This window comes from Solea solea, chromosome 16 (genome assembly GCF_958295425.1).
Source record: "Solea solea chromosome 16, fSolSol10.1, whole genome shotgun sequence".
NCBI lineage: Eukaryota > Metazoa > Chordata > Actinopteri > Pleuronectiformes > Soleidae > Solea > Solea solea.
Window position 1 is genome coordinate 19923061 of NC_081149.1, and position 121896 is coordinate 20044956.

Genomic DNA, 121896 nt, shown 5'->3' on the forward strand with positions numbered 1-121896 from the left:
ATATCATAAAAGGTGGTCTGCTGTGCAATGTGACGCTTGCACTAGAACTCATCAGCCTAAAAGCAGAATTACAAAAAGCATAACACCAAAGTAGAAGTTTAGTTAAACACACCCCAGTCACAATGACTGTGATAACATAACAACACACCAATCCTGTTTACGTACACCAGGTAAAATCAAGCGTGTCAGGACAGATCATTTGCCGGGGATTAAAGCAGGGCAGTGTGTGTTTTTGCTGAGATGCATCAGTCTCAGTTTTTATCAGTCTTTATCACTGATAAATAGAGAATATATTAGGCAATCTTTGATGATATTTTAAAGGGTAACAACAACAGTATTGATTCGTTGGATAATTAATACATTATCACTACAATATTGGAACTCTTGACAGGTTCATAGTAACTGTACATTACAGTCAACAGAGAATAAGACAATCGACAAAGGTGGCATATTCAAATATTTTGAAGTAATGCCTCAATGTATAAAGATACTAATAACAATCTCACCAGCTTCTGCAGAGAGGCCAGCTCCTCTGGCAGGTAACAAAGTCCTGTCCTGTTCAGTTTCAGCCATCGCAGACTGCTCATACACTTGACATGCTCTGGGAAGTATCCACCCTGTAAGGTCAGACCATAGGAAGACATGACTTTAACAACAGCAATGCTAATGAAAAAGAGAGATTAAGACTTTATGTTTTTTTTGGACCATATGTTACTTATTTCCTCTATCTGATAAACTATAACGTTTTATGATAATAAATAATACACAAATTGTCTTAGCTTCAGTAATCCATTATTGAACAGTACTTATGGTCTACAATCTATATTTTATGTATATTCAGCATTTACAATAAAGTATAAATATTAAATACATGAAAAAGGCTACATTACTTTTTAACCTTAAGATTCAGTTGAATACTCACTGTGTAGTTTTTAAATGAGTTGGAGCAACTCTGATTAGGATTCAGAAGTTAATGTTGTGAGGATGTCATGTGTTTAGCAATTTGCTAATTATATTGTCAAATTGCAAATTAGATTTAAAAATTTGTTCACCCCATTCTGTACTGCTTTGTAGATGGAAACAGTGAGTACTGATGGAACGATAAGTGTAATCTTTCCCTCTTCTGTTATCAAAGCTATGATTTTACGAGTAGTTCAGTGTGATGTAGGGACGTGATCGTGCCAGTTACACTCATGTTTATAAAATGTATTTTACCTGAGACAGGTTTAAATGTTATTATATTACTGGAGACCTGATAAATAGCAACTTTCAGGGGGGAATTCAATAACAAGACCAGCAAATACAGTAAAATGCTGAGTAAATGATATAACTGGGTATAGTTAATCTTTCAGATGACATACACAAACAAAAATAAAAGATTATTTCAACCATGAAGGTTTCACTGCTATTACTGTATGGGTGAGTGTAACAATTCATATCTAGACAACTTCAGTCATGTACAGTACAAGTGAGCTGAATGTGAATGCAGGGTACATTTTGGCAGAGGAAATGATGTCATCCCAGACTGGCTGAAAATAGACTTTCATTGTCAGCCAGTGATTAACACACACATAATGTGTTGCCAATTATATTATTATACACCTACTACCTTGAAACGGTACGTATATTGTTGTACATTCGTGTCAGAGATTATTCGAGCCGTTCCTGTTGTCTCACGGGCTGCTTCCCTTATCTGCCCATATGAGCTCAAAAATGGGTCACAAATGTGCCGGCGATAGTGTGTCGCCACAGCAACTCAGTAATCTGTATAATATCAGTTTACGCTCCGTTTGGCCACAGTATAATGTAAGGTAAACGCTGATAATGCTGACATGTTCCAACACAGCGTTTGTGCTTTTGACTCAAAGTTAGCCAAAACTCAAGCTAAATAGCAACGGGACGTGACGTCGTCAATAAGAGCTGCGTTATCTCTAACTATAGTCAACTAACATGATGATAAAGTGCAATTTAACTATAAGAATAAACGTGTTAGTCACCAGGACAGGAAACCAGTCGGACTCAACTAGGTCATGCCAAACATTTGACAACTGGCTAACGCCCAGTGCTGGGTAGTGTAGCTAGGCTAATGTTTTAGCGAGCCCAGCCTTCTTTAGTCGTTGGTTTCTCTATATTTAGCCTCAGCAACACAGCTAATCGAAACAACTACGCTACACCCAGTATAAAATGATGTTTAAAAGACTCACTTTGAAGTCGTTTCCACTCAGGTCCACCCCCCTGATGAAGGGAAGAACTCCGGTGGCAGCCATTTCTGGTTGATATCAGCTGCTGCTCAGCCCGAAACTGTCTATTTTGGTCCGAAGCAGGAGGGCTGCGTACGAGTCAGAGGGACGGAGGGAGGCGGAGGAGGGTGTCTGCGGCGGATGGTTTGGAAGTTGTTCAGATGCTGTACCGCCACCTACTGCTCCGGAGTACGGATCACCAACATTGGTGTATTATAATGATAATATATTATTTGCTATGTCTATATTTTTTTACATTTTATATTTACTTTATTTTTCTCACACTTTACAGTAGAGTATAAGAGTATAGTTCATTGTAAAAAAAAAACACAACAACAAAGAAAACTTTAATGACATTATGTGAACAAATAAAGGAACAAATAAAGAAACAAATCAAAGAGCACAACACCAGCTAGCATAATGTTTAGCGCACTCCCGTGGTATTACCAAGCACTAAAGCAATAGTATCTACTCCACTAAAGAGCAGTGACCGTGGCTTGGAATATGAACTTAACCAATCTAATTGGAGATAAAGCCTCATGACTCCTTTGTTCTTAGCAACCTCTTTGGTGCTGGTGCAATAATAAAGATCGCTGTCAGCTCTATGGTCCACCCTCGTGAGTCAAGTCATCATAGATAGTTAGGACAAACCCGGAATACATACAACTTTCCTTCAAAAATAAAGCAATTTCTCAAGAGAGACGTTGTACTGTAGTTAAGATTTTACAAACAAAGCTTTTATTTTGAAAGTAATAGAAAAGGAAGTGATTTGTTTAAAGACGTAATGACATCATTTGCGCTGAGCCCCGCCCAGTCAGCTGTGCAGTTAAGGGTGCCGTTAAAGTTAAAGGAGGCAGCTAACAAATACACGAATACAACACTGACAAATACATTTCGGGGATTTACACAATGGATAAGAATGCTACGCGTTACAATGTACAACTGTATATTTATGATTTGTCGAGAGGAATGGCTCGCAGTCTCAGTCCTATCATGTTAGGTAAGTACAGATAAAAAAAAAAATCCGATACAGCCCGGCCTCGGTGAAAATAGTGATGCTGATAATAAATGCCGAGTTGAAATGCCCTCTATGGTTTGCCCTGAACCACTCACAAGTTATTAATAAGAGCTTGTTTGAATTTGTTTTGATTGACTCAAATTTCGAAATAAACTGTAAAGCGTGGCAGATAGATAGATGTTCATTGTGGCTTCAAGGTTCACCTTCTTAGTAACGGTCTCCTTATTTGTTACAGGAAAACAACTGGATGGTATATGGTATGATTTATTTTCTATTATGACATTATTGCGTCTTGACTCATGAAAACATTGTTTCTTGTGTAATGTGTGGCTCAATCTTGTGCAGGACAGTGACCCATTTAAGATTAAATACTGCTAAACAACTGCTGTTAGTGTGTTAGTCATTTTTAGTGTTAGTAGTTTTTCTATGTCAACATTGCTCAAATAACTTTTATGAAGTGTAACAAAACAAGGGTTTTGTAATGGAAAGGATACACCGCACATTATGTCTGTCATCATTTAATCATGTTTGCTAAATGGTTTGTGACTTGCTTTTTAGTTCAGTCACACTGAGAATTCTTTTAAAATAGATTGTTATGACGTTGTTCTGACCTTTACTGTACCTCTTTTAACTTTGATACAGATATCACAATGTGTTGTGTCTGCCAACATGAATATAAGTCAGATACACTCATTTAGCATCCTATAACCAACTAAGTTGTTATGGCACATCTCACACCAAGCCATAACCAGCTATTTCAAAAACATAATACATCAGTGAAAAGCAAAGGTTCTCTTCATTTAAGAAGAAGAAACAAATAACTCTCAACATGAGTAAATGTTGTTGCACACATCTCTCTAAAGCCTATTTATGTGACATTTAGGGGGTTTAGTTCATTTTGTGTTTTTCTTTTTGTGATTCAGTGAATGTGACCAGTATCATATTGGCTCGTTCCTTGTTAATTTTGCACCACTCTTCCAGGCACACAGCTATTGTGTCATACGGCGATGAGTTCTTCTTTGGAGGGGAGGGTATCTCTAGTTGTTCCCCGGTAAGTAGGACTCATTTCTGTTTGTCTAATCTCATCAATCTTAAACTACTGCACACATATGGAAGGTGACAAACTATTTTAGCACACAGCCACTTTCACAAGTTACAAAAACCCAACGGAAATGACTTGGTAAGTGAACCTGCAAACCAAGGAATATGACGGAAAGACCAATTAATATACAAGAAGAAACTGGTTTAAATCCTGTCACCCAAATAATGTGTTTCAGCAGTATGTGATTTGAATGTGCGATAATAGGATGTGCTGATATTTAGCTGGAAAAAGATAAATATTTCTTCACGACACAATTTTCCTTGTGTATGGTGTATATTTTTCAGGGTGGAACGATGCTGGGACCTCCGGACACAGTCGTGGAGCTGGGTGAGACTGAAGTGTCTGAGGAAATCTTCATGGATTATCTCGCGTCCCTGGGAGAAAGCACATACAGGTGAAGTGATTGTCCTTCAACATCCCTCTTTATCTCACACAGAAGGAGCCTGTACATGAAGTCTAATCACAAGGAGGACAACATGCTTGTTACTGACTTGTCATGATGCAGGAACGCTATTACGTCATTAATGAACCCTTCAATTTCTTCTTGGTTCAGAGGCGACAGGTATCGTCTGTTTGAGCACAACTGCAACACGTTCACCAACGAGGTGGCTCAGTTTCTGACGGGCAGGTCCATCCCCTCTTACATCACGGACCTTCCATCTGAAGTCCTCTCCACGTGAGTCTAACTCTCAGTCCTGCAGCTGCCCATGGTTGACACACACACACAGTGGTTTCAGTCTGTTTTAGACTTTGTCCCCATTGACCAACAAACACCATGAAATCATATCTATTTCCTGATGAAATCAAAGTGAAACAGAGGCTCACTGAAAACACTTCAAACGATCAACAATCAACAAAATCGTATAAATGATAGATCATTTCTGTCCAAGGCATTTCCTGTGGCATAGGAAGTTTCCTGCCGGAAAAAAACTGTGTAATGTGACTCTTACTTGGGCTAGTTTTTAGACCGCACTTTGATCTCATTTTGTGTGTCACAACTGTCACATGCTCAGTTCTACAGGAGACTCACTCTGACTTAACCTAATTAAGAGAGAAAACACAGCATTCGTTTTCCTTGTAAAGAAGGCAATTACAGTGGCAGACTAAGGGGCTTGTGCCTAAAAATGCACGCATGAAGCGGAAGAGGCCAGTTGTGTTTTTAAACACTTCAGGGTCGCACTCCTGGTCATTACTGAGCAACACATACCTGGGAGCTGCTGAGATGACCAGCATCACTGAATAAAAGCAACAAAATAAACTAAGACAAATAATCAAAACAAAGACGTTGCATAATCAGCACTTCATTTTTAAGCAACAGCAACAAGAATCTCCTTCACCAACTGATTCAGGAGCTTCTTCTGGATGATTTGAGTGAAGAAAGACCAGGTTGGCCAGTCTCTCTGGTTTCAAAAGTCAGCTTGATAGCACTTACTGCATCCCAGAAATTTAAGATACATCATCTCGATGCGTTGTAACCACACCTCTCTCGCTCCATAGAAAATAACGTAATTGTGGTTACAGAAAGAAGTATTTTGTATGTTTTTTTAAAAATCAGCTCTGTTGCTTTCATCTCCAGGCCGTTTGGTCAGATACTGCGGCCCATCCTGGACTCCATCCACATCGCACCTCCAGGAGGTAACGTCATCAATGGAGGCAGAAACTCATAAAGCTGAGAGTGCAGCAGAGTCACACAGTGTTACCGTGAGGTCACTTCCATTGTGGTCAGTCACTTAGAAGTCCAAGAAACAAGTTTTTCTTTTCTCCTTAAAATTAGTGGTCAGATGCTGAATACTGACCACTCCATTTAGTTTGCAGGTGCCTTTGTGAGTTGACATTTAATACATTGTACTGATAATTACACCAGACCAGCAAAGCCTCATGTTAACATTTACGCTCCTACACTGTAAGTTTGATGAGACTGACATAATGTCTGTGAAGAGTTTTTTTTTTTTCAAAATGAAGAGGCAGAGAACTTCAACAGGTATTTTACTGAACACTTCTGAGGCACTGCAACTTCATTAAATTTACTTTTACTGCATGAAACAATATTGTATATCTGCAAGCTGCAATTAAAATACAAAATAATACCTCCTCGCACATTAGTGCGTTAAGCTAATTTAATATATAACATTTTAAAAAGCTCTTTACACACGTCGTTATTACCATGAATACAGATACAGATATAGATTTAGCTATTCTGTAAGGGTTTTATTGTCATATCAGGTTTTACATGTGGGTCATTGGCTGCTGACTACAATGGAAATAATCTATAGGTGCACACTTTTGCATAGGTAATGTTTAATATATTAAATTGAATGGATGCAGGTTGATGTAAAATAGGGAAACGAATGTCTGAATCTTTTGAAGTTGATCACGTTTTAATTTTGCACTTTTGTTGTTTTTATTTAATGGTATTTGGTTGCTTTGATTTTCATTCAGCGTCAGCAGTCATTTTGTACCTGAACGTCTGTCTCTGTGCTCAATTCACCTGCTAACTGAACCTCACGCTGTCATTCCATTTGTCACATGGTTTTTTGATGTGAAATGATTGACGCCTGTTTAGCTGAGTTTAGGTGATAAGATATTATGTAAGAGATTATATTAACTTTGTGGAATATTCATCTTGGAAGGCAGTACTGGGATCAGTTCACTATAAATTCAGTTTTGTCTGTGTGTATGAAAAGTAAACACTGGAATTTAAGTGTGAGGGTTTTTTTTATACAGATAACCAAGAATCATTTGGTTTTAAATCTGATTTCCGAAAAGTGAACTGCAGTTTATTTATTATTTAACCTGTGCTACCATCTCCACATGTGGATTTTAGATGTGCTTGTCTTTTCTTTATATATATTTATTTAACTATTAAAAACACATGTTCTTGTTGCCATGTGGGCAATTCTACACAATTGCTCATCCACAGCTATTTCTTAATGTTGAGGTGACTCAATGCAGGCTGCTGCCGTGCACTGACGACTTATTAACAATGTGCTGAAGTCCTTTAACGTTCACCAGAGTGTGTTTGATAAACGATACACCTCTGTGCCTTCATTTCCCTTTGCTTGGCCATAGTCACGCTGCTGCGGGGTGTGCGTGGATGTAGTATATCACAGACCATATACACTCCTGTGCCACCTGCATTAAATATCCCATTATTTTAATGTATAAAGGTCTCTAAATACACCTATTAAGTGAAAGTTGAACCTAAAATAAATCCTCATGTTAAAATTGCATCTATTTAAACATAAGCGGTTAACAGTACAGCCTCTAAAGTCGGAGCATAATCCATTTCACTCTGCCATTGAGAAAGAACATATCGCAGCATACATGGAGGATAAATGACATAGGAGATCACATGCTTAAGCTTTTATCTGATTATGTTACACACATGAAACACACTGGACCTCCCCGAGCCTTTTGCTGCTCAAATAAAATGTGAAAGATGAAATTAGCACAGAAAAACAATATGTCTCAAAGTGCGATTGAACCAGCAGTAACTTTCTTCATCTCCAGCAATAAATAAACCTGACTTACACTCCCAGCAGTCACTGCTGAAAGTTTAATCCGACATGTGTAAGTGTATTAGCCTGAATTCCCCTCGACGAGGTTCATTTTGCCTCCTGCTAAACAAACTAACCAGACCACTGAAATGTATTACCGCACAAGTCGCCCTTTGTTGCTGTAATGTGAGTTATTGATGGCGCCTGTGATGTGAAATTAAAAATGCATTATATTTATGGATATTATTCCCTCTTTGAGGAAAGACGGTAGATATGTTCATGCATATTGTTTGTATTGTCTGTGTGATTGTTTTTGTAATTTGACCAATGCATAAAGCCAGTGACTGCAAATGTGGGACTCTCTGGTGTTTTTTTTTACATTTTTAGTTTCAACAAGTAAATGGGTGATTTTAAAAGATCCCAACTTGTGTAACAATGGTACTTGATCAGTAACACTGGTGCTTTTCCTGTTAAAGCATGTCAAAATGGCTGCCAGGCAAGAGCTCGACATATAGGGGAGCAACAACAGTTCAACAATGACATCAAAAACTGTTAATATTAACAGAAGAAGTGTAATATTTTTATATTATGCATGTATATATGTAAGTGTATTCCCTGTGTGTACATGTAGTTTTTTTGTATATATTCTAAGGGGAATAAGGAGTAAAAAGGAAGAAAAAGAACAAGTAAGAGGCATTAGACATGTATGTATGTATGGACTACAATAATGTGAGTTGTAAACTTGAGACTTTTTCAGGATGAAATTCATTTCCCTATACAGAGACTTTTTTTGTATGATAATGTTTTTTTACGAAGCACTTTACACTTCAATTTTGCCATCCACACATTCATCGACACATTTGCATTCAAACAGCACATCTACTGTTTTTTTTTTTTTATATAATTCACACACAATGAGTTACTCATTATCCACTTGTTTCAGCGCCAAAATACTGTATCACTTAGTTCAAGGTACCTAAGTACCACATCACAAGAAACAAATAACTAAATACAACAATAGAATACACATTGATCCATTAAGAAGGCTGATTATTGCAGGAATAAATGACAATTTAAACCTGTTCTGTAAAAGGCAAATTTTGCTGCACACTTTCATGATGCCTTGCCTATTTGCTTAAAGGAAAGTGAAAAAGTATTAACAGATTCTATAAAACAAGAGCAATACATTTTCATAAAAGCATAGCTTGTAGTCGATTTCGGTACCAAGGTATTTGTACGACTTCAACAGACTGGTTGACCATCACCACGGGAAAAATAAAGTAAAATTTTAAAGAAAATCTTTTTTTTTCCTAAAATCAATCCACAACTCTTGTTTTTATCAACATCAATATTTAAAAATGGAAGAATTGCACCACTGAGAGACACAATAACAGAATCTGCAAATGTAAGAATATGGTGTTGGTCATAATGTCTTCTGGGAGATGTGGAAGAGGAGAAAAGGACACCAACTAAAACTCTACTCACCCTCACCTACTGTGGTCTTCATTTACTTCTGGTCAGTTTGAAATAAACACACCACTCTAATATTCATCTTTCCTTACTGCATTACTCTGAGTATCCACAAAGAGTCAGTGTTGTCCTGTCTCTACAGATGCATTTGAAAGACCAAAGGATTTAGTTCTGGGGGGTGTTGTTTCAAAACCCAGGGTGAACCATACACACAACTTTTAATCAAACAGTGAATCATTATTACTTCACCCCTCCCTCTATTAATAAATTGCTACCAAGAAACAACTAGATTTCCGCAATTCCGTGCCGAAATTTCGAGTGTGCCTGCAGTTCTTGCGGCATGTGTCTTCGCGTGCAGGACTTGTGCTGGTAAAGGATTGAGTGGTATTTTGGTGGAATCACCCTTTGAAAGAGAATAACTCATAAACCCCTCCCACTCCCTGATGCCCCCTCCCCCTTCCAAACACCTGCGTTATAAAATCTAAAAATGTGGATTGAACCTTTAAAAGCATTTAGACAGAGTGGTATTTTGGTGGACTCACCCTTTAAAAACACCAAGTTTTAGAGGAGATAACAAGACGGATCAGAGAGGACTCAGACGCAGAGGCCTTTTAATTGTCTTTATTGGCACTCGTAAACAATTCTCAAGGCAGGTCCTCTTTACTGAGGAAAAACAAAAGCGTGGCTATGAAAACCTATAACAAATTGCGAGCGCAACGCTCTACAAGAGAAACGTTGTGGAACTATAAACGCGGAACAAAAAAATCACTCCGAAGAGGAAACATACTCGGACTAAGGTTATCATGTAAAACTTAAACAGAAAACTCTCCAAACGGAGGAAAACACGGCTCTAAACACTTCAAAACAAAAGCTAACTCAAAAGCACAATCCTAATGATTGGCGATCCTTAACCAACTAAGAATGAGATAAAAAACAAAACGCAATCTAAATGATTGGATCTAACTAATAAAAGGTAAGTCACAAGCCTAGTGATTGGAGTTCCTAAAAGGCTGTGAAAATTAACAAACAAAAAATCTCTCCCAAGGAGGAAAACAAAAGCTATAAATCTTAACTAAGGTATCAGCTAACAGGCTATGATAAGAAAACTTACAAAATAAAGCATCGCTCACCAAGAGGATCAAAAACTTGAGGATTCTGGGGCTGTGACGAGGCGCTATGGTGATCAGGCATGGACGAAAACACACTGGCACTGAAACAGGGGAACAGGGAGTTTTTATAGTCCACATGGCTTAATTGTCAGCAGGTGTGTGTAATCAGGGCCGGCAGAGGAGGGGGCGGGGCAAACTGCTGGAGTGACAGGAGAGAGGGAGAGAGAGAGATTCACAATCCCCTCTGTTTCCCATTCTCACAGAGAAAACAGCATGTTTTAAAGTTGTCATATCTCAAGAACGGTTGATGATAGAGATAAAATTTTTGGTTTGTGAGCGCCAGGAGGCTTTCAGCAGCTCCCATCTCAAAATTTGTGACAAACGGGCGTGAATTGACAGAGAAATCACAGTTTTAAAATCACCCTCATCTTGATTTTCCACAACTCCAAAGCAGACATTTTAACATGGGAGTGAATTGAGACTGTGACCAGAGTTCTCTGTGCTTTGAGGTGATTTTAAGAAAAACTACAAGTCATATGAACATGACAAACACACACAGGGTTAGACGACAACCATGGCAACATTTTGATGTAAAAATTGTCTCTGTAGGTTGGAAATTGTGGGCAGGAGAAGAGTTTGTTTAGAAGTTTTTCTGATTATTTTGCTGGATCTTGCTAGAGTGTGTCACTCTAGCTCACACCTAACGACCACACACACACCCATTATAAAATCAGAAAGCTTTGAAAAAAAGTACAAAACTTAAACTGCGATAGTTCAAAAACCGTAACATGTATCAAAATGTCGACTTAGGTCAGAAAAGTCCCAAGTCTTGTGACCCGTTTAAACTTCCAACCACGTTTCTACGTTAAAGTATGACGACACTGTGATGCTCCAAAGCGGGCTTGGTTTTTTTCGGTCTCCCATCCACTTCAATGTTAATTTTTGTTCAGTTTTTTGTAAATATTATCCCAATGGTTATATGAAAATCTTAGAAAAGTCATAGCACACCATTCCCGGTCAAGGCGCACATTTTGATATAACTTGTGTTGGGGGTTTCTCAAAGATGCAGGAGGAGTAGCGTGCCGAAATAACGGGAGGGCGCGAGAATAAAAAGCAGAATAAACGCGCACGATTACAAGAGATGCCTTGCAGCGCAAGGCATTCTAGTGAGAACCCTAGGGTTCTCACTAGAATGCCTTGCAGCTGCAGGCACTAATAACAAAGGCATTAACCAGAAATGATGCTGTGACTCAACAGCAGCACCCACTTGTTTAGAGTGAAAGTGAATGCTTAGCAAAACTGAGGCTCACGGGGGAAAAGTGAAGGTCAATGAGAAAAGGTAATGTACTGAAAAGAAAGATGTAAAGTCATATTGATAAATACTGACAAACAGAGAGTTTAAAGAGTGAGAAACATCACTCATACGTGTTATGCAGAATGTGAATTAAAACCACATTTATTATTTAAAAAAATATTTATTTACATCAGTGATTTTATCTCATAGTTCTAAATTCTAATCATCAGGTCAAAGGAGGCATAATTTGTCCATATGGTAAAAACATTATGCCACTGTGCCACTGACCGTATCCGCCGACTGCACATGCTCCCTGTTCTTAATTTTCCAGTCCAATTAGTGACCTGCTCTTCTTCTGGTCAACAGAGACAATGAAGACGACGGTAACCATGGACACTTGCATGAAGTTATGGGAGTTGATTTGCTGGCACAATAAGGTAAAGAATACAAGGACATACAAATGAGGCATGGAATCACTGCTACTGAAATGCAATATTACACATGTAAGCATGACCCAGGCCATAGCAGATCAGGGAACTATGGTGGCCTGTACATACCAGGAGTAAAATAAGCCTCATGTCTGAGAAAGTGTTTGTATGTATTATAAACACACACACATATATAGTTATTTACTTTGTCTTCATGAGATATTACACCTTACTCTTAGCTTTAAAAAATGTAAAATTCACTATGATGAATTAGTGTGTGCAATTTGAAGAAATTCAAAGCAAATGGAGACTGATTTTAAGGAGACACATAAAACAGAATTTCTTTGCTTGTGATGAGTATAACATTCTTGCAGTGTTTGGCCTGTTTCTTTTTCTTTTATGGAACATTACGGTCTGAAAGTGGCTGCAGATTGACAAGCTAGTCTTTTTTTTTTTTTTTTTTACCTCATTGGCCATAGGGCTGTTTTTGCATTGCTTCTTGTTCCCTGTTGGTTTGTGCAGCAGGGGAATGTGAGCAGAGCTGCTCCTTGTTTGCATTGTAAGCTTCTGCTTTGTCCATTCAGGATGACACAGATGGCAAAGATCTCCATTTAGCAAGAGCCTAGGCCTAAAGTACATATCAGAGGTGTCCCTTAAGGCTTCCATACCTGGCTTCCCCTGACGCACCATACTTATGGGTAACATAAGCACTCCCCAAAATACTCTGGGCCTTTAAAACAAAAACAAGTGCATCTTGTCAGTCAGTGAAATCCTTCATGCTCACATTTATACCGTTATATATGGTCATTAACTAAAATACTGGACAAATAAGTTCAGCCTGAGAACAGAGCAATGCTGCTTTTGACTTTGACTTAAATATTGGTGAAAGAGTTTATAAAGATTTTTTTCAACTTGAGAGAACAATCGTAAACAAATTGAGTGACAGAGAAAATATAAAGAGTGGTTCTGAAGTTAAGACACATTAACGGATTGTGAGATTACAAACAGCAGCTACAGCTAAGGCGCCCTGCTGTGTTTTAGAACAGTCTCCCCAAAGTGATTATAAGCTGCATTTTTCATGACCTATAAAGGAAGTTTTTTTGAGTTGTTTAAATTGTGTGTCATTTAGCCCTGATGTGCATAATTAAGCGCTCCATGTCCCATTTTTGAAGGTGCCCTTGATGCGACTTTGAACAGTGAATAATTAAAGTATGCAGCGCGCCGTGAGTGAGTATCAGGTAGTTTGTCATGTTTCCCGCGTTTTGCAGGAAGATGAGATCTCGTGTACAAATCTTCACACTTGATTCCCGGTAACAAAACTTGCCAAACAATTTTGCTAAATCAAAATATCTGTGATCTATCTAAGTTTGTAGGAGAGTGTTCCACATTACCATGACACTCGTCTCCACATTTAATGAAGTCCAGTCTCACAGGAGTCTGGCTAAATCCATCAGTGAGAATGATGATTATTCTTGTCCAGTCATGCTTGCTCGGACATGGGGTCATCGCTGCTATAATGTCAGTTTGAATGACTGTCACGATGTCACTGCAGCTTTTCTTAGCATGTACCAAAAGAGGATATGCTTCTTCCCTCTATTGCGTTCTCTTCTTCATTCATATCTACCATCAATTTCCATATTGATTTTCAACCTTGCCACTGCAGTCTCTCTCTCTTCATCCTTACATGTCATCATTTCCCCAGCTTTAACCTATAAATACTTACTCTCTTTACTTTTAACCTGCTTATCCACATATCTTTATGCATTTGTTTCTACATTCTTTCTGTCTTTCTTTCTTATTTCTTTTCTTTTCATGGCTCTGTCCCTGTTTGCTCCTTCTCAAAATCCTTAATTACCCAGGGAGTTTTTTGCTTGGCTGCTCCTCCTCCGCTTTCCATTCCTCCTCTAATTTCTCTCCTCGCCTCCACCGCCAACTCTCGCGACCTTGTTCCTTAACCTCTATCATTTTCCATCATCCATATCTGCTTTCTAGAGGTAACAGGCTTAGACTTTGCAGCCATTACAAAGTTTTTTTCATTTTCACAATAACTTTAGAGGAGCACTCATGCAAAGTAAAAGCATATAAACAACCCCTGTCCCTGAATGACACTGTGTTTTTGTCCTGATTATTTTTTTCCCCATTTTGTCATACACTTATAAGCAAGCAGCCAGAATATTCATATATTTTAGTCACTTCTTCTCTTTTTTTTTTACATCATGCAAAAACATATAATAGAATAGAAAAGAATAGATTCACTTTAATAATCCCAAACTGGGAAATTAGAGTGCAACAGCAGCAAGACACAAAATACGCATAAAATAAAAATAGAATAGAATAAAAAAAATAGAATGGAATTGTATGTACATAACGTAAGGATGAGAATAATAATAAATAATCAATATGAAGTAAACAGTGAGTGCATAAAAAATGGTGTTAAAGAGACAAACGTAGTATTATTTATTTATTGGCAGACATTAAATATGCTGCTCAAAAGTATGTTTGTATAAGTGTTTAAATTACTTTGAACTAAAAACAGAATTTGATTTTAATAGTCTCAGAATAAGCCTTGCATATGTACATTAGGCCGCCATCTTGTGCCACCGCAACAGGTGCAACAGATTAGCACAACAACCACATAATTCAATGCATAAACCAACAATAAAAAAGGAGGAGTCAGCCGAGTTCCATGAAAAGGTATGAGCAGACTGATCCTCACACTGTGGACCTTTAAGGCTTCGATGAGAAAACATTTGAAAGCAAGGTAATTAGGGTATGAGACACCTGCTCACTTCCGTTTGTCCGTTCAGGATTCAGGTCACCTCTGCCACCGCTTTCTTTACCCGCCACTCTAAGTTGTCATCGCCCACCATGGGCAACCAGAAGGGGAATAGCCGGCCAGCTGGCCAGGTCACCGTTTTTGGAATCAGTTGGGTCAACAGCTGCTGTGTGTTCCTTGTCTGTGTCAAGCCAAAGCCAGGATAACTGCCATGTCCTTGCATAAACACATAGATGTGTAAGTACATGTGAACTGTCCCCGAGACCTTCTGCTTCATCACCCACCCTTTGCAGCTGCTGGCTGAAGTGCCCTTGGGTTGTCCCATCTGGACATTGTGTGTGTGTGTGTGTGTGTGTGATGACGATAATGATGACTGTTCTCCTGTAAATTTGAAAACTTTAAGAAACCCATATATTACTTTTTTTTTACACACCCTGAGGTCATTTGAAGAAATAATGTGGGCGATGACACATCTTTGCTTTTTTGCCAGCAGACACTTAATGTTGTTATTAAAACCTATGACTAAAATATTCAGTGATACCATTAAAGCACAAACATTCATAAGCCAACCTGACTGTGATGCCCTCTGGTGGTGTTAAACTGTGCCTCATGCAAGAATACACCATGACTCCTTCTATCTGGCTATAGAGACAGAGAGTGGTCATCTTTTTTAAAGGAGTGTAATGTTTTAATTAGTATTGTTTAATTAATTAACACGTATTGTGTACTTTGATCTGCTGCCTCTATAACTTAACTCTTAACTTAACTTAACTTAACTACTCGCCAGTAAAGTTGTCTGAATTTGAATCTTTAATGTAGTGTAGCGTCCTTCTCAACGTCGCTGCTGTTTAGTGAAACCGCTTCCTCCCTCTGCTCAAAATGACCTCTTATTCAAAGATGATTTAGATGCTTGACCTATTGCGCCACTATTATTAATCTATCTCGCCAAGTTTTGTGTCTGACAGTAACACCTGCAAGTGATTTATGGACTAAAACAATCCACAGTGCAATAGGAATTACACGAGCGAAGCAACAAAACAGCTGACATCTATGGAATACTAAACTGTCCTCTAGATACACACAGTATTGATATTATGTGGTGCTATAGCACTTACTTTGAAAATAAACCCAGATAATCAACAGTATTTTAGTGAATAATAGCGTGAATATAGCGAATGAATGGGCCAGATGCAACAATTGTGTTACATTGAAAACAACTTGGACCGAATGAGGAGGAAATAAAGTTCTGCTTCATTCGGACCAGGTTTTGGTCTTTATGAGGACTGCTGGTCCTGACAAGGTCAGTCTTTATGCCAGAAAAGGTCTTAAATAAAGTACACACATGACCTCGGTTTGTATTCACAGCAGCATCAGGACTGCAAAAACCTGCTTTCTCCGTCATTAGAAGCGTGTAGTTGCAAAACTGAGGCGGTTGAGTCCACAGGGACCTGATCTGGTGCCTGATGAAGACAGAGGAATATGAGGTAGAGAGAAGAGGAAAGGAGAAAGCTATAACGGATTAATGACACCCTGAGGTTTAGTGGGTATTGATGGACACAGAGGCTCAACAATAAACCACGGCTTTATAATAATAACATGCCCTAAAATGAATATTGCCTGCATATTCTTTTCTTTTTTTTAGAAAAAGGAAACTTCCAGACATCTTATTAAGACATTTTGCCATTTTGGCAATAGTGGCAGTTTTGACTCCAACTGTAATACAGCTGACTAAAATTAGACCAAACCTGGAAGCTTTAAATTGCTCACTATCAGCAAAAGTTCATAATTTTGCATTGTTGGCATTTTCCACTTGATGGCACCAGCAGAACGGTATTAACTACACTGGAAATAGATTTTGGCATATACGGATCTAATGTGCAGCTTTTATGGCTGTAATTTCACTTATTTGTCTACAAAGATCAATATGTCCCAGGGACTTAATTTGTCTCTCTCTCTTTTTAAAATCTGTCTATATAAAGCACACTAACACACTAATCTGAATATTTATACTGGGGAGTGACAAATCCTCTCGATTTGTACATTTTAAACACTAGGATTCCGTGGTGACATTTTTATTGTACTTGCTTCTTGCTGCCGATTTGGGTGGATTGACACTTGTGGAATCAAACTTATCTTTAAACTCAGAGAGAGAGAGACTGACTCTTGCAGCTGGTTGTACAAGGAAAACACACTCATTATAAAATCAGAAAAGAAAAAAAAAAGTATAAAACTTAAACTGCGAGTGTTTAAAAACGGTAATAGGTATCAAAACTTTGATTTACGTGAAAAAAGACTAAAATCTTGAGACCTGTTTAAAGTTCCAACCACGTCACTACGTTAAAGTATGATGACACTGTGAGGCCCCGGGTTAAAATAGTTGTCACCATGGTTACTCGAAACGCTTAGAAAAGACATAGCACACCATTCCCGATCAAACCGCACGTTTTGATATAGGCTGTGTTCAGGTTTTCTCAAAACTGTGGGATGAGTTTTACAATAACAATAGATGCATTGCTAAGCAGGCACTCAACAGTCAACACAACCAAATTTCACCAACTCTCTATGGGAATCATTGAGTGCAACAGCTCGAGCTTGTACCCAAGACACTATGATATATATATATATATATATATATATATATATAAAAAAGGTAAAATATGTTCACAGTGACAAGGCCATGCATTATTACAGTATTTCCTGAGCTGAGGCTTGACACACAGAGGCAAAGAGAGCAGCTGGTAGACATCGAAAATCTCTGACAGGAAGCTGATACTGTACCAGAGGAAGAGAGTGTGGGCAGATTCTGCGACAATTTTGGGGAGGGATGAGAAGTTCAGCCAGCTGGCAGTCGTCGCAAAGGCAATTCTCTCAATCGAACACAGTTATATCCCCTCAGAGAAAACCCTCACAGTGGTTGAAAATGTCATTGAAAACGGACAATGGTACCATATTTCTCATATTTCTCATATTTCTTTTGTCCTGTAAAAAATCAACGGCTTCAACAGTGGTGGGTAAAAAAAACCTAAAAATGATCTGATGAAACGGATAAAGTTTTTTATTCTGAATTATTCTTTTTCAATCCCTTTAAACATATTGATTTCCGCACAAAACACAGTGACTGAAGACATTATCTTGCAGCGAATGATTATGAAAGGTAAGTGGGTGACAACTGCACAACCTATCAATAATACTTAATAATACAGCAATTCAAATCCTTACATTTGGAGGAATCCAAACTGTGAAAGAAACATTTTATTTTTATTAAGTCCAAGGGCCTTCATTTACATAATGTAATCTGTATCCTTAAGTGGAGGAGGAAGCACTCAGACATTTATTTACATGTTATAAACTTTAACTGATTTATCACAACTTTTTTAGGCATGTACTGTCGACATAAGATGACCCACTGAAGTTCAAACTGAGCATCAGAATTGGGGAAGAAATTGTGTTTTAAGTGACTTTGAATGTGACATGGATGGTGGTGTTAGATGGATTGGTCCGAGGATTTCAGGAACTCATAATCCACTGCAATTTTCACCCTCCATCATTTCCAGGGTTTGCAGAGAAAGGTGTAGAGGTAAAGGGAAGCACAGGGAATAACAGCTTTTGAGAACATTTGTCCTCTTTGGATGGTGTACGAGCTTCTAAGTGCTGTGTTCTCGGGGATATTTTCAAACGTATGATCACGCCGGGAAAGTTTCAAAAACTGGTGGCGAAAAAACATCAACGCGTGCTTTCATTCATCCGAGGAATATCTTTACACAGAGTCACAGACTTCCTGCAATCGTGAAATCTCACAGCCATGCCGACAGGAAAACATCACTCGTCCTAACTTTGTGAACACATTTTTCTTCAGTCGCTGCTCGCTGTGACACTTTTCAGTTGAATATATTGCGATGCATCTCAGTTTGCCAGTAAGTCAGAGAAGTCTTTCGCTTAGTTACTGCACTGCTTTCTGCTCACAAACATTCATTTTGGATATTTTACAATACCTTTAAGCGTTGTTCAAGATGATTGGAAATGCTTGTCCTTTATTTTAAATACTTATGTACCATTTTTTTTGGTTATCTGGCATCTAGGAGGGATTATTGGCAGAAATTAAATAAACCACCCATATGAATAAAATAAAAATGTTGTTTTTTTTAGCTTTGGTGATGCTTTTAAGTGTTTTAGATGTACTTGAAGGGTCTTGCTGTAGGTTGGCTACCACCGTGTGCCACTATGTTTCTGCAGTAGCCTGAATAGAAAAGAATATTTAAAGTTAACGCTTATGCAAACAGACAAGAAGGACATTTTCCTGTATGTGAAGGCCACCATAGTTCCTTAAAGTTCTTGGGAAAAGGAGGGGTGATTGGAGAAGTTACAACCTGCATTCTCACCCTCAGGTATCCCTAATTCTGAACACACTGGACCTTTAAGATAAGTTCAGCTCCAAGAGTTGGTTGATACAGTATCTGGTTGCAGAGACTGTTTGAGTTTCTGAATGTATAGCATATGCAACTTTCTAGTGACATGTGTTGCTGTGCTTATTAATCTTTGATTGGACAGTCGCTGTTTGGCTGCAGCCAAAATTGACATTTTGGAGTGTAGTTTCTCAGGATGAATAAAATCAAATAAAATAAAAAAGCTGTTGGAAACTTTGGTTGATTTTTTTCCTGAGATGTGAGGCAGAAAGCCGAGCGCCGTTGACTTTACTGATGAGCTGAAACCAGTAGCCTCGAGCGAGTGAATGACAGCACATCGAGCAAAGACAGGGAGGCACACTGAAGACACACAGAGCTGCCAAGCAAATGAGAGGAGGGACACAAACACACACACAAGGAATTAGAAAGAGACACACAAAAAAAACAGAGCTGAAGGGAAGAGTACAGATTAAAAAGTACATGCATACAAGTAAAAAATGAAGTGTCATTTTATTTTGACCAAATTTGCTTCATTCTTACAAACTTTTTCTTCTCCATTTGCTGCTCCCGGGCATTTTACTCCCAACTGGAATCATCAAAGATTGATCTCATTTCAGAGAGACAGGGAATAGAGACAGAAAAACAGAGAGAGAATTGGATGTCAGGGAGTACACTGTACAAGACACTGAGCTGCAGGATCGCCAGCTCTGTCACATCCCTTTAAACTGGCCATAAAATAGCATATATTTATCTGACCATTAGGAGGATGAAAGAGTGAGAACATTCTGTATTACATGGGTGACAATCCGTTAAATCTAGTCCTCCACTGTATGAGAGGCGACGGGACTCTTAAAAATTCTGATGATGTGTTTGGAAAGCCTGGAATTACTGTTTCATCCAGCAATCACAAAGACAGACTGGACTGATTTAACCTGAAGTGACTGCAATGGAATCGCTCATTGCGGCACAGAGGCAGAGGCAGGCCAGCAAACTGCAGCGCTGAGTGTAATGGATTAATTCTGCGGCTCACAGGTGTCACATCTCGTTGCCAAGTGTGGCTGATTAAAAGGAGTGACCTGCATGGGCAATCAGAACAATGACGCTTTGCAAATCTAAATGCAAATCTTATCTGATGTACTGCTAAACAAGTTAGCACGCTGAAGGGAAAATGTGCCGAACGTGGCTTATTATGGGAGCGTTTGCCCACAGCAATTAAACTATTATCTACTGTTATGAAGAGGTTCTCCACTGTGGAACTATTGTTATTGTCTCCCCAGTTGAGGCCTTTGTGTATTTCTATTTCAGAATCTCATTGGCACGTTGTCTTTTGACATGCTTTGTGCTTATTGAGGAGGGAGCACAAGTGAAAGCAGCCGTGGCGGCTTTTGTCACTATAGCGCCATGAGTGAAAATGATAATCTGCGAGGCCTCGTTACAAATCAGAAATCAAAGACAGATTGCTGCTGCTATGTTTAGTCGCAATTCTCTGTGGATTGATTGCTTTGAGTGACTCTTGCCACGTTACACATAATCATATGATCCATAGTTCATTTAGAAGCAATAATTAGAGCAGCTTTAATGTCAAATCTCTGTTATCAATATTGCATCGGGTAAATTGCAAGGGGCTAAAAACACAACAACAACAATTTCAATTTGCTTTTTTCAGCAGAATTTATGGGCAAAACAAGCATTTTTTTCTATTTCCTTTGAGTTTGTTTAGATAGAATAAAGTCTTTTTTCACCTTGGGTGCATCATATATAGCATGTGTTTGGATAGTAAGCCGCCAAAGACTCAAGGCATCACACGTACCTTCAGTGTTTCTCAAACCCAGTCGACGATTATAAATAGTGAGATAAATAAAAGCAACCTCTACTTTTGATTTGCTGCATTTATTTGTTGGATCAATTGTTTAGCTCCTCGTTGTTCAGGCGGCTGCTCGACTGAATCTCTGTCGGTGACACGTCAGTGATCGCGGAGCGGGAACACGTGCCGCACGTGATAAATGTGATAAAAACAAGCAGATAAATGTGGTAATTGAGTGGAAAAATCGCAGCTCCGGCGACGGTGAGAGACGTCGTTGGTGCAGTGGGGGATTAGTTCAAAATGACACTAAGAGAGTAGTGATGGAGAGTGACATGATGTCATCGTAATCAGTGAGTGATCACTCCACAGTGATTCATATCCTGCAGTCGCTGGGTATATGAGAGCATTGTGGGTATAAAACGAGGTTTTATAAAACGAGGTTTTATAAAACGAGGTTTTATGAAACAAGGTTTTATAAAACGAGGTTTTATGAAACGAGGTTTTAAAAAAGGTTTACCAAAAATCTGGTGTGCACAGACTCGTATCTTGCTTAAGCCGCTTTAACAGATGGCTTTTGATGTGAGCATCAAATTTTATTTGAGTCATTTTGAGCAAATGTTTCCTCCTCTAGTTTTCGGTTTGTGTGCACATGAATCACAATAAGTGTGAGCCAGCTGAATCACCTGTGATTAATCCCAGTTAGTTTATAAGATTCTCCTCAAGGCAATTATTATTGTTTTGATAATCCAGCACAAAAATAAAAAAAAATATAGCTGAATTTGAGGCAAATGTTATGATCAGAATAATAAGCAGGTTTAATATTTATCATGTCAATGTGCTTGGTCCACCTATGTTTCACAAGCGTCACTATGACTTCACAGAGGAAGGTCCCAATCTTGAGCCTCCAGATACAGCATGGATGACTTCATCCATCATCACTGTGAAAATGGCAACTGTAGAGGGTTTTCAGAGCGGGAAACAGAATAGAGTCCAACAGTATCAGTTCGCATGAGTGTTTTTTTTGTTTTTGTTTTTTTTTAAGTTTCCCTCTCACCGACTGTTTTAAGGATTTCACTTGACAAACACAAGGTTTTAGTGGACAGTCAGTACGTTTACATGCGTAGTTTAATCTAGCTAAGGCCACAGTCAGACTAAGACTGGCAATAGGACAACTTTCCGAGTCTGAGTATACGTGTGGATTGCGTCTGACTCCGCCTCCGTAGGTGGCGCTGTATCTCTCTATAAGCTAGTATAGAGAGATGTGCAGTTTATACGTCATCTCCTTCTACTTCCAGGTCAAAGACCGGAGAGAAAGATGTGGTGCATGCGCAGAACGCCAAGTCTGACTCCAGTCCGACTAAGCGAACACATGCAAATGCAATCGGACAATGAATCACATTATCCAGGTATGTTAGTCCGGCTAAGATGAGCTCGAGTTTATTCGGACTAACGTGTTACATTAAATGACATTAAAGAAAACTGAATTATTGTTTTCCTGTCAGACAGAGAACCTTTTGAGGTACCTTCATACAAAGTAGATACAGTGGTAGTGGGACAGTCAGAGTGAGTGACTGTACCAGACAGACTGTTCCCCGCTGACTGACTGACTGACTGCTTTAGTGGCCGGCAGTTTACTTCCAATGAGTTAATCTAAAAGAGCACAACATAAACGCTCTCTAAATTCAGCCACACACAACCTTGCCCACTCTCTCTATCTGTGATAAGACCTCCATCATTGCACACACACACACACATGCAAACACAACTCAAGCCAAGGTAATTATGGATGCGTCCAATCACCATGAATTCCCTTAAGTTTAATTAATTTTGTGCAGTAGGTCTTGGCTCCATCAATCCGTCAGTTTTATGTGCTGTCTGCTGCCCACCTCTCCATCTTCTATCATTTCCCCTTTAAAGCGGATGTATTGATTGGTGCTTGTCTGCGTTTTATGAAGTAGTCCAGGGTGCTTGTCTCAATCTTCCCTTCCTTTTATGTCCTTGTTGTTCTGGTGCTGGAGCCAGCTGGAATTTGACTTGTCACCGTGGTAATAAAATGTAGGTCCCCCGATGTAGACGGCAAAATATGGCCTTAGATGATGTTTGTTTTTGACAGAAAGCGAGTAAATGAATTTAGCATTTTCAGATTAAAAGGAAGGTCTGAGTCGGTACGGTCAATAGAAGGTGCTGAGCGCAGGTGATGTACGACCAGTTGTGATATTTTTAATTACCTTTGTTACATTGCTCCCGACGACTGAGGCAGGGCGAAAGGTTGGAGAATTAGTGACACAAACTGGTAGATTTCCCAGCAGATTAGCGCGGATGGAGGGATGGTGAGTTGGATTTAGATGGATAGATGGAGAAAGAGTATGTCTTTCTCAGGAGACTTGCAGTTTAATTGAGTTTATGAAGCAGTGGATAGAGCAGATTGATGGAGGACATCCATCTAATGGCACCGTGATCTCTGAGGAAGAGTCTTCCTTCTTCCCATCTTTCACCTGATCTTTTTATCCCCCTTTCTCCTTTATTCTTCCTCTATTCATCTCACTTACTATCTTGTGTTTTCCTTTTCTCTCTCTCTCTCTCTCTCTCTCTCCCCATTTGTTTTATTTAGTTTAATTTGCTTTATGTTCTCTCACAAACTCATCATCACCTCAACATTTTCCACTCTCTCTGCATTTCTAAATGCTCACAGCTCTCAGTCTCAGTCACTTCCAGCTTTACCTCTCTGGACCAACCTCTTTCTTGGTTTTCATCTGTTCATTTGTGTCAGTTTTGTCCCCTGAGGGAGTTGTTGCTTGCCTCTACTTCTGCTCAAATTCCACCAATTTCACCTGCAGATTATAAAAGAAATATCACCGTGATTACAGGCAAAGCCGTTCTACGAGGAAAAGAAATCATAGTGTATTCATCATATAAGAAAAAAAACAACAACAACATAAACTGGAAAATGGTTTAGAAGAAAATATTAAAAACAACCTTATAAATCTTTACTGCGATAAACCTTCAGAACCAATCAATAAAGAACTAAGCCATTTTAAAATCCAACTTGACAAAACCAAAATTTTAATTCAACAACTCAAATATGACACATTTTAAATATATGTAGCAAACCATTTCCAGCATAAATCAAGTATTTCATCAGTATTCAACTCCAGAGATGAAACTACCCTAGACCCACAGGAAATGAATACAACTTTTCAAACTTTTTTACAGCCATTTGTACTTCTTCACTCACGAACCAACACTATCCACAGAGTTAGCAGACACTTAAGACTCACCAATCACCCCAGAGGAACTCAGTAAAGCCCTAAAACTAAATCTGGACCTGATGGATTTCTTGTAGTATTCTCTAAACATTTCTGGCATGCACTCTCTCTTCCATATTCCTCACACTAACATTAGAAATAATAATAATAATAATAATAATAAAAAAAAACACTTCCACAATTCACGCACATATGAGTACAGCCACTATGTCACGTATACATAAACCAGACAAAGACAAAGACCCACCCCTTAAACCATCACCCAATACAGATTTAAAAATTCTCACTAAAGCCTTCGCCATCTATCATCATCATTACTACTATTACTTTAATATTTTAACAAATATTACCATATTTTATGAGATTGATTTATAGAAAATAAAAAAATTGCCTACACTTCTTTCTTGTATGTTTATTCCCTGTTTTTTTTGTAAGAGCCACTTGCATGTACCTTATCTTACAATTAATAAAAAGAAGCATCATACTGACTATGAATTTAAATGACATTTGTAATTTGCAAGCTGTCCTCTAAAGCTTTACTCCATGCTCATGCACAGTTCTCTACACAATTATGCACTTAAACGTATTTTGTCAGCCTGCTACACTCCTGACGGTGTGTTGTTGACAGCTGGTCGCAGACGGAGAGCGGACCAGATTGATGGAGCTGTAAAAACACATATGTGAGTCTTTAGAATGCGTGTGTGTGTGTGTGTATGAGAGAGAGGATTTACTGATTGAAGACGAAGGAGCGAGCTGTCTCTGGGATACACAGTGATGTGAAGAAGGGGAAATGACTTGCTAATGACTGCATGTTGCAGCACAGAGTGAGTGTGAAGGGTAAAAAGACTGTTTGTATGTGTCTTTATTTGATTCTACGTGCACACGAGCTGACAGTCTCCTTCTCTCCGGGATGATTTTCTGTGTCACGTTGTTACCCCAGTGATTATAATTCTCACACATCTTATTACCCAGATACTTCTCATTAAGTCTTATTAAGACCTTATTCCAGTGTTATTCTGTTTGAAGTTCAGTTGAGCTTCTTTTTTATGTTCTGCAGCTTATTAACAAATTAAGGCTGCTGACATATATATATAGAAAAAAAAGAAAACTATTAAATGTTCTTGATTTGACAAAACGGCCAAGATATGAAAAAATACAGACAAAACAAAAGACTGAAAGGGAGATAATACTTTGAATTAATGGCATGTTGTGTTCTTGTCTGTTACGGAAAATGAATGTCAAATAAAAGAAGGGCCAAAAGGTACGGAAATGAAATGAAACCAAAATCCACACGCTCTGGACTCCACGTCATTCAGCCAAGTGAACCACTTAGCTCAGCACTTCTTCCACTCTCCATGGCCTCATTTCCAGCTGTGAACTCCCCAGTTGACCACAGCATTAGCTGGATTAACCTCCACACTCCTGCTGCTCACTCTGGTTGATGGTCTCGCTCCTGCAGCACCAGACTTAATGCATGTCATTTTGTTTTTTTCCCTGTTTCTGCTTCTGCTGCTGCTGCTGCTGTTATTTCTTCCTCCTCGGCTTACAGTAGCCTGAGATTCTGCTCTGCGCCAAACACGCGCGCCTCTCGCCAACTTTCTCCCTGCACAGCTAGAAATGTCATCTCCCCTTTTCTCTGATTTCTTTTGTGCTCCCTTTCGTGTCTTGGTAAAATGGGCACAGTCTCATTCTCTCTTTGACAATATTTCCTCAGAGATACGTCCTCTCCTCCTCCTCCTCCTCCTCCTCACCCCCCTCTGGCTTTTTGGTGCTAGTGTGTGTGTGTGTGTGTGTTTGTCATTATCAAATCCACCGAGTGCCTTTTGTGTAGCAGCTCCTGTCTTATCTGGTTCTGTCAGGTGCTAGTTTAAAACGCTCTCATTGGTGGGATGCATAAAGGTGGTCTGCTAAAATGCCAGTGCTGCCTCCATGATGCAATGGAAGGAATAATTGAATATTTTTGTCTGGACACTTCAAAAAAAGTGGCTTGGCTTCTTCTCACATCTCCTTTACAGTATCTGTGTTAATTTGCTTTTAATATTAAAAAGGCAGCGTCTTATCAACCTGTTATGCATCCACAACAGCTTGCAAAATCGCATATTAAAAACCCAACAGTTCACACCAGTGGTGGTTGCTGGACTTTGAAACATGGGAAGCTCATTTCAGGCCCACTTACTAATACACACATTCTGCAAAACTACAACAAGAAAACACAATAATTATGTTAAACTGAAATGCTATGATAGCGTTTTTAAGCAAATAACACAGAGAACAGCTTCCCTCACAAAATCCACAAAGAACTGAGGCAGAAAAGGCTCTGCTATCTTGTATGTTTCTGCAACGCTGTCAATTAACAAACAGTTCCTCCCATCATGATGCAGAAGCCTGGCGTCTGCCCACTGCTCCATTGACTCCCAGAGAAGCTGAGCTTCCCTGGAAGTAGTGATTTTGCTGTTCAATTAGTCCAATCACCGTCAAGCTCTGAGTCTGAGCTTCATGTGTAACTTTAATTTTACCTGCTGTTTGTTGTTTTTAATGAAATGATGCTGCCGCCCTCTTGGCCAGGTCTCCCTTGCAAAAGAGATATTCTGATCTCAATGGGTCCCACCCGGTTCAATTAAGGTTAAATAAAACAAAACAAGTGGTTTTAATGGGGAGGCTGCTACGGGAATATGAAAATCACGTAAGACCATCATCCGTGATAAACCTGCATTAACACATCCTTTGGACACTTGATCACAACACTGACTGCTTTGTGTAAAAAAAAAAAAAAATCACCATTGAACATTTCCCTTTCTATACAACACATTGTTCCTTAGAGGTTTTATCTCTGCATTGGTATTAGGCAGGACGTCTATATAAGCAATGGTAATGCAATATTCCAGTGTCCTCTGACCTGAATAAGAACATTTATACACTGGTGCTGTGCCCCAGGATGCTTGCCATGGGTGAGGGAGAGGAGGAGAGAGAATTATTGTGGACATGGCTTGTAGCATTTGGCTTTTTGCACTTTGTGATGGATTTGGTCCAAACCCTTGAGACAAACAAATGAAGTGTGACATCAGTGACAGCTGGAGATGATGCCCACCACTGCCCTGGCTGTGCACGGGGGTACATGCATACACACACACACATACATACACACTGGACTGTGTTAGATTCCTTTTGTTGTTTTGTTTATTTGCTCCCTGGAATAAAGAATAAAAGAAAAGAAAAGAAAGCAACACTGTTGGTTTTTGAGCAGCTGGAAGCATGAAGATGAAAGTTCATCAACACCAGACGTGATTTTTCATTCTATCTTATAAGCTTAGATGTGCCTCCATATATATATGTGTGTGTTGTTATATCTACTGTAATGCATCCTCAAGTGTAAACGTCTGTGCTCATTTTACTCACTCACTTCACTTGCACCCTGGTTTCTTTTTGCTCTGTCTTCGGGGCTGTGTGCATTTGCTGTTAATGACTGAACGCAAACGTGGTCAATATATCGGCAACACCACACCTGGAGGCCAAGTCACTCTCTGCCTTTCTCCTCCCTCTATCGCTCTGCGTCGTATCATTGCTCCAGGTAATAAGCAATTACAATTCTACCGAACACTGTGTCTTTATTGTGGGATAAGTGGGTAATCATATTATCAGCATCAAACCAATTAACTCATCTAGAATCTGTTTAGCGTAAGCTGCACGTTGGAAATTAGAGAAGTCAGACACCATCGAGTGAATTTGTCTGTTGATCCATCTGATAAGAGGCTCCTACATTAACCATTTGCCACAGTAAATCAACACAGTGGTCAGACTTGATCATGGTTTTGCTATGATGAATGATTGATGATGATGAGTGTGTTTGTGTACACGTGTATAGATCTGCATGGAGACAGGATTGGTCTTCTGAGAGGATGCAGGGAAGAGGAGGGATGTAAAATTATGTCACAAATCAAATCCAAATGGGCAGAAAACACATGTCTTCTGCATTTCTCAACCAGAAAATGTGAAAAAGGGCTATTTACCTAAGCAGTGAACATTGTTAACCGGACTTCAACAAGATGAATATGCTCTTTTTTTTTGTAGATTTCTTCTCGTGGTCCTGAAGAGAAACAGCGAGAACACAGACGATTAACAAGCGACAGCTGCATTTCTTGAAAGATTTATTCAAACGGGACACATGGGCCAATGTTGTATGAGTGCCTATAGACATTTCAGTCCGTCAAAGCTTTATTCGTATAGCTTTTCGTAATGCATGAAAATTCAATTTGTCTCAAAAAAAATGTCTCGTGTTACAGAGAGTGATGTCGGTTTGCCTCGTCTGCTTTCATATCTATAAAAAGCCCTTATATAAGCTGAGTAGTCAACAAATTTCACAGCAGACAAGTGGCACAGCATACATATACACAAGTAGTACTTAGCAATCCAAGGCAGCCTATCGCTGCCTGTTACAAATTACCATGAAACAAAGCATGAGTTTTTTTTTTTTTTTTTTTTTTTCAATTTTTGCAGATGCAAAAGCTGTACAAGAAATCACTGAATGGTCCTTTTTTTCTTTCAGCCAGTGTGTTGGATAAAATGCAATATCGTTTAACATTAAATACATGTATTCATGTATACTATAAAATGGAACTCGGACGGTAAGGGAGTTGGGGGGAGGAACTGGGGCCGAGGGACGATGAGTCGAAAATCTGGAAGCACTTTCCATTGGTCAAATGAAATGATTTTTGACAGAAGCGCAGTCTTTAGAAAACAACAACAACAACAACAAAAAAAAACAGTACAAAAACAATATGACAGGGAACAAAGAAACAACTGAACCATACACAATAATCTATATATTGCTAAGGATCATGGAGCCCAAGTATGTCTACCAGGTTGCATTCAGGTAACCTGCGGTAGAATACTTGCATTGTTTCTTTTTATATAGGAAGTTTTACAAACAACAGTCAGTTAGCTCTGCGAAGAGCAAGCAATGCCATAGTCTGTTAAAAATCAGGAGAGATTGAGTAAATGCACTCTAAGGTGATGATCCAAAACAGTCTCAGCATTCTTACTCTTTTGGATGTTTAAGCATCAGTTAGGTGTACTCAGTTTCTCCTGATTCAAGGCTTTTGGTCCTGTTTCATACCACAAATGTGTGGACATTGTATGGAAGATATAATTAGTATTACACCTCTGTGGCTCCTCGCTTCCTGTGTGTGTGTGTGTGTGCGTGCGTGTACATGTTTGTGCAGGTGTTCAAGTATTTACATCTTCCATGATAGAGGCAAAACTGTGGTTCTTTAGAGGCTTTTTCTGTCTAATTTATTTAGTTTCACCTGCTGTTGTTTCCAGGCACTGTTTGCCTGAAGGGAGTCATAAAAGTCCATCCAGCATCGAAGGAGGAAAAAGAATCCTAGATCCAAGATGTATGACCACGGGGAAATTAACACTGGAAAATGTGTCACTGTTTTCCAGAACATCAGCGTGATTTCTTTGTGTGATTACGGCACCTCCGATGCAGATGTCCCAAAGAAGAATCCACCGCTCGCGGTGCCTGCTTTACCTCCGTCAGCCATGTTAGACGAGACAAAGTGAAGAAAGTTGAGGGGAAAAAAAAGACTTGTGAGACTCTTTATCTTTGCTGGTAGCCTGTCCTCAGCTCCTGTTTGTTGTGAAGAACTTCACTTATTAACTGTAAATCCAGTGCGCCAGCGTTGCCCTTGCGGTAAAGACAGATCAGATAGCGATAGAATTACAACCCCAGAGGCCAGCCGTGTTTAGGGAGTGTGAATGGAGACCCAACAACAATAACTTCGATGGTGGAACTGCTGTGCAATTCACAGAAAAGATCAACTTTCCCTTTAAACTTAAGTCACAGAATGCTTTAAGAGATGGAAAATCGGAGAGATAAAAGACAGAATTTATAGTTTTTATCTGAATGAAAAACAACTGTCACCATATCACCTGAGCTCATGCAAACATTTTCCTCTTTTCTGTCTCATCTCCATTGTCTGCAGAGATCACTCTTGGTAACACACCTCCACCCTTAGCTGCACCCTCGCGCTCGACTCTGTGAAGGACTCCAGACAAACAGACGGAGATATAATGACATTTACATGACGGAATCATTTTAGTCTCACTAAAACTGGACTTTTTAAAGTACATGGTAACATGTTAGCTCCGACTGAAATCGCACTGAGAAGGATTCCTTGCAAAGTCGGACCCACATAATGCAAGTGGGAGTTCAATTACTACTGCACGTATGCGTTAAGTCGGACTCAAGCTGGCCTGGGTGCTCCGTGCATGCTCCGCAGTCGCCGCCCCCTTCGCTTTGACCCGAAAATAAAAGATGACAGTAAATATAAGAAGAAGACAACAGTAAGAAAAACATGGCAAACTTTGGACCGAGGAATTAAAAATGTTGACGGCACAAAGACAGTGAGCGCTCGACTTGCAACGATCCAAAGCTGTTTTTGGTCTGTAGTTTAATGTTCACTGCAAAACTTGTAATACTAACAAGCTGAAAGGAAGCATATCGCCACCTTGTGTCGCGGAGGCTGTCAATAGCCCCGAGTGTTTGTATACTGGGCTGGGACGAGGACAGAAGTCCAATTAAACGGAGCAGTCGAGCTACTCCGCTCTTCACTGAAACGCACCGGCTGTGAGGACGGTTGGACACTTATTGCTTTACATATTGCTCGTCTACTCACTGTCGTCCCTTGTTTGTTCTCAAGCTCTAATGCATTTCGAGTGATTAAGGATAGACCCCAGTGAACATTTAGGTCGGGGACCAGAAAGCTTTTCAAGTGAAGTGACCCACTGAGAGTGTGGCACCTCGTGGGGATAAAAGTCAAAGAGACAGGGAAGCCGTAGAGCCTGCAACGTGGCACATTACATACTGTGCAGCACTGGCAAGGAGCACAAACAGCACATGCATTTAATGCATCTTCACACCGTGCATATCCCACTGATGCTTTTGTATTTATGATCCCCATTCTCCGCTGAGCCCTTATTACGAAAGCGTGCCAGCAGCACGGAGCAGCGATCCAACAGCTTACTTAACAGGTTTTCCCCATCTTGGAGGTAAAGTGGAGAAGCCATTGCGGCATTGGAAATGCGCATTATATTGCTAATTTATTCTCTCGCTCATGAAAGTTTAACTCTGCAGCTCATTTTATTGGCTTGTGTACATGCACTGCTCCATCAGACCGAGACGCAAACTGAGAACATTTTGGGGGAGATTGACATTTCTGCTTGCAAATTAAAATATCTGTTACATAAATTCCGCAAGGTTCATTTTGGGGCTGGCACTGGAAACTCTCAAGATGTGAATAATGTATTGCAAAGCATCTGGTCATTTATGTCCCAGTCTGAGTTTGTGTTGCTTGCTGTGTGTTTTCTGCTTTACGTGTTTATTGAGTGCAAATGCTGCTTGTGAGGGCTGCACCAAGGAGGCAATCTGGAGCCTGACACGCCGCGATGGACTCTGTCATTAATTATACCCCATCCTCATCTCACACACACACACACACACAGAGATGCATGCAAACACACATGCTAAGAGGTTCTGGTGAGACTATCACGGGGCATTGGGTTCCAAAAAATCTGACAAATGCTTAGGACCTATCACTCAACCCTCTGTGGGGATGGATGTTCTCAGACGCACGCAGAGGGAGGGTGAGGGCCAGATGACAGTCTGTTCGCGAGCAGAGGAAATGAAACAAAGATTTGAGAGCCAAAAAAAAGAGAGAGCCAAAAAAAAGAGGGCGAGAAGAGAAAGTGCTAAATGGTGTGTGACTGGTAAGCGCCACTGTTTGATTAGGTTCCACCGCCTGTCTGATGTGCCGTAGCATGTGCCTGGCATATGCACCGCAGCTTATCTGCTGCCCTCATGATAACAAATGAAGGTGAATTCAATCAGCAAGTCTCACTGTTCTGAGCAGTGGAAATGAGAGAATGTGTTGTGGAGGCATTTTGACAGCTGAGAGCAATGTGGAATTTTCGAGAAATTATTAATTACTTGTCAACAAAGGTTCTTTTTGTCATAACTCATTACAGCACTTGTGTGACTCAACCCAACTCCCTAAAATGTGGCCTTAAAGAGATATTTATGTCTCATCTTTGTATATTTATTACATTTAAAACTGACACCTTATGAAATTTGGGGGGGTAGAGGACGTTATATAAATCGGAAAAATGCAAACAGCATTTCAAATAAGCGTAACTACTTTTCCAAGAACGGCCATCACAGTCATTTCACTTTCACTTAACTCAAGGAGCGCAAACTTCCTCCAAGACCGCTCAGTTTCTCACACCGTCTGCACGACGGTGCACCAAAATGATATCCATAACAAACATCCCCAGAAAAGTTTATAAAGATCTGTCCTTTACTTTCTGAGCTATACAAATGTGCCCAAAAACTTGACCTCTTCAGTGACGGTAATATGATGGGAAAAGAAAGTTGAAGAACCGAGACATCTACAGGACAACTACAATATTCTGAGAGACAATCCTGGTACACCCCTTGTCACTGCTCACCTTGAAAAATAGGCCAGCTGTAAATATAGTTAGTGAGGTGACCTCTGAAACTAGTGGGCACAAATCTATCAAAAAACATCAAAAAAGAAAGCAGGCAAAGCTGAGCACAATCCCAAGCAAGAGTGTAAAAACATTACAAAAATGCATTGTTAAGTTCAATAATGTTTATATATATATTGTTATTGTGTCCATGTCATACCAAAATAAACCCCAAATATCTTTGACTCGACTTTTTACAGAAAGAACAGCGAGGACAAAAAAAAAATCCATAATTTCAAGTGCAACAATCTTAACTCCTATAATTGGTTTGCTGTTGCTCCTTTCTCTTTCTCCTGTCTTTTCTAAATGTCTCTTATTTCTATCTCTTACGTTATTTTAACTGTGTGCTGATTTGATGACTTTCTGCGTCTCCTTTTATGATTTTATGTTGGCGAGCCGAAGGGAAATTTCCACCTTTTTGGACATTGAGGTTCTTTCTGTTCTATTCTATAACAAAATTCAAACCAATCTCCTTTCTTTTCTGGAAGAAAGGAGCTGTTGTTTGAATGGATCCCGTTCAGGAACTGCCCTTTGTTTAGTTGCAGGCAGTCACTGTGAGTGTTAAAGCACTTCATTAACACAGAGTGGAGTAAATTGCAGTGCACTGACAAGTAGTTTCAGCCTCTCAGATTATATTAGCGCTGCGGCAGTAAACACATACATCACACAGCTGTGTTTAGGACTCGCCATATTGAGAGCCTGTGTTTTTGCAATGCAGCACTGCTTTCTCTTCACACACACACACACACAGAGACACACACACACACACACAGACCGTGGTGTAGATCATTAGTGTCTGATTATGACACAGTTGCTTTGCAAATCAATATATATATGTTGTCAGGAAACAGTGAAGTGGTTGTTTCGAGGATGTACATGATATATACTCTTGAGTTACACTGACTCGGTGCCCACATGCAGCACTGCTGACATTTTCTCTGACACAAACAAAGTCCCCTCTGTGAAGCTCGGTGTGGAGAAGTGAGACGGGGAAAGAGAAAAGGGAACGCGATGACTTTATAACGACCTTTCTGGATATATGGATTCTTCTGCCCCTTTTTTTTCCCAGGCTTTACCACACATACTGGGGGGGGGGGGGCGTGGTTTAAGAGGTAAAAAATCTGCAGTGACACAAAAAGATGGTGGCTGGAATTAGCTGCTCAACAAACCATTAGAACAAGAATGAGATTAGACTAGTGTGTCTGTTTGTGCGTCGTTGGTCTCTGACACTGCTGGCAACCCTCTATAATTGTTGACAGGCGAGTAGTGTAAGAGTGTGTGTGTGTGTGTGTGTGTGTGTGTGCGTGTGTGTGTGTGTGCGTGTGTGCGTGTGCATATGCTGGTTCACATCATTCTCATCTCCTTTGCTCCCCTGTTGGCATTGTCTGTGTTGATTGAAACCCAAAGTCTTCGGGGAAATACTGTTCTACCTCCCTCAACAACGGCCTCAGTGTGGGTCTGTTTGTGGAGGAAATTGTGTCCTGTGTGTGTGTGTGTGATTTCAACATTTGCGTGTGGTGTCATTGCGTTGTGGGGGGAGAAAGGTGGGGGGGGGTGTAGGACAGAGCTGTGCCAACACACCGAGAGGCCACTCAATTATTTAGAAGAGCTGTCGGGTTCAAAGAGTCACAGCCAGCACCTGCCAATCCACCGCCTTCACAGCTTACCTGCTGCTGTTTTAATCCAGTGGTCTTAAAAAGAACACAGATATCACTCACATTATTAGTAGTGTTGTCAACAATGATGAAAATAATGCAGAGTTTAAAAACTTCCATGTATGATATTTCCTGGATTTGTCTTGCCGTTGCGGCTACACACACACACACACACACACATATATATATATATATATATATATATATATATATGTATATGTATATATAAATGATATCTGAACACTTCTTCCCTCACAACTCCACTTGGGTTTCATGTTCAGACGGTGACTTCGGTCTTGCTGTTGGTGGGCAGTCCCTTGTGCTTGGGGAGCATGCGCGGCGAGTGGCCGTAGCCCAGCGGCTGTGAGAAGAGCTCGGGCAGCGTCTCGATGCTAAACTGCCTCTTGTTGGAGTAAGCCTGGCGACGGCTGTTCTGCTGATGCAGCGGCTGGTGGTGCTGCTGCTGGATGGGGTGATGCTGCCCCTGCCCCTGCAGGGCTATGTGCGTGGCCACCGGGTGTGAGATGTGGCTCTTACTGGGGTCCCATACTTTGAAGGCTGAGCTGGAGGTGAGCGGGTGGGTGTTGGTCTTGGAAATCTTAGGCTTGGGCATTTGGGAGGTGTTGATGGTGATGGCCAGTGGCGCGTGGATGTCGGGCGGCGGGAGGAAGGGTTTGTCCTTCGGATGGAAGTTGATCGGCTGGAAAGTGGGAGGGGACTGGCGGTGGGTGTAATCTACCATTGGGTAGCTCTTGTAGTAATCCCTTGCTGTCGTCTCTGGATGATGGGTGGGACAGAAAGACAGGGGAGGAGGAGAAGGCAGGACAGAGACATGGTTAAATTCTAAAACAATATGTCTCAATGGGACGTTATCTATTCTATCAGATTATTACCAATTGTACTGTTGACTGCATGATGATGACTACTGAATCATAGGCTATGATGCAAGTTCGTGTACAAACAGGGTTTCTCAATCCTGGTCCTGGGGATCCACTGCCCTGCATGTTTTTAAATGTTTCCCTGCTCTAACACAGCAGGATTAAGAAACGCTGGTATAGAAGATAAAATGTAGTAGCAAGTAGTGGCGAGTCATAGCAGAACAAACCGGGAGAAAGAAAGATGTACATGTTGTCACAAAAGTCAGCGAAGCAATACAATGAATTGACTTGACAATTTCTCAGTCATGCTCAAACAGGATGTCAGTCCCTCTCCATTTGTCATCGTGTATCTTATCTTCTCTTCTCCCGGTGTCACACTTTGCCAAACTCCTTCAACCACAAATCAAATGTGGGAGCTTTATCAGATTTTCCAGAGTTATAGTAATAGCAGTTTCCTAAAAATGTGACACTGGTTATCTTTGGTTGCTCCACCAACTACAGTCATATTTGAACAAAGTGCAATACTGGACCACCATTTGATAACAGCCTCATTGCTACTTATTTGCTTATATTCTGCTTTTTGTTGACTCCTGTGCTCAGAACGTTCTCCTGTGTACATGCTGCCACTGACGTCTACCTTTTATCCGCCGTCTGGATCTGATCTCCGCCTTCACCTCTGGTTCCTGCATTGTTCATCTCTTCTGTTAACCCATTCTTCAAGAAACCGTTAAACTGTGCCTATGCTGCCTTCGCCTGCCTGCTGTCCAGCAACACATCGCCCTAACATGGAGCTCACATTCTAAAGCTCTGTCTGTGGACTTACCACCAGCAGCGAGGAGAAAACATCCCACCAGAATAAGGGGAGAGGCGGTCTGAGTAAGTGTCAGACAAAACAGCAGATTTATAGTGAGCAAAAATAGCTCATGTCATGTCAGATTAGAACAGGACACTGTTGTTTGGTCAAAACTGCTGCCCTACCAAACACCTCACACACACACTGGGCCCTAAAGACATGACCAAACACTCCATCCCTGGAGAGAAATACAAGTTCTCTGTAATTTGTCTTCCTCTTAGAAACAGTATCTTTCAATATCTTTCGAGCCGTTTTCCTCATAACATAACCTCACATAACAGGAGCCAGCTGCGTTCAGCCTGTTTTGTATTTTTAGGACAGTATGTATCTGATCTTATCATTATTGCACTCCAAACAGGAACATCACAGGGTTGTGTCTGAGGATGGACGATTAGTGAGGTTTAATCTGTAATATATGTCAGTGAATGTGGGCGTTTATGCATGAGTGTCTGTGGGATTTCTGGACTTATATGAATGTCACTAAAGGAAAAAGTGATATGACATTGAAATCATGTTTGGGCTTTATATCCTGATCCCGATCTTAAGTATCAGCTGATCGGCTATCACCCTTATCTTTTACACCAGGTGCTGAGTTTTTCCAAAAACGCAGGCTCTCTGCGACTTTATTAAAAGTGAGCAGGTTCTTCATGTAGCTCAGATGTAGATTGTAGCAGGGTTTTAATTGGGGCTCACTCTCTGAACATTTTATTTCATATTTAATTCATTTGAGCTGTTGACTCATTGCAGTTGCATGCTGCCGTAACTGGAGTTTACAACAACAAAGCAACTCTGTGTTTGCACGGAATATTAACATTAACCCTCCTGTATGAAACAATCTGTTCAACAAACAGATGCAGTAACAATATTTAAATTTTTGGTCATACTTTTTTTTTTGATTTTTTTTTTTTGTCCAGAAAATTAAGAAATTTGCATTGTTACGGCAGCAAAGACAGTCAGGGTAAAGGTCATTTTCATATCTATGAATGTACAATATAGAAAAATATTTATGAATAAGATAATAGAAATATGGAATAGAATTTGCAGTATAGACGGCAAGAAACCAGAATATATGCAGCATGTACAGCATGAGTTTGAGGTGTGGTGATATTGCACATGGTCTACTGAGCCTTACAGCAGCAGGGAGGAACGACCCGTTATACAGCTCCTGAAGGAGCTTGCCCATCGTAGATGATCGTTTGGCTATCATACTCCTCTCTTCCACCACCTCCACTGGGTCAAGTTACCATCCCAGGACCAAGCTGGCATTTTTTGAATCAGTCTGTGCAGCCTCTTCCTCTCTCTCTCTCTCTCTGCTGTTGAAATGCCACTGCCCCGACAGACAACTCCACAAAAGAAAGCTCTTGCTGCCACCACAGAATCATAGAAGGTCACGAGGAGTGTTCCCTGCAATCCAAAAGAGCTCAGCCTTCTCAACCGATGACATCTATCAGCTAACAGAGAGCTGGTGACAGCCCGTCCTCTCTCCATCTTTCCCTACTAGTTTACTATACTGCTGTGCTGTGCTGTGCTGTGTGTGGATTAGTAATTATTCTACTAACAATGACCTTTTTTTTTAATAATGTATGTACTGTGCAGCTCTGTTTCCAGGCAAATACAAGTATCAGCACACACTAAAAATATATGATTGGGATCAGGGGCCAAAAAAGAGAATAGATGCCTGAATATCTGTTGAAATGGATATTTTTTTGGGATAAACATATTGTTTGATGCATTAAAAGCATTTTTTTTTTTTAAAGAAATCCAGATTGACTGATAATATGTCACATACTGACACATGTCAGAAAACTGTCCATTGCCCTCTCACTGGGCTTATTGAACTCTCCACATGTGAACCCGCTGAGTGTCATTTCAACAGCAGTGGTTGAGGAAGGACGGTGATATGCTGTTAATCAGTCGCTCCCTCAGTAAAATGCTGGTGTAAAGATATAAAGAGGCCTGCAATTAAATAAGAGGGGAGCTATCACAACATCTGCTTATGCCCATGTGGATGCAACTCCAGTAAAGTAGTAAAGTGCAGCACACAGTTTTGGATGTGGACAAAAGCAAGGTTTTTCCGGCTGCCTGTTCATCACAGTCACATGTGGACACTCTCTGGTTGTCGACAGCATTGCTGCAGATTGATGGGCTCTATATACACACAGTGCTACAAGGTCTAGGTCTTAAGAACATGTCAGCTTTTCTGAAAAATGTGCATGAAGACCGTAGGGACATTCTGTATTTCTGTGGGAACATATTAAAGTTCCACACCAAGTCACAGTCCTCTCAGTCGTCTGTGTTCAGGCTTTTATTTCTGCTTCAATTTCCTAAATATATATACATACATATATATATATACACATATACATATATTTTTTTTTTCCGTTCGATCAAGTTCAAGTACTTCTTGTCCACCCAACACACAGCAGCGAGTGAGAGGTAAACAAAGATCCTTTCTAAAGTGAGATGACCACTCCACGCACCTCTTTTGGGCACTGGAAAACACAGCAAACTACCTGGGGTGGTATGTTTGGAAATGTTTTTTTTACTTTTTGGAAAGCATAATAAAATATAATTCAAACATAAATGTTCATGGTCAGTTCACAAGGTAAATGATAATTTGGTCCAAATCTCTGGACAGTTTGGTCGAATGTGGGACGGCCCAGAAACAATGAATCAAACTAACCTTTTCTTCCCAGAACAACTGCTGTCGCCAGTCATTTGTGTGTGTTTCACACAGGTTGCCAGCAGGAGAACCTGTGCGACAGTATTATGGGCCTTCCTCTTCATTTCACTGATTCTCCATCTACTTGTTCTTCTCCTCTTGACATTTTCCCAATCTTTCCTTCTGTATTTCATTTTTAGTCATACTCTTTAACAACATCAGCATTTTGCTCTCTTTCCAGCTGTTGCCTAAAGCGAGGCCTGTGGGCCCAACCTGGGCCATCACATTATAACTGTGTAAGCTTGATATTAAGCTCCTCCTTCTCGTATGTAAAGCACTTCATGGGCTACGACCAAGCTACATTGCTAGCCATGTACCACAAACACTGTGATCGTCCACTGCAGGTTTATTTATTCAAAAGAAAATTGGGGATGCAGCCTTTGTTACTTACGCCCCTAAACTTTGGAACACACTACCCTTAGATATCAGGGTAAAACGAGACATTTTTAAAAGAAGACTTAAAACCTATCTTTTTACTCTAGCCTTTAACTAGCTCCTTTCTTTTCCACCCTTTTTATTTGGGATTTTTTGTTTATTTTAAAGTTAAAACAGGGTGTTAACCTTTTGACTTTAGCCTTTTCCTATTTTATTCCACCCTGTGTTGTGTTTTATTGTTGTATTTGCATCACTTTTCTTTTTAAATTTGATTTAAAAGCTGCAACACAGAGTTACCATAATTATAAGCTGTTTTTGACCAATCACGTATGTCTCATTGTCTATTTTCAAAACGTCTGTATGAGATATTACGATCTTCAGTTGTAAATTCCTGAGCATTGTATGAATCTGTAAAATATAAAATGTATTTGTCCATGTTTTCCATGACAGTGTGTTTGTCTTTCAGTTTATAAACAATTTAAATCCCAGACGGCATGTTCTTTTAGCTTACACCATTACATCTGATTTGAATGTTAATCTTCTACATCTGCACCACTTGATGCACATTTTTATGTTATTTAAACTGATGCATTTTATAGTTTTTGAAACTCAGGGATGTCCAGAGAAACTGAAAATGGTGTTCTGGACAATGCATGACAGCACATTATACAGCTTTTAATCGTCACATTAGAATAACCTGCAGTAGAACATCAGCTCTGAGCACAGAAGCGACAAACTCTTAAAGTATAAATGTTTCTTCAAATGAACAATTCTCCATTAAACCATAGTGAGCTGCCATGCTGCAATGCTTCTCAGGTCCTCCACTTATCACTGCCTGTAAAGTAACTTTAGTTTGAAGTGCGAAACATAAGACTTTAAGCCAGAGAAGATTGGAGGAGTGCCTCCGTCTTCAAAGCCGCCACTTCAATTCATGTCGTTCCTTAAAAAGCTTCTTAAACTTATTCACTGACCTGACGCACTTGCCAAAGATGCAGCAACCGACACTGAAGACAGCTAATAATTCAAATATGCGTGGAAAACAGTCAACATGTATTTATTCTGGTGGGTAAGATGTTTATTTAACGGTAGCTTCTGTGACCTTTTAATTTTCATAAACAAATGTAAAAAAATGATTTAACTTCATGGCTCCATATCTCCAGTAGTGCTGACGGGTGGATTATTAGACTTTAATTATAGACTCCATGCTGTCTCTGTGTCGTGTTTCCTGGCACAGAACATTTCACACCCTTTTTTTTGATCAAATCCTTCCACCGTCTGTTGTACGTTTTATTCTGTCTTACCTTTGCTGTTTGGACTCACTGGTTCCATGACACTCACATGAGTATTAGATTAATAATTAAAACCAAAACATTTTGTCAACATGTTTCTGTGGCTACAGTTTACCAGCTGCTAAATTCTCCATCTTTATTTCTTCTCTGAGGCTCTGCTTTTTCATAAACCCTGCCATCTTACTTTCATAATCTCTAAACTTTAGACCCTTAACGCCACTTTCAATCCACCTGTATTTCTTTCAGCCGTTCATTTAACACAACTGCTCAAGTATCCCGACCTCTTTGAGCTTCCTTTACTCATATCACCATTTGTGTTTGCTTTGTGCTGTTAATCACTGTGATGTGTGGATGATTTTGAAGCAGCTCGGTCCAGTTACCTGCTGTTTCATCCGGAATACGGTCAGCAGTCTGGTCCAAGCTGTTGTGTGTGTGTGTGTGTGTGTCCTAGCCATGACATTGTCCACACAGCCGGACGCTGGCGGTTTGTTTATTGCCCAGCAAGAAAACTGATAAGCACGTGTGAAAAGATGATTGGATTGTGAGCACATTAATGCTCCTGTGCAAAGTAGGCGACTGAAAGTGAAAAGGTGGTGGTGACAAATCTGAGGGAAGAAGTTTTTGCAAAGTCTGGTGGAGAACGTCCTGATCACACTTACATCACCTCCTGCAGGAGGGCTGCTTTTGGACAATTTTAAAAATCTCCTCCAGGCGCTACTGTGTCCTGTTTTAAGAGCAATTTATTCTATACTTGGCCTGACTATGTTTATTTTCTTAAGCCAAAGGAAGGAAGGAAACTAAATGTAGCAGTTAACTAAAAACATTATTATGTTATGTTCCATTCAGTTTATATATAAACGTCAGACAGACAGTCTGATAAGCAGTGTGCACAGGTTTTTTGGAAAAAAAAAAAGACTGCCTCAAGAAATGTAACATCCAATTTAGGTTCAAGGAGAAAAAGAAAATGGCAATTGTGGATACAATCGAATCACAGTAATCATAGAATTGCAATACCAATTGAACGAGTTTGTGTATAAGTATTGTGATACAACTCAATTATGACAAAAGTTGTGTGTGTGTGTGTGTGTGTGTGCACCTGGTATTCCTTATGTTGTGGGGACCTAAATCTGTTTACAGTCACATTATGAGGAATTGTCTTCCTTATGGAGACAAAAATCAATTCCCCATAACTTAAATGACTACATTTTAAGGTGAAGACATGTTTTTATGTTAGGCACAAAGTTTGTAGTTTATTATAACTGGGTCTTTGTAAACCTTTGAAATGCATGAGAATGAAAAATGTGTACATGTGTACAAGGATTTTACAATCTGGTTAAATTTGGTCACTGAACAGATACAACAAATGTGTGTGTGTACAATTTAGCTCAAAAGTCTCACATACTGTGTGTGACAAATTACATCTGAATCTGATTGGATGATGATAATCTGATATGAAATATACAAAATATTTGTTAAAATCAAACATCTAATTGAAATTGTTTGAGTCCATATCAACATTTCTGTGTTTATCAGACAAAGACAGAGAGTCACAAAAACCGAGCAGATAACAAACAGTCGGGCACAAAGAGCAGCAGCTCGTCGTCCGTGCGTCATCACACAGACACAGAAGTGAATATGTAGATGTCGAGAGTGAAGAGATGAGCGTCACACCTCAGTGTGTGAGCGATTTGTTAGTTGAAGTGTTTGGCTCATGCAATCGGCCTTTTGTTTCTCCCTCACTGAGCAGAATAACGACAGGAGCCTCGCTCTCCTCTCCCTTTGTTTTCAGTTTTCTTAGCTCATCTCATTACATTACATTTACATTACATGTCATTTAGCAGACGCTTTTATCCAATCTCGCCTCCCGCCGATATTTCCTCGTCTGTACAAATACATTTCTTATTGACCTTTCCACCTGTCATTCTTTAACTAAGACTATCCATTTTACAGCAATGATTAAAAAATGAAAACATTCCTATGCTTCCGTGCACAAAATTCTATTATTTGCCTTTAAATGCCTTCTAATCTTGCCCCTCGCTATCTTTGTGATCTGCTCCAGCCTTACGTTCCCTCAAGGTCATTAAGATCTGCAAGATCTACAGATCAGCTCCTCTTAGTTATCCCATAATCAAGGCTGAAGCTTGGGGGTTTCAGCTCCTAAATTATGGAATGAGCTCCCACTTCAGACAGGCTGCACACTTCTTATTTAAAAAACATGTTTATTTTCTTATGTGTGTTTTAGCTTATGTTTTAAAATGTAGTCATTTGGAACAATGATTTCCGTCCAACTGCAGAACATCGTTGTCCTTCAGACCATGACGGTCAGCGATGATGGGCATCCCTGCATCAGGTTTAATATTGTGCCAAACAACAGTACATGTGTATGTGTCAAGCTGTCGCTCACAATCATTGTCACCGTGTCGTCGTCTGTCAGCGATCAGAGAGTAGATCAAATACATCATCGTGTGAGCGTGCGCATGAATATTTATGCTCGTGATCTGATCTGACTGATAAAGATCAGATCTTTTGATAAAGTGAGGGCTCTTTATTGGTTTGTGTAGCTCAAAAAAACCCTGTATTAGATTAAATTACATGTTTTCTTGTTGCATGTTAATGTCTCATCCTGGATTTAATTTTAACCCTTTACCACCTAACCCTGAAAATGTCAGTCCCAGAATAACTTCCAATATCTGTCAGTTATTTACAAATTACTGCATGTTAAAAAAGTCGTTTAACAATTTAAAATGAAGAAAAAAAGTTTTATTTAGAAAAAACTACAGATTTTCCAGTCTCGTGTTTCAGCCACTCATTTCTGGGAAGGGGAGGATGTTCAAACTGGATTTGGTCTTATGAGCGGCATAATTTGATTACAGTACTTACATTATATCTGTTGCCGTATAGTTATACCAAGGTTGCAGAAATGGGGAATAAGTAGCCGCACTCAAACATGAATCATGATCTAACACGGCGGGATGAGAGTCAGACTCATAAAAAAATCCATTATCTTAATGGGTGCTTGCTCCCCATCAACCACTTTCCCACTCAGAGTGCACACGGGTATGATGCATGTTTCATCATTTTGATTCAGGTTTGTTTAGACTTAACAATATTTGACCTGAGTGACCTCTGTACACAAAGCTTGTCCATATCAACATGTGTGTGTGTGTGTGTGTGTGTACTCACCCATAGCCTTCAGCGATGTGTACTTGTTGAAGCCGATTCCCAGGTTGTTATGAGGGTGAGACAAGGCCATGGCAGGACCGAGCGGAGACAAGGCTGCATTGTTCAAATGGTTGTGATCTGAGGGAGACAGAGAAACAAAAATAAACTTACACGAAAGCTCAAAGAGAGTGCAAATCAATGATGTTTCTTTAAGCCATAGTTCAATTAGAATCGTCTAAAGAGGGAGCAACAACATCACACAAGAAATTCCTCCGACACATCCCTTCTGTTTAGCATGAACGCTGACATGAGATGGCATTTATTTTGCTGTTGATCTAGGTTTTGAGGCTTCGCCATTAAATGAGTGATTTGTTACCAAGATTTACACGAAATGTTAACGATGATGGTTTGATTACACTATGTTACGGCTGCTGTAAAGATGAGTACCTGTAGCTCAGGGTTTTACGTTGTGTGTCACAGAGTTTGATTTAGGGGGGGGGGAAATCTGTAGTGTTACCTACAGCAAAGGGCGTGAGGCTGCGGAGACATGGTTGGACATTGTTTTTATATTAACTGACTCATGTCTTAAACCCATTCTGATGATCCACACAGCAGTTATATTTCTTCACAGATTCCGCAATCGGTGATATAAAGTAGCAATGATAGTACAAAAGTCACAAAATAGACAGTTTTTCTTTGCTTTTTGTAAATAAAAACGAACAAAAAACGAACAAAGTGAACTTTGAACTGTGACGAACCTTTTGCTCAGGTGTGTTTATATAGTTTGGGAAACTCAGATTGCCTAGGTTGGGCTGAAAAAAAGGATATAAGACACTCTATATTGCACATTATGAGAGCCTCTTTATATACTGCATGTTTATGGTAATGGTAACTAATGAAAGGGTTAAATGTTTGTGTATGAAGTTATTTATGTACTGGCAATCCTGGTAATTAAGCTATTGATCATGTGTGCCTTTTTGTGACTTGGGACTTTGATGGAAAACTTGTTAAAACTTAAACTCTTTTCACCTCAAACTAATCAAGATTTTTATTTCCACTGACACCAGTATTGACATGACTGCCACGATCCCACAGGGTGTTTTTCATTTCCAGCTTTATGATCGCAAAAACAATCGTGTTCATGAAAGCTCTTTCTCAAGATTTGCTAATCGATGTTGTTATATTAACAATTTTTTGAAGTATTGCAGGAAAAACCCCACAATAAACTTTCCCTCAACTCTACTGCTTTTCAGAAAACTGCAGACAGCAAAGATGATTATAAATGGTAGATGCAGCATATTGCAGCATTTGGAAGCTGAAGAGCCAAATGCTCTCCTCAGGATTTGGTTGACATGGGAACAAAGTGTTGATCCTAATGGTCCTCACAAATGATCTTTTCGTAGATCAAATCAGAAAAAGCATCTGCTTTGGTCTGAGAAACGATTGCATTGCAACATCACAGTTGTCAATATTCACATAACATTGAAGCAAATCTTCTAAAATGTGGTCTAAAACTATAGTCTGCTCCTACCGACCCCTCTCCTCTTCCTGCTGAGAATGTTGCCTCGAATTATAATGAATTATGTCTCACTATTTGCTGTAAATCTTGTTATGAAGAGTAACATAAAATGTGAAGAAAATGAGGATTTCAATTTTTCACATTTAAGAAGCTGAAAAATCACAGAAACTAGACAATAATCACATTTAAGAAGCTGAAAAATCACAGAAACTAGACAATATTCACATTTAAGAAGCTGAAAAATCACAGAAACTAGACAATATTCCCGTTTAAGAAGCTGAAAAATCACAGAAACTAGACAATATTCACATTTAAGAAGCTGAAAAATCACAGAAACTGGACAATATTCAGGTTTAAGAAGCTGAAAAATCACAGAAACTTGACAATATTCACATTTAAGAAGCTGAAAAATCACAGAAACTAGACAATATTCACATTTAAGAAGCTGAAAAATCACAGAAACTAGACAATATTCACATTTAAGAAGCTGAAAAATCACAGAAACTAGACAATTTTCACATTTAAGAAGCTGAAAAATCACAGAAACTAGACAATATTCAAATCTAAGAACCTGAAAAATCGCAGAAACTTGACAATATTCACATTTAAGAAGCTGAAAAATCGCAGAAACTTGACAATATTCACATTTAAGAAGCTGAAAAATCACAGCAACTAGCAAATATATATAAAAAAGGATTAGAAAACACAGTAGTCTACGTACTATACTGAACAGTATGTACTATACTTCATAGTACTCTTATGTTCTTACAAAGACAAGGGATAAAAGCAGTTGAAGAACGCAGAGCCGATGCTCGAAAAAGTTTCAAATAGCATCTTAAATTGTAAAACCCTCCAGGCTCTGAAGAAACAAGGTCAGGCCAGGATTATTACCTCACTGCTCAAAAATGTCATCTCGCTCGAATTATAAAACTGAAACCGCTGCCACAGGAGAGTACGAGCACACACACACACACACACACACGCACGCACACACGTATCAACACAAACACAGAAACGCTTCCACCAGCCACATAAAGACTGAGACGCATCAGTAAGAATCAAGCGAGGGGATAATGGGAGAGTGCGGCACATAGAGCGGGTGAGGGAGGGAGAGAGCCAGAGAGCGAGGGATGTGACACCAGCTCTGACTGATTGAATTAGAAATAGATCTTCACGTCCCCATGTAATTGATATGCACGCTGTGTGTGTGTGTTGTCAATTTTATATGTGTCGCTGCTGCATGTGTGTAAAATGTGGGCTGTTATCGTCTTATGTGAACCTCACCACCTGCTCACTCACTCACTCACTCACTCACTCACTCACTCACTCACTCACTCTGCAAGGCAAAGAGAGAGAGAGAGGGTAAAAAATGAACCAATTGATTGATTTTTTGTCCAATTATTTAAAAAAACAGCTGTTAACATGTGGTAATCAGTGTTTGTTCAGTTAGCATCAGTTGTCCATTGTGTGCTTTTGTAAAATCATGGTGGTCCAAGAAAAACAACAGACAATCAGGTGGAAATTATATAATATAAATACATATATAAGTATATTTATTGTATTTTCAATTTCTGCCAAATAAAAACTATTTTACCTATATGTGTCACACTGGAAAACCCTTCAAACATACTTTTATCATTCTGCATAAATTTAACTTGTGCCTTAGCTTTGAGAATGCTTTATATAAATACTAATAATAATAATTAGTAGTAGTGGTACTATTTTGACCTGATATGGCATTATGTGAGAACCTTTTTCTTTCTTTCATGTTTCTCGCATGCATAAAAATAATCCGACTCATGTTTCAGACGCCGTGACAATGGTCAGCTAAAGTGTAAGTGATCTTCGCTTCGGCGGACACACTTCGATTTGAATTTGAATGCATTTTGCTAATTCACATGACAGTCGCTTTGAGAGTATTGGCAATATTTCTTGTTGGAACATTGTTGAGATGTCAACTTCATTAACTAAAAAGGTAAATATGGTGAAGGAAGCTGAGACTTATTTACATTTCAAGTCATGCTTCAAATGTAAATAACTTGCATATTTACCCCACCCCCCCTCCCCCAACTGTCCAGGGTGTGATCCCAACTATCACTCTATGTCAGCTGAGATTGGCACAGCTCCCCCCGCGACCCTCATGTAGAGGATAAAGCGGTAGAAGATGGATGGACGGATTTACTCTCCCCCCTTCATCTCCTCTAACTTACATGACATGGCCGCCTCTGTTGAATACTTAAGTACTGTACATCAACTTGCTGCTGCACAGCAGCATCCATACACTCACTCAGCCTTCAAACAAAAACAATGCACTGAAAGACTCTAAAAAGCTCCATAGCTAAAGCAGTTCCTCTCTGGTTTTTATTTGTGTTTCCATTTTGAGCACATAAAAAATATCAGGTTCAGTATTAGCTTGTTTTTATGTGTGATTCAGGAAGCATATGAACACTCGGAGAGAAAGAGTGGGGAAAAAAAGTCTTCCCTTTTCTCTGTGTTCTTGAATAAATTCACTCTGAATGTCCTACATTTTTCCCGCTTTGTTTATGTTGTGTGAGTGTGCATGTTCCTTCATTGTGCCACAGTATAGACGTCTCAGAGGAGAGGAGCGGCACTTCCATACGAATTCAAAGTCATGTTTATTCATGTGGGGAGAAAGGGAGAGGGGGGGGGGAAAGGTATATGAATAAACTCACAAAGTATGTTTGTGCGTGTCCAATGTGTCTATCACTGCTTGGGTGAGGGAAAGCATGTTTGCCTAGATTTGCGCTTGCGCTCTCCTGCCAGCATGCATTTGTTTTTTTGATTGTATGCATGCGCTTGCAAGCATTTTCTGTGTGTGTGTGTGTGTGTGTGTGTGTGTGTTTGTGTGTGTGTGTTTGTGTGTGTTTGCAGGCAGGCAGAAGAGCACCGCTGGGTGATGGCCTAATTCAGCAGGGCTCAACATCAAAGGCTGACTGCTTCAAGGGCTTCAGCCAGCCTTTACTCTGACATGACTACTGTCACACACACTCACACACACACACACACACACACACACACACACACACACACACACACACACACACACACACACACAGAGAGACAGAGAGAGAGAGATGGAGAAAGAGGAATGAAAGAAAAAGAATGCAGGAGGACAAAGCGGCGTGGGCAGTAGAGAGGGAGAACGAGAAGGGAAATCTGTATAAAGCATCAAACAACAACTCAACACTTACTAATAACTAATGCGTCTACTTTAAGCTCCTCTGTTTGATCCATTGAGCGTTAAACTACTACAGTCCCACATAACCTCACAGGCCGACACAGGACAAACAGCCGAGTGGAGTAGACTATACGTCGTATCATTTCATACAACTGCACCACTGAAAACTCTCTGGTCAACAAAAGAATAATCTGTTTCTAAAGTAGTGTGTCAGCTGATTATGAGGCTGGTCTGCATGTTGGCCTGCATGCAGATTAACCTATTAGAGCAGAAGCTACAAAATATCTCTCTATCTTTCTCTCGCATGCACACCACATCCAACCTGTATAATGTGAAGACCTTGACTACTTTGTTATTGTACACGTGTCTGTACTTAACTTTGTTATTTATATTTCTAGCAACTTTTACTTTCTTCTTTCTATCTTTGTTACTCGTTACTACCAAATCAAATCAGAAAAAGAAGAGATGGTAATGGTCTGTATTTATATAGAGCTTTTCTAGTCTTGATGAGCTGTTTTACACTATAGTTTTGCCATTCACCCATTCACACGCTGCAACATGGGGTTAAGTGTTTTTGCTCAAGGACACATATAGACCAGCAGAGCCAGGAATTGAACCCACAACCTTACAATTGAAAGTCAACTCACCCAACCACTTAGCGACCATGGCTCAATCCTTAAGTACAGTAAATGTCATATACTATACAAGACTATTACTTAAGTAGTATTATAAAAAGTGACTTCATTTTTTATTATCAAGGCTAAGTCTTCACTTCAATAAAATCTTTCATCTCAACTCATCACTGACTCTCTCCGTGACAGTCCTCACCCAGGAATAAGTGAGGTAACTGCAGCATGTTATGTGATGCTACATGTCTTTGCATGTTAAAGCTCTCAGTGGGTGGACTGTGTGTGTGACATATGGGCCTCCTTCATTAATATCTGTCTCTCAGTGTGGTACAGTGCACGCCAACATTGGTTTGAGGTGTTGTGGAGAATAACACGCTGCAGACCCTGCACATCACGCTAACAGCACATTTACAGTAGGAGCAGATGCTGCCAGGCAGAACTCGTCTGTTTTCTCTCTGCTTTCCACCTCACCTCACCTGTGTCACCCCTCACCTCCCCCAATCACCTGTGTTGACATAAAGTACATAATATGGTGTATAGTGAATATTTTGACTAGATCTCCGTGTCACAACAAGAATCAGACATGGCTTACAAAGGCCCTTTTTTAATGAAAAAAAAATGGTTATTCAATAAATCATGCGTCACGTGGAGGGTTTGAAACCTTTGAAAAATCTTTTAAGGACAAATGTAGAGGAGGTTTTATTTGTAATAGCACTTTTTAGTGGGACAATGTTTGGTAAATCACTTTAAACACTCAGTAGTTGCTATAGTAATTTAATGCTAACACACATATTAAGAAAGATGGATGAAATGACAATATAGACCTGGATTACCTGCTCATTTTATGTTTGTTTGTGTTAAACTGTGTCATTTCAGTGAAGTGACGCCAAAGTGTCCCACGTTCCCTCCTCACTCTCTCTTTTCCCAGGATGACACCATTATTTCCAGCCTTTACCTCACACGTTGAACTTTTACTCCACGTCTGCTCAGCACTTTACACAAGTCAGTGAGCACAAACACATACAGTATGCAAGAATGATATAATCTGGCAACGTCTCCATTTCCATTTAATATGGTTGGAGAGATGCAAAAATCTCCATCTCCATGAAGACTACTGGTTCTGACAAGGTCAGTGTTCATGCCAGAGAAGGTCCTAGAGAGTTAACAAATAAAGGAACACACATGCATGTGTCTTACTATGTTGTGGCGAAAAGGTTAAAAATGCTTAGTGTACTTTTATTACATGTATTACCTTCCAAGGAAAAACACTAACTTACAAAGTCCATATAGAGACAGTTGAAAAGATGGAGGGAGTAAAAGTCAATGAAATGAAAAATATGAACAGATGAAGTCCACTCAACAGCTCAGAATGTCCCTAGGTTTGCATGTTTCCATCTATCAACTGGTTCCAGCACCATGGACAGAACAATTGAGTGTTTTCAGGACCATGGACAGCGCCGTTTGCCATTCAGTCAACTATTAGGGGTAATAGTTGACTGAATGGGGACACATACGTAGAGAGACACAGAACATGTGAAAAAGGTTGTGACCATCCATCAATCCATCCATCTTCTTCACACTCACACCTATGATTAATTTAGAGTGTCCAATTTGCCTAATCTACATGTTTTTGGACGTGGGAGGAACTGGAGAACTTGGAGAAAACCTATGCACACACACGGAGAACATGAAAACTCCATGCATAAAGACTCTTGTTAAATTGTGACCAGATTATTACTTAAAATACAGTAGGTAAAGCACACTAGTTCCACATGTATGTAAATGTCAAACTGTACATCCAGTCTGATTTATAACGATGTGACACATTGAAGAATTATGTTAAAAACTGATTAAAACATTTTCATTCTATCATTTACACACACATACAGTTGTAGTTGTAACGAGTGAGCGATTTTTCCTTGTCATCATATGAGTGCAGGAGGACGAGTGAGTGGGCGAGTGTGTCGTTTGTGTGTGTGTGTGTGTGTGTTATGTAACAGTGGAGTGAATTCTATACCTACAAAGAGCAGCTCTAACTCTGATTGGCATCTTTTGTCCTACAATCCTCCCTTAAAGTCACCATGACTCATTGTCTCTCTCTCTCTCTCTTCCTCCACTAATTTATGTCTAATGTGTATTCCAGAAACAACATAGTGAACGCCAGTCAGCACTTCTAAACTTCTGAGGATTCAATTGTTCAAAACAGGTCATTCGACTGCACAGTCATCCAAAACTCACTCTCTAACAAAAAAGACATTCGCTGGTGTATTTATTTCTTTATTTTTGTGTCTGTGAACAATATTGTATCTCTCTGTGTGTGTCACATCAGCCCATGTTCACTATGTGTGTGTCTGTGTGTTGTGACCCCCAGGTCCCTTTAACAGCTGTGGAAAAACAAAGATTCCATGTGTTTTAGGGCAGATGCAACACTCATAATTAGAGAAGGAGAAGCAGAATTCATCTTTATTATATTGTTAATGATATTCTGTGAATTATGTGTCCTTTGTTGGCAGTTTGTTGTCTCCGCAGCTGTTGTAGCACTTACGCGACACAAACATATCCTGTGGGGACAATTTGATTCGATTGGACTCATTTGATCTGATTTGAGTCTCATACAGTAGCTCATTCATCTGCAGAAATCTAGAGATTCTCCAAATCGACCAATAAAACCGATATCTGGGCTTTTGGGTGTAAAAGAGTGGTGGCTGTGAGTGACATCATGTGGAAGGTAGTGAGGGTAAAATGTTCTGACTTATTGTCTACCGCTTTATCCTTCACATGAGGGTCGCTGGTGGTCTTGAGATTGGTTCTGGGAACCAAAAGGGTTTGTATGAAGCTGATATGACGGTTGTGAAAAAGTAATGTTACGGGAACATTCTGGGAACCTTAACAAGTTAGGGGAATGTTAGGAAACTTTCCATAGTATCCACAGGAGAACCTGGCGGGGGAACCTTCAGGGAACGTGTTTTGACATCCTCAAGACCCAATAAGATCAAATCCTTCCCCTTGGATTACCATCACAACATCTACAGACATTACTCACACACATCCAACCAGATACAACAATACTGTGTCTCCTCAAAATCCTCAAACATTCCCTGGTAATGCCGCTCTTTTAAAGAAACTGATTTTCTATGACGGCCTCATTTGTTTTTTAACCCTTCCACCGACTTCCTCTGACACTCTGTGAAGAGTAGAGACCTCTACAGTATAAAACAAATGAATAAAATATAATAATATTATATTCTGTGGCTCTGGATAGCTGTAATTCCCATTCGTCTAGATACATGTGTGTGTTTGTGTCATGACACACACACACATACACACACACACACACACACACACACACTCTTTCTGCCTGTACCAATGAATTATTGAGTTATTCTGGGTGTTGAACACTTTACTTTCATGTATCTCCGTATAGCTTTACTCAAAGACCTTCAACAAGAGGCTGAAAACATGCCGACAGCCACATTTCCGCCACGCTGCACGAGCCTCATCGCTAAAATCCTCTGTTAACGCTCACCTCTGTTGGTCCACTTGAGTAAATTGAGATGTAGGAAGATGTGAGGTGATAGAAAAAGTGTGAGTCACCTGCAGTTAACACCGTGTTTACTCGGAGCAATCAGCTAAATGAACCGCAGCGAGCAGCGCAGAGAACTGCTTTGAACTTTCACACTCTAAAACAGCCGGCTTTTCCTCGTTTCCGGAGGTTTTGTTCAGCTCGACAATGGAGCTGCAGGCACTAACCTTTTCATCATTCAATTCTAATGAAAACCCTTTTTTTAAACTTGATTAATAGCTTTTACTTATGTCTGATTCCACACTCAACCTCATTTTACCCTTCCATTGTGTCTCTTTTTTGTGTGTGTGTGTGCGCGCATACTTTTTATTTTATTCTTCCGTGATCTTTTGTACTCACAAGTATGAATCACAGCCAGTGTCAGGTCTGATAAAGAAAATCTACGGCCTATTTTCTGCTCATCCAGAAGCCCATTTACGGCGCAGCCCGCGGCTAATGTCGTACCCCTAATAGAGGTGAGGGGAAAAATGAGTTGATACATATTGCATTTAATCCCTTAATCTCATTTTTGACATGTTTTTGTCACTGTTGGGGCAACATTTCTTTTCACTGATTTAAGCCCCATCCAAGGACCCTTACATTATTAAACATATATATATATATATATATACACATACACATATATATATATATATATATATGTATACATACATATACATATACATATATATGTACATATATATATATATATACATATATATATATTACAGCTCATGCAGACTGAATTGGAAGTTCTTTTGATTATTTCGCGTCATGGGCGTAAATAACAGAACGGGTGAATGCTTTTTGAATGTCAGCAGGTGTTAGAGCGATGACAAAAAGTATTAAATGTTATCGTTTGATGTGCGGTAGAGTAGAGTGTGTGTGTGTGTGTGTGCAAAAACAGAGAAGATACATCAGCCTGCAGCTGTTGCTTGTAAATGAGTGTTAAATAAATGACACGAATGGTCAAGGTCAGTGAAAACACACACACACACACACACACAAAAATAATTTGACAAATGGACACCTCTAGGTTGTGTGAAGAAAAGTATCAAGCGTGGATTTAATTATTAATGTATGTATGCATCCAGACAGGAAGAAAGGGCACAGGGTATGCATATTAGCTTCTTTATGAAATATTACTGAATAGACCTTTGATGCAGCCAAAAGAGATCACAGCATGAGACGAGAGGGGAGGGAAGTGATACAGAGGAAGAAGGGGAGGGCGGGGAGTCATGAGTAAGTGATACACAAGGAAGAGGAGAGGACTGCACTGTATATAATCGTGTGTGTGTGTGTGTGTGCTTGTATTTGTTATATCTTTAGGGCCTTTTCTAGCATGAACGCTGACCTGTAGTCCTCATGGAGACCAAAATCTGGTCTGAATCTCATTATGAGGAGCTGGTCATTTAAGGCTTAGATTTGAAATGTGGTTAGGTTAAGGTTAGAGTTAGAGTTAGAAATAAACTGGTTATGGTTAATGTTAGGGATAATGCTTTGTTTAGGCTGTCCAAATGAATGGAAATCAATGCAGAGTCCTAAGAAGAATTACTCTGTCTGTCTGTGTGTGTGTGTGTGTGTGTGTGTGTGTAGATGTCCATGTTGGATGCCACATTATTACACAAGAGCTGCGTTTGCTCAGTGTCACTTAAATAATCTTGGTTGCTGAAGTGATTGTGATCTCCTCTGATTTAATTTGATGTGTAACTCAAATTATAAATGACAGTGTGTGTGTGTGTGTGTGTGTGTGTGTGTGTCTGGTCTGGAGTGGATGTTGTTATCTAGAGTTAAGTTACCCTCTACTTCTTAGCAGGATGCAAGAGCACACACACGCACGCATGCACATGCACACTCATATCTAGGTGTGATGTGTCCTGATTTAGTTGGAGCGGAGTGACAGGGTGAAGTGTAAGGGTTAACTCGCCCTTCAAAAGGAGATGTTTCAGGGTCACACTTCAATCGCAGAGGTATGACTTCACAGGAACTAATGTTACAATTTGTCTTGTCTGTTTGAAGGGGAATCCCAAGACTTTTATTCAGACATAAAAGGCTACAGCTAATGTGGAACTATTAAAAAAGAAAAGAAGAAGCATCCATCTCAAAAGCTGTAAATAATGCAGAGTCTTCACATGTAATTGTGTTTGAGTTTTATGAGTATAACGTGATGATGGCAACTCCCAGAGTGAAGGTCAGGAGGACAGTGATGCTGTGGGGGAGAGAGGGTGGCGTTCTGTTTGTATGCAAATGTTTTTTGGTTTTTTTTGTGTGATCAATGGCTACACTCACTGTGATGTAATTACAGCCAGGAGGTAAAAAGAAAATGTTTTGCATTCACAAAACTTCAAGGGACAACTCAGCAGTGGCACGAAGCCACTTCTAGACTTGATTTACTTAGTGGCGTGTGGTGTGTGCGTGTGCGTGTGCGTGTGCGTGTGCGTGCGTGCGTCCTTTCACTGCAGATGCCTCCTGACTAATTGTTCCAGGCCTGTAATGTGATTGTAGTGGTGATACGAGCCTGACAACTCTCTCTGTAAGCACAAAGGCGCACACACCTCATTATGGTAATACCCCAGTGTGTGTTCGCTTGTTTGTATATCTTAGTGAGGACATTTGGGGCTGATCCTCAGTTTCTGCCACACCTTAAACTGGCTGTTTATTTTTTGGCTGCGCTAGAGGTAGAATTAGGTTAATGGGTCAGGTTTAGGAATGTAGTTGTGATGGTTACGGTTCGGGTAATTATGTCTATGAGTGTCCTCCACGCTAAGAAACCTGTCTAAAAATGTGTACGTGAAGTGTGTTTAAAGATCAAACACTCTCGGAGGGTGCATGCACACACATATCATAATCGTAATTTCAAACAACACAACGAGCAAACTGCATAAGCTGCAATTTAATTTTACTATTTACAGTTAATAATATTGCAAAAGATACAACACAAACAGCCATAGTGATGAGACACACTTTGCTGTTTTCATACAACTTCTGTGCAGCGTTGCCAACTTAGTGACTTTGTCGCTATATTTAGTGTCGTATTCAGACCCCTCTAGCGACTCTTTTTCGGGGAAAAAAAAGAAGAACAAAGCGACTAGTGACAAATCTAGCCAGTTTTTCTGGCGTTATGGGAGACTTTTGCAGACTCTGACGTGTCGTTTCACTTCTCAGCAAACAGCGGGTGGTGCTGTGGGCCCCTCCCCCTGTCCCAAAGCACTCACAGGCGGCCCCAGTCCACTCCTCGTGCAGCAGTCCCTCCCAGCTGCAGTCAGAGCAGATGTTCGCCCCCTCCATGTCCACACTGCAAATGAATCGCACATGCACAAATCCGCCACTGGCTCATCCGTAAATGCAAAATAAATGACTGCACTGAAAAAAATATTTAAATAATAATACAAAAAAACGTGTCTCGTTTGAGTCACTTTTGCTGGTCCCAAGCCCGGATAAAGCAGGAGGAGGAGGAATTGTGACATTAATAAAAACAAGAATTGACAGAAGAAAGTTCATTTGTAGTTCTAAACATATTTAGGGTATTATTTTAGTTTTGTTTGTTTGTTTTGTCTATTCCTCTCTCCTGCATTTCCATTGCAATTACATACACATGGCCAATTATTCAAATTAGGTGATGACGCCATTTTCTGACTTTTAGGACAGCCGGTAGCTGCTTCCCTTAATGAGGAACTGGTGACACTGCTTCTGTCACCAGTTCCTGCACCACACAGCATACCTTAAGTTGAATTACTCACATATGCTTATAACCAGACCTGGTGTAAGACGATAAGACCCAAACTGGGCACCTTTCCAAGTTCCCTTCCTAGATACCAAGGCATCTGGACCGGACCCACTATCTCAAGTCTTACTAACTTTATGTATCAGACCTGGCACGCTGCTCGCCAGAATCTGCGAGGATGTGTTACTGTTCAGACGTCAGGTATCGTCAGTTCCCCTCAGATCTGAGCTGTCTTCAATAAAATCTTTCAACTTGACTCCAGAGGTTCCATCACTGGTCGTCTCACCTGATAATCAAACATCTCCGCAACAACGTGGACTGCAGGAGAGCTCTGCACAGCGTGTATATTTACACAAATATAGTAATTCACACACACGCACACATGGAGCCCCGCCTCCTCCTCTCTGTCCCTTTGTCTTGTCAAATCATGAGCCATCTTCTCTGTTTCCTAAAGCGTGAATCTCTTGCTCCGAGTCCACTCACCATGTCTAACAGTGATTGATGCTCTGCAAACGCACTCCCAGAGAGTGTGAGTGTGTGTCAATGCACGTGCGAGTGTGTGTATTCCTGTATTTGACCTTCAAATCACCCTCCACCCAAACAGTCCCCCCGCATTAACACCACACCAACCAACCTTTCTACTCCTGCCTCCATCTTGACTGCTCTGACCGATACCTGATGAACAAGGTGGACTGGGTCTGGGACCGGGGTTGTGGAGCTGTGGGTCAGCGGGGAGTAGGTGAGGACTGTTAGCATGTTCTGCACTGACACAGACTGCTAATTAGCTGCTATATACCCCGTGGAGAAGGTGGAACAAAGGGAGGAAAGGATGGAGGATAGGTGGGAGGAAATGATGGCGAGCACGGCAAGGACATGACTGAGGAAGAGATCGGAAGAAGGACGTGATTTATGCTGAAATGCTGAGGTGTGATGGCATAAGGGAGACAGAAAGATAAAAGGAGAGTGAGAGAGAGAGAGGAAGAGAAAGAAAAGACGCAGCACATAGAGGGAGATGGAGGGAGCAGATGGCCTGGGAAGAGAAATGGATGACATGAGTGTGACAAAGGAACAGAAATCAACATCACTGTATACAGCTGCTGCTGTGACACACAGAGAAGAACATGGCGACTCATCCTCTCGTCGCTTAGGAAAAGTTAGGAATCAGGCATGCATTACTTTTGTCATGACTTCCTCACCCCCCTCTTCTTCACTTCCTCCCCACGTCTTTAGCTACCACACATTTTGTTGCCCCAAGCCACTGATTTGTGGAATCTGTCACAGCTGGACCTCCGTCTAATCACCATAGAGAGAGAGAGAGCACATAACGGTCTAGCCACCTCTGAATAATTACACGTCCACCTTCTCGGTGCACTATCATCCTTTAGGTAGCCTGAAATGTAGGCCAACATACTAAAAATAAGTCAGATGTGCTGAGGTGGTTTACTCTCCCTTTTATGAATGACTTGTTCATTCTGAAAAAAGAGCAAATTCAACTTTGAAAGCATTGTAAAAAAAAGGGACCTAATAACAACTCTCTCAGCTGCACACTGGGTTGTTCTAGTAAATGCTGACAAATTGATTTGGCTGCGTCGATGAAAGAACACACAGATGTAACACTGGTGATTTAAGCTCACGTTCATCCATTCATCCATTCATCCTCTTTAACATAACCTAGGAGGAAGCTGGAGTCTGACCACGATCTGCATGTCAGCGAGGAAACCGCATCACCAACGCCCACATAGAGAACATGCAAACGTCACACAGAAAGGCCAACCCTTTTTCCTACGAGCCACCAGTGCTAACCACCGCTCCACCATGCTACTGTCTCTTTAGCACGGGTGTATAACGGGGAAGCCTCCAAAATAAGATCATGTTGGTTCCAATACACGAGTTAGAGTCAGACTACTACTGCGATACAGTTTGCGGTGCTAATTATCCTTTCAGGTAAATTAAACAATTACGGAAGAAGGAAAGGTAATGAGGCGAGATAATTAAAAGTGCACCAGTCAAATGTTGAATTATAGAAAGCAATTAAAAAAAAAAGTACATGAAAATGAAAATGTGAAATTTGTTGCCCTGTGATGGACAGGTGACCTGTCCGGGTGTAACCCCTCCTTTCACCCCATGTCAGCTGGGATTGGCACACAAATAATTAACCTTTTATACCTAATTTTCTCAGGTTACAAGGTATAATTTAAAGTGACACAATAAAAGAACGGAGAATAAACTTAAATTCAGACCCCCAGTTAAAAAACTGCACAGCCAGATGTCACCATTTATCTCCTTGTAACAATAAATCCTCGCCTTTATGGTGGGCCGCGTTCCTGCAGCTGATTTAGATTATGTTTTCACTAAGTGACGGCGGAGGACCTTCACAGTCGACCTTTTGACTTCTTACAAGCAGCCGTGTTCCGCTTCAGTGCCCTCATAAGCCATTAATCGGAGCCAACGACATAAAGAACATCTATCGGCAGTGCTGGGCACAGACTTTCAGAAACCGTAGAAATGCACATCGTCCCGGTTCTGAAACCCCTCCACATGGCTCCCCTACAAAGCCATGTATAATCTTGCCCCCTCCTACCGCACCAACTTCGTGTGCCTCCACACTCCCACACCCGGCCCAAGCATCGCACCCTGGGGGAAAACATCCCCCTGTGTGCTCCCTCTTAATAATCAAACATTTTAAAGTAAGCATTTAAATGTTGTTCTTCTTTTACTATTGTTAACATTACCTTTTTTTAAATGACTATGTATTTGACACTACAATCTGTATAAACTGTTCTGTCACTGTATAAATAGAATGTTTTAACATAATAATAATAACTATCTTTACTTGCTGAGGGAAAGTTAAAAACCATTTACTCCAGCTTTCTGCTCTTTTTTTATTCATAGGATGGGGTACAGTCACTGCTGGGAGCCAACCAGTCCAAACACTGAGGTAAGTGAAGGTTTATTCACTATACAGTCTGAAAATCCCTGCTTCAAGATGTACTGTTTTACAAATACAAATATTACAATTAAAACGTGACCTTTGATTTCCACACCTCGATCATCGGGAAGAGCAGTGACTTCATCTGCCATATTTATATTCAAGGTCAACGTGTTGACATTTGCAACATGGGATTCAGTTTGTTATTGATGGAGACAGACTGGGTGAAGTGTAAGCACCTCGGGCTGTACTAGACTCCAGAACACACATCTGAGAGACACACACGCACACACAATGACACATTCATGACTTTGGACTCATTTAAAGAGATAATATAGAATATTTTTTTTCATTAAAATATCCACAAATTCTGATATGAATGATACCTGTTGTTGATCTGTGTACTTATATGCGCTAAAAACATCTCACATTCTTTAAATCAACAGACATTATTATTTTTATTCAAGGTCATGGATCATTTAAATTCACAATCACAATCTAATAGATTGTGATTGTGAATTTAAATGATCCATGACCTTGAATAGAGTTAGCCATCTCCGCGATTACTATCAGGGTAAACCGCCTATATGAAACATGGAAGAGGAAGGAAATATTCAGCACAAATAGTTGGTTGGTAAGTTGATTCATTTTACTGTGGATATTCTCTACTAATAGATCACGGTTTGCTGCACATCTCCCTGTTCAAAGCTCAAATGCACAGGGGAACCAAATAAGACAAGAGAACAATTCCCACGATCCCACGCTGCTTCCTGGCGTCTTCAAACTAGGTGTTTTGTTATAGTTGTGGCAGAAATTGCATACTGTGTGTTTTAATGTGCATCCATTCATTTTGTTTTAGTAGGAAGAGCACAGGTGTGACTGAACTAAATAATGAGGCCTGTGTTCAGCTCATGTATGTCAGGACAGTGTGACAGTGAACCCTGAAAGTTACACCTGTGAGCCCACTGGATCTCCATGGAGAACTAGAATTGTCAGCCTAAAAACAAACCAAAATGAATATCAATCCAACTAATTCCAGTTGCCTTAGTGGCTCCTATTGCATCCTCACGACATACGTTACGGTCACTAGCAGCTTTTGCCTCACAGGCACCAGCGCTTTCGTCATGCTTGACATTTTTCTCACTCTGCAGCCGGCACATGTGAAGCTGCCCAGTGACCTTTCACACATCGCATGGAGGAAGAGACAGACGAAGACAAACCCCTATGTACGTATACACACAGTAAAGGAGAGAAATGGGAGAGGTTTGAATATGTTTTGTTTCTGTGCAAACAGAGTTTAGCTTTCCTTTGGAAACACCTTCAGTGTACTCTTATCTGCCTCTCATCATCTGTCTCACTCTCAATTTCACTCCCTGAGTTTCTCACCTCATCATCACCCAGTTGCCTCCATGTGTCACACTCACACACACACACACACACACACACACGCGCATGCCGGCACATAATGTACACACAGAAATGCAGAAACACACATTGTGTGCGACCTCATTGTTAATATCTCCTCATTTACCAGTTCCTCTCTCACGTTGTTGCCCTCCCCACCTCCAGCCTTCCTTACCCTCTCTGTCCCTCCTTTGCCACGGTGAACGATTGAGATGCCACAGCAGGCTGTGATTGAATATCTTGTTTATCAGTGTGTATTTCCTCCTCCTCCTCCTCCCGTTCTTCTCCTTTTCTCTCCCCTTTTCCCGCCTCCTCCCCTCAGATATCAGCTCATGCACAAAGTTGGCCCCTCTTTGATCCCCCATAATGCATTGGGACGGCTGTGTAAGCGCTCATGCCATTTGCAGAGAAATTCTCTCTGCAACAAGCTGAGATCAATATCGCCATGTCACCAGGGAACTGTTTTCTTTGTTTGTCTTTGTCCTGATTATTTCATTCTCTCACTATTCTTCACCATCTCTTTTCTTTTCTTTTTTTTCCCCCCAGCCTCTATGTTATCTCTCTGTCACTTCCTCTGCAACCTTCTCCTCCCCGCACACTGTGACTTCTCTCGCTATCTTGTCATCTGTCTTTCTGTGATTTATTCATTGTCTTTTTCTCTCAGCTTCCCGCTCGTTCCCTGCCACACATGCACAAGCAGGATCGCCTCGATCCACACTAAATATGTCGCGTTATAAAAAAAAAAAAAAAAGACCACTGTCACTGTTCCAGCAGCGACAGTGGACAGTTTCCTGTTGCGGGACTGCAGCAGGTCAGTGTGACGATGATCTACGCATGTGTGCAGGTGTTTTGTTTATTGTTAAAAACACACCACCATGTTTTTGTCAAACCAACAAATCAACATCAAAAGGTCTAGTTGTGAGTAATTCAGGCTTCATTTAATAATTAGTTTGAAGAGTGAAAATGAGAGCACACAGCGCAGAACCGTTTCTGAGGACGGTCTCAAATGGACCCTTTCTTCCCGATTACAAATGCTCGGAGATCAGTTTAATGTGAAGTTTAAATGGTGCATTGGTTTGTCCTTGTGTTGTGGATCTGTAATTGGCAGGCTGGAAACTATAGCAGTGTGGCTCAACATATGGCAACAGTGTTGGACTGAGTATGACTGAGTCAAAATGACGTCCAACATGGGATTATTTTTAATATTTGTGGATAAGTGGCTCGAGTAAAGAGATGTTGGTGATTGATTGTGACAACAATATGACGTGTTTCAGTGTGTGTGTGTGTGAGAGAGAGAGACAGTGACGGAGAGAGTGGGAGCTTCTGCTGCAGCTGGTAGCCTTCACTTATGCAGCAGGATACTGGCAGTGGTACATGACTATGGTTTCATGACAGTCTTACCTTGTCTCTGTCTCTCTCAAACACACAAACTTGTTTTCTATCTCCATTCCAGAGTCCCTTACTCTAACCTTAACCATCACAACCGAGTGCCTAACCCTAACCTGAATATAATTCTAATCCTAACCACTAGTGCCAGGTCTTAACCCTGAAAAAGCCATTTAATGTGGTGGAGACCAGATCAAATGCCAACACAAGGTCAAAATGTCCCCACAAAGACAGGTTTGTACACACACGCACCCACACACACACACATGCTTATGAATGATTACCACAGACCTTACATACGACCCATTAAACACACGGTTTAATCACACTGTAGAGCATCACGGAGGTGCAGAACAACAAGCTTTAGTTAAGACTGTGTAATAGCTTTATGGACAGAAAACCATCTCCAATATAAAGACTACTTATTCTTACAAAGGTAACTCGTCTGCACAGGTCAGTGATATGGAAATGACCTATCCTGAATACAGTTAGCCACCCAGTCTGCCTCACACTGTGGTCTGCTCTACGTCCTGTCTGTCTGTCCACATTTCCACCTGTCTTCTCATCCTGCACAGGTCTTCATAGTGTGTGTGTGTGTGTGTGTGTTAACAGCAGACTGCTGCTCGGTGCTCTCTAAACCCCTGTGGCCATTATACTGCACATTGACGGTCATAACTGACCTGATGCTCCCGCTGAGGCTCACGCATGGTTGAGTGTGATTAGTTTAAACACGAGCTCTGAAATGACGTGATGTGGCATTATATGTGAGTGAGTGAGTGAGTGAGTGAGTGAGTGAGCATGTGTGTGTGTGTACTTGTATTTGTTACATGTTTAGGACCTTTTCTGGCACCTTCTCAGGACCAGTAGTCCTCATGGAGACAAAAACCTGGTCCTAATGAGGCAGAAACTTATTTTTGAGCAACGTGTTAGGTTTAGAACTAGTGTGTGAAGTGTGGTTAGGTTAGGGTTAGCATTACTTGGTTATGGTTAATGTTACTGGTAACACTTTGGTTAGGCTGTCCATATGAATGGAAATCCATGCACTGTGCAAACCTGTGTGTGTGTGTGTGTGTGTGTGTGTTGTGGACTGGGAAGGGAGACAGAAGAAGTACTGTATGTGTCATTTTTCTGTGTCATGCTCACGTGTGTGTGTGTGTGAGAGAGACAGAGGGAGAGTGCATATGCACCAAGGACTTCCACGTTAGTTTATAAGACCTACAGTATATACCCTTGTGAGATTATTAGATATGTTACAACATTGCTTTTCTTAACAATGACACGCGCGCACACACACACACACACACACACACTTTAATCACAGCAGGAGCAACCTTTGCAGACACAGGGAAACGTCGTTATCAAAGACATATTCTCTTCTCTTCTGTTGCTTCACATTGTTTCACTTGTGAAGCTGCGATAATGAATCAGTCACATCCTGTGGAAACGTGGCACCTTTAATCTCCCTATAACTCTTTATTTTCCAGTCTGTGACAATAATGGCTGCAGGACTAAACCTTATGCTGCGTGATGTACGTCCCGCCTCCCCCCACCACCCTCCCCCCCTCAGATTTAACACAGTGGGGATGAAAACAATGTGTGTTCATCCTGTTTCTCCTCTTGGTCTGATATGATCTTCAAGCTTGTAACGGCGGGACCAAGCGTACACAAGATTACAGGTTTGATTAAAGAAAATTGCTCTGCTTGAGAGGGAACATGACAGGACACATGTTCAGATGCTCGGCGTGAGAGCAGAGTAAATAATGCGACTGGACAGTTAGATGATAAATACCACGAGGCATTATTATCACACTGAGCTGCGTCCCCATCCCATCCTCCTCATCACCAAGCACAGTTTCCTGTGTAACTTTTGTTCAGTGAGTTTTTTCACATGATGAGTCATACACATTTAAAACACCAGGACAGGCAGAACTAACAGAAAAGCCTTATTATTATGTCTATATAACCATTGGGTTATTTACCCAAATTATTGCACACAAGCACGAGTAAAAGCACATGTCACTATGTGTTATTGATTGATTTTGTGTGTATACGGCATAATGTAGTAATTATTAGCAGCTTTAAGGGTTTCCTGTGTCCCACGTAAGATTTTAATGAGGCACAGCTGGGAAGAAGCAGCAAAAACTGATTCAACACCTGACTTAGGTTTAGTAAGGAAAGACAATTGAAAATAATCCTTTTGTTTATTTCCAAAAAAACTTAAACTTAAACCTAAACTTTTAATGTCTACCTCTAAGGGTTAATAACTTAATGGCAACATTAGGAACATAGGGTCAAACTTAACACGAGCGTATCACTGATGATGCGTTTGACGGACTGATGACTTCACGTTACCGTAATAACGCGACAGTTTGTGCTATCGGAAAAATTCAAACTGTTTCTAAAAGCTGAGAAGTTGCACGTCAAAGCCAACATGTGATCATTACGGTAATTTCACTTGCGTTGTTGCAGGAAGCCGGTGAATCAGCGTCTTTGTCACCAGAGAGGAGAGAGTTGGAAAAACGCCTGTACATAGTTTCCATTTTTTGGCCTGTTTTTTTTGACTCAAATGTTATTTTAAATATGTTTTAAACACGTTCAAAATCTGGTGTTCGTGTACAACTACAGTGTTTTTTTCTCAATACATTTTGAACTGTTAATAAACTATTTGAACATGCAGTGAATTGTAAATAACTGCCAGATATTGAACGTTATTCTGGAATAATGGGCAAAAACACTTACTTACAGGACATTTTCTCGCCCTTTATGGTTTAAATAAGCGGTATGTGGTAAATGTGCAATGAACATGTATACGGACTTTGACAGGAGTCTGTATTTGACAGTTGTAGAAAATATCCTGCTTACGAGCATCTCTTACCTTCACAGTCAGCACAAGTACTACACTCGTCTGTCTGATACTTTGACCTGGAAACGACCAAGTCTTCAGTGACGAGGGTTACACCTCATTATAACAGAATAACAGAGCTAAAATGGACACCAATCCCTCCCAGTTGCTTCCACAGCAGTAATAGTATCAGTGAGCCCGCAGCAGTCGGGCTAATCCTGGCCATTTAATGTATGGACACACAGTGCACCTCACTCAGGGGCTTAGTAGCAGCTCATATCAGTACACACACACACAAATAATCCCATACACACACACACACACTCTTCCCATCCATGGAAATTCACACTCTCCCTTTGAACTATTTCCCCGCTCATTGCTCCTGACAGAGAAAGGTCACCCTCGGCTTGCTCGTACAGCAGTGCTAAGAATAATAAAGAAAGGATCTACAGTATTATCTTGGATCCTTGGAATACACGCACGCACACACACACATACACACACGAATTCTAACGTACCACACGTTTCCACTCGCCCATTCACAACGCCCTGTTTTTGAGGTCAAATGCTTAAAAATGTGTCGGTCCTCGACGGTTGACCCTCGGGACGGCTGCAGGCGGAGGAGGTGACACACGACAAGTCTCGCTCTTCGCATCACACACGGAGGGTGCACAATGACAATGTCTCGCCAATGCTCACCGCCATTTGTCTCAATTAGGCTGCAATTTATATGTCGTCATTCAACACAATGGCTGTCACTGCTCTTTCTCCATCTGTGTGTGTGTGTGTTTGTGTATTTGTTACCTCTGTAGGACCTTTTCTGGCCAAAACACTGACCTTGTCAGGACCAGTAGTGTGTGTGTGTCTGTGTGTGTTTGTGTATTTGTTACCTCTGTAGGACCTTTTCTGACCAAAACTCCTCATGGAGTCCAAAACCTAGTCCTAATTTCTGGGGAACTGGTTAAATTTGTTAAGATTTGAATTGTAGTTAGGTTAAGATTAGGGTTAGGCATTAACTGGTAATGGTTTGTGGTCATCTGATTTAAATAAAAGCAGTGTCCTAAGAAGAATAGTGATGCAAATCTGTATGTGTGTGTATGTGTATGTGTGTGTGTGCCCTGTCATGACTGCTTGATGCGTGGGGGCTGCAGAAGCAGGTCTGGTGTCCTTCAAATGACTTCGAGAAAAAATAGTCCCCACACTGCACCAGATCAATGGCCCCTCACACACACACACAGAATGCACACACGTGTACACAAACGACTCAGATCCCTGCAGATACTCTGCGCCCCATGCATGCTGTATACATTTGTCAGCAAACATGTCCTGTACATCAACGGCTTGGGGTCGTACTCTAAGCCATGACTGTAAAAAGAAATTAACTTCACCCGAGCACAGTCATTCCACAGAGATCCTGGAAACATTTCAGATCTCTCTGCAAAAAAAAAAAAGGCTGTTTGACCCAGTTTATATATATATTCCATTATACTGTTAGAATTCTAGGAATAAGACAAAGATCTTTTATTGATCTAAATGGGGACAAATTGGGAGTTGCTACGACAAAGTATTAGGGCCAAATTTAAGATTAGTCTCTTTTTTAATCTTTTGAGAATAAAGTCATACTATTATGAGAATAAAGTCGTAATTATTACGTAATTATTCAAGCAAATTCTCAGCTGCAAACTGCGTCAATAATCGGCAAGCATTTCATGAAGTTACATTTTGATTGCGGCTTCACAAATAAATAAATAGAAATAAAGAAAATAAAGAAATACTTAATATGTTTGTCACATCAGCACCGCATCATATTTAACGTCAGGACTTTGAAAAGATTGTGAGAGAAACTGAGGTCGTTTGGAGGAAAGAATCACACAGACTTGGATGAAATCATCTCTTTTGTGGACTGGAGGAGAAAATGTCTGTTAGTGGTCGACTGCAAGGATAACGCTGGTTACATCTGTGTGCTGCTGCTATTTAATAATAATACATTAGATAATGATATAAAAAAAGAAACCTTGATCTCGTAAAATTACGACTTTATTTTTGTAATATGACTTCTTTTTTTTAATATAACAAGTTTATTCTCGTAAAATTACAACTTGATTCTCGTGAAATTATGACTTTTTTTAATATCAGGAATATATTCTCATAATATTATGACTTTATTTATTCATCACGCTGCCCCGCAAGGTTTTGTCCCTGTAGCTTAAAAAAAAAAGAAGAAGTTTGCTTTCAACTCTCTACAACTCGACTCCTTGAGCAAAAAACCACCAAAAGGAACATCAGGTCTATTTGTTTTAGCTGTGTGATCATCTCGGGGTGACTTTAGTTCAGTTGGAGAATGAGAGATCAGACGCCTCCTTCTGCTGACACTCACACTATGATTTAGGGAATGAAAGAAGGGAGAGGCGGGGGAGATAAAAAGGGGAGAGTGTCAGGAGAAAAAAAAAAAAAAAAGAAGTGGAGAGAGTGACAGAGGGAGACCTCGAGGGAAGCAGAGCTGCGAGTAGAAAGAGGACAGAAGATAAGAAGAGATTGGTGGCTTATGAGAGGGAACTGGATAGAGGAAGGCTGTGACGGGAAAGGGACAGTAAAGCTTGTGATGCACAGTCCAATTATCAGCCAGATTTGCACCAGATTTACCCACTGTGACAATCAGTGGAACAATTCTGCAGTATGCATGCGCTCTATATGCTATATCTGTATATCTGTGACAGTGTATCTGCTTTATCTGTGTATGTATTATCTGATCCGTCTGTATATTTGGCATACCTGATGGTGCTATACCTGGATCTGTGGACATTGTTAAGGGTTTATTTGTCATGGATTTTATGTTTGGATAATTTAACTTTCTCTTGTGTTTTAGTTATTTCTGTTAGGTGCATTTCCTGCTTTCATTTTGAGGTCACTCTCCTTGTATACTTGATTATTATGCATGTACTACTGCTGACTGTTTGTCTGTAACCTTGTTGTGCTTTGTTTGAAACTGTGCCGCTGTCTGTCTTGGCCAGGAGACACTTGGAAAAAGAGATTTTTCATCTCACTGTGGTTTTACATGTTTAAATAAAGGTTAAAATAGGTGTAATTCCTCTCTTTGTCCTGCTTTTTCCCCCCTACGACTGCCGCGATTGTTATAAGACTCACCTGTGTTCTATCTACAGTGTGTGTGGGATCTGAATATCTGGTTTATATACTGTAGATATACATGGTGTTCTTCCTGTGTCTGCATATTTGGTCTCATGTGTGAATGTTTGTGTGTGTGTGTGTGTGGTGTCTGTATCTGCTGCTCCATTGTCATGCTCAGAGACAGAAGAACATAAGATGGGTATCACAAAGAGAAAAGGAGAACCATCTGTGTAATTCAAACGCATTGCACCACAAATATGTAAAAAAAAATACAAAAAAACATGTTTTGTAATTGGAGTTTATATGGAATATTTTAAAGTAATTCAGCCAGTAGTCAAAGGTTTGAGTGGATGGGGAGGGGGAATCAGAGAGAAGAGGAGAAGTTTGAAGTTGATGCAGGCGAAGGAAATTAAGAGTCACATTCCTCCTGTGGTTGTCAGATAATAAGACATTATTTCAAAGCTCAGATGAAGGTTGAGCGAAAGGAACAAATATCAAGCGGAAAGAAATCTCAATCAAACCAAAAAAGCAGGAGAGAAAAGGTCATAAAAGGATAAAATGGGAGGAAGAGGAAATGGATAAATGTGGGAGGAGGAGATGAAAAGTGTTGAGTGTTGAGTGAATGGGGTTAAGGTGCTGGAATATCTGCTTTAATAGGAAGAGTGCAGTGTGTCCTTGCTGCTTACTTTTCTCTGGCAGCAAAAACCACATCAGTGTGTGTAAGTCAAAGCAAAGTCCCCCTGTCTCTGAGTCACCGCGTCGCTTCTGACGACGTATTTAACGTTGAACTGCCTGTCGTCTGAGAGGCTGTTGCTTGTTTACAGTGACATTAAAGCATATGCACACTGGCATCGTATCACACACTGGCATGTGATACTCCTCCTCTGATGCCCACGAAATGTGTGACTCAGGTTGATGACGGCGGCGGCCGACAGTCAATCAGAGGCTGCAGCGCCGTCAGAAAGCAATTTGAAGAAATGTCAGTCATTCAAACATAAATGTAAAAATGCAGCTGCATTAAAGGTCCAGTGTGTAAGATGTAGGAGGGTATTTTGGCAAAAATTTAATACACTACCCATTTGTGTGTTTTTGTACATTTATAATTGCTTTAAAAATTAAAACTGTTAGATATTCATAGCCACAGAATGAACCCTTTATATGCAGGCAAGGTCATTCATCTATTTAATCCATCTCGCCCTGTCGTGTTTCTACAGGAGCAGCTGGAATGTGCACATGCCATTTTGAAAGCGAAGCGATGCAAACGATGCAAACAAGGAGGAAAACAGCAAAGGAGGAAAGGGAAGAAAGAATGGTGAAAGTGAAAGTGTGGAGAAAGGGCCACCAAACTTCCCTAATGAGAGAGGCGTGAGCAGAGCTTCACCAGCAGATGTCACCAATTCATACACACTGGACCTTTACGAGACAAGTTATCCCCCGGTGTACAGACTGTATGTTCATGCTTGAGTGTGTGCTTTTAATGTTTGCATGTGCATACAGTTATACACACACACACACACAATCTTGATACATGTTTGATCTTTCCCCCCCCCTCTCTCTCTCTCTCTCTCATCGGTCTCTGGTGATGATGTCAGTGCAGATATAATTGGCACTGGCCCCATGTGGCACTGTAGTGACACTCAAAAGAAATCAAGGGTGCACAGATGTAAACAAACACTCTGTCGCACTCCACCACACACACACACACACACACACACTAACTCGCAGCCTGTGCACATTTTCACTTAACACTCGTCCTGCAGGCTCCCATGATACTCATTTCCTTGTTTTGATTTCAATGTCACACTGATGCTATCTCCCCTCCACTGCACTTCCTCTGCTTCAAACACACACCCCTCCTTCCTTCCTTCCTTCCCTCTCTCTCTCTTTCCTCCTGCTCCTCCTCCCACTTCTCTCCATCACAGCATCCCTTCCTCCCTCTCTACTCTGATGTTTTTATTTCCCTCTGCCTCCTCCTTTCTCTCTTGCAGGCCAGCAACATGCAAATTATGCCCCACAAATGCAAATCCTTTTCTGTACCAGAGGAGAGACCTCCAGTGGAGTCCGCCCAGATGTAAAATCCACCCCCCCGCATTTCTCACAGAGGAGCATCATTTGTTTGAAGGTTAACTGTAAGGAGTGCTTAAGCCTGTGGCTCATTCTAATGTGTATTGATGACACAGTCCAAGGTATCGTGAAGCAGAGTATTTCATTTATGGTTTCAAAAACGTCGTTTTTTGTGCAGTCGTACACATGTCAAAAATGTTGTTACATAGGGTCTATCATCAAACCTCTGTCGTTAAGATTTTCAGCAAGTACACAGAGTTTTGCTCATGTGAAAAGTTTCTTTCTGACCTTAAACATTCCGCTGTTATGTCTCCGTTCCACGTGGAAATCAGGAGCTCACGGCTTTACCTGCTTAGCTTCTGCATTCTGAGTGGAACCTATTAAGTCTCAAAAGTGTTGTCCCACTAAGCCTCACTTCGTGTTTACACTGTTTCAACACCCGCTTAGTCCTCAGCAGCTCCTACACTGTACTCGCCTTGCATTATTCATGTGTGTGAGTGTGTGTGTGTGGGCTCGTCTGTCTCTCATCCATCCAGCATTCTTGAAGTTGACTTGGATTGATGTTTGCCAGTCTAATGTGATTCAAAGCAAAGCCATGCTGAGGAGAGAGAGAGAGAGAGAAATTCCCCTGCCGCTGTCCATGGTGCTGAAAGTGCCCGACTACAATTATAAAGCGAGATTTGTGTTAGGCAGCTGGTGCCACACAGACAGAAACATTAACTTCCTTCACAACTTTATCAAACTTTCCCAGTAGGTGTTATTAAATGCAAACATCTAAATATGTGTGCGTGTGTGTCCAAAGTGTCCTCAGGGGAGTTCTCTACACAGGAAAACAACCACACAGCATCTGACGAGTTATCCCTCTTCCAGCTAACAGCACGTTTATTCTCTGTATTCCTGTCTTCCTTTGATTTTTCTACGCTTTCACTCATTCCTTCATTCTTGTTTCATTTCCTCACTTGCGCTGTTACTCTCTCTTTAGCTTCTTTCACACTAAAATTAGCCAGGATTTTTGTGATTAACCCTATCACTTGTATACTTATTGTTCTGCTTATTTCACCGCAGAATTGATGGACACTACTCATTGCACTCCCAGGACTTTCACACACTCTCCATCCCCAGGGTGCGAACAGAATGTGGAAGAAAGGCATTGCAGTATTGTGTTCCTCCAGACTCTACACAACACAGGACTGAAGGAGAATCTAAATCACTGGTCTGTCTCTGCTTTTTGGTTTCTGCCGTTAGTAATTTGGATGAGTTGTCTTGGTTGATGTGTTTCAACTGCTGCCTCTTGGCCAGGAAAATCCAATCTGGATGGGATTACTTCCTCACTCTCACTCATCTTCTACCGCTTTATCCTCCACATGAGGGTTGTGTGGGGCCCTGGCGCCAATCTCAGCTTGACATAGAGCGAAAGGTGGGGGACACCCTGGACAGTTCGCCAGTCCATCACAGGGACACATAGAGACATCCACTCTCACTGCACCTACAGTCACTTTAGAGTGTCCAATTTACCTGATCTTGATGAGGTTTGAGGTTGTCCTGGTAATCCTGGTAAAATAAAGGTTTAATACTTTAGTTGTTCTGCCCTGTGGTGTGTTTTTTAGAAGTGTGCCATAAAGAAAATGAGTCATTGAAATAAGAAAACAACAACAACATCATCAACACAATGGAGCACAGAAAAAATATTACAGTTGTTTTGCATGGTTTGCTTCGGTACCTTGACCAAAGTCAGAAGCGAGCAAATTATTTGAAGCTGCTATTAAAGCAAATTAAAATGGAACTAAATTAAGTTAGATAAATAAAAAAAATACTGAGTGGTGTCCAAAGTTGTAAAAAGTACAGTATTGTTCACCCTGGTCATACATCCTGACTAATGCCAATCAGAGCCAAAGACAATAAAAACCTGCGTGTATTGCAGGTCATTTCAGGTTGGTGTGGTTGACACACACAATCCCATATTTAAACAGGTTTTTGATCAGTGGGAGTGGGGTATTTTTGATGCTTCGAGTCTCCACAGTCTCTATGTCTATGTCTATGTCTGTCTGTCTTTCTCTAACTTCACTGCCTCTTTCTTCCTCTTTCCTGGCCTCACTTCCTGTTCATCCCACTCCACAAGAAATTAGAACTAGTCATTTTTGCACACGCCAAATAGTGATAGTGAATTTGACCTCTGCATTCAACCCATCCTTATTACACAACAGTAGTGAACACACAAGCAAAGCCTGGGGAACAATGGGGAATTGGGTGCCTTGCTCAGGGGCACCCAGCCTCAGCCATTACTGGGATTTGAACAGGTGACTTCCCCCTCTTCTTTTTTTTCATTGTTCCTGTCATATGACCTCAATCATTTCCTCCCTCTGTGATATTCTCTCTCTCAACATATTACCACTTTTATGCCTTAGTTCATACATACTGTTATGTGGTATTAAAAATATATCTGCCACGAAAATGAGTGCAGGAGAGAAGAGGAAGTCAAATCATTCTTTTCCCAGAGAGGAAACACGAGGATTTGGCTGCCGTCTTCATTAGGGGAAAAATCTCAAAAAATTGTTCAGGCTATTTTCATCCTAATCAGTTCAAGTCTCTCTACAGCCTGCCACTGCATGTCACAGAGCCGTGACATAGACAAATGAACTAGATCAGTTAAGGGCCACTGTGAAGGGTCAGGGTAAATAACAGTTTTATTCAATAATATACTAAATGTCAGCCTTATTTTCAAAATCCACTCCACAGGACGATTAATAACACAGCGACATGGAGTCAAAAAACAAGTGACCACTGCATGTTTAATGGTATATGGGAGACCATATATAGTGCCATTATAAATGGTTATACAGTATACACACAACAATAACCTTTATAGCTATGTAAATATGAGGTCATGTGTCCTGATCACAGAGAGTCAGCGTGTCAGAGATCGAAAGTGTACAGGGCCTAAAATAGATCCCTGTGGTACACCACAGTTTAATGTACAGCTTAGATGAAAGGATTCACTTATGTTTATGACAAAACTTCATATTAGTGAGATAAGATTTAAACCAATTAAAAACCAGTTAGTCCAATGATGAAGACGTCTGTCTATTCTATTCTAGAATTGCATGATTGACTCTATCAAAAGCAACACTGAGGTCAAGGAGCACCACAAGTGAGTGTGTCTCTTTCTCTCCCCATCTCCATTTCTCTCTCCCTCTCTGTCCTTCTACATATCTCTCTCTCTCTCCCCCCCTCCCCCTCTATCTCTATAATTGGCCTGGGGGATTAAATGTGTTTAATTAAGAGGTGATTATGTGTATGTGATGGCTGACACAGCAGGATCAGGATGGCTTCATCCCATCATCTCGACTGTTATCACTCACGCACGCACACACACACCCTTATTTAACACCTCTTTCATTTATCCCCACCACTTTGTGCTTAAGACTCGTTTCTCACTGATTTACAACAACAGGAGTGTTTTTTCTTTAGTTTTCACCGATTCATTCGATAAAAACTGCTTTAATCAAGAAAACTTACAATAATAACAATAATGAAGATCGAAACAATGCTATCATACTGTTTTAAGTATGTACTGAACAAACATGTTCTGGTTATATAACGATGTCAAGACGAGGTAACATAAGCGATGTGAAAAAAACAAAGGAGGTGAAAATGAGGGATTTAATAACAGGGGAGGAATTGGAGGGAGCAGAGAAAAGCAATGCAGAAAAAACAGTGATAATAAGCACAGCATTGGGTGAAAAAGAGGCTAAGAACTTGTTAATTGCAATGGTGGGAGGATGAAAGATGTAACTGCTTTTTTTATTCTCCTTATGTGTGGATAAATGCTGCACTGTGTAAGTACATGCGTGTGAAATTAAAAACACAATGTAAACAAATCACTATAATTTGACATCCTAATCAAGAAATAATCATGTGCTTTACTATTTTTAAATTTTTTTTATTTTATTCTTTATTTTTTAATAAAACTGAAAATTCATGGATAACAACAACAACCAAATATATCATTTTGGTGAAAGAGCTTCTACAAACTGGTGTGTTATAGAGAAACATAAATAATGTTTTTTGATAATTACCAATGCTGTTAATTTAGGGCAGCTGTGGCTTTGTGTGGTGGTCTAATACATGTATTAAGCAGTGTACATGGAATATATGGATATAGAAAATATCTTTGTCTGCAGCCGGCATGTGCTTCTGAGTTATCATAATTGCTGGCAACTGGAAATATCTGATGAGTAGCGTGATCGTACACCATAGAAACACATCTACCTCACTCTTTTTTTTCCGTGTGCCTAATGACAAGGATAAAATAGTGAGGCAATAGGGACCTTTGTCCTTGAAAACATGCCATCACTCTTGTCACAAATGAGCCCCCAGGAAATACTGTATGCCCACTAATTTGAGTCTCAATGCACTTAATATGCACTGGGTTATGTTGAGCAAGTGTGTGTGTGTGTGTGTGTGTGTGTGTGTCTGGATAAAGAGGGAGACAGATGGGTCACACAGTGCCGCCTCTGTGGTTTTGGAGCTGGAGCATGGCTAATTACATCTTGATTAAAAATGACCTGTCTGTCCCTGCACCTCTTCGTCCACAGATGACATGTGTGTGTTCCAGGATATGACTGAGAGACAGCATGAGAAAGTGAGACCTACAGTATGTGTGTGTGTGTGTAATTGTGTCGGGGTGATGGGAAGAGCACTAGTGGTGAATGTATGCACATTTTGAGGTCTTGAAGGAGTCTCTCAGTGGATATTAACCTTTCTTAAAGCCCAGTTGTCGCCATTAATCCTCCTCCTTGTTTCTGAGTTGCTCTCAGTTTGGACTTGTCACTCCGAGACAGAGAATCTAGGACCAGGATATACTTAGGCGGGGAAATGTATATATTTTTTTTTATATGTAACACATTTAGAGAGAGTGAAAATTATTTGGCAAGTAAGTAAATCTAAATAGTTTTTTCTTACAGTAATTGATAAATGTTCTTCTACATTCTAAATTCATTGTTCAACAGTTCTTAACTTGTTCGGATTAAACAGTTGAAACAATAACAGTTAAATATATACTGTATGTATTGACGATAAACCCGCTCAGACGAGCTCGGGCCCTAATTAATGGATAAATAGCTGAATCCAGGGAAGGGCCAATGGCTGGGGTGCCCCTGAGCAAGGTACCCAATCCCCACTGCCTCTGGGCCCGGCTTGAAATAAATGCACTCTGGTTATTTAACATTATTTAACGTACATAGCTGATTTATTCACTTTCATTTGACACCAGCTCAGTTTGTTTGAATGCGAGTTTGAATACAGTTTACTGTGACTGACCGTTGTTGGAGCGTATCACCCGGGCAGAAATGCCGTTGGTCCCCAAAGGATGGTGAACCCCAGTTCCGTCCACTGCTCCGGCCTCGCTTGGCTGCTTTAAAAGCTCTGTCAGAGTCCTGGAGGAAGGAAGGAAACACACACACACACACACGTTTAGAGCAATCTGAAAAAGAGGACATAACTTTGTACACACACACAAACAAATCGCCACATGAGGAACGAAATCAGACAAAAATACAATCTTCCAAACAGTTAATATCAAAATTTGATGGCTCTTTTACTAATTCAGTTTCCTCTTTGAAACGCTGGGAGGAGACACTGTATCGGGTCCATTGTTGCTTTATTAATTCACATCACAGGTTAATTCAGTATAAGGTGCTGCACAGATTGCATTCCTCAAAAACATTTTCAGTGTATGTTGTTCACATTATATGTGGCATGTTGTGTAAAGTAGAAAAAAAAACATATGAGTATCTAGATGTTTGCCAACTGTGTGCATCAATCACTTATTTTTGTATTGTTTGATGATGCCTCCTAACACTGTAACTCAGGCAGGAAATGATCTGATTCAGAAGCACACACACAGGAAACAAGGACTGGAGCCGCTCTTTGTTTCAGAGAAACGGAAGCTGGTATTATTCTACTTAAGTGTTTAAAAACCTCAGTCCATCCTAATCTCAGCACTGTGGAGTAACAAGAGGCCACAGTAAATAGGTCGAGGAGAAGCGCCACTAATTTAGAGAAATAAATTGTTTTTATACACTGCAAACCAGCAAACAAGCAGCAGTTCAGCTGCTACCGCTGCATCCTCCACATGAAGGTCACGGGGGGACTGGAGACAATCCCAGCTGACAGAGGGAAAGTACACCCCGGATATGGCCAAAAGACAGAGATGAACAACCATTCGCTCTTGTGTTGACACCTACGTTCAATTTAGAATGTTCAATTAACCTCTGCATGTTATTAGACTGTGAGAGGAAACCAGGGTATATGAAGAAAACCCACACACACACACACACACACACATACACAGACTGACAGACACGTGGGGAAAACATGCAAACTCCATATACAGAACCGAGGAAATTTTAACAATTGAAACGCTATGTATAAATAAACGGCTTCCCATGCTTTACACACACTCAACGGCACTGCTCCATCTCTCACTCAACCACTCTCTCACCCACAAACAACAGAACAACAACAACAACATGACCCATAAAGAAGCTGCAGCACTCTTACATATTAATAGCAGACTGTGTTTCTCTTACCCTCATGACCCTCACTCACACCTTAACTCAGGAAGAAAGACAAGTATTTAACATAAAACAGAGATGAGGAAGTGAGGAAAGTGAAGAAGTAGGAAGGAAGGCAAGGCTAACATGGATCACACAGTCAGCCATGAGGGAAAACACTTAAGTCTAAAAAAATAAGTAGATCAAAACACTATACTGACAAACACAGAGAGAGTCATGGGGAGATCTGCAGTGTGGGAACTCATTTGATAATGTTTGACTGTAACATTGCTTTGGTTTCTACAGGTTTAACGCCGTCCGTGTGTCCATTTATTAAAGGTTTGAGGGACTACTTTATCTGGGGGGGAATCATTTATTGTTGTAAAATCTGTGGTTTGACCCGTTTTCATAAACAGATCGTTCAGTACAAGTGGGTCTGGTACATTCTGTGAAGGACTGAGCACAAAGTTGTTTTTTATTCACTAGGTAGTTTCAGCCGCGGTGATCTCATTTGTCTCGTACGATGATGCCATGTGAGTAATCACAGTTTAATAGCTACAATAAATGTCCCGGTGGGAAAATGGATGATATTAATGACTCTTTTACTAACAGCCACCAGATTCTCCTTCCTTTGTTTCTTTGCTCGAGGTAAACTAAAAAATTCTCTGCACTCCATGCTGTATTTTTTTCCCCAAAACCCCATATATAAGAGATTCAGTTGCTCATTTTGACGGAGTTAAAATTGGTAGACACAACCTGTTACTAAATTAAAATGAATTTCAACTGCATTTTATATAATATACTGTATATGTGCTAGTACTTTATATTAGCTATAGGCTAGTTACCGTGAACTTTGATAGATTTGGAAAAAAAATCAGTGCACACTGGTCCTGAACCGACAAAAACTATGCTGCAAAGCTTAAACAAAATTAGATTTAGACAAACAAAAGGCTAACAGGCTCACAAAAATTCCACTGATTTCAAAACACCCACCCATTACTGTAAAGAAATACAGATCCTAAGACTAGACAAAGCTCTGTGTGAGCGCCAACATCTGATCCACCTAGGCTGCTCAGTTGCCCATAATATCAACACATTTCCCCATCTTGCAAGGTTATTCTTTAAAACAGGGGTCTCCAACTTGTGGCACATGTGGCCCTCCAATGAATTTCATGTGGCCCATCACTTAGTATCAAATTATAATGACTTATTTCTGTATGTTTTGGTTTTTGTATATTCATTTTACATCATAAAAACGTGTTTATTGTGAACTAAATCAATAAACACAGACGCTCTTATTTAGAAATTTTGTGAAACCACTGCTCTTGAACAGTATTTTCCAAAAAGTTCGATCTTTTTTTTTTTACTCGACCAGTCCCCTACTGGCTGAACCTAATCGATTATTAATCGGTAACTAAATGAATTGTCAATTATTTTGATAATCGATTAATTGGTTTGAAGCTTTTTTCATTATTAAAACAAGATTTCTGATTGTTGTAGCTTCTTAAATATGAATATGTTATTCGTTTCTTAGCTTCATATAACAAAGAAATCATTAACAGTCAATCATTTTGGTTTGTGGACAAAAACAAGACTTTTGAGAACATCATTTCCAGGTTTGACAAACACTGATCAACATTTTAAGGACCAAACGATTACTCAATTAATCGTGAAAATAATCGTTCGTTGCAGCTCTATTTATGTATGTTTTGGGGTTTTTTTGTATACTAATTTTGCATCACAAAAACGTTTTATTGTGAACTATATCAGTCCATATCAACGTAGATGCTCTTATTTCGAAATTCTGTGAAACCACTGCTCCTGAACAGTTGTTATTTCCCAAAAAGTTAGATTTTCTTTTTTCACTTGACCGGCCCCCTACTGGCCAGACTAGATGCTCATTGGCCCGCAGGTCATTTGAGTTTGAGAACCCTGGTTTAAAACAATCCCAAATCTGGATCCATGACCCAATCCCCACCAACATCTAAGTTTCTCTTTCATGGGACATGACCCTATCAAACATCACCAAAATCCATCCTTAACTTTTTGAGATATGCTACTCATAAACAGAAGTGCAGCAAAACAAAACAAACAAACTCCTTGATGGAGGGAATAAGTTCTAATGCTGCTCATATGAAAAGTTTTATTGTGTTTCCACTCGTGCCCCCGCGGTCTCTAATTAGTTCTGTAAACTTTCCAGCGTTCGCGCACATTAACGCGGACTAAAAGTAAAGGCTCAGCATCAACATGTCATTATTGACAAGGAAATTATAGCCGCGTTGTCGACAAATCAGCTGTGACCCGAGAGCTGCTATCAAGAGGCCCATGAATATTTCCTGACTGTTAATCTCGCTGTTGAAACCTTGGCACAACCTTCTAAAATGCAATGGCGCGCTTGTATTTTTATAGGCCCGCTGTGAGATAACCGCCTGTGGTCATGAGAGCAGTAAGCATAAAAAAACATGAACACCAGCACGATATAATGAAACCCAAAACAGTAGACCTTCAAAATAAGTCATTTCTACCACGGGGAAGCTCGGAATATTTCTTTTCACAGTGATTTGTTTCAGACTAAATTAAAACTAAATGGAACCTGATATAACACTGTAACTGCTATGATGACTTTTGGCCATGTGCTTATCACAACTCCATCATAACAATGCCAAAATATCATTCATTTATTATATGGAACACATTTAAAATGGGCCTCCATGCTACAAATTTAAAATGTGACACAAACTGGTATCGGGCAGGAAAATTGTGAAATATAACTGTTACTTCTTTCATTTTCCCCTGACATGTTTCTCAGTGCAAAGGTGCCATTAAGCAATATTCAGCTGCTCCAGTGGAGCTGCAGAGCGACAAGTCCATCGCCTGTGCTTGTACTCAGTTCCCTGGTGTCGATATGAAGCAGGGGGGAGTTGCTGAAAAGCTTTCAGCTCAGCAAAAACCTAAGAAGTTTCATTTGAATTTCAACTCCTGCTGGGATCCACAAGTCATCGCTTGTGTCAGAAAATAAAAATTGTTTATTCACAAAGCAAAAAACAAAACAAAACACAAATCGTTTCAAAATAAGATTATTTCCAGGGGAAAGTGGAGTGGTGACTTTAAACAGCACCTGCAAAAACAGCATATATACTAAAAATGTCTCTACAGCCTGGAGTGTAGCCACACATGCATCTCAATTGACCTTTGCATTTTCTGCTTGCTAACCAATCAATTTTCGCTCTCTCATCCCATTTATATCTGTCCACATCCACTCCACTACTCCATTTGTCTTCCACTCTCCCCCCCCCCATCTCATTTTTCAACGATAATAAAGTGAGCTGAGGCTCTATCTACATCACTCTCTTCTCCCCTGTCCACTCACTGTGAGTCTCTCACGTTGGTTCCCTTGCTTGCTTTTTTTTTAAAGAATGTAACCAGTTAAGAATTCATTCATTAAGTTGAGATAAATGGAGCGGCTTCTTCGCTGCACCTTTGCCGGGACGTATAGCTCCTCAACTTGGGCAGAGAACAATGCAGCAACAGCCCTGATGCCGCTGTTTGTGAATCAAATGCATAAAACGTTCAAAAAAAGAATAAATAATCCTCCGTAACAAAGTCTCTCCTCTGGATGTAAAGCAAACGCACCAGGTGATTTCCCCAGGTGATTCAGGTTCATGTGTATCAAACTGAGATTAGGGTCATCAAAGCTTAACAACAGGGCGACGTGAGAGGCTTCTTCAGGCAACAGCCTTGTTGTTTGGCACGCTCACACATCATATACTTGGCAAAACAATGTTGAACAATTAAATTAAGTTCTCTTATTCACTGTTACACTGTAACTCAAAGGAAGACAAACTGATACGTCTTTTGTTCCTTCTGTGGTCACGTTGCAGCGCCAAATCAACTTAAAGGGTTGTGGTTAAGGGTTAAGGCTTTATTTATAGTTGTAGTATTGTGTATTTATGCATGTATTTCTTGTTATTTATTTATTTTTTACCCTTGTTCTTTGCCCAGTTTTTTTAATAAAACACTTACTACGTTCTCTCCGACATGCCATGTCTCCTCGTGCACTCTGGATTTGAGTTGTGTGATGAATGATGGTGTGTGGAGTGGTTAAACTGTGGAAACTGAACTGCCCTAATGGGATAAATAAATAAAGTTATCTGTATTATCTGCACAGTATTCTCCATCCTTCCTTTCCCCTCTCCAGAAAACAGTTGCTAACTTGCAATAGTAGCATACGGTTTCGCGTAATTCCTTTCTCTCAAAAGCCCAGATAAACACCAGTACTACTGTGTAGGTTATAACAGCATCACATTAACAAAGGCTCATTTCAATGCATGTATCTGCATCTGTCAGGACAGTGAGCCAGCGTGCACCCTGAATGTGAGGAAGCTAAATGGAACTCAGCCTTCATTAACATTCGTGATTTTATCTACGGTGACTGGTCAAAATGGAACCATTTAAAGAAAACCTCTGCAATGAACAAACTGTCAAACGTGAAGAGAGATTAAGCTGCTCTAAAATGTGAAAAGGGGAATTATGGGAATTTTTAAATCTGAGCCCTGACTTTAACCCTTAGAACAGCTGCATTTTTCCATTACTATGTTAAAACAGTACAGTATATACAGAGGCTACAAGAATGTGCTATATAGAGTGTCTTATATCCGTTTTTTCTAGCACAACCAAGACAATGTGATGACATTTCTTTTTCCATTTTCACCAACTATATAAACACACCTGGGCAAAAAGTACTCAAAATGTTTAAAATCGGATTGAATTTGTGAAATTTGGAAGTACGACACTGTTCAAAGTTCACTTGGCTCATTTCTTTCAACAAAAGTCTGAAGTCTTTTGTCATTAAATATTATTTAATGACCATGGTTTTATGTAATAAATGACATGTTGTCTTTTCACAAGTGTTGTGACCCAGGGTGAGCTTTATAAAGTCTCGGAGACTTGTTTAAACTTTTCAGCAGGGCGAGAAGACACAAACAAGGGTCCTCCAGGTTCAAAATGGAACTTGACAAAACATAAAAAGCCAGCAGCCATGGTTGCTGGTCCAACTAATAAAAGTGACAAATGAAAAAAACCTTTGAGGTCCAAGCATGAGTGCGTTTCCCCCTGAAGCTGTTTAATATGTGCGGTAATTGCTTTAAAAGGAATTTCCGCTGTGGTTAATATTTTCAGTCGAGCGCGATTAGAGATCATTCAGACATCCATAGCAAAAACAATTAGCCTCTTAAACTGCAATGATATTCAGTCACCATGAAGCTTCCAAACATGTGGCGCTTGATTTCCACAGTGTCTTTATTAACTCCTCCTCTCATTTCAAATACTCTGAAACAGAAGAGTAAGGTTACTAATGAAATAAATGGGTCTAAAAATAGTGTTTGAACTGGGATTTTACACAAGGTGATGCCACACTCCAAAGATAAGCTCTGTTTTATAGAGCACTTTAGATCAGAGTTTGCAAGCAATGTTTTTATAAAACTAATAATAAGACATTCAACATTAATTTAAGTAATTATTATTATTTAAGTAAAGGTCATTCCATATCAAAACACTTTTACTTTTAGTTTTTCCCACTTTTTCTTCTCTAGACCGACTCCTTCTTGACCAGACTAGACACTCATTGGCCCCCAGGTCATTTGAGTTTGACACCCCTGGTTTAGATTGCTCATGTGTGCGTGTTTGCATGTGTATTAATGCTAATAAAATGCTTCATAATTTAATTACAAGGTTAAAAGTATCTGCCCATCCTTTAGTTTGTTGGTCTTTGTCAACAACTGATCAACTGAACTGTCTGGAAACACCGGGGAAGAGAAGACCTTCACCGACTCACTCACTTATTCAGGCGAATCCAAGTCTGCATTCGAAATGTGAATTTCAAAAAGTTCATCTTTGAAAGTTAAAAGACTGAATTTATCATTTAAAGCTCCAGTACGGAACCTTTATCACACATTGTGGACTTCTGAGTAACTAACACTGCTGTCTCTATGACTTCATTTTCTAGTAGTTGTCAAGTAAACATACTAATAGAGAGAAAAGAGAGATACTACACTGTCTGCTTTGCAGGACAAATTGTTTTTTTTCTACAGTTCTTCAGTAAAAATAATGTGGGTTTTTTTTGCCGTAGTGTTACTTGTCCTGACGATATTCAGGAAACTTGGAGCTGTGTGATGCAAACCCAGGCAGATTGGCACATGCAGGCATTAGTCAGACAGTTATTTAGGGGAGTGCTGTTGGCTGAGCGTGCATTTTTAAACTCACAAATTGTGAGGAAAAGAATGAAAATACTGTATGACTGTGAAATCCTACTGAACGTCCCCGGTGTATTTTTAGCAGTAGAATTTATCTCTTGTTGAAACTTGTTGTGGGCGCTTCCTTGTGTTTTTAGCCACAGTGGTGCTCTATGAAGCTATGTGCTTCTTTGCCCGGAGTCTGCACCGGTCAGCATTAGTTGGAAAATGCTTTATTAAGGAACACAGAGAGAGTGTAACTCATTTGGCTGTAACAGACATTTGTTTATATTTAAAAGTGACCCATCATCACATATTTTTTGGTCAATTTTTATGTTAATGTGATAAACAGTGAGAGCAAACACCTGCAACCGTGACGATTTGTTGTTTGTGTACCACAGCCCCGGTTGTATAACTAAATAACAACTTTTTCCTTTTCAACCGTCTACTTTTTTTTTGTGTGTGCTAAAAATAAAATGAGAAACAAAACACATTCCGTTGTTCTCCATACATGTATATACACACACACATACTCTCCGGGGTCTCTAACACAATATTTTGTAGCTGAATCACTCTTCACTGTCACAGCAGGTTAGTTTACATTACAAGGCTCCCAGCAGAAGACTCCAGAGGAGCTGTGCGCAGGCCCACAAGCTCGCTATTTTTAAACCGTGATGCTGTATAATTGTGTGTAATGCCGCTTTTTGCCACCTACAAAACAAAAATACAGATCCTGCTCACACACTCGCACACTTGCCAAACAGAAGCTGCATGTTTGTATAAACGCTCCTACAGTTGGGCCTAGAGGGAGTTCATGATGCCACACAGGAGTGACTCACCCTTTAATTCACCCTTTAATTCTGAGATGTTACAACGGGTGGGGATTGCGGATAGTTATATAACCATGCAATGACTCTCCATCTTTCACATATTCCACTGCTTTATTATAAGTCAAAACTATTACAAAACTATATTATGCTCAGGTGATCTGACCATCATCTACCTTCTAAGGGTTAGGGTCACGGGTGTCCATTGGTCCCTTCAGACCTTTTTTCGACAGTAAAAGTTACACACAAATGCACTGTTTTATTATATAATTTTATTTGCATTGTCACTATTATCATTTTTAAATGGAAATCCAACCATGATCTGGAGTCAGATATCATAACAGGATGTGAATGTATGTATTAGTCGGTTACAACTGGGTTACAAACCCAGGATTCTGGTTTCAAAGCACAACTCCTTCCCCGCTGAGCTAATGGGGATGACACGTGACTAAAATAAATTTTCTGTCCCACTCCGTCGCGGGCCATAAATAATGCATAATAAAACCGAAGCTGCAAGTCGTACAAAATCTTACAGAGGGCCGTGATTGGCCCGCAGGCCAGACTTTGGACATCCCTGTTCTAAGTGAACAGTACTTCCTTGAGTGCTGTGCAAAAGTCTTGGGCCATCATTAAATGTGTTGTTTTAGCAACACTATAATGACCATAAAGAATGATTATTTCTTAATCCCTTTATTGGAATACGTCCAGAAATACGGGAAACACATATGCAGTTTTAAAATAACAACATTTATCAGGAAATAAAACGGCTTCTACAGGTTAAGGTGTCAAGTGTCTTGGTCTCGGCACGACTCGGCACAGCGCGGCACGACTCGGCACGGCACGACTCTACGCGGTTTGGTTGCTTTACCATTGTAATAAAGTATCTCCTTAATGAGCGTCATCACTGCAGAGCTGTGACTTTGTTCTATACACGACACACACAGTTAGAATCAGTTAATGAAAAGATTTGTTCAGTACTTCCTCCTTGACCGGAGCACAGACTCCGTCTAACAGAGTCACTGAACTAAAATACAGCAGCAGGGTTTGTGATGCCACTCACGATCAGCAGTGCTGTCGCTAAATACACCAGACTCCTCTGTGAAATATTGAGATTTTAGACATTTCTGTGCTAAATGTTGGACATTAACGCAAGTTTTCAGGATTTTTAAGTCTTTTCAATTGATCTACAGTTCGCCATTGTTCAGTTTGATTCTTATGTTGGACGTCACGCTCATGCCTCTGCCAGTGACGACACTCTGACCAATCAGTGGACGACTCTCTTGGAATCTCACAAGAACAGGTACTTGGTACTATCACTAATGGAAAAGCAAAAAAATGTGCCGTGGTGAGTCGAGTGGTGCCGTTACCATGTATTGGAAAAGAAGCATTATAGACCCTGACTCGCTTAAACCTGGAGTAAGAGCCTTAACTGATGTTGTTGATTATATATGAGATCAACTTTCAGTCACATCACTCCAAATGAATTTGACAGACACAAAAACAACAAAGCTGCTGATGCCCAAAGACTTCTTTGTCCTGAATTTTGAAAAACAAAAAACACTTCACTTGCAATGAGATAAAGAAGCATTTTCACACACTGCTCTTTACAAAACATCTGCTGTAATGAGCAGTTCTGTTCCGCAGCTTCTTTGAAGTGTGTCATACTTGAAGGGTGTGATTGTTATGTAAATTGAGCTGAAGTTCGTAGTTACTGCTCCAAAAACTGTTGCCTCTGAATGGGATGTTTGAACCAGGATGTGAAATAAAGCCTTTGTGAGTAAGATGAGAAGCACAGAAATGAGATGTTCAGATGTATCTGTCTTCTCCCGCTTCCTCCTTCTCTTTGTCTTTGTCTGAAGCTATGGAATAACTGAGGCAACAACAACACACACACACACACACACTGATAGCACAGGCTAAATGGGCACTGTAGTGGCACAAGAGGTGGCTTGCATTATCTCAGAGGGTGTCTGTTACACGAGTCACTCGGACACATAAACATCCTTTACTCTGACACACACTCACACACGCTCACACAGAGCAGGCAGGTAGCTGCCAGATAGTGCACCCTCGTAGGCTTGGTACAGAGCCTATGTCTGTCCCTGCCATACTCCTAATAGAGCTGACAGCTGCCAAATAACGTCCATTGGCATTGTTGAGTGCCGACCATGCCAGGGTCTGTTTTTGTTGAGTCTTTCGTTGTATGAGGTTGCAAGAATATAACTTAGTTTATCAATGCATCTAGTTTGGAACAAAATGGTGTCCTAATATTTATTTCTTCATTGAGGTCACAGGATTATTCAAATATCAAAAGCTCTGTAAATGTCACTTGTGATGTCTTTGTCACGTCCATTTGATACATTATATTAGTAATAATATAATAATATTCTCTTACAGTCAGCAAAAAAAAACCTGTGGTTAGTTTAACTGCACATTTCAGTGACTCAGCAGAGTCTCAAACTTGTGACCCATGTTATAATGGGATATTTTACTTATTAAGAGATTAATTTTGCATCATATATGCTCAAATTGCATTATCTATCCAAATTAAAAGAAACACTTTTATTTTGAAATGATGTGAAATATCTTCACAAAAATGTGGACTTTTTTTCACTTGACTGGCCCTCACTGACCAAACCAGACTCAGTGGCCCCCAGGTCATTTGAGTTTGAGACCCCTGGTTTCAAGGGATGTGATGACTGGACTCTCTCATCATGTCCACAGTTCACCAAGATTTTAACCAAGTTCTGCATTTCATTTGCAGATTAATTTGAACTCTAATAGAATTAAATGATTGTCGATATTTTCTTCTCTCTCTCACACAAATAAACCCACTTAAATATGTTTATTGGTAACAAGAAATAGACTATTGTTAGTGTCTTGTTTTGTTTCTAATAAAGACAAAGTGGAGATGCAATCAATTGGTCCAATCCAATTTCTTGCTGTTTGCCACTTAGAAAATAGTCACAAGAGCCGTGATTAAAATCCTCCCCCTTCAAGAAGACAAATCATGTAAGCCGACGCACCACGTTTTTGCAGGAGATTCAACATTCTTTGGTCAAAAGAAGAAGAAGAAAAGTTACATCGCTATCATTATTGTGCACCGTGGGAATGTTTTTAATGTACTTTTTCCGAAGCTAAGCTTTAAAACAGCCCGCTTGGTGACAATTTTGTGATCACTCAGTTCATGGCATCGTAAAATGTTGGTTTAACCTAAACATGTGTTGCTCCGTCGCTCCGTCTGGCTTCTAGTGATTTTAAATCATCTGCTCTTTGACCATGATGACGGAGAGAAGCAACACACAGAGAGACAGAAATCTGCTCACACTGAAAACACTGCTGAGATAACGGATATTGTTTTCTGTTTTTTAAACTCATGGTTTCAGCTCTAATTTAAGGTATTGATATACTGTACATGGCATGAGTGATGAACAGGCAAGTAGACAGAAAAAAAAGGAAAATAATTCAACGGCAGCATGTTGGAAGGAGCATGGACCGGTCGCTGGCAGAGTCTCAGTGCTACGGCTGTGGCACTGCCGAAGATGATGTCACACAAAAATACCATATGTCAACCTCTGAGTCACTGCCTGCACTCATTATTTTAGGCTGCCTTTATTTTAGAAACAACAGAGAGAGGGAGGGGGAGACAGAGAGAGAGAGAGAGAGATTCATTCTCCTCGAGGGATTTGTTCTCAAACATTCATCAGCGTGACGCACACAGAGCCCATGCATGAGAACACCTACACGCAACACAGTCGCACAAACCTGCTTAATATCCATCACCCTGTGAGGCCTTTAACAATATTGATGACACTCATAATACTCTGATCGCACCGTCGTCCATCATTAAACTGAGATCGACGGGAAGGTATCGATCGGTTTTATTACATATCTATTACTGTCAAAACAGCTTGAACCGCTCAACGTGGGATCCTGTGGGAGAGGTCGTTAGAGGTCGCCATCAAAGTGAACAGAACACACCACATTTTATACTAATATGAGACATTATTTAACCCAGCATGTGGCTGCTCTGACTTGTGCTTCTTTTAATCAATGTTTTGTCTTGTGGGAAAGATGGGAAAGAAAGGAATGGTTTAGTTTTTTTGTTTGTTTTTTCATTTATTTACTTAGATATGGTTACATTGCCATTTAAAAAAACATTTAAAAATGATAATTGTGACAAAAAGTTGTTATAAAACAGTGCATTTGCATGTCAATTTCACTGTTAAAAATGTCTGAATGGACCATCGCCCCTGGGAATCTTCACATTATTAAATGTGGCCCTCTTTTAAAATAAAGTATGGACAACCCTGCTGGTTGGAGGAGAGGAAGAAGAGAGAAGGATTGTTTTGCTGCGACTAAAATCGTTCGGTGATTTTTAAAGCCCACTGAATAATTCATCTGTACTCATTCACCTCATATTTTAGCAATCTTTCATTGCACATGTTCACATTGCAACGATTACAGTGACAAAAACGCAGTTCACCAGTCAGTGCTCTGCAGCACGACGTTTCACACAATGCAACGCGACGCAACACGAATGGGAGCCAAGAGTGTGTTTCGCTCACATGTACATCCACATCCATGCTCGGGTAATCCCTTTATACTGCGTTTAGCTAAAAGTTCAGCCTTGTTCACAGACTTCAAAGGTGTGCGTAACATGTAGTGTGTCACAGGGTTTCCACACACACACACACACACACACACAGGCAGAGAGAGAGAGAGAGAGAGCAAGGCCACTCTGGCAATGCAGTATAATAATGTATAAGCAATTCTCTCAGCCAAGTCATGTCCTTTGTTCTTTTCGTGCTTCTTATGAAACCACATTGACTTCCATTCATTTGGAGAGCGGAGCCAAATATACATCCTTTATTTAACCAGGTAAAAAAAAGCCTCACTGAGATATAAAAAAGTGATCTGATCAAGAAGGCAGCACAACAACAGTCACAGATTACAACAGCACAAACAGACAGATGCAATTATCATACACAACAAATACGCCTGTCTAAAACGATCTGAAGCAGTCACATCCACCGAAAGGGTTTTCCTCTCCATCCCTCAAAATCGACTTGAACTGCCCCACGGAGATCAGCTCTGACAAATTCAGATCAGCCTGTAAGTGATTCCATGTTGAGGGAGCGGCATATTGGGACCATCATACGTAGAACAGAATGAGAGCGAGAGCTATATTGATCCGCACGTGTACGTAGATAGATGGGGAGGAACTAGGTCAAAAATTGCAAAAAGCATTAACCATGACCATTTAAATTCTAACCACAATTCCAATCCGAGGCCTAAATTCAACCACTTCAGACGTCAGAAATGAGGTTCTCTCTCATGAGGTCCAGGTTTTGGTCTCAGTGAGGACTACTGGCCCTGACAAGGTCAGTGTTTATGCCAGAGAAGGTCCTAAAGAGGTAACAGATATAAGTACACACATATACAATGAGCCTGAGCTTGGCGTTTTCCTCCATTACATGAGTGATTGTGTACCTACAGGATGGATCGTATCACTGACTCTAATCTATCAACCTGTCTGGCTTGACTACTTTTAATTCCATCCATACCATCCTCCTCCTCCTCCTCCTCTCTCTCTTCCTTTCAATACATTATTGGGCCTCTCTACCTTTAATCAATCGCTGAACCTCTGTCTTCTTCCACATCATCTTCTACATACTCTACTACATAATCTACTCTCCGTTTGTGGCCTATGAGGTAGGTTTCATGTCTTTTTTTTTCTTTCAAAACCGATTTTCAGTAAGATTAGAAAGCATTTTCGAATAATTCACTTACCCGAGATTAGATTTGCTCGGCTTCTACAGGTTCACTTTCACTTTTTTTGAAAAGAAAAATATAACATGTGCTTCCAAACGATTAAAACTATTTTTCCTCTCCAAAATACCTCTTTCTTCTTTAGCACATTCACCAAACTGCTTCTTTTTTTTTTTTTTATCTTCCCACCACCCCCAAAACCTTAATATACACCAGACAATAACAATGGTTCATGTTCAAACTGGATGTTTCTCATTTAAAAAGCATAAAAATCACTCTTTCACATTCAGTCAGTTCCTTCTCATATCCTCAGTGGCTCAGTGAAGGGACGCGAGGAAGAGAGACGTAGATTAATGGAGTGATGGCATGAAAAATTAACTCCCTCGGTTGTCTGTTTTTATTCAAATGCCAATTACTCAGTCTCTTTCACCAGTTAATCTAAAATTCTTCCTATAGCAAGCTGTCCATTTTGCTCAAATTCACACTCTCTTTTCCCCCCGTTCCATTGTGCCGCTCAATCTGTTTTCCTTTCTTATCCGTTTTCTCTTTGTAATGACTCCAACTATCTTCCTACCCCTCTCTTTTTTTTTGCTTACTTAATGCCCGTCCCTCCTTCCTCTTCTCTACCTCTCTTACTCTCTTTTGTCTAATGGTCTCTCCTTATCTCTGCCTCCTGACCCCCTCTCTCTCCCTCTCCCTCTCTCGCGCTCTCTGTTACGTGTGCTGTTTAGCTGCGCTTAGCTTCACCTGTCAGCTTAGATCAGGGCTGTGGTGCAGCAACATGACAAACTGCCCTCTGATTCACACACACACACACACGTGTAAGCACACACACTTGTAGCATTTTCTCAGAATCCCCTTCACCCCGTTTCCCACTTTGTCTGGCTTAGTGTTTGTGCACACTCGCAGTTACCAAGCCTGTCTTTGTACCAATAACAAACCAAAAAAAAAAAAAAAAAAAAAAACGAAAACCAAGATTTTGCCAACTGTATAATGGGTCATCTCATCTCATTTCAGATGTGAACACAGACACCACACTCCTGGATTGATTATAAAAGTGCAAACTGTGAAACTGAATTATAGTGAGCGTGGAAGCAGATCTATTGTAAATTATCTCAGAGGATACGTGGCTCGTATTGCGTGGTTGTGAGAGATTAGCTTTTGTTATTGTGTAACAACAGAAGTTGTTGCACGAAGGGACTGTAGTTCATAATAAATCGAAATAAGTGGTTAATATGTGAATATCAGTGAATATGCATAATTCCTGTTGGTGAATAGGCAATGAAGTAAGTGGTTGGACACAACACAAAATTAATATGTATATGTATATATACATTTATATATATATATATATATATATATATATACATATATATATATATATATATGTACATACATTTTCACACATTCTTTGTGTGTGTGGGGGTTTTCAACATGAACTCCCGTTTCCTCCCACAGTCCAAAAACATGCAGCAGTTAATTGAACACTACTAAAATGACCAGAGGTGTGAATGTGAGAGGGAATGTTTGCTCATCTCTATCAGATGGGATTGACTCCAGCGACCAGTGACCTTCACATGGAAGATGAAGCCGCATGAACAAAGTGAATAAATTAAATTCACATTCACCTAAGATGGTGTTTATAGCAGAATGGCCATGATGCATTTATAGGCTGGGGGAACAATCCCGTACATGTTGTTGTTGCTTGCCCTTCCTTTTTAATGGAATCACATTGCGCAGATACGTAGGGTTATAATAAAAAAGGTTCCTATAGCTCTCAGAGAAAAGAAAGGCCATAAATCCATTTAATGACTGGATATACTAGCGGGAGCTAAGCTGGTGGAATGCTCATCGCTTTGAGATGAATAGAGGATCACAACAAACGTGCGTACAGCGAGAATGTAAACAGTAGAAAGTGGTTAATTATATGTTCCGTGCTTGTGTGCGTGTGCAGGATAACGCCTTTGCACACACAAATGAACATATAGTACACACAGATGTGAACGGGCATGGTGAGCAGGCCATGTGTGAGGCCTCCTCACACATGAAACAGAGGCGTAATTATTTTGCATAAATAAACGGGGAAATTCATGGCTTCGCTGCTTGTCTGGTGTCACTTGCATTTGAATGACGGATGCAATGGAAACTGCTTACAGCAGAGGTGAGAAGCTGTTTAAATGAAACCATAGAATAGTTCTGCAGTGACTTTAAAGAAAACTAGATGCAGATTGGCTTAGAAACTGACAACACAGAGCGACAGTCTGTGTGCATAGTTCGTGGAGACGCGCATGCTGCGATGAGAAATGTCAAGAATCATTACAGCTGGAAACCTGCCACTCTGGATGAGTCACAAGGACATATGTGGTTGGATAATGTCAGTGCTCGTTGTCGGGGGTTTGGTGCCCAAAAAGTAGGTTTCGTAACACCGCACTGACAGAGACAGAGACAGAGAAAGTTTGGTGATAAGGACCTAAATGCTCACAGGACAAATTGTGTAACAGCCTCATTGCTGCACGTCACAGCTTTGAGAAGCAGAGAGAACATTTCCCAAAGCACACGTTTTTTTCTCAACAGGGCATTACAGAGCCAGTTACTCATAAGCATTACATAGGAAAAACACAGGACACTAGAATTAATGTTTTGCTTGTTGTTTTGGCAAAAAGCTAAAAGCGGTGAGTAGTGTACTAGTCCAAGAGATCCAGCCAATGCATTACTGTAAAGAAATAGTGTGAAATGTGTCAAATAATTTAGTAAAGACCCTCAAAGGATGTAAAAACTAATCGGTATTGGCAGATTTAAGGTTTAAAATGTATTATCTGCTACCTCCTTGACTTTTATGCTGGCACCCTCTACAACTATAATGATTTTAAGTTTATTTATTCTGCTCAATGAAGAAAATCTATCTCTGCTGCAACAATGGTCGGCAAAATATTGTGTTTCTTTCACTACAGGAGACTAAACGACCTCTGCAGTTGGGTGCAAAGATAGAGAGTTAAGCTAAAGTGTCGCCAAGAGAGGGAGACAGTAATAATCAATTTACAAAACGAGCGCTTGTTCGGTGACTTGATTGTAACAGTAGATAAATAATTACAGTAGAGAGCAGGAGAAACACACAGCCAGTGGAAACAGGAAGTGACAATAAGTTTCATTCCATATATTCAAAGTTTCGTTCAATATGTTCAGACTTTCAATCAATATGTTCTTAAATTAATTTCCTGAATGGCATACCATAATATATATAAATATATATATATATATATATATATATATATATATATATATATATGTATCAGTTAATGGCCCAAGCACTCCCGATATAGCAGAAAGTCCAATTTTGTGCATCCCTAGTTTAAAAAAGGTGTCCCCCACCCCTGGCCTACAGATATCATAGTTACTACGATCAACTGCTTGTTGAAAAACATACAAAAGCGTATACAAAAGCGATCGTATACAAAAGTTGCTCTCACTGCAGCAGGCCACACTACACTGCTGTATGTAGTGAGTTTACAAAGTTCATTATGGAGATTGTCATGCATGAATGCATTAAGATTCAGGCCCTCACAGGGTTTTTTTGGTCTCCCCGTCTCAGCTTCGTGACAGCGGATGATCGGCCGCACACGTGATTTTTATGTCGGATGCCTTTCCTGACACAACCCACTGTGGACATTTTAGAGTGTGCGTACCGCAGCCCTTGAACCTGGCAGGGACTTGAACCTTCCAGGCCCAGGCCCTCACATGTTTACACTCTCTTTAAGGTTTCGGGCCTGCCACAGTGTGTAATGTCAATCCCTGCCTGCTCTGCCAACTGTGTACGTGTATGCGAGTGCATGTGCTTGCTGTGCACCATATGATATCTTCTCACACTGCCATGGCTCACGGACTCATTTTGCCAGACTGTTCCTGCTCTGCTTGTGTCTTGGGACTATTGCAGTGTGTCACTATCAGCTCCACCCCCTCACAGCAGCAGGTGATGAGCGGGATACTTGGACCATTTGAACTGGATCAGAGTTTTCCCATTTATGTGTCAAACACATGGAAATTTGCATAAGAAATCGGTTGAGATCAATTTCACCCATAAGTGTCTGCCATTACTCATTTGAAAGAGAGTATTATTAAGCCAGAATTATATCAAAATACTGCTGTAAAGGTGCAAAAATGTAAAATTAGCACTTACTTAAATAAGTTCAAATCTTTGATAGTATCTACCGTTTGAATGTTTAAAATCCATACAGTGGTCCTGTAATATACATGTAGGAAAACAAATACTAGCAGTCCACAATTTCAAATATAAAGCGTGTGGTGTGCAGAGACACCGTGTTAATATACAGTGGAAAAGTACACTATACTACTGTAAAGTAACTATTCCTATATGACATTAGTATACACAGGCCTGCAGTGTTGTAAGTGTGATAAAGGAGCTTCCGGCTTTAGTTTGTATTCTCTTTCAAGTGTTGGGGGCTGTGAAAAGGACAGAAGCGCCTCTTGAAACAATCTTTCTTTTTCTTTTTCTTTAAAGCAACAGAGACGAGCGGAGGAAGAAAAGCCAGCAACTGAGACGGGAGTCAGTTGCTATTCTCTCAGTTTGCAGTGTTGACAATGCAACAAGAGCCTGAATATTTGATTCACGCTGTGAAAATACAGTGAACCCTCATTCACACGTTCATTGTTTCCATTTCAAACTGAAACGTCCCTGAAGTCTCTCTACATCCCACGCTTTTTACATGAGAAATAAGGTCACATGAGAGTTAGTCAAGGAACAGAATGTATACCACGTAGCTGCAAAGCATTGTGGGCCACAGAAGCAAACTGCCTTAAAGTGATAACTTGATGCTACAGATGTTTTCCTGACATCTGGTGAGTTTAAATGTTGTATACAGACGAGAAAACACCTCAGCCATTTCCCTTGGATTGTTCGGCATCCATTAACTATTCTTATTATGCATTGACAGATTAATAAACCATCATGGGGCACCGGGTGATTTCAGTCACAACCGCTAATGCTCACCGTGATGAATTATTTGAAAAGAGTAAACATCTGGGCCGCCCGAAATCTGCCTTTCCACCAAGATATGTATGCAGCACAGACAGCGATCCTCCCACCTCTTAAGATTTATCGCACTCATTTGTACTTCGGTAGGGAGGGGAGCAACTGTGTGAATAGAATGTAAATGCCTCTATATATTTCACACTGATAAACAGCAAATGGAGGAGGGGGGAAGGCTGATGAATAAGTGAACAAGGGAATGAATGGGCAAAAAAAAAAAGAGTCAAGGGGAGAAGAAGGTTATCGACAAAGAGATGAGGGGAAAGAAAGTAAAGACAGGCGATAGGAATATGGATTATTTGTAATCATTTGTAGTCTTATACAATCGTTACTGTAATCCTTGCATTTGGTCGATTTCTTGTTTCGTTTTGTTCTCGATTTAAACCTCACAATCAAGTGCTGTGAGAGTGAATCAACGGATATCATCGGACTTCTGGATTTGCTGAAGTGCACATATCATTTCCCTCTTTTCCGGTTCATGCCTCAGCTTATGTCACCGTGTATTCTGCGGTTTACTTTCCTCTTTTTCCCCCCTCACCCAAAACTCTCTCACTGTTCCCCTGGTCACGTTGCGTAACTGTGTCTCTGTGCTTTCATGCTCCACTTTCTTTGGGAGTGTAAAGACGTCATTTAAACACAATGGCTGAGGTGAAGGGAGACTAAAGTGGTTAGCAGTGTATTTTTTATAACCTCAATAAGATAAGAGTGAACAGAGAAAAGTCAGTTTCCTGCAGCAGTAACGGAACGGAACTAAAGTGCTTCTTTTTCATTAGCCTTCGTAAACCCCTCTGTCATAACCACAATATGTGAAATTATTTCTTTCACACTGATTATTATGACAATCTAAACACAATTCAGTAAGTTTTAAAAGGTTAAACCTCCAGTTACCCATTTTCCTGACTATTTTGCCTAAGTTTTAAAAATCTATTTAACTCCTGGCTGTAAGTTATGAGGTAAAAAGAATAAAAATCAGAAGGGGGATTCAAAAAAAACCTGAAGCACTTTATCTATGAAAGTGTAATCACACTGAAATGTGGTGCTGTGCCGACACTTAATCCACAGAGGACTGAGAGAAGAAACGTAACATTGTTCTTCTTGTTCAAATTTTTAAGGTAAGGTTAAGGCAACTGGCTAACTTTCAACTGATCGTACAAATAAGGAATACATCCGAGTAGAATTCGGAAAAGATACAGCAAGGGTTTTTCTTCCGGTGAATAAAAATAAAAACAACAATATTTCCTTGATTATTCGACAAACAACAAAGCTCTTGATTTGGTCTGAGAAAAAAAAAAACCAAAGACGTCTAATTGGGTCTTATCATGTACGAGTTGTCTATCAGTGGTGAAGGAAGAAAAGGATCTTTGTCATTATACAACCATATTGCAAGATGGAGGGTTGATCAGAGCCACTGAGCCTAAGCGCGCCACCACAAGGGACCGACCATGACCGAACGTGTCCAAGATTCTAGCATTCATGCATGTTTCGATGGTGGGAGGAAACCAGAGAGCCCCGGGGAAACCAAAGCAGACACAGACAGAACATTCAAACTCCATACAGAAAGGCCCAAGGTCCAGAAAAGGTCCAGAAAGGGCAAAAGTGCTAACCACCAGGCCACCTCGCTGCAGAGCGACATAATTAACACTATTAACACATTAATAATTTTCCCAGGTTTTGGCAACAAAACAGAACCTGCTACTTATTAGCATATATATGCATTTCCAGATGTACATTATTTGTGGTACAAAAATAAAATGCTCATCTTTTTTTTTTTCTTAAAATACATTAAATTCAAATAGAAATAGCCTGACAATAACTAAACTTTCTCAAGCACTTTAATAATCTCCAGCCTGACTACGTCTCGGACATTCTCTTTGAGGATTATGTCCCTCGTTCAGTCGCTAAGTCCTCAACTCCTGGCCTTTTGGATGTTTTTTTGGGGCCAGACTCTGCAGTAAAAGCAGCATGTAATATCAGCCAAGGAGCCTGAGGCCAAAACAGACTGGTGGTGATCAGGTCTCGGGTGGTCCCTACAATCAACAGGATCATCGGTTCACTGAGCTTTAAGCATTAAAACACATGGACAATATAGTGAAGGATGAGTCATTTAGAGCCATGATGTGTTTCCACGGATATAAAGGCTTTATATTACTGAATCATAGGTCCTCAGTATTAATAAGGACGGTAACGGATGAGGGAAAAGGCGGAAAGGGAAGCAGGGCGAGGAGTGTAGGATGGGCATGAAAGTGATGTAATTAAAAAGAAATGAATGGAGAAAGGGAGGAGTGGATGGATTAGGTGAGCTATAATTTGAACATCATGACCATCATTTGGAAATAAGAAATCTCGGTTCCCTTGTCATTTTCCATCAGGTCTGTGGTATTTCATAAAAGCTCGATATGAGTCCAGCTCAAGGGCAAGACATCAAAGTCTCTTTCTCTCCCCTCATTCTTCTCTTGGTCCCTTTCCTGTGCATTACCTCTTTCCTTCTTCCTTTCTTTGACAGGGTTTCCTCAAGCATCGTCAGCGTAGCATCATTCGGACTCTGAAAGGCTGATATAACCATCAGTGTAATTAGTACACACATATCGACTGCATGTTGTGTGTGCTTTCAGTTTTTGACCCCGTGCCAAAATCTTATTTGCACTGTTTCAGTCACTTTAACGTCAGATTCGCTGCAGTATCTGTTCTTTACTATTAACATGTGGAAATCAAAGACCCTGGCAGTGCCTCTCTATTATTTAGTCATATTTAGGGTTATTGCATAATTGCAGTAATGATTACGACAACAAAATGCATTATTTAGCCGTGTTCAAAAGCTAATAATTGCAGTTTTGGCAACACTGGGACAGCAGGAAAAGCATTAATATTAAAACTGGAATGAGTTGAAAAAAACTGGAAACATCTCCAGTGATAATGGGAAACCTCCAAAGCACTTAGAAAGATGCAGGTCCACATATTACATTGAGTATATTCTGCTTGTGACAACAGACAGAGCGGCGACATTACAACTTGTGCAGCACAGCGGCTCCTGTGTGCGGTGATAGTGTCATCGTTCATTGTAACTGCAGGGCTGAATCCTGATTGATTGTCATTGCAGCTCAAACACAGTGTTATTAAGCCCCGGCTGAAAGAGAACAAACAATCCTGTTCAGCACAGACAGCAGACACACAGCAGACGGTATGTGTAAGTATCTGTAAAAGAACACAAGGCGTTTCTCAAGTGTTTCATTTCATAAAACACTGACATTTTTTTTCTCAGGGTATCTGCCCACTCAAGGAACCCAAATTGAAGACTTTAGAAGACTTTTTCTTTTTCACTTTGAGCAAATTTAAGATGTTAAAATAGTGTATTAACAATTTAAAATGAAGAAAAACTAAAGGGTTTCTTTAGAAAAACACCACAGTTGGACGTGAACACCAGATGTTGCGTGTTAAATTTGAAATTTGGACAGTATAAAACATATTTAAAATAACATTTGTTTGAGTACTTGTCTCAATGTCCAAAAACAATACAAAAAATGGAAACTATGTACACACATTCTTCCAAGTACGCAAACTTGTCGTCTGCAATGCGCTCGGTGTTAAAGTGTTAAGGATCTTTTCTGGCTTAAATGCTGCCTTTTTCAGGACCAGTAATCCTAATGGAGACCAAAATCTGGTCCTAGAACCTAAATTCAGAGGAACCGGTTAAGTTCAGGGCTAAGATTTGAGTTGTGCTTAGGTTAAGGTTAGGATTAGGCATTAGGAGTTTGTGGTTAAGGGTAGGTGTAATGCTTTGCTTAGTCTAAATGACTGGAATTCAGTGCTTAGGAAGAATATAGCTGCACAAACTTCTCTATATGTGTGTGTACGTGTGTGAGTAGAATAGAGAAGTGGAGAGAGAGGTGGGGATTTAATGAGATCCAAAGAGAAGACAAATTCATGTAGTGGTTTTATTGACTGTGACCCCCAGAGTCCAGTGTCATCAACTTGGTACACCACCAACATACAGAATAATCCCTCGTTCAAGAGAAGCCTTTTTAGCAGAATTTAAATCCTTCTCCTGACAAATCTAGTGAAAAAGCACCACGTTTTACTGGAAGCCAGTCAAGACATCTATTACGAATTTCACTTTTCCTAACAGCTTGGTCTCAGGGAGAAACTACTTGAATGCTGTCACTTTTTACAAATCTGTTTTATCTTTCACACAAACAAGATTAAAACGCAGACTGAAGTGAGCCATTACGCTTTTCCCTCTTCTTTATCTCTTTGCCGTTACTGACAAAAACAGATCAGCAACTATGACTTGGATTTTGTTTCTGTCTTCAAAAAACAACATTGATTCTACATCCTCTGCTCGCTGAGGTTTACTGGGACAATTCCAGGCTTCTCCCTCTCTTGGGGTCACCACAGTGGAAGATTTGGCATTGATTTTTATGCTGCTAAATGTACCTGACGCAACCTTCTCATTTATCCAGGCTTGGGAACGGCACTAGGGGAACATTGGATATGGTCCCGCTGTGTCTGGGGTGAATTTAGAGTGTCCATGGGCTTTTACGTGGCTATGGGCTGTCCTTTAATGAGACTCATTTATTTCTATATTATATTAAACTGAGTAAAAACTCAAAGATGTGTAACATTACAATATCAAAGTGCCATGTCAATAACCAAGCTTCTAATGTTATATAAACATTGAAGAGGCAGAGAAAGAGGGGAATAATCATATCTTTTACTCAAGTAAGTCAGCTAATGAATTATTAATCGAATCGTCAACTATTCTGCTCAACGATTAATCGCTTTGAAGCTTTTTTCATGATTAAAACAAGGTTTCTGATCGTTTCAGCTTCTTAAATGTGAATATTCTGTTAATTTCTTTGCTCCATACAACAAAGAGATCATTAAAAGTGAATAATTTTTGGATCAACAACAGTGATCAAAGTTTAACGTTTCCTGCCGAGACCAAGGCAGAACCAAGCGATTACTCGATTAATCGAGAAAATAATCAACAGATTAATCGACTGTGAAAATAATAGTTTAGTAAAAATGATTAATACTCACATCTGAGATGGGAGTAGTGGAGTATAAACATGAAAAAAAAAATACCTGTGCACTTCAGTAAATGTACTTTACTTATTACATGCATCTATTGCAAAGAGGCTTTCGTTGTAAAAAAAAGAAAAAAGAAAATTCAATTAGGAAAATCTTTGAGGAGCACAGATCTGCTGAAGAAGAAAAAGCCGTGCTGTGTGTGTGCCATTAACCTCTAGGGGATGACAGACCTGATCAGTAGTCGCGGCATGTTACCCCATCAACATTCAATAAGAACACAGTAATAAGACCACAGCTGAGACGCTTGATGTTGAGCCATACCAACACACAAATAATTATAATAACCCCATTTTTATAAAACACAATCTTTACCAAGTCTTTGGTTGACTGATTCAGTGCATGAATTGCTAAACTACGGGAGGAGAACTGTCCAGACAAAAAAAAAACAGGAAAAAATGCACTTGTGTCTCCTGCTGTCGTGGTGTTCATATGAGAGGAAGATAAACTGCCTCGCTTTTCAGCCCAAAACGGTGAGAAAGCAGCACAGAGATTGGTCCCAACACAGCAGTTTGTTATTGGGTTGCCGTGTGTACAGGTGAGAGAGAGAGAGAGAGAGAGAGAGAGAGAGAGAGAGAGAGAGACTATGTACTGCAAGGGTTTGCCAGTGCTGGTGTGAAGGAATGAGAGGGTGAAAATAAAGACCCAGAAAAGAATGAAACCATTATAAACAATAAATGTAAAAGAAGACACATGCACCAACGTGACAGTAATATGGGTTGGGACTATTTTGACTGCTCTCAGTCACATGGTTAGACACGGTGTATAATCAGCTCTAAATCTGATCATTAGACACCTACAACTAAATGTCTCTCTCTGCTTTTGTGTCACTTCTTTTTGTTCTTTTACCAGGCCAATGTTGAAAATGAAAAAAAGGAACTGAGTGGGGAAAAAAAGATTCATTATAGATCCGTATAAAAGAGAGACAGAGGAAAAGACCAATGGAGGATGAGACTACTGGCGCTTTTCCACGATACAGTTCTAGCACGACTCGTCATGAGTGTGACGTTCAACACAAGAATCAAACTGAACAATGCCGAACTGTAGACGAGTTAAAAAGACTTCCTGAAATCCTGAAACCTCCAACATTTAGCTAAACAATTTCTAAAATCTCAATTTTTCAGCATAAGAATAGAAAAAAGAAGCAAACAGAACATGAATGGTAATGAATGAAACTTGTGAGTAAATATGCTTATTCCTCTGTCCATCCCTGGTGAGTGTTCCCTCATCAACAACACTCATCTTCCTCTTTTTGTTTAATTTCCATTCCTGCACTTGACACTTAACTATGCTCAGGGCACAACGAACCAGCAGCTAATTATTCTTTGGGGGGAATGAATGTGGATGGAACAGAAGATAATGTAGCAATATCTCCACTTTAAGGTATGATTTTGCCCAGAGCTAAATATGAAAATGTGAGAACGTCATAAAGTGCAGAAAAAGGTAGGCAGAAAGAAATGTGGGAAATGGAGCAGGGAAAGTGAATCTGTGACAAACAGACTTGCAGACTTTTCACAGGAGGCAGATTTAATCACAACGCCATCATTTCCTCTATCATCACCCTCCTCTTCCTCACATATTCTTCAGACACTGATATAGTAAAATTAGATTAAGATGGAGCGAGAGATAATGTGACTCTAATTATTATTATTTGACTTATTGTTACGTTGTTATTTGTTTCATTTTCTATGCGGTCAATAATAAGTAAGAGCTGTTTTCACACTATACTGGCAGCCTCTTTAGGTATGGCACATTATGATTGTCACTAAGGCCCCTTTAAGGTGGTTAAATAAGTGAAAAACATTTTGTCTTTTATATAGCTTAGCTATTGTCTTATGGGCTATTAGAAATACAGTCATTAACACATTCATTATTAGTCAGTAGGCCACAAAATTTGCGACAGGACAACCTATTAACGTTAAATACTGCATTAACAAAAACGCAAAACGATGAGATTTATTGTCCAATGCTACTTGCTTCGGGTTACAGCGGGTTTTTATCTGGATGAAATATTTCACTATTCATCCTGGCACTGACTGAAAGACATTAAAAATGAAACGGAAGGCTGGCATAGCGGAGAAATGAAGACATGCATAATAGCTGAGTGGGCCACACAGTGGAGCACTCGGCCAGCACTGTTGCCTCACAGCAAAAGGGTTGCTGGGTTCATGATCTTCGGGTTTCCTCAACGTGTCCAAAAACATGCCGAGGTTAATTGGACGCTCTAAAATGGTCGTTTGTCTCTGACTGCGTTAATTAAATAATAAAAACAAAATAGCCAATGGTCAAACATGTACTATGCAATACGTTATTTGCTACTGGTGTGTGTGTGTGTGTGTGTGTTTTTTACTTTACATGTTTGAAATAAAGAAATCAGACAGGCAAACAGACCGATAGATAAGAAGGCTAAATAAGTGGCGAGTTTGAGGACTTTAGAAATAACCAGCTAGAGTCCACAGACAGTGGTGATGCTTGTTACTGTGTGCGCTCCAGCAAACAGCTACATGTTCGCAGTTGATTTCCTGTCAGGGCGACTTGGAACCAGCGTCACTCTACAGAGACAAGACCATTACCAGAATCACCGGAGTGAAAACGGAGGCCGCGTTTAACAAACTCACATGTACAATGTATGCGTACACACAACGAAATGTACACACTAACACGGATACACAAACTCTTCACTCAGTTCTGTGTTAGTTGAGCTTTGTTTGAGGAAAAAGAAATATAGATGTTCACAAACTCACAATTGTCCCTTCCACATTCCTCCTAATAATACTAATAATAGTCAAAAATAACACACATCGGTTTAACAGCCTCCTGTGCGGGGTAATTTATTTTTACATTATTTGACTGATTATTATTCTAACTTTAAATCCATGAAATCCACCCAGATTCTACTCACATCCTAATTGTCTGGATCAGTGTATTACAGGCTATCCTTAACACTTCTGAACACCTCGTACTATGTAATGCGATCCCATTTCAGATTTCTTTCCAAGATTTGACCACATTCAAATGATTTATCAGATTACGTCAGAACAATTGGCCTTTGGGTTTTTTGGATTTAAAAAAAAGAAATATCAAAAGATTAAGAAAGAAGATGAAGAGAAGGCAAGGTTGAAAGTACATTCAAGTCAAAGAGAGGGGTTGAGGGGAGTTAACGGAGTGCAACATTGGCTCATGCATTTTTATTTGAATCTTATATTATGTGAGATATGTGAAAGGATACCCACATTGTTATGATTTGGTGGAAAAAAAATAATAGCAAGGACAGGATACTTAAACTTTGAGGTATAAGAGTAGCACTCACTTGGTTAGAAGTTTCTGAATCCTCCTCACACCCATGTTTATCTACCCTTATTATCTGAATTCAAAGAAATGTTTGACATTGTCGACCACACTTGACATTGGAAGTATGACCTCCCGCATGCACCTACTTGTGTATTAGTCATTTATGTAATGTGCATTAAATAGATATTCTTCACATAGATGCAGAATATCAGGCCACTTTATGCAGATGCAGTATTCCGTGTGAAGAATATTTAGGAGAGTGAATAATAGCTTACGGGGCAGATAAAGTGCTCATGAATAGATTTGAAAAAGAGCATATATATAAAAATATATTTGATGCTGTAGTAACAGTTGAGCTGAGGACCTTATGTGCTCTGCAACAATCTGTCTTACTGAGCTCTGCTGCACTGAGGTGAGGTGTGGAGTTACAATCATAACACCTCTGATATACTGCCGACTCTGTGGCACAAGCATGTAACAAAAAATGTCTCATCATTATTTTTATTTTTTTTATTTAAATACTCACACAAATCTTGCATCTATTTACATACGATTACAGTATCGGTACTTAAAGGCTCAGTATGTAGGATTTAGTGGTGAATACCCCTTTGCCCCACCCTCCCTTTCAAACGTCCAATCACATTTGACATTTTTACCGCCTCCCCTGCAGGAGAACCTACAGTGACTTAAAAGTCAGATTATAGTCGGACTAAGACGATAATTCGGTTTTCTTAAAGTCATTAAAACACGTTAGTCTTACTTTTTTTCTCCTCAACGCCATTGTCCGAATGCCTGTCTTCATTGGACTAATATACTATAATAATACTTATTGCACAGTAAGATTAATTATTATGTATTTGAACAAGATTAAACTGATTCAGCTCTGTAAATTGACCAACAAAAACAGTCTGTGTTAATGTATTGAGTCAAATGTTGGTTAGTTGTCTGTGAATGACACGTGAATACTGTGTAAAATGTGTGAAATAATCTGTGACATGACCTGCGAGTGTGTGTGTGTGTCTGAGTGTGTGAGAGAGAGAGTACAAAAAGAATAGTTTAATCATTTTTCAACAAGTGCCAAAAATCACTTTGACCTTGAAATGTGTGAAACTGTAGACAGTAACTAAATGCTTAACACAATGTGATTGTAACAAAAAAGGCCAAGCTTAAAAAGATTCATAATTATCACCTTAAAACCAAAGCCAATAGCATCAGCAAGTTTATTTTGGGTTGGTTTATCGCAACAGGGCAAATTGTACCCGGTTGTTGAAGTGCCTCTAAATCTAAGGTGAGAGTATCAACAGCTTGTGCAGTTGAGATGAAGCGTTAAGACACATGACATTAGTGGAGCTCGTTTGTGATGTGCAAAGTCAATTTGAGGAATTATTTTTAATTATCAGTTATGTGGTCAACTTTGTATTTGAAATTTTAATCAGCAAATGTCTTTCTCCTGGAAAATAGAAGGAAGAAGCCTAATTTCCTCATTGTGAAGCAGACAACAAAGCTCACAATTAAATGTTCATCTGGCCACTGCTGTAACCATCTCAGAAAATGTGGGGCAGCGTGCCCATGTTTATCTCTTGGCTCTAAACACCCGTCACAAGCAATGATGAAAAGCACCACTGTGGCTGAACAATAACGGAAACAAAAAGCACCGTTGATGAAACACAATACAGTAAAGGAATAGAATGGCCGATGGAAATGATTGTTTAGATCCCCAGTGGGTCATTCAATCATCTCTGCCCTTGAACACATGGCCCTTTAGAGAATTAACTTATGATAAGTGGTACAATGCTGTTAAAGAGAATGAGCAGTATGTGATACTCTGTGTGTGTGTGTGTGTGTGTGTGTGTGTGTGTGTGTGTGTGTGGTTGGAGAAACAGTTATAGGTTCCGGTATGAAGTGGTCACTTGTTCCAACGAACCAAAACAGAAAAACACTTCAGCTCCCTCGTGATGATCAGCATGAAATATTGCCAGTTGTGCTTATGAGGTCAGTGATGATGATAACAAATATGTGTTATGATATTATATATTGCTAATGACTTCCATGACATAAGGCCCATTTCTACTCTACACAAAAGACGGATGGAGCCTTTTGTCAGTACTCTGTCAGCAGAGCTTATATATATATATATATATATATATATATATATATATATATATATATATATATATATACATACATATTTATATATACATATATATATATATATACACACAGTATGAGCAAACTGTCAATGAGTTTCACTCATACAACATGTGTAAGTGATGCTCAAGCATGTCTTGAATAAACCTGGTGTACTCGACCTTTTTCACAACAGATGTTTCCCTACATGAAATACAAGGACAAACACAGGTTTTTACCAATAACATTAATTAAGGCTCCACTCCGGGTTTAAGAGCGTCAGGGCTGTGCTATTGTTCAAGCGTAAGGTTAGGTCACGGTAAATACTTGACACTTTTTCCTGAAAAATGTGTTCATTTAAAACTGCATGTTTCCCCATATTTTCTGGATATGTTCCACTAAAGTGATCGAGAAATAATTATACTGTATGGTCATTATAACATTGGTAAAAGAACAATTCTAATGGTGGCCTAAGACCTTTGCACATTGCTGTATATCACAACCATTCAGCTACACTGGGGCATGAGCATGCTGGTGACGACAGGAAGATGATTCTCTATTTTCAGAAAGAACTACTGGTGATAAACAACCACAGTGAAAATTCAAAACAGGTATTTATTTTATCTGAAAGACAACAAGGGAAAATAAAAGTAAGTTGTGGATGGTGAGAAGCAAACATGAAGTGATTTGGGGAAACTGTGTCATTGTTTGTAAAGGATTCTGTTTATGCCCAACTGTACTAAAATGCAGTGCCTCAGTTTAAACTAAACAAGAGCCTGCATTTATAAACTTCTCCATTTTCTTTCATCAACATACATCAGGGATTTCTCCCATAACTTTTTCCCATAATACTTTATTAGTAAGACAGGCTGCAACTTTATTAGCTAAATACGACCCTTTATTCAGTTGTTGGCAAGGGTGTTCCTATTTTAAACGTTTTCTTCACCTGTTAATTAATGTTGTACTCACTTGATGCTGACGCTGCTGGATTTAACTAATGCATTTAGATATCTTATGCCTTTCGCTGTTAAGTATTGTTTTACTGTCTCTAAATGGCTTAATGCACCAGTAGCTGGGTTTTCAGCAACACTCTAGCCAACAAATATACCTTAAGTGTATTGTGCACAATATTTATGGCCTTAATTCCAACAGCTCCGATGATTACAGCGGCAGTGTGCATGGTGGTCGTGCAGCACTGAGAGAGTTAGTGATGTTCTCTTCTACATAGTTTGAAGAGTCACTGATGCAAACATGTCAGCTTTAAACCTCTGCTGCAATATTAACCGGTACACTGCATTTTGCATGTTCTGCCCGCTACTTTTCAGCTCATAGAGTTGAGCACGTGTTAACTGAGAAACGAGATTTTAATGCTATTAATGCCAACTACTGAATCATGCATCAAAGGATAGAATTCATTTTGAATTCCGCTTTGCAGCAGTTTCCCAGACAGACTAAAGGCAAACTACAAACAGCCAGTTGTGAGATGAGAAGAAGTGCGATGGACGGGGTACAGGAGGGGCACTGCTTATAATGAGAGGTCTCTGTGTGTGTGTGTGTGTGTGTGTGTGTTATGTATTGCATTGCTGCCTGTTGTGATTGCCTGACCTGAGGTTTACCCACGAGCATTACAGCCTTGGCAGATTTGGTGTGTGGTCAAATGTCAAAAAAACAGACAGTGTGGTGTATGTGGTTTTGTAATACAGGTACATCTTATTATCAATGAATATTATTTTATTTGGTAGTGCAGATTTGCATTATAACCACCTAAATAATTATAGTCGTTATGTGTTTCATCATTTTACTTCTTGTCTTGCCAGGGAAAAAAAACTAAACTATTTTATGACTAAGGTGTTCTTTGAAAGCCGTGAAGAGTGAAACTGTCATTTAAATCCTTCCTAAAAGACTGGTTCAGACTATCATTATCCATGCTGCCCAATTGCAGAGCTAACCAGTCATCCACGGCTTTAAATGCTGAATCAGCAGAATTATAACAGCCTGGCCCTTCACTCATCAGCACTTCCAACTCTCTTGTATAACTTTCTCCCGTTATCCTTGTATCTGTCACCTCCTAATGTGTCACTGAACTGCCCTTTCTCAAGATCTCATATCTAGCCACATTAGTAACATTGAGTATAAATCAATATCATAGAGTTAGAGGTTAGAGATAGTAAAATTAGTCCAGCACTTTTCCCCAGTGAAGCTGCCTTTCTTGCAGAAGGCCCCTTATTCTTTACTTGCGTTTCTCCTCTCCCGCCTTATTGCCATCACTCCATCTCTGACCCTTTCTGATTTTATGTGTGAAAATGAAAACAATCCATTGGGGTTCCTCTTATGAAAGCACCTTCATAAAACCCTAGGACGTATATTTTTCACTCATGATGAATCGTGACAGACAAGTTGGGTCTGTCTGGACACACATACGGACCACACATCTGAAATTCAAGTAAAACATTAGCACACCGACTCCCTATTTTTTTAATAAGTTTTTCATATGTTTAATGAGATCTCCACCCACGTCTAACCTGTGCGGGGTGTAGGAGCCTAAATATTTTAAATATTAAAAACTCTCATAAAGCTGGACTCTTCCCAGAGTGGTGGATGATAGTATACTAGATAATTATGTAAATGTTATGAACCCACCACCTTAGCCAACTCTGTGTTATTAACAGGTAGTAGTCATGTAATAATGTAAATGACTACTAAATTATCATCGGATAATCAGGTGATGCCATGGGTTATTGATTATTTAAACTAATTCAAAACATTAAACTCAATGTATTTGCATTCATTCTATTCTATATAAGTACACAACAACACATCATCTCAACTCACTTTTCATTCTGCCTTTGCCGTGCAACAGCGTACTACAAATGTGAGGCAGCTGAACAAGTTGTATCTTTATATTACATCACCCATTGTTTTATGAACTTTGGCCAACACCATATTGATTTTTTTGAAACCACAAGAAACCGAGCTCATCACCGCCCAATGCAAGTATTGGATAATACTAGCTGTCAATCACATGGTGTCCGTGCTCCATTTCGGTGTAAAGAGGACTGTCATTTACAAAGATCATGATCTTTGATTACAGAGATCATGCCTTTTGGGGAAGACCATGATTGATTGAGATCATAAACCTGTCAGGAAAATGTTTACTGATGGAAAAAAATCACCGTAGTTCTTACCTGATTTAATACATCGATTTAAACTCAAATAAAACATTGGCTTCAATATCCGCACCGGGACACTACATATATTTTTAAATACCTCTATGATGAGGTCAGTCATTCTGAATAAGCCCCCATTAGCCAACCCTTAGGCTGACCAGTCACACGCTCCCATCCCCCTACAGAAGCTCACACACGCTCCTGTTCTCTGTATTAGAATTAGCTGTTGGCTGCACTCCAGTGAGATCAATATCCCACCCTTCCCAAAACCACCCTCTCCCTTCTCATTGTTGAGTGGAGGCTGCACGTTGCCAAAGTCATAGTTGTGTCACAGCAATCAATTCCCCCCCATCACTGTGAAAAGGCCTGTACTAAAACAGAGACAACACAGTGTACTATAATCCTCCAGTACTTTCACCTGACATCTGTCTTTTTGAGCCTCCGACCTTCTCATTCACCTCACTCAGGTCCTTCTCTGTCACTGTGGCCGTCGCCTGCTCCCTCATGGACATAACAACACATCATATCACTCATCCACGGAAATCACACCCATTATCACCTCACTGTGAAGCACACTGATCATTACCCAGCACACACCAGTTCTTTTACAATGCAAACCATTGAAATAGCAGAGTCGACTCAAGTATCATCGGAGTCTCCAGGAGTAACATGAAGCTGGATCCTGAATTATGAAAGTAATTTAGCAACGGATGTCATTTGTGAATTACTGTTAATACTTTAATCACTTCAGTGAATTGAGTAGTTTGTCAATACATGATTGATTTCATATCTGAACCATTTGTAGACCCTGATTTTAGATCAGCAGGCTGATCTGAAATGTAAACTTTAAAATGAGCCATATTTCTGTTTTTCAATGAGCAGACTGATTATCAGTGCTGTGCTATTTTTTGAAAAATCAGTTCAGCATTTCAGAAATTCTAAGAATGACATAACATCCACATCTGTGAGGGCTGTAAATTATTCAAATTCTGATATCCGTTTGAAGTTGTGGGAAAAATACCAACTCGAACCGTGAAATCCCATTGGAGTTCAAACTATACAGCATATACAAGTGCATCAGACTGTTTGAAGTTATTACTGTGTGGTCCAATAGATCCACTTACAATTCCCTCTCACTTGTTAGCTTAGGTTCAACCTCATGTGACCAACAGCAAGCGTAACAATACATTGTGTTGTCACATCTGTGTACATGGGCAAGTCAAATATCTGATCGTCTTAGAATCTTTTTTTTCTTTTTTTTGGAAAAAGTCAAAGCCCTAATATTTGTAGCGTGGGATTGACATGTGCCACCAATCAGAAGTCAGTTAGTTTACCATAAGCATAATAAATGGACACAGGGAAACAGCTAAAATGTCTCTAGCATCCATCCACATCTCTCAGTTCCTACCTGGAGTTGGTCATGTCAGCCTGTCCTCCTTGACTTTTCTCCAGACCGAGCTTGGTGAAAATCCCGATCAACACCATGATGGCCACCACTCCACAGATAATATACACGATCATGTGGGTCCGATCCCGGTCTGGTGGCAGCTGAGCCTCAGTGACAGGTGCCACCGGTTTCCCAGTGTTCGCCCACACAGGCGTGTCGTAGTTGGAACAGGAAGTCTGGTCCAGACTGTGAATTTTGAACTGGCAGCAGAAGCGATAAAAGCAGGAGCCACAACAGAACATGTAGATACCTGCGTTACAGTTGAACGGCGGGTCCCACTGACCCATGACATCATAGTAACCCCAGCATCGGTTGCTGCCAGCGGGAGCTGGTTTGTCCTCCATGTCTGGTGTGGGTGTAGCCAGGGCAGCCTCTGGCACCATAGAGGACTCTGTAGTCTGGTTGTTGCTGAAGATCTGGGCCAAAGCCTGACCTGATGACCAAGAGCCCAGTTCAGGCAGAGAAGTCAAACCCAGGAGAACAGCCAGCAAGAAGCTCATCAAGAGCGGATACATGGTGATGGCCATCTTATGCTCCATTGTATTGTGACGACTCAGAGTTGATGTGCAAAAAGCTCCAAGATAAAAAAAAAAAAAAAGTAATCGAAAGTCAAATATATCCAAAACGCTAAATAATAATCTCCGAATCTATACTGATTTATTAGAAAACACTAGGGATAAATACACAAATGTGTCTATGTCTGTGCAGACAAGAGAAACACAACACCACTCAATTAGTGCTGTGGGAGTTTTTACTACACACAGTTACAGAACATTGTTGTCCAAGGGCAGAGGACCAAGTGGGTAAAAGAAATCAATCTCCCATCTTAACATGCCTCTAATAGGAGTGAATGAGTCCCTTGTGAGCAGGTGCTCACAAGCACAGACACATCACAGTCCCTGCTCCACTGTAAATGAGTAGCTGCAGCTCTAAGTGTGTGTGAGTGTATGTATGTGTGTGTGTGTGATATTCTAAATTTCACGGAAATGTCACCTTTCACAAAGCCATGTGTCTGACAGCAGACGAGGTTGTAGATAAATCCCAAAACAGTGTCTTGGCGGGAATGCCGTTTAGGAGAGCATGATACCTACAAATGGACGTGCCACTGACATTTCCAGCAAAAAGCTCCCCTGCAGAGTGGATAAATAATCCGTGCAGAGAGGGATAAAGAGAGAGAATTCAAAGTTCCTGGCGTCAGTAGCGGAAAAACAAGAAGCCAGATTCCTCTCAAACTCAGATTGTCATGGGCTCCCACAAGAGAGGTTTCTATTTCTTTTTTTTTACTCCAGAGATGTATTCGTATTCCTGAGTGGATAACAACTCTAAAGCTCAAGTCTGGAGACAAAAACACTCAAGTTCTCCACTTTCCTCTCTCTCTCTCTCTCTCAGAGCTTAACTTGCACTTATCCTCCTGCCTTCAGTGTCACAGTTCAGTGGGAGCTTTTTTATTTTTGTGGTGGGCATCTTCTCACTGCCACCTCTGTCCACTTTGGTTAACGTTATTCCCTCTTTGAAAAGTGTGGTTCCAGTTTCTGTTCAGTGAATGATTGAATAGTAAAAAAAAAAAAGAAAAGAAGAAGAAAAGTGCAGGCTCCTATTTCCACCCAAAACTCCAACAGGTAAAAAAAACTAGACTTTTTAAAACATTACTCCGTGATCTTGCCAAGCTGAAATCCCATGGTGATCAGAAACATCCCTCTTGCATCTGAGGCGTGTTTTTGTGTCACGCACGTACGCAAACACACTCACACATGCACTCACAGATCCCTCTGTTGACGGCGGTCTGTCAGTGTCAGTGTAGGTTTTCAGTGACACACGAGGAGTCCGGTGGCTTTTTGTGCTCAGCGTGTCTCCTGTTGCTGCTGTTCTACTGAAAAGCCCACCCCCCCTTCCCCCTGTGGAATCCCTGGGTCTCTAAAGGACCCAGGACACCAGCTGGGTACTCGCTGTCTATCACCCACTCAGTACTGCCCTTCAAATGCTCAGACTGGAAAAAAAGAGAGGAAAGGGGAGGAGAAAGAGAGAGAATGGGAAGGGCTGATGTTGTGATTCTGAATCTCAAACCTAAATGTCTTAGTGCTGCTGCATCCAACAGAAGCTGTAAAAAAAAAAAAGAGAAAGCGGTGGAATTACTTAGGCGGAGAGGAGGGTCCCACAAAGCGGATTGTTCTTTGATGCTCCTCTTTCCCTGGCTTGCTTTTGGCTCAGTTCTTGATTAAGTCTCTGTGTTTACACTTCGATCTTAATCTCAGTCTCAATCCCACCTCTGATCGTTCTCCCTGCGTCTCCCTTCAACTATTTACCTCACCCTCTCCTCTCTTTTGCCCCAGCTCGGGGGGTCAGAGAGCCTGTGGATTGCCCTCTGCACTCTCAGCGACGCACTTGCACAAGCCTTGCGGGAATATCACGCCTCAAGCCAACTGGGACGACAGAGACAAGTGGAGATGCGACAGACAAACAGCAGACGAGGACGGATCAAAAAAATATCCTGTTTTCAAAAGAAGCCCCTCTTTTTTTTGGAAATATAGGACTGTCTGCAACGGCAGCTCTTTGCTGTTGTTGTTGTTGTTGTTGAGGATATTTTAGTTGCCTTAATTACTCACTTGCCAGTTTTTCAGATCAAATTTTCCATTGGCATCAATGTATTATTAATTTTCCATTAATTCTCCACTGAGCAAAAAAAATCTCAAAGCAATAATATGCAACACTTTGTAAGCAAATGTTGCATATTATCCTCCGTGCAATGGATTCACTTTGCTGTCAGTTGAGTCCATGTCCGGCTTCAGCTTCTTTGAAAACAGGCATAATTTGATATATATGTATAGGAATTTTATATATATATCATATGTATGTGTTTTCACTGGTGCTCTGCTTATGGGATGCTCCAAACAGACGTGTGAAGAGCAATAAAATGCTTCTTTTTTTTTTATTCCATCCTGCCCCTTTGTTGCTGCTTCTTCATCATCATCAGTCTTCGTTCTTCTTCCTCTTCTTCATTCCATTATTTCCTCGCTGGCTCGCTCTGCGTCTGGATCCGTCTGTTGCTGATGCTTTCACTGCTGCTGCTGTTATCTGGCAGGACTGGATGACAATATCTCCCTCTACACATACACAGGCTCCCGCTCTCTCTCTCTCTCTTTCCCTCACACCTCCCTCTCCCAACTCACTCCTCCCTCTTTCGCTCACTCCTCCTCCTTCCTCTCTCTCTCTCTCTCTCTCTCTCTCTCCCTCTCTCTCTTTCACACACACACACAAACACACACACACGCTTGTGGGTAAATGAGTGTTTGCTGACTCTCCCTTTCACTCTCCTCCTCTCCATCACCATGTGTCACTGACAGTCTCTCCTCTCAGTTTTGTCCCACATTTGTTTTCTTTGGCTCATTTTGCTTAATTTTCCCCCTGCATTTTTATCAGTTCATCTCTCTTTACATCCCATTTGTCAAACATTTTCATTTTTCTTAGCCTCCCTTGTCCTACATATTCATTTTTCATCCCTTCCCAGTGCTGTCCAACACTCTGCTTCTTCCTCGTGCCAATTTCCTTTCCCAAAATGCCTGTCAGTCCAACAAATGAGAGCATTAGAGCTGACTGAGTCGGCAGGTCGGAGTAGGCATGCATATGTGTGTGTGTGTGTGTAATTACTGAGCTAATGTCTCTGCACATCCTCGTCTTTGTGTGAGCATGTCTGGAACATGTGTGGTGCTGCAGTATAAGGGGCTGATTTAAGGGGGAGAGAGAGAGAGAGAGAGAGAGAGAGAGAGAGAGAGAGAGAGAGAGAGAGAGGGGAAAAAATAGAGAATACTTAGGCATGGATGGAAGTAGAGAGCTATAAAGAAAGGAAGAGGATGGCAGGAAGAGCGGGAGAGGAGGAGAGAGGACAACAGTGGATCTGCTGCCAGAGAGAGGGGGAGAAGGAGGGAGAGGGAAAAGGACCTAAATTATCCCAGGGAAGGGAGTGGGATTAAGCAACACAAGCATGGCAAGTGGAATAGGAACTGACAGAGGGAGAGTGTGTGTGGGGGGAGGAATTGTAGACAGGTAGAGGGAAAAAGGGAAGAGCTATCTCTGGGGAAAGAGACATATTGGACCTACAAAGAAAGGGGGGAGGGAAAAAAGAATAAAGGGAGAGTTTAAAATCCCAGGACAACAAAATATTTCGGATAGAAAACAAGCCAAGATAAAATACTGAATATGACTAATGACAGTATCTCACCAGACTTAAAGCAGCAAGCAAATATTGTATTGCACCATGGTATTTCAAGTGGTGCTGGGCGGTACACCGGCTCATACCGAAAAACGGTTATTTATTTTATGTATGAGATTAATTTTCTTTTGCATATGAAAAACGGAAGGTGGCGCAGCCAAACACTGTCCATGGGTGGACCATTTCCACACATGCTAAGGGCTTAGCTGAAGAAGTGACTGTGGCAGTAACTGCAGGGATGAGCACTTTACTCCATCACCTCAGCAGAAAACACTTGTTAGAGAATAAAGAATGTATGCAGTTACGTTAACAGACATGCACAACTGCGCCGCTCCCTCTCTCGCTCGACCACATAATCATGCTCTTGCATAAAAAAGAAATAACGCACACCATGAAAAATACCCTGTGTAAAAATGTTGGTCATACTATGAGTAAGTCACTGAAATCATATTCAATTTTCACATTTGAAACTGATTGTTTTTGTATAAATTTTGCCACCACATCTCCCTTTATTTCAATCTCCCTCCCTCCGGTCTGCTTTGATTTTCTTTTGTCTCACTCACTGGGTCAGAACAGACCTGCATGTCTATGAGCCATATTTCTTTTTTTTTTGTTTTGCCTGCAGCTCATCTGTGCTCACTGCATTATACTCAGCAGCGGCAGCACTCTCACATCGCTTGAAGTCTTTGGCAAACCGTGACAGGCCCCATGTCAAAAACACATGCATGCACACTCACGACATGCACACAGACGTGTGTGCCGCCTCACACTTTACTTATGCAATATCCTACAAATGAGCTAATCCCCTCCTTCCTCGCTCTTTAATGGAATACAGAAAACATTTGTTCAGGGTTCACAGTTGCTGTGAATGTTGTAGAGAGGTCTACACTCAAATATATAAGCCACTGAATCCCAAAGCTCAGGGAGAGGCAGTGTGACATGGGAGCAGATTGGGTATTGGCCAAGAAGCAAAATGGGTAAGAAAGGGATAAAAGGTATGGAAAGGCAAGAAGATGGAATATAAGTGAGTCCTCGGGGAGAGATAGAGGGCAGAGAAAACCGATTGAATGGCGATTTCTCTTAAGTCAGTTCACTCTCCGCTTCCCTGGCTGTGTTCTATCAGAACATAATCTTTCCTCCACCAAGTCTCCTCCTCATCCTCCATCTTTAAAGGTAGAGTCTACATCAGAGGTCTAGATTGCTTAATTACCCATACTGATTGGTTTTCTACCACAGTTTGAGCTTCATATGATTTATTAGTTTCCTCCACTTAACTCTAAATATCATGTAGACTGCTCCTTGACACAAACATAGAACAAATTCACCTTATTACTGATGAAGTGTGTTTGATGTCTCTGTTTCCATCTGGTAGAACTGATTGAATATGGGAGCTGGGAAATTAATATTATTGCCACATTGACACATTTTATTGTATTTAAACCACATTGTAGTGTTTTCAATGTAAGCTGTAAAAATAAAATCCTCTCCAATTTACTCCATTCCCATCTTCTCCTCCTGCTTGTGGTTTGAAACGTTTCCTCACAGCCAGCCTTGTTCTTCATCTTTGTTGCGCATACCACGTCAAATCTCTTCGCCTCTTTACCTCCACTACATCCTTTCCTCTGTCTCCCTTTCTCCCTCGTCTTCCAATCCTCTTATCAAACTACCTTCCATGTTTCCCAGATTACGGTGCATGTGCAACACCACAACTGTCACTCCACCTTAGCTTTGCCTCATGTGAGTGCAGGCGTTTTCTCGCTCTCTGTCACTTCTTCTCGCTCGCTATAGCTGCTCGTCTTCTCTGACTGTCACTCTCTATAGATTAGTTCATGGTAGAGAGGAACTGAAATAAAAAAAACATTGGTGTTATGGGAGGGTAAGTCAGACCAGGCCATGAGTCCTGAGCCATCGCTCAACAATGGGCCTTAGGGAGTAGACCTCTTTCCTATTTTTCACATTAGCCACGTGCATCTCACAGCAAAAACACACAATGAAAACAATCTCTCTTCACAGTTTCAGCATCCATATCTGTCTCATATGTAACAAACACAAAACAAAATAAAAACACTTAAGCATTTTAGTTTCCCGAACAAATTCCTGGCTTCAAACGGAAGAGTTTTGGTATTTAGTTGAGTGCAGAGCAGGATTTCAAGACTACAGGCAAAACCTGTGAAATATAGCAGGCACTCCACAGCAGGTATGAACGAGGTTAAAAATGATATATGAACAAAAAAAAATTGGACTTAGAGGATGCAAATGCCAATTACTGAAGATTTCTCACTAAATTTTAATTCATAAAACCTGGTTTTTAAAGCTCCTAGAAGGTCCTCTGTACTCCACCAAATAGCATCCACATCCAGTAGATAATTGCACACTGTGGGGGTCAAAGCAAAATCCTGGGTAGAGCCCATTTTCTTTGGATTACAGTCTATCATCTTGTTTTCCTGAATGTCAGTAAGTGGTTGTCCCTTTAACGTCACCCCACTATCACCATTGCAGCTGTCTTTATATAAAAATACCTCACCACCACCACAGGTGGATCTAATTCCCCACTCTGGCACTTTTTGAACTGTGATCCCTCGTCTTCAATCATAACACACCAAGAGCTCAACCTGTCTATTCCTCTCGTCAGGAACCAACACAGGAAATGTCTGTTGTGAAAGGAGAGCCACGGGCTTTAACCTCGCAGTAGGACAATGTGGGTCAGCTCCAAAAAGAGAAAAAAAAAATCTATGCAACGTCTTGAATTACCTGTTGTAGATTTGTCCGTTCTATATTTGTATGTGTAAAGTTGGAACGGTGTTCTATTATACTGTACGGTGTGTATTTTCTTTGTGGTAGGGTAAAGTACAAATGAACACAAATGCCCTGCCAGTAGCAGATCAATGGCGACCACTAATGCACTTTAAAAACTGATGATTCTTTTGAAGGCATTTGTAAACTAGGCTGTCCACTACTGCCAGTCTTCTATGCAAGTAGCCATTTACTTTAATGATGAAAAATAAGAGGTTTTGTTCCTTTGCCAACATTTTTCAGCTGACATCAGTCACTACATACAGTATTTAGAGTCAGAGAGCCCGGGTTTTCACAGGGAAAACATTTATAATTTATGTCAGTATCTTGAATTTTGCAATTTCTTTCTAATTGTCCTATGATAATTATGGCAAGATACAATCAGATGTTTTTACTGTCAAGGTGGTAAAATGTTGGGTTAGGGTTAGTATTATTTTCAGCTTTTTCTTTTCATTTTCTGTATCTACAAATGCCACAATATTTATTGTCAATTAATCTGGAAATGATGATGTTCCTGAATGCCTCGTTTTGTCAACAAACCAAAATGATTCAGTTTTAATGATTTCTTTGTTATACGGAGCAAAGAAACCAGAAAATATTCACATTTAAGAAGCTGAAAACTCAGAGAACTTGTTTCAATAACTAAAAAAAAAAAACACTCAAACTGGTTATCAAATCGATTAATCGACTAATTTAGTAATCGATTAATAATCAATTAGTCAAATAATCATTGCAGCCCTAATTCATTGTATTGTATTGGAATATATTGTGATACAAAGACCACAAAAACAATGAGCAGACAAAGAGAGTGACAGCACCATTACACGGTTGGTGTAATGGTTAGCACTCTTGCCTTTGCAACGAGAGGACCAGGGTTCGGTGGCCCTGTGATTGCCTGGTGACCTGTCTGGTGTTCCCCGCCTTTTGCTGGGATTGGCAGCGGCCCTCATGTGGAGGATAAAGCTGAATGAAAGAACATCCAGCCGTGGTGGGCATGGCAGACATCATCACTATCACTTAAGAAAAATGACCAGCTCTCTGTAGTTAACCATCTGCTGGCCTCCAATAGCTACCTCCCGCATGCATACTTCTCAGCATCATAACACCAAGACCATATGTAATATCTAGAAAATTCAAAAACTATGGACTGGTGATCTGTCCAGGGTGTGTACCCTGCCTTTCGCCCTATGCACCCTGCATGACGGAGGATAAAGCGGTAGAAGATGGATGGATGGATACCTGAAATCGAGGAAATAGAGCTTTGCGCCCACATACTTGTCATTACAGTAGCCCTCAGAAAGACCGCCCAATCACAGACAAGATTCACCAGCACATCACACGTGTGTAACATCAGCTTCTCAGTACTGTAATTCCTAAATGGTTGAATAAGTGCCAGATCTCATAAGTGAAAGTTATCTTGGAAAAAGGGGCAGAAGCACACTGTCATTGAACATTTTTTGACAATTCTACAGCCATAAAATCAAAATATTTTATGGCTGATTATCTGATTATCATAATAGTCATAAGAGGGTTAAAGCTACAGGTATATCTGCAAATCCAGTGTTATACTAGGTCAGACTCATAGATGTGAGAGCTGCTTCATCCAAAGTAGGTAACATTCATGTCTGGACAGCCAGCAGTTAAAAGATGTCATGCAGCTTTAAACGTCTTCTCGTGTTGGATTAGGCAGTCTGACATTGTTTTAGCACAAGTGCACAAACTTCAAATAATTATCTGTGACCTCTGCTTGACCCAATCTGGTGTCTTTACTGCTGACGTGAACATCAATCTTCCCGTATTTCCATTTATTTGTAGGTAGTGGTTTACACACACACAAGTCACACACTCACAGAGAAAGCTATGATTGATTAGGCAAAACAAAGCATTCACAGCAGATAATCATTAAGAAACCAGCAAAAATAACAAGCGAGCAGGAGTGTACACTACACCAGATTAGGTGTTGGTGACACAATTTTCCGGGTATCAAGAATATTAATGACAATATAGAATAAAAACTGAAATTAAGCAAGTGCTGAAAAATGCTCCACTTAGCTGACACCTAATTATTAGTAGTGCATCTCTAACCATAGGGTGGCAGCACTGACATAATGGTGCAATAGTGACACCACATTATTAAAATCAAGTTAACCATGAGTGGTTGTGTTGCTGCCTTGGAAACCTTCACCAAAAGTACAACATATTCATCTGAAGATAATTATAGTGGATTAATTTTACTTTAAGTGGGCCTGAGCAACATTAACATCTCTTTGGGAAATAGTAGGTGTAAACAAACAGCAGTAAAACAAATAAATAAATTAAATAATGCATGGAGTTATACGAGTGATTTTGCCAAGATTTCTTCTTTGTCAAAGTTGTTTAAAATGAAATGACCTAATTATCAATAACTGCAACTTTTCATGCTAACTTCAGCTAAGTTGTAAGTGATAGTCAAAGAGACACATTGATATTAATTTGTGTTCAATTCAAGCAGCGGTGTTGAATAATCTTGAAGTGGTGGCACACAGCTGTTGAATCAATGTATAGGAAACACTGTGTGTGCATTAAACTACACATTATGTTCATACAAATGTTGGCTCTTTACTTGGAAACTCAGAAAAAAAAGTCAGAAGAAAAAGAGTCAGAAATAAACTGACCTTTCAGAATGAGTCTTGAATCTTGACAAACGTCCTCCTCTGATCTTCTGCTCGTGTTAAACCCGATGATAATAACCATGTCACACACACACACACACGAACCAAAACACTTCCCTAGCATGGTGACTCGGTGGAGTGTGACGTCACACGCCATGACGGTTTAAAAAAAACTAACTGAAAAACAAAGCTTCCTCCATTAGTAACGACTGAAGCTCGACGTAACGTTTAAAACCTTTACAACAGGTTATTTTCCTGCGTGTGTGGCTGAACACGACACCAAATATCCAAGTAGAGGGAGAAAGTGAGCGTGGCTGTGGCTACTACTACAGGCTAACAGGTGAGAGGCACGCGCGCGTCAGGTGATCACGTGACACCAGTTACTTAACTAGAGAGAGGGAGAGATAGTCCTGGTTCACATGAAAATAATTTAAAATATTGTTGTGCTCTTGTGTTTACAAATATGTCCCCTGCTGGAGAAACGATGTACATCATATTTCTATTACTTATATTATTATATTATTACCTCCTCTCATAATTGTTTATTTATTTATTTATTTATTTATGTATTTAACCACACAGGACAGATTAAGAACACATTCTTACTTATAACTCGTTTGGAGAGGGGGAAAGGGTCTGTAAAACAAACAGAGTTAGATTAAAAACAGACACGACAATATAAATTTGTGAATTTCTCTGTGAGATGAATAAAGTATCTATCTATCTATCTATCATAAAGACTAGACATGTATAATGCTAAAAAATAGTGTCTCAGCAGCCAAAGAAGACGGGACGGTTCTAGCGTAACTTAATGTGACGTGAAAAAGCTTAATGTAGCTTAATAATGTCCAGAAACAGCGATGAATCATCACCAAATTTCTCATGCACACGTCTAGTCATGTCCACTCCAAAAATCAAACCGGAAACCCCAGTATTATTGATGCTGTCTGCGTTAAGCTTTGTCCTCTCCATAGGCCGAGTGCGTCTGTAAGACACTTAACAGATACTTAACAAAGACAGCATCCATCATTTTGTGGTTTCGCCTTTGATTTTTGGAGAAGTAAAAATTGGACATGACTAGAGATGCACATGAGAAATTGGTGTTTTCGGACATTAAGCTATGATAAAATGTCCCTTAATCCAACACATTCTATTGTCCCTCAAAGGTAAGTCATGCATGCCATTTTCAAATAGTAAGAACAAAGTAAGAAACAAAAAGCAATGTAAGGTTTTTCTTGCATGAAAATCAAAAACATTCTCAATAATTTGTGCACACGCACTCAGTATAGCAAAGATTTTGAGCACAGTTGTCATGCTGTGTCAAAACCAAGATGAGATCTCTGGAGTGTCTGTGTTTACTCCTCAGCATGATTTGCAAGGATCCACAGATGGACTCTGACAGTGTGCATGGCGTTGTGAAGAGAAGAGAAGAGAAGACATCATCCTGAAGATCTCAAGTCGAAGGACATAGTGAGACAAAGAATCTGGTGCCTGTAATCAAACCTGACCCGTGTGAACAGTACGAGCACAGACGGACAGACACTCTTGAGCCGTGCAGACAGCTGATTCTGTAACATCCCGGCAGCGTGGAGTCCGTCAGACCGAGGATGCAACTTCAGGCTCTGCCATAACTCAAGCTCACTATGAATGACAGTGAGGACAGCGACTGCTGGGAAAGAAAAACAAAAAACTAGTTCTTAATTCCTTTAGAAAACTGGTTGTACAGCAACAATGGTTGCACAGCGACGAATCAGAAAACACCATCCAGCAGTCAGGCATCAGGCATCAACAGAGAATTATCCCATGCATCTTTGTGGCAGGTCAATGTTCGGCTTTGTTTCTGTTTCATACTAATTCAGTCTCATATGCCCCGCAAACTCTGTGTGTTTGTCTGCGTCAAATAGAGAGACAGTAACTCAGTCACTCGCTCAGAGATTAGATCTGTCCTCGCTTGAGCTCCAGAAGTGAGACAAAATGGAGAGAAATGTAGGAAGAGCGTGTGACAGAGGGAGATAAACACAAAGGTCACCCGGAGGTAAACAAAGAATGATGAAGGTGGGATTTGTGGAGTGGAGGGAAATGGGGGAATTTTGACAAAGGTGTTGCACAAACTGCTTTGATTATTCCATCACATACAAATAAAGCATTTAGAAATGATTTGAGTTTGAGTCTCATTCTGCACGTCTTTGTTCACTTTGTAGTGATTGTGTCTCATGGCTGTAATTTTGTCGTCACGTTGCTTTACTGTGCAGTTGGTTCGTGTCTCATTCCGTGTCTTTTTGTCATTGACTAAAATAGAAACGCGAACGGTCTCATTCAGTCAGGGTCGTTTATGCAGTGGGACTGCACCCAAAATGTCCATTTAGTGAAAGTCTATGCTGGAAAGAAATTGAGAGCTTTATAAGAAGAAAAAAAAAAAAAAGAGCAGTTTG

At 40.2% G+C, this 121896-nt stretch overlaps 3 protein-coding genes across 5 annotated transcripts in view; 1 reads left to right on the forward strand and 2 right to left on the reverse strand.

Moving 5' to 3' along the window:
• Window positions 1-2478, reverse strand: part of flii (FLII actin remodeling protein) — a 13434-nt gene extending 10956 nt beyond the window's left edge. The window contains exons 1-2 of one of the 2 annotated variants that reach the window (XM_058652936.1): window positions 2205-2478; window positions 507-617 (exon numbers count right to left, since the gene is read on the reverse strand). In XM_058652936.1, the coding sequence (XP_058508919.1) occupies window positions 507-617; window positions 2205-2267 (174 nt within the window). In that variant the 5' untranslated portion in view covers window positions 2268-2478. The remainder of the gene's footprint in view (window positions 1-506; window positions 618-2204) is intronic. The other variant, XM_058652935.1, reaches the window with a different exon arrangement.
• A 557-nt stretch (window positions 2479-3035) lies between these two features.
• desi1a (desumoylating isopeptidase 1a) lies at window positions 3036-8208 on the forward strand. The gene is made up of 6 exons (XM_058652937.1): window positions 3036-3240; window positions 3494-3515; window positions 4240-4309; window positions 4645-4754; window positions 4914-5036; window positions 5937-8208. Exons 1-6 carry the CDS (start codon window positions 3150-3152, stop codon window positions 6025-6027), a joined length of 507 nt encoding a protein of 168 aa, XP_058508920.1. The 5' UTR covers window positions 3036-3149; the 3' UTR covers window positions 6028-8208.
• Window positions 8209-28575: 20367 nt separating this feature from the next.
• On the reverse strand, window positions 28576-119803 carry LOC131475947 (protein shisa-8). Of its 2 annotated transcripts, XM_058654345.1 has the most exons (6): window positions 119468-119803; window positions 109775-110246; window positions 75589-75704; window positions 71785-71820; window positions 43907-44023; window positions 28576-35383 (listed from the first exon to the last, which is right to left on the reverse strand). In XM_058654345.1, exons 1-6 carry the CDS (start codon window positions 119619-119621, stop codon window positions 34884-34886), a joined length of 1395 nt encoding a protein of 464 aa, XP_058510328.1. In that variant the 5' UTR covers window positions 119622-119803; the 3' UTR covers window positions 28576-34883. The 2 variants fall into 2 exon arrangements, with proteins under 2 accessions (XP_058510328.1, XP_058510329.1); XM_058654346.1 differs by lacking the exon at window positions 71785-71820.
• Between the last annotated feature and the right edge of the window lie 2093 nt (window positions 119804-121896).

What these genes read in the sequence shown, in the direction of transcription:
- desi1a (XM_058652937.1), top strand. Translation starts at nt 3,150, where the DNA reads ATGGATAAGAATGCTACGCGTTACAATGTACAACTGTATATTTATGAT. An exon ending in AAACAACTGGATGGTATATG is followed by an intron (nt 3,516 to 4,239) that starts GTATGATTTATT and finishes CCACTCTTCCAG; the next exon opens with GCACACAGCTATTGTGTCAT. An exon ending in GTATCTCTAGTTGTTCCCCG is followed by an intron (nt 4,310 to 4,644) that starts GTAAGTAGGACT and finishes TATATTTTTCAG; the next exon opens with GGTGGAACGATGCTGGGACC.
- LOC131475947 (XM_058654345.1), bottom strand. Translation starts at nt 119,621, where the DNA reads ATGGCGTGTGACGTCACACTCCACCGAGTCACCATGCTAGGGAAGTGT. An exon ending in TTCAAGACTCATTCTGAAAG is followed by an intron (nt 110,247 to 119,467) that starts GTCAGTTTATTT and finishes CTTGGTCATCAG; the next exon opens with GTCAGGCTTTGGCCCAGATC. An exon ending in GGTGATACGCTCCAACAACG is followed by an intron (nt 71,821 to 75,588) that starts GTCAGTCACAGT and finishes TTATTTTACCAG; the next exon opens with GATTACCAGGACAACCTCAA.